This window comes from Pelodiscus sinensis, unplaced genomic scaffold, assembly GCF_049634645.1.
Source record: "Pelodiscus sinensis isolate JC-2024 unplaced genomic scaffold, ASM4963464v1 ctg80, whole genome shotgun sequence".
NCBI classification, from domain to species: domain Eukaryota; kingdom Metazoa; phylum Chordata; order Testudines; family Trionychidae; genus Pelodiscus; species Pelodiscus sinensis.
Genome location: NW_027465901.1, coordinates 266,610 through 378,904, shown reverse-complemented (window position 1 = coordinate 378,904; position 112,295 = coordinate 266,610). Strand labels below are relative to the sequence as shown.

Sequence of the window (112,295 nt, the reverse complement as noted above, 5' to 3'; positions counted from 1 at the left end):
TCTCCTCTTCGAGCAAGTGCCTCAGTTTCTGGTTTGCCCTCAGCAGAACTGGCCTGGCTCAGTGCCAGGAGAGGTGCAGCCAGGGAGCCCAACTAGAGGCCCCTAGCAATGACAGAGGGGGCCTAAGGTCCTCTGAAGTGCAGGGCGCAGGCCTAGTCCCCTGCCTTGGCTAGGTGAGGGGGTCTCTGCTCAGCTTGCTGGGCCTCTGGAAGGGCGCAGCTCTGCTCAGACTGCACCTGGGAAGCCAGTAGGCCACTTGGGGGATGAGGATCCCATGGGGTGGCCAGGTACCTAGAGGCTAAGCCTGGCAATATCCATGTGTCTTTGTGCATCCAGCCCCCAGTGTGAAATGGGAGCTCTGGAGGTTGTGCCCAACCCCAGGAGACCCTTTCACAGTCCAGTGGCACAGGAGATCTGTGGGCAGGATCACCTTGGGTAAGAACAAGACATGCCCAGGACACACCTCGTCCTCCCCCAATCCCCCAGTGCCTGCAAAAGGCCAGTGTCTCTGGCTCTCCCCAAGGGTAGGTGTGTTGTAGGCCAGTATCCCATGTCCTTTTAAAATAACCAGACAGCTCTGGGGAAACGGGTGTGGTCTGAGGTAGGAGTTCTGCTCCTCTTAGGCAGGCTGTGCACCCGGGCTGAAGAGACCCAAGGGCCAAAGGAAGCCCGGTTCTGGGCAGCAGAGAGACCTGCACTATTGGTTGGCCCCTTCAAAGTGAGTCAGATTCTCCAGGGTCAACTGTTTGTCACTGCTGGACTGTGCCAGGACCCAAAGCAGAGGTGTTCTGTGCAGACGAGGTAGCAATAAAGGTGTTTTTCAAAGACGACAGAGAGGAAATAGCAAACCAGTGGTCTGAGCAGCAAGGCTGGCATGAGCCTGACAAGGCGGAGGTGGCTGGGTTATGGAGAGGTGTGATGAAGTAGGAGAGGGAGGCCAACCTGGGGGGTTGCGTATGCAATGAGCCTGAAATCCCACCTGTGTAGAACAATGGAGCTTCTGCAATGCTGTGCACCCTTCTCTGTCTCTTTCAGTAGAAGCTTTCCCAGGCATAGCCCGCCTCTGAGTGCCCTCGCACTCTACAATTCCATGCTTGAGAGAGGCAGTTGATCCCACATGCTGCATCTGTTCAGGCCACACACCGGTTGATACACGGCATTTGATATTTCTCTGTTATGCACTGACCCTCCCCTGCACTCTGATCATTTGCTTTTTTTGATTGCAGTTGCACCAGAGTGGAGAGGAGATGGTGGAGCTGGGGGTTCCCAGCAGGAGAGGGGAGCAGTGATAGGACCTGAGGGGCACTTAGGTTACTGCCCAGGGTGCTTAAGGTCTCCCCCAGGCTCTTCTGAGTTAACACAGATAGTTTAGAACCTTGTAAGAGGCGTATAAATGGCTTCCTGCAAGCTACATTACTTTGCATTTATAAGCTGCACTTCGAAATTCCTCACAGCCCTGTCGTGACTAGCCACTTCATGTCTTCTGCACATGTTGCTGCTTCATTCACTTCCCTCTTTCCCGACCATTAACAAACACATTCAGCATTGGATTTCAAACAGCACCCAGAAGCCTTGCGTTTTACCTTTAGTCACAAGGAAATCTGACCATTGCCCTCTACACTGTGCTTTGTTTCCTAGCCAGTTTCTGATCCATCACAGTTCTTTAGTAGCCTCTGGGGAGGGATCTTGCTGAAGGCTGTCATGGGGTGACTCAGTGGCTGTCCCTTTCAGGAAGGAAGTTGGGTCCAGTCTCCCCTTGGTTCATGCTGGTGAGCCAGCTTGAGGAAAACTGATTGCCCAGGAAGTGCTTTAGGGCTTACCTGGGAAATGAGCCCCTGTATCTAACATGAAGCTTTTTAGAATTCAGGGAGGGACAGTTCAGAGGCAGAACTTCGGCCGGGGGTGGGGAAGAGATCACTGCAAATGCTGTTCCCACTGGCCCCACCCCAGGAAAGAGAACGGGTTTATTGAAGGATAAGGGAAAAACCTCTGTATTCCAATTCCAGGAAACGTCTTGCCTTTATGCAAAGGTTCAGAGATTGACAGAAGAGCAGTTTAGTGGGACCAGAGTTCTTGGTGGTTTCTCTTTTTGCATGATGGATTCTTTGTTGAATCAGACTCAAGGAACACTAGAACTGGAAGGGACCTTGAGAGGTCATGAAGTCCAGTTCCCTGCCCTCATGGCAGAAGCCAGTACCATCTAGACCATCCCTGATAGATGTCTATCTAACCTGCTCTTAAATATCTCCAAAGATGGAGATTCCACAACCTCCCTAGGCAATTTATTCCAGTGTTTAACCACCCTGACTGTTAGGAAGCTTTTTCCTAATGTCCAACCTAAACCTCCCAGGCTGCAGTTTAAGCCCATTTGCTTCTTGTCCTGTCCTCAGAGGCCAAGGAGAACAATTTTTCTCTCTCCTCCTCATGACACCCTTTTAGATACCTGAAAACTGCTATCATGTTCCCCCTCAATCTTCTCCTTTCAAAACTAAACAAGCCCAATTCTTTCAGCCTTCCTTCATAGGTCATATTCTCTAGACCTTTAATCATTCTTGTTGCTCTTCTCTGGACCCTCTCCAATTTCTCCACATCTGTCTTGAAATGTGGCGCCCAGAACAGGACACAATACTCCAACTGAGGCCTAATCAGTGCAGAGTAGAGTGGAAGAATGACTTGTCGTGTCTGGCTCAAAACACAATTGTTAATGCATCCCAGAATCATGTTTGCTTTTTTGCAACAGCTTCACGCTGTTGACTCATATTTAGCTTGTCATGCACTACTTTCTGCAGGACTCCTTCCTAGACAGTGACTTCCCATTCTGTATGTTTAAAACTGATTGTTCCTTCCTAAGTGGAGCACTTTACATTTGCCCTTATTAAACTTCAGACCATTTCTCCAGTTTGTCCAGATCATTTTGAATTATGACCCTATCCTCCAAATCAGTTGCAGCCCCTCCTAGCTTCGTATCATCTGCAACCTTAGTAAACATATTCTCTATGCCAGTATCTAAATTGTTGATGAAGATATTGAACAGACCCCTGCAGAACTCCACTTGTTATACCTTTTCAGCAGGATTGTGAATTGTTAACCATTCTCAGAGAGTGGTTATTATCTAGCCAGTTATGCACCCTCCTTTTAGTATCCCCATCTAAGTGGTATTTGCCTACTTTATTGATAAGAATATCATGTGAGACCATATCAAACACCTTACTAAAGTCTAGGTATACCACATCCACCACTTCTCTCTTATCCACAAGACTGGTTATCCGACCAAAGAAAGCTATCAGATTGGTTTGTCATGATTTATCATCAGTTCCAGCCCCCTGCCCTCATGGCAAGCATGTCCTTGACAGGTGTTTGTCTAACCTGCTACAGTTAGTCAGGATTTACTGCTAAGGCATCCTCACAGGGCCCTGGTTCTGTTGATGACGATAACCACAAGGCTGCTTGTATGGCTCCTAAATGATGTGTGCCATGTTGATTTGTACACTTAGTCTCCACAGCAGCCCCCAAGAGAGCCTCCCAAGACCACAAATCAGATAAACCTGGCTGGGCATCTTTGATTCTTAAGTACAGTCATAGGTGGCAGACTTTGCTGGACTACTATGCATACGTACTTGTGACAATGGGCTGACTCAAACAGTGGGAGATCCCACTGCCCCCTCAGTCATCCAAAGACTGTACCCCCCAAACATGACTATCTACAGGCACAAACAAGCTACACTTCACTGCTGATGTGTCAGGTTGCTACTCTGTGATGCTACTGAGATACCACCCATCACCCTGTATCTTGATTAGATCATGATTTAGGCCCTTTCTTGAACTTGTGTCTGTATTTGTGGGGAGTGTGAACCTTGGTCTTTTTTAATGAGCTGGTGGTAACATGCTTTCAACTTATGTTTTGCAGTTGGTACCAAGCACCAATTTCTGGTCTACACCTGGACCTGTTACCAATTAGTGTTTTGCGCACTCAGCTCAGTTCATGCCAATTCTATGAGCTTTGCTTTATATTAGCCATGTTTTGTCTGTGAGCTAGGCCTTAAACCAGGCCTATACCTACATGAGCTTATAGTTTAGGCCTTCATCTTATTACACCGGCTCTTCACTATCTCATCCCCGGAGCAGGGATGTAAATGATGCCCGACGTTTTCAGTTTACTACAACCATGAATGAAGGGCCGAGCTTCACTCCTGTTTCCTGGACCATTGTGCGCTGCTGTTGCTCTTCTCTGGACCCTGCCGCCTTGCCCCCCCGGTCTGTCTGAAACGCGGCACCCAGAGCCCCGCAGGGCTGCTCGCGGACATGGGCTACTTGCACCACCTCATAAGAACGGCCATACTGGGTCAGACCAAAGCTCCATCTAGCCCAGTATCCTGTCTACCGACAGCGGCCAGCACCAGGTGCCCCAGAGAGGGTTGACCGAAGACAATGATCAAGCGATTTGTCTCCTGCCATCCTTCTCTAGCCTCTGACAGAGGCCAGGGACACCATTTCTATCCCCTGGCTAATAGCCTTTTATGGACCTAACCTCCAAGAAATTATCTAGCTTCTCTTTAAACTCTGTTATAGTCCTAGCCTTCACAGCCTCCTCTGGCAAGGAGTTCCACAGGTTGACTACACGCTGTGTGAAGAAGAACTTTCTTTTATTAGTTTTAAACCTGCTCCCCATTAATTTCATTTGGTGTCCTCTAGTTCTTCTATTTAGGGAACTAATAAATAACTTTTCTTTATCGGCCCTCTCCACACCACTCATAATTTTATAGACCTCTATCATATCCCCCCTCAGTCTCCTCTTTTCCAAACTGAAAAGTCGCAGTCGCTTTAACCTCTCCTCATATGGGACCCGTTCCAAACCCCTAATCATTTTAGTTGCCCTTTTCTGAACCCTTTCCAAGGCCAAAATATCTTTTCTGAGGTGAGGAGACCACATCTGTACACAGTATTCAAGATGTGGGCGTACCATAGTTATACAGGGGCAGTAAGATATTCTGGGTCTTATTTTCTATCCCTTTCCTAATAATTCCTAGCATCCTATTTGCCTTTTTGACTGTCGCTGCACACTGTGTGGAAGTTTTCAAAGAACTGTCCACGATAACTCCAAGATCTTTCCTGATTTGTCGTAGCCAAATTAGCCCCCATCATACTGTACCTATAGTTGGGGTTATTTTTCCCGATGTGCATTACTTTACACTTATCCACATTAAATTTCATTTGCCATTTTGTTGCCCAATCACTCAGTTTGGTGAGATCTTCTTGGAGTCCCTCAGTCTGCTTCTGTCTTGACTATCCTAAACAGTTTTGTATCATCCGCAAACTTTACTACCTCACTACTTACCCCTTTCTCCAGATCATTTATGAATAAGTTGAAAAGGATTGGTCCCAGGACTCACCCTTGGGGGACACCACTAGTTACCCCTCTCCAATCTGAAAATTTACCATTTATTCCTACCCTTTGTTTCTTGTCTTTTAACCAGTTCTCAATCCAAGAAAGGACCTTCCCTCTTATCCCATGGCTATGTAACTTACACAAGAGCCTTTGGTGAGGGACCTTGTCAAAGGCTCTCTGAAAATCCAAGTATACTACATCTACTGGATCCCCCTTGTCTGCATGTTTGTTAACCCCTTCAAAGAACTCTTAACAGATTAGTAAGACAGGATTTCCCTTTACAGAAACCATGTTGACTTTGTCCAGCAAATTATGTTCTTCTACATGCTTCACAATTTTATTCTTTACTATTGTTTCGACTAATTTGCCCGGTACTGAAGTTAGACTTACCGGTCTGTAATTGCCAGGATTGCCTCTAGAGCCCTTTTTAAATATTGGTGTCACGTTGGCTACCTTCCAGTCATTAGGTACGGAAGACAATTTAAAGGATAGGTTACAAACCACAGGTAATAGTTCAGCAATTTCCCATTTGAGTTCTTTTAGAACCCTTGGATGAATGCCATCTGGTCCTGGAGATTTGTTAACATTAAGTTTTTCTATTTGTTCCAAAACCTCCTCTAATGACATTTCAATCCAGGACAGTTCCTCAGATTCATCACCCACAAAGGACGGTGCAGATTTGGGAATCTCCCCAACGTCCTCAGTCATGAAGACTGAAGCAAAGAAATCATTTAGTTTCTCCGCAATGTCTGTGTCGTCCTTTATTGCTCCTTTTATATCTCGATCATCTAGGGGACCCACAGGTTTTTTTAGCAGGCTTCCTGCTTCTAATGTACTTAAACATTTTATTTCTTTGAGTTTTTGGCTAGCTGTTCCTCAATCTTTTTTCGCTTTTCTTATTACACTTTTACACTTGATTTGACAGTGTTTATGTTCATTTCTATTTATCTCACTAGGATTGGACTTCCACTTCTTAAAAGATACCTTTTTGTCCCTCACTGCTTCTTTTACATGGTGGTTAAGCCATGGTGACTTTTTTTTTAGGTCTCTTGCTATGTTTTTTAATTTGGGGTGTACATTTAAGTTGGGCCTCTATTATGGTGTCTTTAAAAAGTTTCCATGCAGCTTTCAGGGATTTGGCTCTAGTCACTTTGCCTTTTAATTTCTGTTTAACTAACCTCCTCATTTTTGTGTAATTCCCCTTTTTGAAATTAAATGCCAGGGTGCTGGACTGCTGAGGTGTTCTTCCCACCACTGGAATGCTAAATGTTATATTCCCAAGCGGTCCTGATCCTGCACTCCACTCAGGGCTAAATTGAGAATTGCCTCTTTCTTTGTGGGCGGCTGCACCAGCTGCTCCAAGAAGCAGTCACTTAAGCCATTGAGAAATTTTATCTCCTCTTCTCTTCTCGAGGTGACATGTATCCAGTCAATATGGGGATAATTGAAATCCCCTATTATTATAGAGTTCTTTATTTTGATAGCCTCTCTAATCTCCCTCAGCGTTTCAATGTCAGTATCACTGTCCTGGTCAGGTGGTCGGTAATATATCCCTACTGCTAATTTCTTCTTATTGGAGCATGGAATTACTATCCATAGCGATTCTATGGAACATGTTGATTCATTTAAGATTTTTATTTCATTTGATTCTACACTATCTTTCACATACAGTGCCACTCCGCCACCCACCCGGCCTGCTCTATCCTTCCGATATATTTTATATCCCGGTATGATTGTGTCCCACAGATTTTCCTCATTCCACCAGGTTTCAGTGATGCCTGTTATGTCAATCTCCTCACTGAACACGAGGTTCTCTAGTTCACCCTTCTTACGAGTCAGACTCCCAGCATGTGCTACAGGCACTTTCACAAGGCGCCGCTGCTGCTCCGTCCGCCCCTCCCGGCTGCATCGGGTGGGGGGAGGGCTGGGGGCCGCTTTGGTCCGACTCCGCCTCGCCGGCGGCCCCGAGAGCGGGTGGGACTGGCTGGAGTCAGCCGTGTGCCCCCCCCCCCCAGGCTCCGCCCCCCCCCCCGGCTCCCCGCTCCGCCCCCCGGGCTCCCCGCTCCGGCCCCCCCCCCCCCGGGCTCCGCTCCCCCCGGCTCCCCGCTCCGCCCCCCCCCCCGGCTCCGCTCCCCCCGGCTCCCCGCTCCGCCCCCCCCCTCGGGCTCCGTGCCCCCCCCGGGCTCCGCTCCCCCCGGCTCCCCGCTCCGCCCCCCCCCCCCCGGGCTCCGCTCCCCCCGGCTCCCCGCTCCGCCCCCCCCCCCGGGCTCCGCTCCCCCGGGCTCCCCGCCCCGCCCCCCCCCCCCCCCCGGGCTCCCCGCCCCCGGCTCCGCCCCCCCCGGTCCCTGTTCTGGGTCGTGGCGCGATGGCGTCACCGCCCTGCCGTCTCCTCGAAGGACCCCGCAGCTCCCAGCGTCCCCTGCGCGCGGAAGCGGAAGCGGAAGCGGGACTCGAGTCACCGGCCGCCCGGAGCCGCGGGCCCATGAGCGGCGCGAGGGCACCGCCGGGCTGGAACCGGACACGATGCCCCGCCGGAAGCAGCAGCACCCGCAGCCCGTGAAAGGTGGGCGGGGCTGCACCCCTGGGGGGGGTCACCGGGGCTGCACCCCCGGGGGTCGCTGTGGCGGGTGGGGGGGGGGTCACCGGGGCTGCACCCCCGGGGCTGCACCCCCGGGGGTCGCTGTGGCGGCGGGGGGGGGTTCCACCGGGGCTGCACCCCCGGGGGTCGCTGTGGCGGCGAGGGGGGGTCCACCGGGGCTGCACCCCCGGGGGTCGCTGTGGCGGGTGGGGGGGTTCCACCGGGGCTGCACCCCCGGGGGTCGCTGTGGCGGGTGGGGGGGCTTCCACCGGGGCTGCACCCCCGGGGGTCGCTGTGGCAGCGGGGGGGTCCACCGGGGCTGCACCCCCGGGGGTCGCTGTGGCAGCGGGGGGGTCCACCGGGGCTGCACCCCCGGGGGTCGCTGTGGCGGCGAGGGGGGCTTCCACCGGGGCTGCACCCCCGGGGGTCGCTGTGGCGGGTGGGGGGGCTTCCACCGGGGCTGCACCCCCGGGGGTCGCTGTGGCGGCGGGGGGGGGTCCACCGGGGCTGCACCCCCGGGGGTCGCTGTGGCGGCGGGGGGGTTCCACCGGGGCTGCACCCCCGGGGGTCGCTGTGGCGGCGAGGGGGGGTCCACCGGGGCTGCACCCCCGGGGGTCGCTGTGGCGGCGGGGGGGTTCCACCGGGGCTGCACCCCCGGGGGTCGCTGTGGCGGCGGGGGGGTTCCTCCAGGGCTGCACCCCCAGGGGTAGCTGTGGCAGGGGGGTCACCGGGGCTGCATTCCTGGGGGTCACTGTGGAAGGGGGGGCTCCCAGCCGGGGAGACAATGTCTGTTCTTCCTGGGGAGTGAGGCGGGGGCCTCTCCCAGCAGGGACTGAGGGGGCATCCCCAGTGTGGGGTTTTTGAGGCGGGGGGGTCCTAAGTGGCGGGTACTGAGTCACCCTGGGGCAGCGCGCAGCTCGGCCCGGTCCATCAGTGACTGCTAACCAGGGGCATGAGCTGTGACCAGCAGCAGCCGGGCTGGATCACTTGCTGCTTGTCCTGTCCTGTCCTTCCCTCTGGAAGGCCTGTGCCAGACGCTCGCTCGTGGGGCCATTGGTCTGACCCAGGTGTGGCTGTTCTAGGGTCCCAGGAAGTGAATTGAAGGGCCTCCTTACAGAGATGAGGGGATAACGTGCAGGAGCAGCCCTGGACAGCAGGTCTGTGACCCGGCTGGAACATCCTGGTAGCCAAGTCCGGTGTTGCTGGTGCAGTTGGGGAGGTTGGGTGCAGCTGTGGACACACTGCATCATGGGATGCATGGCTGCCACACTGGTGGAAGAAGCTGGAGCCATAGGATCCCAGCCCAGCAGTGCTCCGTCAGAGGTGCTATGGCTCCAGAGTAGGATGGTGGGAGGCAGCCCCTCATACAGGCCCTTGCTCCAAGGGTCTTCATGCAGGACAAGTGCAGGGGAGAGTCTGCAGTCAGGGGGTGTTAGGGTGGAGAGGCTGGGGCAGATGCGCAGCTCAGGTTAGTATTCAGCTTTCAGTCCTGTCCACATGCCTCACATTGGGCATCTGTGAACCTGGGGCAGTGGGCTAGGGCGGATTCCCCTGCCCCTCGCACCAGTGCTCAGTGGGGATCTCAGTGCGGTTGCAGAGGTACAGCTGAGCCAGAGTAGGAATTCACCTGGATGTGATGGGCATGTGCTGCTGCAGCCACACAACTCTGGATATTGGCACAAGCTCACTGAGAGCTAGAGCAATGTGGGACGGGCAGCCTTAACTCGTGCTGCAGCCAGAGCCCAGGATAGATCCAGAGGGGGATGATGGGCAGCTTCTCAGCACTGGCAGAGCGGCCATGTCAGTGATCCCTTTCAGGAAGCAGACTCTCTGATGTCTTTCCCCTCTTAGCAGGTGGGGAATAGCCATTGGGGAAGCTGTTCTTCCTTTCGCTCCAAAATGTACAAGGGGGATGGATCTAGGCTTCTTTGCCAAATACCTCCACATGGAAGAGGTGTGGAGACAGCAGAACCAAGATCTAACATGGGCAAGTTGCTGTCCTGGGAGCCGGTCTGTTTCTGTCAAGGACTCCCTGTATGGCCCTGGGCCAGTTGCTCTAGGTCTCCGTTCCCTACCGGCACTGCGGGAGCAAGAGGGTAAAGGCTGCAGAGCTGGTGAGGCTACAGACATTGGACCAGGTCCAGTTGCTGAACGGTGGGGCAGGAGCTGACTGTCCTGTGTTCATGCAAGCCAGCACACTCACTCACTGACACCCGGCTGTGCTCACTGAACCTGACCTGCATTAACAGCTGCATGTCCTGTGTTCATGCAAGCCAGCACACTCGCTCACTAACACCCAGCTGTGCTCGCTGACCCTTGACCTGCATTAACAGCTGCATGTCCTGTGTTCATGCAAGCCAGCACACTCGCTCACTAACACCCAGCTGTGCTCGCTGACCCCTGACCTGCATTAACAGCTGCATGTCCTGTGTTCATGCAAGCCAGCACACTCGCTCACTAACACCCGGCTGTGCTCGCTGACCCCTGACCTGCATTAACAGCTGCATGTCCTGTGTTCATGCAAGCCAGCACACTCACTCACTGACACCCGGCTGTGCTCACTGAACCTGACCTGCATTAACAGCTGCATGTCCTGTGTTCATGCAAGCCAGCACACTCGCTCACTAACACCCAGCTGTGCTCGCTGACCCCTGACCTGCATTAACAGCTGCATGTCCTGTGTTCATGCAAGCCAGCACACTCGCTCACTAACACCCGGCTGTGCTCGCTGACCCCTGACCTGCATTAACAGCTGCATGTCCTGTGTTCATGCAAGCCAGCACACTCACTCACTAACACCCGGCTGTGTTCGCTGACCCCTGACCTGCATTAACAGCTGCATGTCCTGTGTTCATGCAAGCCAGCACACTCGCTCACTAACACCTGGCTGTGCTCACTGAACCTGACCTGCATTAACAGCTGCATGTCCTGTGTTCATGCAAGCCAGCACACTCGCTCACTAACACCCAGCTGTGCTCGCTGACCCCTGACCTGCATTAACAGCTGCATGTCCTGTGTTCATGCAAGCCAGCACACTCACTCACTAACACCCGGCTGTGCTCGCTGACCCTGACCTGCATTAACAGCTGCCTGTCCTGTGTTCATACAAGCCAGCACACTCACTCACTGACACCCGGCTGTGCTCGCTGACCCTGACCTGCATTAACAGCTGCATGTCCTGTGTTCATGCAAGCCAGCACACTCACTCACTGACACCCGGCTGTGCTCGCTGACCCTGACCTGCATTAACAGCTGCATGTCCTGTGTTCATGCAAGCCAGCACACTCACTCACTAACACCCGGCTGTGCTCGCTGACCCTGACCTGCATTAACAGCTGCATGTCCTGTGTTCATGCAAGCCAGCACACTCACTCACTAACACCCGGCTGTGCTCGCTGACCCTGACCTGCATTAACAGCTGCCTGTCCTGTGTTCATGCAAGCCAGCACACTCACTCACTGACACCCGGCTGTGCTCACTGACCCTGACCTGCATTAACAGCTGCCTGTCCTGTGTTCATGCAAGCCAGCACACTCACTCACTGACACCCGGCTGTGCTCGCTGACCCTGACCTGCATTAACAGCTGCATGTCCTGTGTTCATGCAAGCCAGCACACTCACTCACTGACACCCGGCTGTGCTCGCTGACCCTGACCTGCATTAACAGCTGCATGTCCTGTGTTCATGCAAGCCAGCACACTCGCTCTCACTGACACCCGGCTGTGCTCGCTGACCCTGACCTGCATTAACAGCTGCATGTCCTGTGTTCATGCAAGCCAGCACACTCACTCACTGACACCCGGCTGTGCTCGCTGACCCTGACCTGCATTAACAGCTGCATGTCCTGTGTTCATGCAAGCCAGCACACTCGCTCTCACTGACACCCGGCTGTGCTCGCTGACCCCTGACCTGCATTAACAGCTGCATGTCCTGTGTTCATGCAAGCCAGCACACTCGCTCTCACTGACACCTGGCTGTGCTCGCTGACCCTGACCTGCATTAACAGCTGCATGTCCTGTGTTCATGCAAGCCAGCACACTCGCTCTCACTGACACCCGGCTGTGCTCGCTGACCCCTGACCTGCATTAACTGCTGCATGTCCTGTGTTCATGCAAGCCAGCACACTCACTCACTAACACCCGGCTGTGCTCACTGACCCTGACCTGCATTAACAGCTGCCTGCCAAAAAGCAGTTTGGTCTGGTTACCTGAGTCTCCTGCAAGTGTAGGGCCAGAACTTGCCAGGTTGTGTGTAGATAATGGCAGGTCTGGGGTTGCCTGTACCTTTTTGCTAAAGTGCTTCTGCCCTGAAAAGTGGCCTGGCTCCTACCCCAGCTCCTACTGCTTCTTGAAGCATGGAGGGAATAATTTTCCCTTCACACAGGAAGTGGGTGTGAAAAGGGAAGTGTCTGGGTTTGTGTCACTCTGAGACCCCAGCTTGCTTTTCTCTTGCCGGCTTGCCCTGCATGCCTTGGGAGTTCTGATCCATGAGGCTGATGGATCAGCCTGAGCAGGGACATTGGGACCAAGGGTTTCACCCCAGCGTTTCCCAGGCAGCTGGTAGCATGTGGAAGACTCTCCGTGGAGCCGGTGTCTGGCTGTGTTGGAGCCCGGTCCTGGCTCCCAGCGCTAGTGGTAAGGCCCGTTCCATGCTTGCACAACGGCCTGTGATAGCACATTTCCTTGCCCCGGCAGTAACTGGCTGGCGCTCCGTGTGTTGCAGCGGACACTGACGACGCTCTGGAAGAAACAACAGGAGGGGGCCTGGTGCTTCAGAGAGACCTGCTGCTGGGACAGGAGCTGGAGTTTGAGGACAGCAGTGACAAGCTCATGGGCTTTGAGAAGGACTCGGAAGGTTTGTCTATGGTCCTCAGGCGTTTTCCAGTGGGGGCCTGCAGGGAAAGCCCTTGGTTGGAGCTGCTCTCTGCCAGACCCTTGTGCAGGGATGCACTCAGGAGGAGTGGCTGGCCAGCTGGCTCTCTCTGCTAGGCGCTGGGAGGCCAGGCAGCAGCTGCTGTGGCTAGTTGGGGCCGGGGACGTTTATTTGTGTAAACGTGTAACCTGAATTCTTAGCAGTTAAACGTTTACGCGCAGGGGGCAGGTGGGAGCTGGTGCTGCCCTCCACACGCACCAGCTCCTGCCCCACCCCCAGCCCACGCTGCTGCCGCTTTATCTCTTAAGCCAGCTCCCCCAAGCACTGACTCCCAACTCCCCTCTCTCCCCCACAGGCTCTGCATCAGAGGCAGTGGGGGTGGGGCATGTAACTGAGAGTTAAAGCTCAGGCTTGTCAGTTAACATGTATCTGTGAACATGGTTAACATACCTAGTTAGGGGGTGTGGAGCTGGCCCTGTGCTCAGGCTCCAGGGCCCCTCCCTGCAGGCACCACGATCCCATGCAGGACTGAGGAGCCTCTGACCATGTTTCCCAACAGTTTCTGCTAGGACTTTTGGGCAGCTGGAGCTCTGTCCTCTGAGGCCATAGGGGAGCACTGCGCCCCTGTGTGTTCCCTAAGGCTCTTGGTGGGAGAGGCAGGGGAGGACACATGCCTCTCTTCCCCCTTCCCCCCCTTGGCTATACTGAATAGTGTCTGCCATGGTGCTGCCAGGCACCTGATTAGCTGTAACCTTCAGACCTGTGTGGAGGCAGGGCTGACACCTGCTTAGCTCAGCTAAGAGGTGGATGGGAGTGTCTGGCCCCTTGTTCTGTACCATGTAAGCCAGGCTGCTCCCATCCCTTGGCACTGGCGGCATGTGGACCTGGGGTGGAGGTTCCCCTCCCTTGGTGGTGAGCTGGGTTCCTCTTGCACAAGTGCATTCCTGCTAAGTTCTTTAGAGCAGAGGCTTGTGATGGCACCTGAGTGAGACAGGGCCAGGAGCAGGCCTACTCGCTTCTTTGGGAAATCAGTTGCGTGGGAGCCAAGCTGCCTGACCTCTGGCAGGGTCTTTGTTTCTCCCTGTAAAAAGCACAGGCAAGTCCAGAGAGAGCGTGCGAGAGAGTTCACAAGTCAAGAAATAAGATCACTACTGTCCTCTGGGCACCCTTTGTACACATGGGCTGTGATGGCCCATAGCTGGGGTGGTGTCTCATGCTACTTGCTGCTGCAGGGCCTTGCCTCACTCCGCATGCCTGGCACAGAGTTCACCGGACTGGGGGGAGGTGGGAAACGGGTCTGAGGCTGCTGCAGTGACGTGGAGTCCGGTGGCAGAGCTGGGAATGTGCTGGAGGAGGAGTGTGCCTTGTTCCGTGGATCACTGCCTGTTTCCAGCCAATAGGAGCTGGGGGTAGGGAGATCACACGCCTCCCCTTCCCTGCAGAGCAGAGAGCCCACTGACTGCGCTTTAATCTGCAGCTGCTGCGGGCCTCGGGGGTGATCTGCAGGCCGGATCCTGTGGCTTGGCAGGTTGGATTTGGCCCAGGTCTGCCCTGGGTAAAATAGCACTTGCTTCTGTAACTGGAGACTACGGTCACGTGCATGTCCGTGCAGTTAGGTGTCCAGCAGCCCCAGCTCTGTACTTTCAATAGATCGAGCCCATGGCACATCACAGGCCAGATGTATCTGAGCCACCCCAAGAGCTGAGCTCTTCTGGGCTAGTGCAGATCAGAGTCCAGGAAGAGCATTTTAAAGCTGGGACCAAGCATATGCAGCTGAGGGGACCTGGCTAAGGAGCAAAATTCCAGAAAAGATCACGGGAATGTGACCTCCAGTCATGTAGGACAGTGTTTCTCAATCTTTTTTACAAAGTACCCCTTTTAAAAAACAAATTATAAGACCCCCCAGTACGTACAGTTTTCAGACACACAATTTTTTTTCTCCCATTGCAACACATTTGTTTAAACAACTTAATCGTAGCTGGACAGGCAATGAAATTTTTGGGTGTAAAAAGTATAAAAATAATAAAACGCTGTAAAACTTAAAACAAAAATTCAGTTTTCTCCAAATTTCAGTTGTACTGACGTACCCCCCCAGACTTCTCTCGAGTGCCCCTAAGGGTCCTCATATCGCTGGTTGAGAAACACTGATGTAGGAGATGCTGCCAAGTCTTCCTCTCTCAGTCCTCCACGAGTGGAGTGCTCCCTTCCCTTCCTACCCCACCGCTGCCCCACACAGAGTCCTGGCGAGTGCAGCTCTTGGGCTGGTGTGATGTAAAACCCTACACCATGGGTGGATTCCTGCCTTCTCCCACCTACTTCATTTAAGAGCTGTTACAACGTGTGATGTCCATGAGTCAAGCAGAATGCCCAGGCATCCTCCCAGGGCCCTGTCAGTGGATCCTGCAGTGGGATCCTGCAGCATCTGTGCCCAGTGTGCGTTGGCCTAGGGCAGGGACCTTTGCAGCAGCATTCTGAATGGGTCCGGGTGGGGCATGGTCGCCTTTGTCTAGGCCAGAGGGAAAGGTATCGCGGTGACAGGCCTGAGTGAATGCTGGCTGGGGGGGCGGTCCTCAGTGACCACAGGAGGAGCTAGCAGGGCAGACGAAGCAGCTCTGTTTTAGCCAGATTGCACTTCAGCTGGTGTCTAGACATCCATGAAGAGAATTCAGGCCAAGGTTGTGGTTTGGCAGAACAAGACACGTGTGGAGTACAGGTAGATCTGAGTCATCAGCATGGAGATGGAAGCTGAATTTGTGTTTGCAGATGAGATTACTCGGAGATAAGATGTGGAGGGAGAAGAGAAGGGGACAAAGGACAGACCCCTATGGAACCCCCACAGAAAGAAAAAAGGACCCTCCGAAGGACATGCTAAAGGAGCAAATGCAGAGGTGTAGGAGGAGAGGACAGTCATGGACACCAAGGCAAGACTTCGAGTGGAGGAGCACGGCCAGCACTATCAAAGGCAGCTCTCGAGAAGGGAAGATACAGTACTGGCAAGGAATAGGTCATCAGAGATTTCAGCAAGAGCAGTTTCTGTGGAGAGCAAGGGTCAGAGAGGGCCTAGGATGGAACTGAGGAGAGGAACTCCAGACTGCTGGTGTAGGAAGTGAACACAAGGTCAGAGTGATAAGAACATGGGAGCGGCCGTACTGGATCAGACCAAAGGTCCATCTAGCCCAGTGTCCCGTCTGCCGACAGTGGCCAATGCCAGGTACCCCAGAGGGATGGATCACAACCAGTAATCCTCAAGTGATCCCTCTCCTGTCATTCATTCCCAGACAGAGGCCAGGGGCACCATTCCTACCCATCCTGGCCAATAGCCAGGGCTCGACAGAGCCGCTTATCTACTTGTCCGTGGTGAGTAGATTTCAGCCGATCACCCTATTCACCGGCAGTTCGCGTATGCGCAGTGCAGGGCTAGTGAGTGGTTTTCGCCGTGATCATTGAGCCCTGCTAATAGCCATTGATGGTCTTAACTTCCATTAATCTATCTAGCTCTTTTTTGAACCCTGTTAAAGTTCTAGTCTTCACCAAATCCTCTGGCGAGGAGTTCCACAGGCTGTTTGCTGAGTGACAAAAAGCTTCCTTTTGTTTGTTTTAAACCTGCTGCCTATTAATTACATTTGGTGACCCCTAGTTCTTATATTGTGGGAATAAGTAAATAACTTTTCCTTATTCACTTTTTCCACACCAGTCATGATTTTATAGACCTCTAGCATATCCCTCCATAGGCTAGGTCTAGACTGCAATGTTTTTGCGGAAAAAACTACACAAAATGCACTTCGCATTTTCTATAGCTTCCCCCCCCCCCCCCCCCCCCCGCAAGAGGCTTTTCTGCCATTTGGCCCTATTGAGATGGGGTCAAATAGCGGAAAAGCCTCCTCTTTCTGAGGAGCCCTTATTCCTCATGAAACACAGAATACAGGGCTCCCCGAAAGAGCATGTTTGCTCTTCTGTGGGGGAAAAAAGTGTTCCCTGGATGCAGCAGGGTTTTTCGGGGATACTGAAAGTACCCTGGAAGAACCACGCATAAGAATGGCCGTACTGGGTCAGACCAAAGGTCCATCCAGCCCAGCGTCCTGTCTGCCCACGGTGGCCAATGCCAGGTGCCCCAGAGCGAGTGAATCAAACAGGTAATGATCAAGCGATCTCCCTCCTGCCATCCATCTCCACCCTCTGACAAACAGAGGCCAGGTACACCATTCCTTACCCATCCTGGCTAATAGCCATTTATGGACCTAACCTCCATGAATTTATCTAGTTCTCTCTTAAACCCTGTTATAGTCCTAGCCTTCACAACCTCCTCAGGCAAGGAGTTCCACAGATTGACTATGCGCTGTGTGAAGAAGAACTTCCTTTTATTTGTTTTAAACTTGCTGCCCATTAGTTTCATTTGGTGGCCCCTAGTTCTTATATTATGGGAACAAGTAAATCACTTTTCTTTATTCACTTTCTCCACACCACTCATGATTTTATAGACCTCCATTAGTCTTCTAATCCTTACATCATATCCCCCCCTTAGTCTCCTCTTTTCCAAGTTGAAAAGTCCTGTCTCTTCAAGGATCAGAGGGGTAGCTGTGTTAGTCTGAATCTGCAAAAGCGACAAGGAGTCCTGTGGCACCTTATAGACTAACTGAAGTGTAGGAGCATAAGCTTTATCCCTGTCTCTTCAATCTCTCTTCTTATGGGACCCGTTCCAAACCCCCAATCATTTTAGTTGCCCTTCTCTGAACCTTCTCTAATGCCAGTATATCTTTTTTGAGATCAGGAGACCACATCTGTACGCAGTATTCCAGATGTGGGCATACCATGGATTCATATAAGGGCAATGAGATATTCTCCATCTTATTCTCTATTCCTTTTTAAATGATTGCTAACATTGTTTGCTTTTTTGACTGCCGCTGCACAATGCGTGGACATCTTCACAGAATGATCCACAATGACTCCAAGATCTCTTTCCTGATTAGTTGTAGTTAAATTAGCTGCCATCAAATTATATGTATAGCTGGGGTTATTTTTTCCAATGTGCATTATTTTACATTTATCCACATTACATTTCATTTGCCATTTTGTTGCCCAGTCACTTAGTTTGGAGAGATCTTTTTGAAGTTCTTCACAGTCTGCTTTGGTCTTAATTACTTTGAGCAATTTAGTATTGTCTGCAAATTTTGCCACCTCACCGTTTACCCCTTTCTCCAGATCATTTATGAATAAGTTGAAAAGGATTGGTCCTAGGACTGACCCTTGGGGGACACCACTAGTTACCCCTCTCCATTCTGAAAATTTACCATTTATTCCTACCCTTTGTTTCCTGTTTTTTAACCAGTTCTCAGTCCATGAAAGGACATTCCCTCTTATCCCATGACAACTTGATTTACTTAAGAGCCTTTGGTGAGGGACCTTGTCAAAGGCTTTCTGGAAATCTAAGTACACTACATCCACTGGATCCCCCTTGTTCACATGTTTTTTAACCCCTTCAAAGAACTCTAACAGATTAGTAAGGCATGATTTCCCCTTACAGAAACCATGCTGACTCTTGCCCAACAAATTATGTTCTTCTATGTGTCTGAAAATGTTGTTCTTTACTATTGTTTCAGCTAATTACTGACATTAGACTTACTGGTCTGTAATTGCCGGGATTGCCTCTAGAACGTTTTTAAAATATTGGTGTTACATTAGCTATGTAGACATAGCCATAGTCTCCTCTTTTCTAAGATGAAAAGTCCTACCCAGTCTTTTTAATTGCTCTTCATATGGGACCCATTCCAATCCCCTCATCATTTTTGTTGCCCTTTTCTGAACTTTTTCTAATGCCAATATATCTTTTTTGAGATGAGGCGACTACATCTGTACACAGTATTCAAGATCTGGGCGTGCCATGAATTTATATAGAGGCAATAAGATGCTTTCTCTCTTAGTCTCTATCCCTTTTTTAATGATTCCTAACAGTCTATTTGCTTTTTTGATTGCCGCTGTACACTGAGTGTATGTTTTCAGAGAACTATCCACAATGACTCCAAGATCTCTCTTGAATAGCTGTAGCTAAATTAGTCCCCATTATATTGTGTGTATAGTTGGGATTATTTTTTCCAATGTGCATTACTTTACATTTATCAACATTACATTTTGCCATTTTGATGACCAATAAATTAGTTTGGTGAGATCTTTTTTAAGCTCTTCACAGTCTGCTTTGGTCTTAACTATTGTTTGGTATCATCTGCAGATTTTGCCACCACACTGTTTACCCTCTTTCTCCAGATCGTTTATAAATTAATTGAATAGGGTTGGTCCTAGGACAGAACCTTGGGTGACCCCAGTAGTTACCTCTCTCCTCTCTGAAAACTTACCATTTTTTCCCACCCTTTTTTCCTGTCTTTTAACCAGTTCTCAGTCCAGGAGAGGACCTTCCCTCTTATCCCATGACAACTTACTTTACTTAAGAGCCTTTGGTGAGGGACCTTGTCAAAGGCTTTCTGGAAATCTAAGGACACTATGTACATCTAACCCAATAACCAGGGCTCGACAAATAATACAATCGACTTGCCCGTGGCAAGAACAATCTGTGCATGTGCAGATTGCCGGACAGAGCCCTGCCAATAACCATCACCCAAGCATGGCCAGGGCCAGAAGCCTTGTTCTGCTCATTCCCTTTGGAGCAATTATCAAATTACCTATCCTCTGGCATTCAGTCCCAAGTTGGAGGTTTAGGGACCCTACTGCCAGAGGAATCCCCTGCCAAAATATTCCACACTCTGCATACAATATTGCAAAGTTCTGCATATTTATTTGTCAAATCAGGTGGTATGCCAGTAGCATTTACTTTGGTTATTTATTTCAGAATATCTGCAAGCAATATGTCTGTGACAATACAGACAACTGAAGAGATTCAGGAAATGGTTTCTGGCAGTTCCTTACTAAGCATATTAATACAGAACTTTCAAGAATAATTAATTTAAACTGTAATAGGCACATTTCCTTTTTGTTTCAGAAGCAGTGCAGTGACTTTGGGGGTGGGGAGGCTAGGGGTAACAAGGAGCTGAGGGAGGAGTCTGGCAGTGAATCTTGGAGTATTATTGGGTGTGGATGGGAGACATGGAATAGGATTTTTGGCGATGGGGGGGTTACTTATGAGATGGGGAGCCTACCCCATGCAGATCCTGGCTGATTCCTTAACACCTCTCATTCAAGTCAGGCACCTCTGCCCTTGCCCATACGTCCCTGCAAACTCTTTCTCCTGCCCCCATCTGTTCCTGGATCTCTGTCCCCACGTGTTCCTGCATCCTTGCTCCCATTCAGCTCCTAGCTCGATGCTATCACCCCACTCACCTGTGCCCCTGTACCAGTCTGTCCTCACCACTAGCCCTTCTGAATCGGTCTATGACTTCTAGCAGCCCCACATGCTCTGCTGTGTCTGTCTCCTCACCTGGTTTCATGGGCAGGACTCTCAGAAGGCAGACATTACTCACTGCTCCAGCCAGAGCCAGCTGCCCTCTCTTCTGGCACAGTAGCAACCTGTGGTGGGCAGAAGGTGTGATTGCAGCACCTCCCTGCAGAACCTGTTTCTGTGGGTGAAGGAGGAAGTAATAGGAGCCATGAAAATTGCACCTGTGCAGTGGCGCAGAATTCCCCAAGATACCCAGAACATGTCAGGAATGGAGCCACCATCTTGGCTAATGGCTGTTGATGGACCTATTCTGCTTGAACTTATCATTCTTTTATGGGCCCAGTTATGCTTTTGGTCTTCATAGCATCCCCTGGCAAGGAGTTCCACAGGTTGACTGTGTGTTGTACGAAGAAATCCTTCCTTAATGTTTGTTTTAAACCTGATCCTTATTAACTTGTGAATCCTGGCCTTATATCTTATACCCGTTTGCATAACACGTTTCTATGTTTGCTTTCTCCATACAATTCATATTTTATCTGCCTCTTGCACTGATACCCTTAGTCTAAGCTGAACAATCAGTTTTCTAACCTTTCCTCATTGGCAGCTGCGCCAACCCTTTCATCATCTTTGCTACATTTTTCTCTTTTTTCCATTTCCAATAATTTTGGAGATGAGGCAACCAGAACTGCAGGCACTATTTGAATCCAAGGGGGGCGCCCACTACTAGAGCCCTCCGCCAGCTTTGTGGGAGGGTCCACTGGACCCAGGACTCAACAGATCATGGGGAACAAATGATGAAAAGCAGGGCTGGGGTGCTGGGCAAAGGTTTAAAACAAGGGAACCAGATGGGGACACCAGACAGTGCCTCAGAGCTGTGCACGGAGCCAGTGGACACTGCCCAGAACTCTGCCTGGATGCGAGACCAGGGACGAATGGAAGTAGGCCCTACAGTTGTGTCGTGGAGCACCCCCCATTCGGCATCCTCCCTCTGGTGTTCTAGACCACAGCTTTCGCCAGGGTCAGGAGGAGGTGGACAGGGTCTCGTGACTCCTTGGCGCCGTGGCTGGGGTGTGTGTAAATCATAGAATCATAGAATAATAGGACTGGAAGGGACCTCGAGAGGTCATCGAGTCCAGCCCCCCGCCCTCAAGGCAGGATCAAGCTCCGTCTACACCATCCCTGACAGATGTCTATCTAACCTGTTCTTAAATATCTCCAGAGAGGGAGATTCCACCACCTCCCTTGGCAATTTATTCCAATATTTGACCACCCTGACAGTTAGGAATTTTTTCCTAATGTCCAATCTAAACCTCCCCTGCTGCACTTTAAGCCCATTACTCCTTGTCCTGTCCTCAGAAACCAAGAGGAACAAATTTTCTCCTTCCTCCTTGTGACACCCTTTTAGATATTTGAAAACCGCTATCATGTCCCCCCTTAATCTTCTTTTTTCCAAACTAAACAAGCCCAGTTCATGAAGCCTGGCTTCATAGGTCTTGTTCTCTAAACCTTTAATCATTCTTGTCGCTCTTCTCTGTACCCTTTCCAATTTCTCCACATCTTTCTTGAAATGTGGCGCCCAGAACTGGACACAGTACTCCAGCTGAGGCCTAACTAGTGCAGAATAGAGCGGCAGAATGACTTCACGAGTTTTGCTTAAACACACCTGTTGATACAACCTAGAATCATATTTGCTTTTTTTGCAACAGCATCACACTGTTGGCTCATATTCAACTTGTGGTCCACTATGACCCCTAGATCCCTTTCCGCCATGCTCCTTCCTAGACAGTCGCTTCCCATCTTGTATGTATGGAACTGATTGTTCCTTCCTAAGTGCAGCACTTTGCATTTCTCTTTATTAAACCTCATCCTGTTTACCTCTGACCATTTCTCTAACTTGCTAAGGTCATTTTGAATTATGTCCCTATCCTCCAAAGAAGTTGCAACCCCACCCAGTTTGGTATCATCTGCAAACTTAATAAGCGTACTCTCTATCCCAATATCTACATCTAAATGAACAGGTGTGGGGAGAAGTGCAGCCAGAACCTCAGCAAGTGGTTCAGGAGCAGCCAGAAAAGGGGCAGGTAGGCGTGTGCCAGGCTTTCCCTCCCGTTGCAGAAAGGGCAGGCACCTGAAATGGGTGAATCGCACCGGGTACACGCCGGTGCTCACAGCTCTGTGGAGAAGCCGCCAGCTGATGTCCCCGTTGGGCTGTGGGGCTAAGCAGGCAGTGTTCACACGTGGCTGTTCTATGGCTTTGACATGTGACATTGTGATATTTATTGTCCTACTATCCGTCCTTTTGGTTCCTGCCACTGTGAGCCTCTTTGAGTGCTGCTATGCACAGAGAAATATGCACGGTGCTCTAAGATTAAGTGACGACAGCTAATTTTAACCTCATCATTTTGTATGTAGACTTGAGATTTTCCAATGGGCGTTACTTTGTATTTCTCAACACTGAATTTCATTTCCCATTTGGTTGCACCGTCACCCAGTTTTGTAAGATGATCCCACTGAAACTTGCAGTCTGTTTTGGACTTAACTATCTGGAGTAATTTTAAGGAGTTTGGTGGCACCTGAAAGACTAACACATTTTTTAGGGTAATTTTGCATCTTTTATTAATATGTTGAGTAGCGCTGGCCCAGTACAGATCCCTGACACCCTATTATTTAGCTCTCCCCGCTCTCAAAACTGACCCTTTTTTTCTTGTTTTATAACTAGTTACTGATTCATGATGGAACCTTCCCTCTTATCGTAGAATTATAGAATCACAAGGCCAGCCATAATAACTCCTCATCTTACCCCATGACTGTTTACTTTGTTTGAAAGCCTTTGGTGAGGGACCATGTCACAGGCTTTTTGAAAGTCCAAGTATACGACATCAATTGGATCCCTCTTGTCCATGTGCTTTTGTTGATCCCCTGAAAGCATTCCAGTAGATTGATATGGCAGGATTGCCTTTTGCAGAAACCATGTTGACTTTCCCAACATGCTGCATTCCACTATGTGTCTGATCATTCTCATCTTTTCTGTACATTCCACCAATCTGCCTGCTATTGACGCCAAGCCTACTGACCTGTAATTGCCAGGATCTCCTCTGGAGCCTTTTTAAAAATTGGCATCATATTAATTATCCTCCCAGTCATTATCCTCCCAGATTTCAGTGAGAGGAGATGTACCCCTCTTAGTTCTTCAGTTTCGTATTTGAGTTCCTTCAGAGCCCATCGGTAGTACCATCTGGTTCCAGCGATTTTATTCCAGTCTGTTTGATCAAGTTGTTCTAAAACCTTCTGCACCGACACCTCAATCCAGGACAGTTCCTCAGATCTGTCACCTAAAAACCCCTCTCAGCTGCAAGGATCTCCCTCCTGATCTCAAGTGACAGCTGATGCAAAGAATTTAGGTCGAATGCCCACAATGATCTTGTCTTTGAATGCTCTGTTAGCAGCCTCCTGCTTCTGACAGGCTTCAAAACATTCTTGTTTTCCTTTGCTAGTTGCTCTTCAGATTCTTGTTTGGTCTTCGTAAGTGTCTGTTCAGGTGACTTGCCAGAGTTTTTCTGTTTTCCTCAGTAAGATTTGACTTGCAATATTTAAAGGGTGTTTTTGTCTCTGACTCATTCTTTTATTCTGTTGTTCCACTGTGGTGGGTGTACTGCTGGCTGCTTTACTGTTTCGTTGTGTGTTTTTAATTTGGGGTATACGATGGTGGTAGTAAAAAGTTTCCATGCAGCTTGCGGGCATTTCACTCTTGTAACTGCTCCTTTGATTTTTCACTTAACTAGCTTCCTTGTGTGTGTAGTTCCCCTTTTTGAAGTTAAATGTTAGTGGGGTGGACTTCTTTGGTATTTCTGCCCTACAAGCCTGTTAGTTACGTTGTGGTCACTATGGTCACCTCTTGACTAGTTCCTGTGCGCTATGTAGTACTAAGGTAGTGTCTACACTGCCAGCCAGTTTGGCCCTGCTGCGCTCAGTGCAGTGGTGTCAATGTGGCTGGCGTGGTGCAGGCATGCGAAGTTGCTGGCAGAGCATTCGGTCAGTCCTGCATCTCCACAACAGGCAGTAGCGTTGACACAGGAAGAGCATCTCCCATCAACGTAGCGTGTGTAAACACCACCGTACATCGACCTACATGACAGTCTCTTCAGTTACCTGGTGTACATACCCTGAACTAGAGTTACTTGGTGACTTACTGTTAGGGCTGGTCTGCATTAAGTCGAAAATTCCCTTTCCTCCCTTTGGTTCCAGGACTTGCTGCTCCAAGAAACGGTGTCTAGAAGTGTTAGCTTTGTGTCCCAGCCTGAAGTGACCTGTTCCTAGTCCATATGGAATCGCTGCAGTCCCCTCTTACTGAGGTTTTTTTATAGCCTCTCTAATCTCCCTGAGCATTTCACAATCACTCTGGTCAGGTGGTCAGTAATACAGCTCTATTGCTAGACTCTAATGATTCACGCATGGCATTTCTATCCCTAGAGATTCATACCATTTGTCATTTTAAGATTTTTTGTTATATTTGAGCTTTCTTTCCGATATAGTGCTACGCCCCCACAAACACAACCTGTCCTGCCATTCAAAATATGCAAGTATTCCCCTGCCCCATTGGTTCTCATTGTTCTACCACGTGTCTGTTTCCTAATCTCTCAATAGCCTCCTGTAATAGCAAGCACTTGAGTTCACCCATCTTTTGACTTCTTGCATCTGTACACACTTAGGCAACTAAATACTGACAATTGTCATCTTTCATGTGAGCTCATTCAGCGGGACTCTTCTTTTGTTGGATGGTTTCTGTTCGGTTTCCACCTCTGCTTTATTAACATCGATCCTTCCCCTTTACTAGGACACAGAGAATGCCTGTTCATAGAGCCTCTGCGATGGGCTGTTGTGGGCCAAGCCATGTGCTTCTCCACACCTATCGGCCTTCCCCCAGCCCTTAGTTTAGAAAAACCTCTACAACCTTTTAATTTGACGTGCCAGCAGTCTGGCTCCATTTCAGTTTAGGTGGAGCCCATCCTGCCTGTACAGGTTCCCCAGTTCCTAATAAATCTAGAGACCTCTTCTGTGCACCATCATCTCATCCATGCCTCTCAACCCTGCACTTCTGACTGGCCCTGCGTGTGGTACTGGAAGCATCTCAGAGAATGTGCCCATGGAAGTCCTGGACTTTAATGTCTTCCCTAGCAGTCTCCAGGACCTCTCCCCTACCCTTCCCTATGTCACTGGTACTGCTTCCTCCCCAGCTCTGTGTGCTCAGCGACCTTGCAGATGAAGGGGAGAACAGAGAGGGGGTGGTAGCTGGAGAAGCCCGTGGGTTAAGAGTCCATTTTTAAATTAGTTTCAGATTGCTTTTCCTGGCAGGGGATGGGTGTGGGCACAAGGGAGTTGAAGACTGGAAGAACAGACAAATCTCTGCAGCTGTGACAGGGAGGCCAGCCTGGCAGGGGAACGCCCTGGTGTGTCATCCATTTTCTGGAACAAGCAGCAAGGCCTTGTGTAGGGAGCCACAGAGGCAGGCTGGGGAGGGTTCAAGAAGCCAGTGGCAGGCAGGGAGAAGGCAGCTGGGCTCTGCTGTCACTGCTGCATAGCTCATCAACCTCACCCACTGGCTACGTCTAGACTGGCATGATTTTCTGCCAATGCTTTTAATGGAAAAGCTTTTCCGTTAAAAGCATTTGTGGAAAAGAGGGTCTAGATTGGCACGGACGCTTTTCTGCAAAAGCACTTTTTGCGGAAAAGCGTCTGTGGCCAATCTAGACGCACTTTTGTGCAAAAAAGCCCCGATCGCCATTTTCACAATCAGGGCTTTTTTGTGCAAAACAAATCTGAGCTGTCTACACTGGCCCTTTTGCCCGAATGGGAGCAGCACAGTATTTCCGCAAGAAGCACTGAAGTCAGTGTTCTTGCAGAAATTCAAGCTGCCAGTGTAGACAGAAAACTTGCCGCTCTAGACACAGCTGCTGTGTGTGTCTGGGCTGCTGTAGCCCCTTTCAGGGTCTCGAGGGCTGTCTCCTGCTCCAGGGCAGCGTGGGGCACATCAGCAATCCTCCTGATTGCCTTGTCCCAGTGGGACATTGCAGGGTGGTTCTGACAGTGCAGGTGCTTGCCTGTGGTGTGCACTTGCGATGGAGTTCCCCTCCTGTCAGGGCACAGCTGCCTGTGCTGGGGACCCAGCGTGTAACCTGCAGCGGGGGGCAAGGCCCACCACAGAACAGCAAATGTATAGAAAAGAAACAACTGAGGAGGGATGCAGCAGCTTCCAGGTGAGGCGAGACTACATGCGTGGGGCTCTCAGCTTGGCCAAGAGACGGGGTAGAGGGACGACACCAGGAGACTAGAGGCTCGTGCCTGTGGTGGAGAAATCGAAGTGATACTTACTCCTGACATGAGAACCAGGGGTCACCCAATGAAATTCATAGGCAGCAGGTTGCCAAGGAAACAAAATTCTTCACACAAGGCACAGTCAACCATGCCAGGGATGGCCTGATGGCCAAGGGTTTGAGCAGCACTGGAGGACGTCCCGGAGGACAGGTCTATGAATGCCTATTAGCCAACCACGTGCACGGGCTAGGACTGGACAATGGGGCGGGTGGACCATGTGCTGGTCACCTTGTTCTGATCGTTGTCTTGGCAGCGTCTGGCACCGGCCACCATCAGACAGGATGCGGAGCTGGCTGGCCCTCGGGGCGGATCCGGCGTGGCCATTCTCATGCCCAGCTGGGGGGAGGAGGCTGCTGGGTGTGTGTTAGGGCCTGTGTGGCTCTGGGCTGATTGCTCCCCTCTCCCTGTGGCATTTGCAGTGGACTCCTTGGTGGGGAAGATCGCCCTCCCGGCCTACTCGCTGAGCGACGACGACTACTCCAGCTACCGGCAGTTGAGTGTGGAGAGCGACCCTGAGGAGGGGAGGGAGCCTGGCCCCCCACCCCCGCCTTGCAAGCAGTGTGGCCTGCAGGGGCAGAGCTGCCCGCAGTGTGCAGGAGCTGAGAGCCGGGGCCAGCGGGTGGTCTACTCGTGCCAGCTCTGCCCCTTTGCCTCCCACTACTCTAGCCACCTCAAGCGCCACATGAAGACCCACAATGGGGAGAAGCCTTTCAAGTGCCCACACTGCGACTATGCCTCGGCCCAGCTGGTGAACCTGACGCGGCACAAGCGCACCCACACGGGCGAGCGGCCCTACCGCTGCCAGGACTGCAGCTTTGCTTGCAGCAGCCTGGGCAACCTGCGGCGCCATGAGCGTGTCCACAGCCAGGACAAACCCTTCCAGTGCCAGGCCTGCGCCTATCGCTGCAACCAGAGCCGCAACCTCAAGCGCCACATGCTGAGCCACCGGCCGGCGGAGCAGGCACCAGGTAAGGGGGCAGCCTGGCTGGGCCAGTGAGGGCAGGGCACCCACCTCCCAGGCTCAGGGAGAGCTGGGTGCCCGGGGTGGGAGGGAGCTGTCACTGGCCAGATCCTCAGATGCTTCCCTACCCTGAGAGCCCAGCCCATGCCCAACATGGTCCAGCAGCTCTGCCATGGGCGGTGCTGCCAAAGCAATGGTGGGCAAGGGGCCAGTGGCAGGGAGATTGTGTGGGGGTGGGGTGGGGGTGCCCCCGCCCCTCACAGCTGCACTCTTTGCCCTGTCCTGCAGAGCCCCTGCTGCCGGAGCTGAGCCTGCACGTCAATGGGGCAGGCAACCCCCTCCTGCCTGGCTGTGCCCGGCTGCGGGGCGACGAGGCGGACGCGTTGCCTGAGCTGCTCTTCCCCTTTACCTGCCGCACATGCGGGCTGGTGTTGGACGACGGCTTGGCGCAAGACGAGAGCCTGGCTGAGCAGATCTGCAGCCGCTGCAACCTGGCAGTGCTGAGTGCTGAGCCTAGCGCCAGCCCCCCCGAGAGCGACGCCAAGGGCTTCTCCTGCAGCCTGTGCCCCTTTGCCACGCACTACCCCAACCACCTGGCCCGCCACATGAAGACGCACAGTGGCGAGAAGCCCTTTGCCTGCCCCCTCTGTCCCTACGCCTCCGCCCACCTGGACAACCTCAAGCGGCACCAGCGTGTGCACACAGGGGAGCGGCCCTACAAGTGCCAGCTCTGTGACTATGCCTGCGGCAACCTGGCCAACCTGAAGCGCCACGGCCGCATCCACTCGGGCGACAAGCCCTTCCGCTGCGGCCTGTGCAGCTACCGCTGCAACCAGAGCATGAACCTCAAGCGCCACATGCTGCGTCACACTGGCGAGAAGCCCTTCCGCTGCCGCCACTGCCCCTATACCACCGGGCACTGGGACAACTACAAGCGCCACCAGAAGATCCATGGGCCCCCGAGTGCCATGGCCCGGCTGGCCCTGCCTCCCCCGGGGGCCTCTCTGTCTTAGGGCTGGGGGAGAGTGCCCCTTGGGCTGACTGCCCCAGCTGTGCCCGTCATGGCCCTGAGGGGGGCTCAGGCTAAGCTAGGCCTGGCTACTACTCCAAGGACGGCTGAGAGCTGCTGTTCTGGGGAAGGGACTAGCCCTTACCCCAGTCATACATAGCTGGTCCGTGGGCCAGCCCCAGCTCGGCAATGGGGTTTAGGCGGTTGGGCACAGCTCAGCCTGCCACATGAACCGCCCCTAGGCCCAGTCTCTTCCCTCCTCCTCGTGGGGGCCTGGCCTGTGGCTGACATGCCCCTCAAGGCTCTGTAATTTATATTGTGCATAAAAGCATTGAACTGTCACTGGAGATAATACCTCACTACATGGGGGTGGGGGAGGGACTGCTCCACCAGGCCTAGTCTAGGAGCCCTCATGTGCCCCACCAGAACAGCTGGGCTCAGGCCATAGCCACACCTGCTCACAGCCCCTTGCTATGGCTTGGGCAGTCAGGACTCAGCTGGAGAGTGGGCCCCAGGTTGCTCACAGGCCTGGCCAAAGGAAGAGGGGCATGTGCAGGGTGGTACCTGGTGCCCTGCTGCAGTTACAGCAGCTCAGGGCTTCTGCACCCTGCCGCCCAGGCCCCCAGCCACACACCCATTACCAATCATGAGTCACTTTAATCACTGGAAATGGTCATGGCCCCGCGGGAAGCAGTGCAGTGGGTACAAGCCTAGGCAAGGGGCAGGCGGCACCAGCCTGCCGCCGCTTCTGGATGTGCATTTGGCATGGGGGAAGCTAGGGAGGTGTCTGTCGCCATGGGAACAGCCCCAAGCCTCCACCTCCCCAGCTAAGCCTGCCACAGGGGGCTGCATGCACCCTGGCTCACCCCGCACAGGAGCATTGCTTCCCCTGGGAAAGGGCTCCTTTGGTGGGGGGCTGCCCTCAGGGAGGTGGCTCCCCCCGCTGGCAGACGGGGGGCAGGGCAAGCAGCTGGTAACCAGGCAGAGGCACATTAGATGCTCCCCAGAGCCGCACGGGGTGGCAGGGGAGGGTGAGCAGGTTACAGGTCCTCATCCCCGATGCCCTCGAAAGCGTAGTTGCCGTGGAAGTCGTTGGCACCCAGTTCGCCAGCAGAGCCAGCGTGGCTGATCCCCCGCAGGCTGACGGAGGTGAGCTTGCTCTGCAGGGAGAGAGAGCAGGTGAGACCCTTGCCCTGCCCTGCCGCAGGGAGGGAGAGCAGGTGAGACCCTTCTCCCGCAGGCCCCCCAGCCCAGGTGACACTACTCACTGAGAGCTTGAGCACAGGCTCCCGGCTGCCATCGGGTGAGTCCTGCGGAGAGGGACGGGGTCAGAGCAGGCACGCAGCACTGGGGGGGGAGGGGGGCTGCACTTACCAGCAGCGGGGGGGATTTCACAGCTTGCTGGCTGTCAGAGCGCCGCAGGGCCCCATTCGCTCGCCTGCGGAACAGCTGGGGGAAAGCAGAGGGCAGTGAGCGAGGACAGCTGGTTATCACCCAACCGGGGAGCTATACAGGCCCTGGACCCGCAGGGGGCAGACAGGCCCTGGCCGTTTCTGCTCCAGCTGGAGAGCCTGGGGGTGGGAGGAGACCCAGCCCCAGTCATGCCCCAAGGAAGGTTGAGGCAGCATGAGTGCAAAAGAAACAAGTTCATCCTCCTTCCCAGCTGCCCCCTCACCTTGCGGATGCTGCCTCCAGACTTCTTCACCATCAGCTCATCCACCATGGACTGCAGGCAGATGCTCAGCATGATGGCCTGGGCGAGGGGGGGAGAAACAATCCCTGTCAGAGCCTGCCCCCCAGGGCACCACCCCTTCCTGCAGCCAGCCACAGAGCTCCAGGAGCAGCCTAAGACACAGGGCCCAGAGCCAGATTCGGCCCCCCCACCAGCCTCTGGGCTGCCAATGGCATGTGGGGCAGCAGAACCCTCCAGCAGCTCCCTGCTCGTGTCAGGGGGTGTGTCTTGCTGCTGGGCACCCCATGGGAGGAGGGGTGCTTCACACACTGCACCTGCTCCCAGCACACTCCATGCAGCTCCCATTGACCAGAACCTTACCAACGGGAGCTGCCTGAGCGGTGAGTGCAGCATGCAGTCCTCTACCTCCCTCAGGGAGTGCAGTACAGACGCACGGCAGCATGCGGGGTGTGGCAAGCTGCCTGGGGATCCCACTGGGCTGCTGGCTGGGAGCCACCTGGTAAGCACCTCCCAGCCAGAGCTTCTGCTCCCCAACTGCCTCCCCAGGTCAAAACCTACCATACGTACCCCTGCCCAAGGTCAGAAGCCAACCCCCTGCACCTCATCCTATTCCCCTACCGGGTCAGAACCCAACCGCCTGCACCTCATCCTATTCCCCCTGCCTGGTCAGAACCCAACCCCCTGCACCTCACCCTATTCTCCTACCGGGTCAGAACCCAACCCCCCTGCACCTCATCCTATTCCCCCTGCCTGGTCAGAACCCAACCCCCCTGCACCTCATCCTATTCCCCCTGCCTGGTCAGAACCCAACCCCCCTGCACCTCATCCTATTCCCCTACCGGGTCAGAACCCAACCCCCCTGCACCTCATCCTATTCCCCCTGCCGGGTCAGAACCCAACCCCCCTGCACCTCATCCTATTCCCCCTGCCTGGTCAGAACCCAACCGCCTGCACCTCATCCTATTCCCCTACCGGGTCAGAACCCAACCCCCCTGCACCTCATCCTATTCCCCTACCGGGTCAGAACCCAACCGCCTGCACCTCATCCTATTCCCCTACCGGGTCAGAACCCAACCCCCTGCACCTCACCCTATTCCCCTACCGGGTCAGAACCCAACCCCGCTGCACCTCATCCTATTCCCCTACCGGGTCAGAACCCAACCGCCTGCACCTCATCCAATTCCCCCTGCCGGGTCAGAACCCAACCCCCCTGCACCTCATCCTATTCCCCCTGCCTGGTCAGAACCCAACCGCCTGCACCTCATCCTATTCCCCTACCGGGTCAGAACCCAACCCCCCTGCACCTCATCCTATTCCCCTACCGGGTCAGAACCCAACCGCCTGCACCTCACCCTATTCCCCTACCGGGTCAGAACCCAACCCCCCTGCACCTCATCCTATTCCCCCTGCCTGGTCAGAACCCAACCGCCTGCACCTCATCCTATTCCCCTACCGGGTCAGAACCCAACCCCCCTGCACCTCATCCTATTCCCCTACTGGGTCAGAACCCAACCGCCTGCACCTCATCCTATTCCCCTACCGGGTCAGAACCCAACCCCCCTGCACCTCATCCTATTCCCCTACCGGGTCAGAACCCAACCGCCTGCACCTCACCCTATTCCCCTACCGGGTCAGAACCCAACCCCCCTGCACCTCATCCTATTCCCCCTGCCTGGTCAGAACCCAACCCCCCTGCACCTCATCCTATTCCCCTACTGGGTCAAAACCCAACCGCCTGCACCTCATCCTATTCCCCTACCGGGTCAGAACCCAACGCCCCTGCACCTCACCCTATTCCCCTACCGGGTCAGAACCCAACCGCCTGCACCTCATCCTATTCCCCTACCGGGTCAGAACCCAACCCCCTGCACCTCACCCTATTCCCCTACCGGGTCAGAACCCAACCCTCTGCACCTCATCCTATTCCCCTACCGGGTCAGAACCCAACCCCCCTGCACCTCACCCTATTCCCCTACCGGGTCAGAACCCAACCGCCTGCACCTCATCCTATTCCCCTACCGGGTCAGAACCCAACCCCCCTGCACCTCATCCTATTTACCCTGCCTGGTCAGAACCCAACCCCCCTACACCTCCTCCTATTCCCCCTACCGGGTCAGAACCCAATCCCCCTACACCTCCTCCGATTCCCCGACCGAGTCAAAAACCAACCCCCCTGCACCTCATCCTATTCCCCCTGCCTGGTCAGAACCCAACCCCCCTGAACCTCATCCTATTCCCCTACCGGGTCAGAACCCAACCCCCCTGCACCTCATCCTATTCCCCTACCGGGTCAAAACCCAACCGCCTGCACCTCATCATATTCCCCTACCGGGTCAAAACCCAACCCACCTACACCTCATCCTATTCCCCCTACCGGGTCAGAACCCAATCCTCCTACACCTCCTCCTATTCCCCCTACCGGGTCAGAACCCAATCCCCCTGCTGCTCCTCCTATTCTCCCTGCCTGGTCAGAACCCAACCCCCCTGCACCTCATCCTATTCCCCCTACCGGGTCAGAACCCAACCCCCCTGCACCTCATCCTATTCCCCTACTGGGTCAGAACCCAACCGCCTGCACCTCATCCTATTCCCCTACCGGGTCAGAACCCAACCCCCCTGCACCTCACCCTATTCCCCTACCGGGTCAGAACCCAATCCCCCTGCACCTCATCCTATTCCCCTACCGGGTCAGAACACAACCGCCTGCACCTCATCCTATTTCCCCTGCCTGGTCAGAACCCAACCCCCTGCACCTCACCCTATTCCCCTACCGGGTCAGAACCCAACCCCCCTGCACCTCATCCTATTCCCCTACCGGGTCAGAACCCAACCCCCCTGCACCTCATCCTATTCCCCTACTGGGTCAGAACCCATCCGCCTGCACCTCATCCTATTCCCCTACCGGGTCAAAACCCAACCCACCTGCACCTCATCCTATTTACCCTGCCTGGTCAGAACCCAACCCCCCTACACCTCCTCCTATTCCCCCTACCGGGTCAGAACCCAATCCCCCTACGCCTCCTCCGATTCCCCGACCGAGTCAAAAACCAACCCCCCTGCACCTCATCCTATTCCCCCTGCCTGGTCAGAACCCAACCCCCCTGCACCTCATCCTATTCCCCTACCGGGTCAGAACCCAACCCCCCTGCACCTCATCCTATTCCCCTACTGGGTCAGAACCCAACCGCCTGCACCTCATCCTATTCCCCTACCGGGTCAAAACCCAACCCACCTACACCTCATCCTATTTCCCCTGCCTAGTCAGAACCCAACCCCCCTACACCTCCTCCTATTCCCCCTACCGGGTCAGAACCCAATCCTCCTACACCTCCTCCTATTCCCCCTACCGGGTCAGAACCCAATCCCCCTGCTGCTCCTCCTATTCTCCCTGCCTGGTCAGAACCCAACCCCCCTGCACCTCATCCTATTCCCCCTACCGGGTCAGAACCCAACCGCCTGCACCTCATCCGATTCCCCGACCGAGTCAGAAACCAACCCCCCTACACCTCATCCTATTCCCCCTACCGGGTCAGAACCCAACCCCCCTGCACCTCATCCTATTCCCCTACCGGGTCAGAACCCAACCCCCCTACACCTCATCCTATTCCCCTACCGGGTCAGAACCCAACCGCCTGCACCTCATCCTATTTCCCCTGCCTGGTCAGAACCCAACCCCCCTGCACCTCATCCTATTCCCCCTGCCTGGTCAGAACCCAACCCCCCTGCACCTCATCCTATTCCCCTACCGGGTCAGAACCCAACCCCCCTGCACCTCATCCTATTCCCCTACCGGGTCAGAACCCAACCCCCCTGCACCTCATCCTATTCCCCTGCCGGGTCAGAACCCAACCCCCCTGCACCTCATCCTATTCCCCTACTGGGTCAAAACCCAACCGCCTGCACCTCATCCTATTCCCCTACCGGGTCAGAACCCAACGCCCCTGCACCTCACCCTATTCCCCTACCGGGTCAGAACCCAACCGCCTGCACCTCATCCTATTCCCCTACCGGGTCAGAACCCAACCCTCTGCACCTCACCCTATTCCCCTACCGGGTCAGAACCCAACCCTCTGCACCTCATCCTATTCCCCTACCGGGTCAGAACCCAACCCCCCTGCACCTCATCCTATTCCCCTACTGGGTCAGAACCCAACCGCCTGCACCTCATCCTATTCCCCTACCGGGTCAGAACCCAACCCCCCTGCACCTCACCCTATTCCCCTACCGGGTCAGAACCCAATCCCCCTGCACCTCATCCTATTCCCCTACCGGGTCAGAACCCAACCCCCCTGCACCTCATCCTATTTACCCTGCCTGGTCAGAACCCAACCCCCCTACACCTCCTCCTATTCCCCCTACCGGGTCAGAACCCAATCCCCCTACACCTCCTCCGATTCCCCGACCGAGTCAAAAACCAACCCCCCTGCACCTCATCCTATTCCCCCTGCCTGGTCAGAACCCAACCCCCCTGAACCTCATCCTATTCCCCTACCGGGTCAGAACCCAACCCCCCTGCACCTCATCCTATTCCCCTACCGGGTCAAAACCCAACCGCCTGCACCTCATCATATTCCCCTACCGGGTCAAAACCCAACCCACCTACACCTCATCCTATTCCCCCTACCGGGTCAGAACCCAATCCTCCTACACCTCCTCCTATTCCCCCTACCGGGTCAGAACCCAATCCCCCTGCTGCTCCTCCTATTCTCCCTGCCTGGTCAGAACCCAACCCCCCTGCACCTCATCCTATTCCCCCTACCGGGTCAGAACCCAACCCCCCTGCACCTCATCCTATTCCCCTACTGGGTCAGAACCCAACCGCCTGCACCTCATCCTATTCCCCTACCGGGTCAGAACCCAACCCCCCTGCACCTCACCCTATTCCCCTACCGGGTCAGAACCCAATCCCCCTGCACCTCATCCTATTCCCCTACCGGGTCAGAACACAACCGCCTGCACCTCATCCTATTTCCCCTGCCTGGTCAGAACCCAACCCCCTGCACCTCACCCTATTCCCCTACCGGGTCAGAACCCAACCCCCCTGCACCTCATCCTATTCCCCCTGCCTGGTCAGAACCCAACCCCCCTGCACCTCATCCTATTCCCCTACCGGGTCAGAACCCAACCCCCCTGCACCTCATCCTATTCCCCTACTGGGTCAGAACCCATCCGCCTGCACCTCATCCTATTCCCCTACCGGGTCAAAACCCAACCCACCTGCACCTCATCCTATTTACCCTGCCTGGTCAGAACCCAACCCCCCTACACCTCCTCCTATTCCCCCTACCGGGTCAGAACCCAATCCCCCTACGCCTCCTCCGATTCCCCGACCGAGTCAAAAACCAACCCCCCTGCACCTCATCCTATTCCCCCTGCCTGGTCAGAACCCAACCCCCCTGCACCTCATCCTATTCCCCTACCGGGTCAGAACCCAACCCCCCTGCACCTCATCCTATTCCCCTACTGGGTCAGAACCCAACCGCCTGCACCTCATCCTATTCCCCTACCGGGTCAAAACCCAACCCACCTACACCTCATCCTATTTCCCCTGCCTAGTCAGAACCCAACCCCCCTACACCTCCTCCTATTCCCCCTACCGGGTCAGAACCCAATCCTCCTACACCTCCTCCTATTCCCCCTACCGGGTCAGAACCCAATCCCCCTGCTGCTCCTCCTATTCTCCCTGCCTGGTCAGAACCCAACCCCCCTGCACCTCATCCTATTCCCCCTACCGGGTCAGAACCCAACCGCCTGCACCTCATCCGATTCCCCGACCGAGTCAGAAACCAACCCCCCTACACCTCATCCTATTCCCCCTACCGGGTCAGAACCCAACCCCCCTGCACCTCATCCTATTCCCCTACCGGGTCAGAACCCAACCCCCCTACACCTCATCCTATTCCCCTACCGGGTCAGAACCCAACCGCCTGCACCTCATCCTATTTCCCCTGCCTGGTCAGAACCCAACCCCCCTGCACCTCATCCTATTCCCCCTGCCTGGTCAGAACCCAACCCCCCTGCACCTCATCCTATTCCCCTACCGGGTCAGAACCCAACCCCCCTGCACCTCATCCTATTCCCCTACCGGGTCAGAACCCAACCCCCCTGCACCTCATCCTATTCCCCTGCCGGGTCAGAACCCAACCCCCCTGCACCTCATCCTATTCCCCTACCGGGTCAGAACCCAACCCCCCTACACCTCATCCTATTTCCCCTGCCTGGTCAGAACCCAACCCCCCTACACCTCCTCCTATTCCCCCTACCGGGTCAGAACCCAATCCCCCTACACCACCTCCTATTCCCCCTACCGGGTCAGAACCCAATCCCCCTGCTGCTCCTCCTATTCTGCCTGCCTGGTCAGAACCCAACCCCCCTGCACCTCATCCTATTCCCCCTAACGGGTCAGAACCCAACCGCCTGCACCTCATCCTATTCCCCCTACCGGGTCAGAACCCAACCCCCCTGCACCTCATCCTATTCCCCTACCGGGTCAGAACCCAACCCCCCTGCACCTCATCCTATTCCCCTACCGGGTCAGAACCCAACCCCCCTGCACCTCATCCTATTCCCCATGCCTGGTCAGAACCCAACCCCCCTGCACCTCATCCTATTCCCCTACCGGGTCAGAACCCAACCCCCCTGCACCTCATCCTATTCCCCTACTGGGTCAGAACCCAACCCCCTGCACCTCACCCTATTTACCCTGCCTGGTCAGAACCCAACCCCCCTACACCTCCTCCTATTCCCCCTACCGGGTCAGAACCCAATCCCCCTACGCCTCCTCCGATTCCCCGACCGAGTCAAAAACCAACCCCCCTGCACCTCATCCTATTCCCCCTGCCTGGTCAGAACCCAACCCCCCTGCACCTCATCCTATTCCCCTTCCGGGTCAGAACCCAACCCCCCTGCACCTCATCCTATTCCCCTACTGGGTCAGAACCCAACCGCCTGCACCTCATCCTATTCCCCTACCGGGTCAAAACCCAACCCACCTACACCTCATCCTATTTCCCCTGCCTAGTCAGAACCCAACCCCCCTACACCTCCTCCTATTCCCCCTACCGGGTCAGAACCCAATCCCCCTGCACCTCATCCTATTCCCCCTACCGGGTCAGAACCCAATCCCCCTACACCTCCTCCTATTCCCCCTACCGGGTCAGAACCCAATCCCCCTGCACCTCATCCTATTCCCCTACCGGGTCAGAACCCAACCGCCTGCACCTCATCCTATTTCCCCTGCCTGGTCAGAACCCAACCCCCTGCACCTCACCCTATTCCCCTACCGGGTCAGAACCCAACCCCCCTGCACCTCATCCTATTCCCCCTGCCTGGTCAGAACCCAACCGCCTGCACCTCATCCTATTCCCCTACCGGGTCAGAACCCAACCCCCCTGCACCTCATCCTATTCCCCTACTGGGTCAGAACCCAACCGCCTGCACCTCATCCTATTCCCCTACCGGGTCAGAACCCAACCCCCCTGCACCTCATCCTATTCCCCTACCGGGTCAGAACCCAACCGCCTGCACCTCATCCTATTTCCCCTGCCTGGTCAGAACCCAACCCCCTGCACCTCACCCTATTCCCCTACCGGGTCAGAACCCAACCCCCCTGCACCTCATCCTATTCCCCCTGCCTGGTCAGAACCCAACCCCCCTGCACCTCATCCTATTCCCCTACTGGGTCAGAACCCAACCGCCTGCACCTCATCCTATTCCCCTACCGGGTCAGAACCCAACCCCCCTGCACCTCACCCTATTCCCCTACCGGGTCAGAACCCAACCGCCTGCACCTCATCCTATTCCCCTACCGGGTCAGAACCCAACCCCCTGCACCTCACCCTATTCCCCTACCGGGTCAGAACCCAACCCCCCTGCACCTCATCCTATTCCCCTACCGGGTCAGAACCCAACCGCCTGCACCTCATCCTATTTCCCCTGCCTGGTCAGAACCCAACCCCCTGCACCTCACCCTATTCCCCTACCGGGTCAGAACCCAACCCCCCTGCACCTCATCCTATTCCCCTACTGGGTCAGAACCCAACCGCCTGCACCTCATCCTATTCCCCTACCGGGTCAGAACCCAACCCCCCTGCACCTCATCCTATTCCTCTACTGGGTCAGAACCCAACCGCCTGCACCTCATCCTATTCCCCTACCGGGTCAGAACCCAACCCCCCTGCACCTCACCCTATTCCCCTACCGGGTCAGAACCCAATCCCCCTGCACCTCATCCTATTCCCCTACCGGGTCAGAACCCAACCCCCTGCACCTCATCCTATTCCCCTACCGGGTCAGAACCCAACCCCCCTGCACCTCATCCTATTCCCCTACTGGGTCAGAACCCAACCGCCTGCACCTCATCCTATTCCCCTACCGGGTCAAAACCCAACCCACCTGCACCTCATCCTATTCCCCTACCGGGTCAAAACCCAACCCACCTGCACCTCATCCTATTTCCCCTGCCTGGTCAGAACCCAACCCCCTGCACCTCACCCTATTCCCCTACCGGGTCAGAACCCAACCCCCCTGCACCTCATCCTATTCCCCCTGCCTGGTCAGAACCCAACCGCCTGCACCTCATCCTATTCCCCTACCGGGTCAGAACCCAACCCCCCTGCACCTCATCCTATTCCCCTACTGGGTCAGAACCCAACCGCCTGCACCTCATCCTATTCCCCTACCGGGTCAGAACCCAACCCCCCTGCACCTCATCCTATTCCCCTACCGGGTCAGAACCCAACCGCCTGCACCTCATCCTATTTCCCCTGCCTGGTCAGAACCCAACCCCCTGCACCTCACCCTATTCCCCTACCGGGTCAGAACCCAACCCCCCTGCACCTCATCCTATTCCCCTACCGGGTCAGAACCCAACCGCCTGCACCTCATCCTATTTCCCCTGCCTGGTCAGAACCCAACCCCCTGCACCTCACCCTATTCCCCTACCGGGTCAGAACCCAACCCCCCTGCACCTCATCCTATTCCCCTACTGGGTCAGAACCCAACCGCCTGCACCTCATCCTATTCCCCTACCGGGTCAGAACCCAACCCCCCTGCACCTCATCCTATTCCTCTACTGGGTCAGAACCCAACCGCCTGCACCTCATCCTATTCCCCTACCGGGTCAGAACCCAACCCCCCTGCACCTCACCCTATTCCCCTACCGGGTCAGAACCCAATCCCCCTGCACCTCATCCTATTCCCCTACCGGGTCAGAACCCAACCCCCTGCACCTCATCCTATTCCCCTACCGGGTCAGAACCCAACCCCCCTGCACCTCATCCTATTCCCCTACTGGGTCAGAACCCAACCGCCTGCACCTCATCCTATTCCCCTACCGGGTCAAAACCCAACCCACCTGCACCTCATCCTATTCCCCTACCGGGTCAAAACCCAACCCACCTGCACCTCATCCTATTTACCCTGCCTGTTCAGAACCCAACCCCCCTACACCTCCTCCTATTCCCCCTACCGGGTCAGAACCCAACCCCCCTGCACCTCATCCTATTCCCCTACCGGGTCAGAACACAACCCCCCTACACCTCATCCTATTCCCCTACCGGGTCAGAACCCAACCGCCTGCACCTCATCCTATTTCCCCTGCCTGGTCAGAACCCAACCCCCCTGCACCTCATCCTATTCCCCCTGCCTGGTCAGAACCCAACCCCCCTGCACCTCATCCTATTCCCCTACCGGGTCAGAACCCAACCCCCCTGCACCTCATCCTATTCCCCTACCGGGTCAGAACCCAACCCCCCTGCACCTCATCCTATTCCCCTGCCGGGTCAGAACCCAACCCCCCTGCACCTCATCCTATTCCCCTACCGGGTCAGAACCCAACCCCCCTACACCTCATCCTATTCCCCTACCGGGTCAGAACCCAACCGCCTGCACCTCATCCTATTCCCCTACCGGGTCAGAACCCAACCCCCCTGCACCTCATCCTATTCCCCTGCCGGGTCAGAACCCAACCCCCCTGCACCTCATCCTATTCCCCTACCGGGTCAGAACCCAACCCCCCTACACCTCATCCTATTCCCCTACCGGGTCAGAACCCAACCGCCTGCACCTCATCCTATTTCCCCTGCCTGGTCAGAACCCAACCCCCCTACACCTCCTCCTATTCCCCCTACCGGGTCAGAACCCAATCCCCCTACACCACCTCCTATTCCCCCTACCGGGTCAGAACCCAATCCCCCTGCTGCTCCTCCTATTCTGCCTGCCTGGTCAGAACCCAACCCCCCTGCACCTCATCCTATTCCCCCTAACGGGTCAGAACCCAACCGCCTGCACCTCATCCTATTCCCCTACCGGGTCAAAACCCAACCCACCTACACCTCATCCTATTTCCCCTGCCTAGTCAGAACCCAACCCCCCTACACCTCCTCCTATTCCCCCTACCGGGTCAGAACCCAATCCCCCTGCACCTCATCCTATTCCCCCTACCGGGTCAGAACCCAATCCCCCTACACCTCCTCCTATTCCCCCTACCGGGTCAGAACCCAATCCCCCTGCACCTCATCCTATTCCCCTACCGGGTCAGAACCCAACCGCCTGCACCTCATCCTATTTCCCCTGCCTGGTCAGAACCCAACCCCCTGCACCTCACCCTATTCCCCTACCGGGTCAGAACCCAACCCACCTGCACCTCATCCTATTTACCCTGCCTGGTCAGAACCCAACCCCCCTACACCTCCTCCTATTCCCCCTACCGGGTCAGAACCCAATCCCCCTACACCTCCTCCGATTCCCCGACCGAGTCAAAAACCAACCCCCCTGCACCTCATCCTATTCCCCCTGCCTGGTCAGAACCCAACCCCCCTGAACCTCATCCTATTCCCCTACTGGGTCAGAACCCAACCGCCTGCACCTCATCCTATTCCCCTACCGGGTCAAAACCCAACCCACCTACACCTCATCCTATTTCCCCTGCCTAGTCAGAACCCAACCCCCCTACACCTCCTCCTATTCCCCCTACCGGGTCAGAACCCAATCCTCCTACACCTCCTCCTATTCCCCCTACCGGGTCAGAACCCAATCCCCCTGCTGCTCCTCCTATTCTCCCTGCCTGGTCAGAACCCAACCCCCCTGCACCTCATCCTATTCCCCCTACCGGGTCAGAACCCAACCGCCTGCACCTCATCCGATTCCCCCTACCGGGTCAGAACCCAACCCCCCTACACCTCATCCTATTCCCCTACCGGGTCAGAACCCAACCGCCTGCACCTCATCCTATTTCCCCTGCCTGGTCAGAACCCAACCCCCCTGCACCTCATCCTATTCCCCCTGCCGGGTCAGAACCCAACCGCCTGCACCTCATCCTATTCCCCTACCGGGTCAGAACCCAACCCGCCTGCACCTCATCCTATTCCCCTACTGGGTCAGAACCCAACCGCCTGCACCTCATCCTATTCCCCTACCGGGTCAGAACCCAACCCCCCTGCACCTCATCCTATTCCCCTACCGGGTCAGAACCCAACCCCCCTGCACCTCATCCTATTCCCCTACCGGGTCAGAACCCAACCGCCTGCACCTCATCCTATTTCCCCTGCCTGGTCAGAACCCAACCCCCCTACACCTCCTCCTATTCCCCCTACCGGGTCAGAACCCAATCCCCCTACACCTCCTCCTATTCCCCCTACCGGGTCAGAACCCAATCCCCCTACACCTCCTCCTATTCCCCCTACCGGGTCAGAACCCAATCCCCCTGCACCTCATCCTATTCCCCTACCGGGTCAGAACCCAACCGCCTGCACCTCATCCTATTTCCCCTGCCTGGTCAGAACCCAACCCCCTGCACCTCACCCTATTCCCCTACCGGGTCAGAACCCAACCCCCCTGCACCTCATCCTATTCCCCCTGCCTGGTCAGAACCCAACCGCCTGCACCTCATCCTATTCCCCTACCGGGTCAGAACCCAACCCCCCTGCACCTCATCCTATTCCCCTACCGGGTCAGAACCCAACCCCCCTGCACCTCACCCTATTCCCCTACCGGGTCAGAACCCAATCCCCCTGCACCTCATCCTATTCCCCTACCGGGTCAGAACACAACCGCCTGCACCTCATCCTATTTCCCCTGCCTGGTCAGAACCCAACCCCCTGCACCTCACCCTATTCCCCTACCGGGTCAGAACCCAACCCCCCTGCACCTCATCCTATTCCCCCTGCCTGGTCAGAACCCAACCCCCCTGCACCTCATCCTATTCCCCTACCGGGTCAGAACCCAACCCCCCTGCACCTCATCCTATTCCCCTACTGGGTCAGAACCCAACCGCCTGCACCTCATCCTATTCCCCTACCGGGTCAAAACCCAACCCCCCTACACCTCCTCCTATTCCCCCTACCGGGTCAGAACCCAATCCCCCTGCTGCTCCTCCTATTCTCCCTGCCTGGTCAGAACCCAACCCCCCTGCACCTCATCCTATTCCCCCTACCGGGTCAGAACCCAACCGCCTGCACCTCATCCGATTCCCCGACCGAGTCAGAAACCAACCCCCCTACACCTCATCCTATTCCCCCTACCGGGTCAGAACCCAACCCCCCTACACCTCATCCTATTCCCCCTACCGGGTCAGAACCCAACCCCCCTGCACCTCATCCTATTCCCCTACCGGGTCAGAACCCAACCCCCCTACACCTCATCCTATTCCCCTACCGGGTCAGAACCCAACCGCCTGCACCTCATCCTATTTCCCCTGCCTGGTCAGAACCCAACCCCCCTGCACCTCATCCTATTCCCCCTGCCTGGTCAGAACCCAACCCCCCTGCACCTCATCCTATTCCCCTACCGGGTCAGAACCCAACCCCCCTGCACCTCATCCTATTCCCCTACTGGGTCAGAACCCAACCGCCTGCACCTCATCCTATTCCCCTACCGGGTCAGAACCCAACCCCCCTGCACCTCATCCTATTCCCCTACCGGGTCAGAACCCAACCCCCCTGCACCTCATCCTATTCCCCTACCGGGTCAGAACCCAACCGCCTGCACCTCATCCTATTTCCCCTGCCTGGTCAGAACCCAACCCCCCTACACCTCCTCCTATTCCCCCTACCGGGTCAGAACCCAATCCCCCTACACCTCCTCCTATTCCCCCTACCGGGTCAGAACCCAACCGCCTGCACCTCATCCTATTTCCCCTGCCTGGTCAGAACCCAACCCCCTGCACCTCACCCTATTCCCCTACCGGGTCAGAACCCAACCCCCCTGCACCTCATCATATTCCCCCTGCCTGGTCAGAACCCAACCGCCTGCACCTCATCCTATTCCCCTACCGGGTCAGAACCCAACCCCCCTGCACCTCATCCTATTCCCCTATTGGGTCAGAACCCAACCGCCTGCACCTCATCCTATTCCCCTACCGGGTCAGAACCCAACCCCCGTGCACCTCACCCTATTCCCCTACCGGGTCAGAACCCAATCCCCCTGCACCTCATCCTATTCCCCTACCGTGTCAGAACCCAACCCCCCTGCACCTCATCCTATTCCCCTACCGGGTCAGAACCCAACCCCCCTGCACCTCATCCTATTCCCCTGCCGGGTCAGAACCCAACCCCCCTGCACCTCATCCTATTCCCCTACCGGGTCAGAACCCAACCGCCTGCACCTCATCCTATTTCCCCTGCCTGGTCAGAACCCAACCCCCCTACACCTCCTCCTATTCCCCCTACCGGGTCAGAACCCAATCCCCCTACACCTCCTCCTATTCCCCCTACCGGGTCAGAACCCAATCCCCCAGCTGCTCCTCCTATTCTGCCTGCCTGGTCAGAACCCAACCCCCCTGCACCTCATCCTATTCCCCCTAACGGGTCAGAACCCAACCGCCTGCACCTCATCCTATTCCCCCTACCGGGTCAGAACCCAACCCCCCTGCACCTCAGCCTATTCCCCCTTCCGGGTCAGAACCCAACCGCTTGCACCTCATCCTATTCCCCTACCGGGTCAGAACCCAACCCCCCTGCAACTCATCCTATTCCCCCTTCCGGGTCAGAACCCAACCGCCTGCACCTCATCCTATTCCCCGACCGAGTCAGAAACCAACCCCCCTACACCTCATCCTATTCCCCCTACCCGGTCAGAACCAAACCCCCCTGCACCTCATCCTATTCCCCCTACCGGGTCAGAACCTAACCCCCCTGCACCTCATCCTATTCCCTGAGCGAGTCAGAACCCAACCCCCCTGCACCTCATCCTATTCCCCTACCGGGTCAGAACCCAACCCCCTGCACCTCATCCTATTTCCCCTGCCGGGTCAGAACCCAACCCCCCTGCACCTCATCCTATTCCCCCTGCCGGGTCAGAACCCAACCCCCCTGCACCTCATCCTATTCCCCTAACAGGTCAGAACCCAACCCCCCTGCACCTCATCCTATTCCGCTACCGGTTCAGAACCCAACCCCCTGCACCTCATCCTATTCCCCTACCGGGTCAGAACCCAACCCCCCTGCACCTCATCCTATTCCCCTACCGGGTCAGAACCCAATCCCCCTACACCTCATCCTATTCCCCCACTGAGTCAGAAACCAACCCCCCTACACCTCATCCTATTCCCCTACCGGGTCAGAACCCAACCCCCCTGCACCTCATCCTATTCCCCCTACCGGGTCAGAACCCAACCGCCTGCACCTCATCCTATTCCCCGACCGAGTCAGAAACCAACCCCCCTACACCTCATCCTATTCCCCCTACCGGATCAGAACCCAACCCCCCTGCACCTCATCCTATTCCCCCTGCCTGGTCAGAACCCAACCCCCCTGAACCTCATCCTATTCCCCTACCGGGTCAGAACCCAACCCCCCTGCACCTCATCCTATTCCCCTACTGGGTCAGAACCCAACCGCCTGCACCTCATCCTATTCCCCTACCGGGTCAAAACCCAACCCACCTACACCTCATCCTATTTCCCCTGCCTAGTCAGAACCCAACCCCCCTACACCTCCTCCTATTCCCCCTACCGGGTCAGAACCCAATCCTCCTACACCTCCTCCTATTCCCCCTACCGGGTCAGAACCCAACCCCCCTGCACCTCATCCTATTCCCCCTACCGGGTCAGAACCCAACCGCCTGCACCTCATCCGATTCCCCGACCGAGTCAGAAACCAACCCCCCTACATCTCATCCTATTCCCCTACCGGGTCAGAACCCAACCCCCCTACACCTCATCCTATTCCCCTACCGGGTCAGAACCCAACCGCCTGCACCTCATCCTATTTCCCCTGCCTGGTCAGAACCCAACCCCCCTGCACCTCATCCTATTCCCCCTACCGGGTCAGAACCCAACCCCCCTGCACCTCATCCTATTCCCCTACCGGGTCAGAACCCAACCCCCCTGCACCTCATCCTATTCCCCTGCCTGGTCAGAACCCAACCGCCTGCACCTCATCCTATTCCCCTAACAGGTCAGAACCCAACCCCCCTGCACCTCACCCTATTCCCCTACCGGGTCAGAACCCAACCCCCCTGCACCTCATCCTATTCCCCCTGCCTGGTCAGAACCCAACCCCCCTGCACCTCATCCTATTCCCCCTACCGGGTCAGAACCCAACCCCCCTACACCTCATCCTATTCCCCTACCGGGTCAGAACCCAACCCCCCTACACCTCATCCTATTCCCCTACCGGGTCAGAACCCAACCGCCTGCACCTCATCCTATTTCCCCTGCCTGGTCAGAACCCAACCCCCCTGCACCTCATCCTATTCCCCCTGCCTGGTCAGAACCCAACCCCCCTGCACCTCATCCTATTCCCCTACCGGGTCAGAACCCAACCCCCCTGCACCTCATCCTATTCCCCTACTGGGTCAGAACCCAACCGCCTGCACCTCATCCTATTCCCCTACCGGGTCAGAACCCAACCCCCCTGCACCTCATCCTATTCCCCTACCGGGTCAGAACCCAACCCCCCTACACCTCATCCTATTCCCCTACCGGGTCAGAACCCAACCGCCTGCACCTCATCCTATTTCCCCTGCCTGGTCAGAACCCAACCCCCCTACACCTCCTCCTATTCCCCCTACCGGGTCAGAACCCAATCCCCCTACACCTCCTCCTATTCCCCCTACCGGGTCAGAACCCAACCGCCTGCACCTCATCCTATTTCCCCTGCCTGGTCAGAACCCAACCCCCTGCACCTCACCCTATTCCCCTACCGGGTCAGAACCCAACCCCCCTGCACCTCATCATATTCCCCCTGCCTGGTCAGAACCCAACCGCCTGCACCTCATCCTATTCCCCTACCGGGTCAGAACCCAACCCCCCTGCACCTCATCCTATTCCCCTACTGGGTCAGAACCCAACCGCCTGCACCTCATCCTATTCCCCTACCGGGTCAGAACCCAAACCCCGTGCACCTCACCCTATTCCCCTACCGGGTCAGAACCCAATCCCCCTGCACCTCATCCTATTCCCCTACCGGGTCAGAACACAACCGCCTTCACCTCATCCTATTTCCCCTGCCTGGTCAGAACCCAACCCCCTGCACCTCACCCTATTCCCCTACCGGGTCAGAACCCAACCCCCCTGCACCTCATCCTATTCCCCCTGCCTGGTCAGAACCCAACCCCCCTGCACCTCATCCTATTCCCCTACCGGGTCAAAACCCAACCCACCTGCACCTCATCCTATTTACCCTGCCTGGTCAGAACCCAACCCCCCTACACCTCCTCCTATTCCCCCTACCGGGTCAGAACCCAATCCCCCTACGCCTCCTCCGATTCCCCGACCGAGTCAAAAACCAACCCCCCTGCACCTCATCCTATTCCCCCTGCCTGGTCAGAACCCAACCCCCCTGCACCTCATCCTATTCCCCTACCGGGTCAGAACCCAACCCCCCTGCACCTCATCCTATTCCCCTACTGGGTCAGAACCCAACCGCCTGCACCTCATCATATTCCCCTACCGGGTCAAAACCCAACCCACCTACACCTCATCCTATTTCCCCTGCCTAGTCAGAACCCAACCCCCCTACACCTCCTCCTATTCCCCCTACCGGGTCAGAACCCAATCCTCCTACACCTCCTCCTATTCCCCCTACCGGGTCAGAACCCAATCCCCCTGCTGCTCCTCCTATTCTCCCTGCCTGGTCAGAACCCAACCCCCCTGCACCTCATCCTATTCCCCCTACCGGGTCAGAACCCAACCCCCCTGCACCTCATCCTATTCCCCTACCGGGTCAGAACCCAACCCCCCTACACCTCATCCTATTCCCCTACCGGGTCAGAACCCAACCGCCTGCACCTCATCCTATTTCCCCTGCCTGGTCAGAACCCAACCCCCCTGCACCTCATCCTATTCCCCCTGCCTGGTCAGAACCCAACCCCCCTGCACCTCATCCTATTCCCCTACTGGGTCAGAACCCAACCCCCCTGCACCTCATCCTATTCCCCCTACCGGGTCAGAACCCAACCCCCCTGCACCTCATCCTATTCCCCTACTGGGTCAGAACCCAACCCCCCTGCACCTCATCCTATTCCCCTACTGGGTCAGAACCCAACCGCCTGCACCTCATCCTATTCCCCTACCGGGTCAGAACCCAACCCCCCTGCACCTCATCCTATTCCCCTACCGGGTCAGAACCCAACCCCCCTACACCTCATCCTATTCCCCTACCGGGTCAGAACCCAACCGCCTGCACCTCATCCTATTTCCCCTGCCTGGTCAGAACCCAACCCCCCTACACCTCCTCCTATTCCCCCTACCGGGTCAGAACCCAATCCCCCTACACCTCCTCCTATTCCCCCTACCGGGTCAGAACCCAATCCCCCTGCTGCTCCTCCTATTCTGCCTGCCTGGTCAGAACCCAACCCCCCTGCACCTCATCCTATTCCCCCTAACGGGTCAGAACCCAACCGCCTGCACCTCATCCTATTCCCCCTACCGGGTCAGAACCCAACCCCCCTGCACCTCAGCCTATTCCCCCTTCCGGGTCAGAACCCAACCGCCTGCACCTCATCCTATTCCCCTACCGGGTCAGAACCCAACCCCCCTGCAACTCATCCTATTCCCCCTTCCGGGTCAGAACCCAACCGCCTGCACCTCATCCTATTCCCCGACCGAGTCAGAAACCAACCCCCCTACACCTCATCCTATTCCCCCTACCCGGTCAGAACCAAACCCCCCTGCACCTCATCCTATTCCCCCTACCGGGTCAGAACCCAACCCCCCTGCACCTCATCCTATTCCCTGAGCGAGTCAGAACCCAACCCCCCTGCACCTCATCCTATTCCCCTACCGGGTCAGAACCCAACCCCCTGCACCTCATCCTATTTCCCCTGCCGGGTCAGAACCCAACCCCCCTGCACCTCATCCTATTCCCCCTGCCGGCTCAGAACCCAACCCCCCTGCACCTCATCCTATTCCCCTAACAGGTCAGAACCCAACCCCCCTGCACCTCATCCTATTCCGCTACCGGTTCAGAACCCAACCCCCTGCACCTCATCCTATTCCCCTACCGGGTCAGAACCCAACCCCCCTGCACCTCATCCTATTCCCCTACCGTGTCAGAACCCAACCCCCTGCACCTCATCCTATTCCCCCTACCTGGTCAGAACCCAACCCCCCTGCACCTCATCCTATTCCCCTACCGGGTCAGAACCCAACCCCCCTGCACCTCATCCTATTCCCCCTGCCGGGTCAGAACCCAACCCCCCTGCACCTCATCCCATTCCCCTACCGGGCCAGAACCCGCCCCCCCTGCCAGGTTAGAATCCATGTCTGCTCCCAAACCCGCTGCTAGACTCTGCACCCCTTGCCGCAGATCACAACTCCCCCCCAGACTCCCCACGTCCTCCTGCTCCCAGCTAGGGATGTTCCTGGTTTGCTGGTTACGGTTAACTGCTAGGGGATGGAGTCCGAACTGAGACCCCGCACCTCCTCCATTAGGATCATGGAAGAGTACAGTCCTTGACCCCGTATCTAATTCTTGGAGGGCACCCCCTCTCCCATCATGCTGGCAGGTGGCCCTACCTGGGGACTGGTGATGGTTACCCACTGCAGCCGATCCTTGCTCATCAGGTACTCGAAGGCCAGCTCCAGCTTCACCTCTGCTTTCCCCGGGCTGCTCCCCAGGGGCCCGCTGCTTGTGGGAACCTGAAGAAGAGAAGGGTGACCCCAGGGACTGCCCCTGCCCAGGCTGCCAGCAGGGCACCAAGCCCCTCCCCAGCTCCTACAGAGCCCTTCTGTCCATTGAGTGATGGGACAGGTGGCTGCCCAGACCAATGTGCCTTTCTGCACAGCTAGAGACCCCATCCCTGCCCCAGGCTCCCTCGCCCCCGGTACCAGGCACTCAGACACCCTGAGGCAAGGCGGAAGCTCATGCAATCTCCAGCAGTCCCCATGGGCACTGCAGGGCTGGCTGGCACAGTGGGTGAGCGTGAGCTGGGCTGCAGCAGGCAAGGCGCACTCACCGAGGACGTGACCCGCCAGCATCGCATGCGTGTCACCTTGAAGCTGCCCTCTTTGATCTGATCACTGGGCAGCCGCACCTGGAAGTTGAGCTCATTGTTGCCGGCACTCACAACGACCTGGCAGCCCTTCTCGGGGAAGTCGGTGATGCAAGGCTCGAACTTGAGATACCCGTAGTACTTCAGGGTCTGCGCCAGGCGGATGAACTACAGGGAGAGCCGGGCACAGGTTCAGTGCCAGGCTCCACCCAGCCTGGCTCCTCTGCTCCCTGATAGAGAACGGCCGGGGGGTAGAAACATCCCCTAAGTCCTCTGCCCGCAGGGGGCCCAATGGCTGCAGCCCCTGAGCTGGCCTGGTGTCCCCCATCAGAACCTACCCGAGATCCCTGGCGCAGCATGAACCCAGCTGTCCGTGCTCACCCACCTCCTTCTTGGAGACCTTCTCCTGCAGGGATTTGAGCTGCCGGTGCTGCTCCTTGGTGACGAGGATCCAGCCGCGTTCTATGTCCGACACCGTCTGCAAAAGAGCAGAGGCTGTGAGGGGCCAGCCAAGGGTCCAAGGGCCTGGCTGGCTCTGTGCATCCTGCAGAGCAGCTGTGTTGGCCTGGCCCCAGGTGGATACACTCACCTGTGCATACAGCAAGTTCAGCCCCACCCGCTGCTCCATCACATCGTCATCATAGGCAGAATCCCAGTAGCTAGGAGAGACAGCAGGACGTCAGAGGGGAGGGTTCCATGCCCAGATCTGTGGAGCAACCCCAGCCCAATCACAGCTTTCCCTGGGTTCCCAACATGGTCACAGCCCCCTGGCCCCTGGGTCTCACCCTTCCCCTAGGTAAGCCACACAGCTTCACCCCCTCCCCCCCCACTGGCCCTCGGGCCTGCCAGATAGGAGCTCCATGCAGCAAATCCAGCTGGGACAGTCCCTGGGGGAGACTTGTACCATCTTGAGGAGAGCACCCCCCCCCACACACGGGCACCCAGCCAGTGCAGGCAGACAGGTGGGTGTGTCCGTGGCCTGGCCTATGGCCCAGACACGTGAAGGTTCCAGCAGAGTCCGTTCTGGGCAGCCAGAGCCCAGCCCAGCTGTAGTAACCCCTGTGGGCCAAGTGCTGTCCCCCATCTGTTGATCTCTTTTGTCAGGCTCCGGGGTGCTCCTGGCTGCCCCGCAGCCCACATTTCCAGAGCTAGGCCAGGTGTTCACGGTGCTGGGCTACAGCAAAGGGCCATGGTGGGCATGGCCAAGCAATGTGGGACAAAGGACAGTACTGGTGATTTATTATGGCCTATGCATGTTCCTCAGTTTACCCTGCGGACCCCTCAAACGTACGGAGCTTCTGGTGAAGATGCTCTAAGCCAACAGGAGAGAGCCCTGGCACCAGCTGAACTGCATGTTAGCGTAGCTGGCTAGGGCAGTAGAACTCCTTCCCTCAGGCTCGGGGTGCTTCACACTGCCTCGCAACAGCTGGCGGCTGCCTGTTCCTGGGAACGAGGCACGGTGCGCGGCAGAGCTCCTGCGCCTGGCTGCTCCGCTCCGTGGGCCCCAGCGTAACAGGGAACGAGGCTCGGTGCGTGGCAGAGCTCCTGCGCCTGGCTGCTCCGCTCCGTGGGCCCCAGCGTAACAGGGAACGAGGCACGGTGCGTGGCAGAGCTCCTGCGCCTGGCTGCTCCGCTCTGTGGGCCCCAGCGTAACAGGGAACGAGGCTCGGTGCGCAGCAGAGCTCCTGAGCCTGGCTGCTCCGCTCCGTGGGCCCCAGCGTGACAGGGAACGAGGCACGGTGCGCAGCAGAGCTCCTGAGCCTGGCTGCTCCGCTCCGTGGGCCCCAGGGTGACAGGGAACGAGGCTCGGTGCGCAGCAGAGCTCCTGAGCCTGGCTGCTCCGCTCCGTGGGCCCCAGGGTGACAGGGAATGAGGCTCGGTGCACGGCAGAGCTCCTGCGCCTGGCTGCTCCGCTCCGTGAGCCCCAGCGTGACAGGGAACGAGGCTCGGTGCGCAGCAGAGCTCCTGCGCCTGGCTGCTCCGCTCCGTGGGCCCCAGGGTGACAGGGAACGAGGCTCGGTGCGCAGCAGAGCTCCTGAGCCTGGCTGCTCCGCTCCGTGGGCCCCAGGGTGACAGGGAATGAGGCTCGGTGCACGGCAGAGCTCCTGCGCCTGGCTGCTCCGCTCCGTGGGCCCCAGCGTGACAGGGAACGAGGCTCGGTGCGCAGCAGAGCTCCTGCGCCTGGCTGCTCCGCTCCGTGGGCCCCAGGGTGACAGGGAACGAGGCTCGGTGCGCAGCAGAGCTCCTGAGCCTGGCTGCTCCGCTCCGTGGGCCCCAGCGTGACAGGGAACACGGCTTGGTGCGCGGCAGAGCTCCTGAGCCTGGCTGCTCCGCTCCGTGGCCCCCAGCGTGACAGGGAACGAGGCACGGTGCACGGCAGAGCTCCTGCGCCTGGCTGCTCTGCTCCGTGGGCCCCAGCGTGACAGGGAACGAGGCTCGGTGCGCAGCAGAGCTCCTGAGCCTAGCTGCTCTACTCCGTGGGCCCCAGCGTGACAGGGAACGAGGCACGGTGCACGGCAGAGCTCCTGAGCCTGGCTGCTCCGCTCCGTGGGCCCCAGCGTGACAGGGAACGAGGCACGGTGCACGGCAGAGCTCCTGCGCCTGACTGCTCTGCTCCGTGCACCCCAGCGTGACAGAGAACGAGGCTCGGTGCGCGGCAGAGCTCCTGAGCCTGGCTGCTCCGCTCCGTGGGCCCCAGCGTGACAGGGAACACGGCTTGGTGCGCGGCAGAGCTCCTGCGCCTGACTGCTCTGCTCCGTGCACCCCAGCGTGACAGAGAACGAGGCTCGGTGCGCGGCAGAGCTCCTGAGCCTGGCTGCTCCGCTCCGTGGGCCCCAGCGTGACAGGGAACACGGCTTGGTGCGCGGCAGAGCTCCTGAGCCTGGCTGCTCCGCTCAGTGGGCCCCAGCGTGACAGGGAACGAGGCACGGTGCACGGCAGAGCTCCTGCGCCTGGCTGCTCCGCTCCGTGGGCCCCAGCGTGACAGGGAACGAGGCACGGTGCACGGCAGAGCTCCTGCGCCTGACTGCTCTGCTCCGTGCACCCCAGCGTGACAGAGAACGAGGCTCGGTGCGCGGCAGAGCTCCTGAGCCTGGCTGCTCCGCTCCGTGGGCCCCAGCGTAACAGGGAACGAGGCACGGTGCGCAGCAGAGCTCCTGCGCCTGGCTGCTCTGCTCCGTAGGCCCCAGCGTGACAGGGAACGAGGCTCGGTGCGCGACAGAGCTCCTGCGCCTGGCTGCTCCGCTCCGTGGGCCCCAGGGTGACAGGGAACGAGGCACGGTGCACGGCAGAGTTCCTGTGCCTGGCTGCTCTGCTCCGTGCACCCCAGCGTGACAGAGAACGAGGCTCGGTGCGCGGCAGAGCTCCTGAGCCTGGCTGCTCCGCTCCGTGGGCCCCAGCGTAACAGGGAACGAGGCACGGTGCGCAGCAGAGCTCCTGCGCCTGGCTGCTCTGCTCCGTAGGCCCCAGCGTGACAGGGAACGAGGCACGGTGCACGGCAGAGTTCCTGCGCCTGGCTGCTCCGCTCCGTGGGCCCCAGCGTAACAGGGAACGAGGCACGGTGTGTGGCAGAGCTCCTGAGCCTGACTGCTCTGCTCCGTGCGCCCCAGCGTGACAGGGAACGAGGCACGGTGCACGGCAGAGCTCCTGCGCCTGGCTGCTCTACTCCGTGGGCCCCAGCGTGACAGGGAACGAGGCACGGTGCGCGGCAGCGCTCCTGAGCCTGGCTGCTCTGCTCCATGCGCCCCAGCGTAACAGGGAACGAGGCACGGTGTGTGGCAGAGCTCCTGAGCCTAGCTGCTCTACTCCGTGGGCCCCAGCGTGACAGGGAACGAGGCACGGTGCACGGCAGAGCTCCTGAGCCTGGCTGCTCCATGCGCCCCAGCGTGACAGGGAACGAGGCACGGTGCACGGCAGAGCTCCTGCGCCTGACTGCTCTGCTCCGTGCACCCCAGCGTGACAGAGAACGAGGCTCGGTGCGCGGCAGAGCTCCTGAGCCTGGCTGCTCCGCTCCGTGCGCCCCAGCGTGACAGGGAACGAGGCTCGGTGCGCGGCAGAGCTCCTGCGCCTGACTGCTCTGCTCCGTGCACCCCAGCGTGACAGAGAACGAGGCTCGGTGCGCGGCCATGCTGCCTGGTGGGACAGGCTGTTTAATGAGCACTGGCTGCAATCAGCACAAGTGGAGACGGGAAGACAAGGGGGGCAGAGAGCCCAGACTGCTTCGGAGGTGGCCGTTAGCAGCTCTGGGAGCAACAGGAAGTGAGCACAGTGCAGTCCCAGCAAGAGAACCCAGGTGTCCGAGGGAGAGAAAAGCTCCCACTGGCATGGCCTAACGCGCTAGGCTGGCCAGGCTAAGCAAGGGCATCCTGCCGATACACTCCTGAGAAGAGGACTCTGCAGGAGTCTGAGGCCAAGTCAGTGACTCCACCTGGAGAGCACATGGCCAGGCACTGCCCAGAAGAGGGCAGGAAGAGTGCCAGGTCTCTGGAGCTGAGAGGCCCTCACTCCCCAGGGACAATCGGCTGACACTGGCCGGCTGAGCCACTCACCTCTTGCGCAGGATGATCTTGTACTCGGGGTTGCGGAGGCTGGTGACAGACACGTATGGCAACTCGAACTCCTGCAGCTTCCTCACGACTGCCAAGGAAACCCAGTATTCAGAGCCTGCAGCCTCAGCTGTGCTCCTCCCCTCCCACAGGCTGTCCCCCCCTCTCGCACGGGCTGTCCCCTCCCCACCTCTCGCATGCCCCCCCCGCACGGGCTGTCCCCTCCCCGCCTCTCGCATGCCCCCCCCCGCACGGGCTGTCCCCTCCCCGCCTCTCGCATGCCCCCCCCGCACGGGCTGTCCCCTCCCCCCCCTCGCATGGGCTGTCCCCCCCTCTCGCACGGACTGTCCCCTCCCCGCCTCTCGCATGCCCCCCCCGCACGGGCTGTCCCCTCCCCGCCTCTCGCATGCCCCCCCCCCCCGCACGGGCTGTCCCCTCCCCGCCCCCGCACGGGCTGTCCCCTCCCCGCCTCTCGCATGCCCCCCCCCCGCACGGGCTGTCCCCTCCCCCCCTCTCGCATGGGCTGTCCCCTCCCCCCCTCTCGCATGGGCTGTCCCCTCCTCCCCCCCGCACGGGCTGTCCCCTCCCCCCCCTCGCATGGGCTGTCCCCCCCTCTCGCACGGACTGTCCCCTCCCCGCCTCTCGCATGCCCCCCCCGCACGGACTGTCCCCTCCCCGCCTCTCGCATGCCCCCCCCGCACGGGCTGTCCCCTCCCCGCCTCTCGCATGCCCCCCCCTCGCACGGGCTGTCCCCTCCCCCCCTCTCGCACGGGCTGTCCCCTCCCCGCCTCTCGCATGCCCCCCCCCGCACGGGCTGTCCCCTCCCCCCCCCGCACGGGCTGTCCCCTCCCCCCCCTCGCATGCCCTCCCCTCGCACGGGCTGTCCCCTCCCCCCCTCTCGCACGGGCTGTCCCCTCCCCGCCTCTCGCATGCCCCCCCCCGCACGGGCTGTCCCCTCCCCCCCCCGCACGGGCTGTCCCCTCCCCCCCTCTCGCATGGGCTGTCCCCTCCCCCCCCTCGCATGCCCCCCCCTCGCACGGGCTGTCCCCTCCCCCCCTCTCGCACGGGCTGTCCCCTCCCCGCCTCTCGCATGCCCCCCCCACCTTTCACACAGGCTGTCCCCTCCCCACCCCTTGCACGGGCTGTTCCCTCCCTGCCTCTCGCACTGGCTGTCCCCTCCCTGCCTCTTGTCTGGCCCCCCCCTCACACAGGCTGTCCCCTCCCCCCTCTCGCACGGGCTGTCCCCTCCCCGCCTCTCGCATGCCCCCCCCTTTGGTACGAGCTGTCTCCTCCCCCTCTCTCGCACGGGCTGTCCCCTCCCCGCCTCTCGCATGCCCCCCCCTCGCACGGGCTGTCCCCTCCCCCCCTCTCGCACGGGCTGTCCCCTCCCCGCCTCTCGCATGCCCCCCCCCACCTTTCACACAGGCTGTTCCCTCCCTGCCTCTCGCACTGGCTGTCCCCTCCCTGCCTCTTGTCTGGCCCCCCCCTCACACAGGCTGTCCCCTCCCCCCTCTCGCACGGGCTGTCCCCTCCCCGCCTCTCGCATGCCCCCCCCTTTGGTACGAGCTGTCTCCTCCCCCTCTCTCACACGGGCTGTCCCCTCCCCGCCTCTCGCATGCCCCCCCACCTTTCACACAGGCTGTCCCCTCCCCACCCCTTGCACGAACTGTCCCCTTCTTACACCACACATGGTCCCCCCCTTCCCTTGCACAGCCTGTCCCCTCACACGATTCTCCCCTCCCTGCCCCATGGATGGCCCCCAGTACGGGAGGGCGGCGGATGCTGGGAGGTTACTCACAGGAAAAGGCTCCGTCCTTGGCTTCTCTTGCCAGGAAGAGGCTGAAGTAGCCAACTAAGTCCTCGGGCAGATCCAGCTTGGAGGCGACAGCCTGGAAAGCAAGCAGAAAGTCACCTTTCCCCCTCCCCTGCAGAGAGCAAGCCTGGGCACCCTGGATTGCCTTCCCCAGCCGCACGCAAAGCCCTCTGGAGCTGGCGCAGCCTGGGGCAGGGCACAGCCCCCTGCAGCTGGAAGGCAGAGGCCAGACGACAAAGGCAAGTGACCCTGGAGGCCGGGGGGCACCGCCAGAGCATGACTGCTGTTAGGGCCTGGCTCACGCCCTTCCCCCCTCTGTGCCCCTGCCTCAGGCCCCCCATGGCAGGCCGGCCACACCTACCTCCAGGACATCCTCCGTCTGGTCTGAGGTCAGGATGGTGACCACGACCTTCTGGCCGTTGGAGAGCAGCACCTCCAGTGGCACCTCCTCGGTGGGGACTTGCTGCGTCTCCTGGGACACGGGGAGAAGGTGAGGGGCCTCTGTGCCCCGCCCCGAGAAGGGGGGCTCTGTTTGCACCGGGGTGGGCTGGGGATGGCCAGAGGCAGCATGGAGCCTACCGCGGGAGAGGCCCAGAGCCCCAGCGACAGGGCTTGAGGCTAAACGGGAGGTGGGTGAGCCCCAGGACTCTCAGCTGGGAACTGACTGAGGAAGGCCGAACACGGGGCGCTGGGCTCCCCAGGATGGACTGGGGAGCTCCTCAAGCCCCCATGTCTCTGCGCTCCCCTATGGACATCTGTGCCGTGCGCCGGGCAGGGACCCTGGTGGCCCCGGGTGGCCCAGAGGCTGGGGGTGCTGAGGCAGAAGAAGAGTGAGAGCTTGGGGTCTGGCCAGTCTCTAAGGGGCACCCCGAGCAGTTCTCAAGCCAGGACGTAGCCCTGTCCCCCAGCCCCACCCTGCCCACTCCCAGCTCACCTGCTGGGCTTTCCGCAAGAAGCTGTTGAAGGTTTCACTGCCCCCCAGCACTGGGTCCTGCCGCACTAGAGGTGGGACCAAGCACGGAGTCAGGCAGCATCACTGGAACCCCCTGGAAGCCCCAGGCCACCCCCCTCCCCATTTCCCCATGGTACCCCACACACTCAGACAGTACTCCCACACCCCTAGGGAACCCCCCATTCCCACATGGTACCCCATACATCCAGCCCTCAGGTGTCACCTGCCATCCTCTAACCTTCAGGAAACCCCCCATTGCCCCATGGTACCCCGCCCCTCCAGACAGTACTCCCACACCCCCCAGGGAACCCCCACCATTTACCCCCTGGTATCCCACACACCCAGACAGTACTCCCATGCTCTCAGGGAATCCCCCATTCTCCCATGGTACCCCACCCCCGAGACAGCACCCTCAACCCCTCAGGGAACCCCCTAACTCTCCCATGGTACCCCACACACCTAGACAGTACTCCCAAGACCTCAGGGACCCCCCCATTCTCCCATGGTACCCCACTTCCCAGCCCCCAGGAGCTGTGTGGCTCACCCTGGGTGGGTGTCTAGCCCAGTGATGGTCTCTCCCCAGGGACTGACCCTGGCCTGTGGATGCTGGCACACATGGATGTGCACAGGAGGTGGAGGCACCTGCTGCACTGCTCAGCCGCCTCTGCTGACCTGGGGGTGGGTGCAGCAGGAGCTGCCCCTAGGGAGAGCCTGGGGCAGGCTGCCCAGCCCCAGCTGTTGTGAGCTGTCCCAAGCCGGGTACCTGGGAAAGCCCCAGCCTCCTCCGTCTGCCCCCTGGGTTTCTGGGACAGGCCCCTCTCAAGCCCACACTTGGAGAAATGCCCCAAACCCAGCAGGGCTCAAGCCAGAGCTGAAGGGGTCAGGCCTGCCCATCTCTGGGCCTGGTGTTCGCAGGCAGGGACTGCAGCCGCCACTGAGCAGCGGGGCTACCAGCCATGCACCCCGGGGCCTGTGGGGGGCGAGGGAGCAGCCCCAGGGCATGGGCCACGCCAGCTGCTGCCAGCTGCCCAAGGGCTCTCCGCACCCCCACTTACCTGCCTGCATGTACTTCTCCAGCTGCTCCCGCCGCTGCTCCACCTCTGCCGGGGTGAGGGTGAAGAGCTTCTTGGGCGGAAACGCCGGCACCACATTGGCCCCATATTCTTTCCGTAGCTGGCAGGAGAGCGCAGAGCTTGAGACACGGGGGAAAGCCCAAACAGACCCGCCCACGGGTCCCCCCAGGCCCAACCTTCCACGCCCTCTGCAGGGTACAGTGTCCCTCCTGCGAGGGTGAGGCGGCGCCTGACCACACTGCCTCAGCCAAGGAAGTGCCGTGCAATGGTGCGAGGGCAGGGGGCTGGACTCAATGGCCGCGTGAGGTCCCTGCCAGTCTCTCTCCATATAGTATCCCTCTGGGGAGCAGTATGAGCTCCATCCCGGGCGCTGGGCTGGCTTCGCACGGACACAACATGCTCTCAGCTCGTCCTGCCCAGAGCAGCCCCATGGACTCCAACAGCCCTATCTCCAGGCTCCAGCTGGGGGGCTGGCACGGGACCCTGCACAGCACCTGAGCACCAACTCAGCTCAGCTTTCCCCCATGGGCCAGACTCTGCCCCTCTCGCTCACATGGGAAGCAGGGCCGGAGACGCTGGGCACCATGACTGGGGAGAAGCCCCAAGTGCTGCAGTGGGAGGGTCTGTTCCTGGCCGGGGAGGGAGCGACCCACCTGTTCGTGCAGGCCCAGCAGCTGGCTGTAGCGCACACGGCAGTGCAGCACGCCGTTCACGTGGATGTTATAGGCCTGCAGGGAAAGGCCCAGAGTCAGAGGGGCAGAGAAGAGGGCCCAGAGCTTGCTAAGCAGGGGCAGGTAAGCACTCACCCACGCCCTGGCCTGGGCACTGCCCTCACCCTGCCTTGCTTAGCCCCTGCCACAGCTCAGGCCCCAGGGCAAGAAGTGAGCTCAGAAGGCCTATTCCAAGTTCCGGCCCACCTGGGTTTTGCCATGTGGCAGGAGCTCCTGCTCAGCCTGGCTGCTGCTGCAGGGGCAGTGGCTTTAGGAAGCCCACCAGCAGCCTCCAGGAGCCAGGGCTGGCTCTGCTGCAACCAGGCCGGGCGAGAGCCTGGGATGTGCAAAGTGCTGCACTTAGGAAGGAACAATCAGTTCCATACATACAAGATGGGAAGCGACTGTCTAGGAAGGAGCATGGCAGAAAGGGATCTAGGGGTCATAGTGGACCACTAGTTGAATGAGTCAACAGTGTGATGCTGTTGCAAAAAAAGCAAATATGATTCTAGGTTGTATCAACAGGTGTGTTGTAAACAAAACTCGTGAAGTCATTCTGCCGCTCTACTCTACACTAGATAGGCCTCAGCTGGAGTACTGTGTCCAGTTCTGGGCGCCACATTTCAAGAAAGATGTGGAGAAACTGGAAAGGGTACAGAGAAGAGCGACAAGAATGATTAAAGGTCTAGAGAACATGACCTATGAAGCCAGGCTTCATGAACTGGGCTTGTTTAGTTTGGAAAAAAGAAGATTAAGGGGGGACATGATAGCGGTTTTCAAATATCTAAAAGGGTATCACAAGGAGGAAGGAGAAAATTTGTTCCTCTTGGTTTCTGAGGACAGGACAAGGAGTAATGGGCTTAAAGTGCAGCAGGGGAGGTTTAGATTGGACATTAGGAAAAAATTCCTAACTGTCAGGGTGGTCAAATATTGGAATAAATTGCCAAGGGAGGTGGTGGAATCTCCCTCTCTGGAGATATTTAAGAACAGGTTAGATAGACATCTGTCAGGGATGGTGTAGACGGAGCTTTGTCCTGCCTTGAGGGCGGGGGGCTGGACTCGATGACCTCTCGAGGTCCCTTCCAGTCCTATGAGTCTATGATTCTATGATCTTGGGAGCAGCAGGAGTAGAGGCAGAGGCCAGTGAGGGAGAGAACTTTATTGCACCCTTGCTGAGGGGAGAGACACTGCACTAGAGCCCAGGCTGACTTCATTCAGCGCCCCCAGCATGCAACTGACAAACCCACAGGCCTGGATCACTTCCACAGAGAGCCCTGAGGCGCCCCATCAGGGAAGGAGCAGCACCAGGAAACCTGGCAGTTTAGGGAGGAAGCATGATACGGTCTCCCACAATGCTCTTGCCAGCAAGTTAAGGAAGTCTGGATCCATGGGCGGTAAGATGGCTAGGCTGTCGGGCCCAACAGGTAGCGATTAATGGCTCAGTGTCAGGTTGGCGGTCGGTTTCTAGCGGAGTGCCACAAGGATTGCACTCCCAAGGATCGGTTCGAGGACCAGTTTTGTTCAACGTCTTTATTAATGACCTGAATTAGGGGATGGGTTGCACCTTCAGCAAGTTTGCAGATGACACTAAGCTAAGGGGAGAGGTAGATACGCTAGAGGGCAGGGATAGGGTCCAGAGTGACCTGGACAGAGTAGACTGAGAGGATTGGGCCAAAAGGAATCTGCGGAGGTTCAACAAGGACAAGTGCAGAGTCCTGCCCTTGGGATGGAAGAATCCCAAGCATTGGTACAGGCTGGTGGCCAAGTAGCAGTTCTGCAGAAAAGGACCTGGGGACTGCAGTAGATGAGAAGCTGGAGATGAGTCACCAGTGTGCCCTTGAAGGCAAATGGGGTGCATTAGGAGGAGCACTGCCAGCAGATCTAGAGAAGTGATTATTCCCCTTTATTCGGCTTTGGTGAGGCCACATCTGGAGAACTGTGTCCAGTTCTGGGCCCCCCACTACAGAAAGGATGTGGACACATTGCAGGAAGCCCAGAAGTGGACAACCAAAAAGATTAGGGGGCTGGAGCACATGAGCTATGAGGAAAGACTAAGAGGGATTTGGGTTTGCTCAGTCTGCAGAAGAGAAGAGTGAGGGGGGATTTGATAGCCGCCTCTAACTCCCTGCAGCTGGGTTCCAACGAGGATGGAGAGAGGCTGTTCTTAGTGGTGACAGATGGCAGAACAAGGAGCAAAGCTCTCAGTTGCGGGGGCGGTGGGTGGTCTAGGTCGGAGATTAGGAAAAACTATTTCCCTAGGAGGGCAGTGAAGCACTGGGATGGGATACCTAGGGAGGGGGTGGAATCTCCATCCCTAGAGGTGTTTAAGTCTCGGCTTGACAAAGCCTTGGCTGGGTTGATTTAGTTGGGATTGGTCCTGCCTTGGGCAGGGGGCTGGACTTGATGACCTCCTGAGGTCTCTTCCAGCTCTAGGAGAGCCTGATACACCTAAGAATCATTCTCTAATCTTAGGCTAATTCCCCTGCTCCCCATCTCAGGGCAAAAGCTGGCGCAAACTCCCCAGCAGGCAAACAAGGAACACAGGCACTGAATGCAGCAGGCCACCTTATGGACAAGTGGCTCATGCATGTATTCATGGCCCTCAGAGACCACGTGGGAAAAATATGGCCTGCAGGACAAATCCAGCCCACCAAGCCACCGGAGCCTCTGCCAGGCTCTCTGCCTGCCCTTCCTCGCCCCTCCTTTGCACTCAGAAGAGCTCTCTTGACGCTGCAAGCCCCAGAGGAGGGAGGGGAGAGATTTTACATACTGCACCCCATCCCCAGCAAATTCTTGCCACTTCTATTGACCAATGGGAGCTGCCTGTTTGCAGGCCAGGCAACACGCAAAGTACCCCTCCCCTGCCCAAGCTCGCTCAGTTCAGAGTCAGCCACCCATGGCCTCTGCAGCCAGCACTGGAAGGGAAGGGAAGGCAGGGACCCTGGCTGAGGAACTAGCTGGGCTGCTGCCTGGGAGCCAGCCAAGGGCCTCCTGGCCAGAGCCTGCCTCTGGCACCACAGCCCCTCCCTACCCCTCATGTAACCCAAACCTCTGCACCCCTGCTCCTGCATCCATAATGCCTCCCAGACCTTGCACCCAGCCTCCTCGCAAGCCATGCACTCCCATATCATACTGCTACCCGATAAATCCATGGCACACCCATGCCTTGAACACAGTGGGCAGTTCTGGTCTACTCCTTTCAAAAAAGGATATTTTAGAATGGAAAAACCACAAAGGCAACAAAACCGATTGGGAGTATGGAAGTGACGCCATAGGAGGAGAGATGACCTTGGGGATACGACAGAGGTCTCCACACTCGTGACTAGGAAATGTAATTTACCCATTCGCTTAACACATGAACCAGTTTCACTCAATTACATTAGCCGGCAGGACCATCCCTAGGAGAATGTGGGGCCCAGGACAAGTCAGCTCCCATGGGTTAGGGGTGCCCGCTCTGTATCAGCGGCCATGCTCGCGGGACGGATCTGGCCTACTCTTGGCAATAGTGCCACAGTGGCTTAGGGCTCCAGCCAGGGCAGGGGACTCACTTCACCAAAGCGCAGGTGACTGGGCCAGGCGCTAACCCCGCTGCCAATAAAGCAGCAAGCCCTGTGGATATGACACCATGCCAGCCAATCACCACGAGGACCCCAAAGAGCAGGGTTCAGGGCGGCCACTCCGAAGGGATGGCTCTGGTGGCAGGTGCGAAAGAAATGTAAGGAAGTAGTTCTTCACACACCACAGAATGACCACACCGGGTCAGACCAAAGATCCCTCCAGCCCAGTGTCCTGTCCAGCTGCTCCCAAGGAAGCGAACAGAAGAGAGCACAATGGAGCTGTGGAACTCACTTCCAGGAGATGCTGTGTAGTGCTGAGCTGAAACCAGAGAGTGCTAGTTCAATGGCCATTGGCCAAGACAGTCAGGACACAATGCTGTGCTTTGGGTGTCCCCTACCTCTGACTGCCAGAAACTGGGACTAGACAGCAAGAGCTGGATCACCTGAGAAACTGCCCACTTCTGGTCACTCCCTCTGAAACACCTGGCATTGGCTACTGACTCTTCACAGGATGCAGGGCTAGCCGGACCACTGCTCCTGTTTATGTTCTATGCCCTGCCCGCAGGAGGCCCCTTCCTGTCCCATGTTCCTACCTCTAGCTCACAAATGCTGCTGACAACTTGTGCCATGCCAAAGACAGCCCGGAAGAGTGCTAGTATGAGTGCCTAGATTTCAGCAGGGCAAACAGAAGGGAAGTCTGCCAGGAGGTGCCTCCGAAGGGGCTTTAAGGAAGGGTGCCAGGGCAGAGCCAATAAAAAAGCAGCCAATCTGGATTTTAAAATGGCCAGGGATGCAGAATCCTCCAAGACGAAGAATGTTAAATTGCAGTTAACTGACCAGTTGAGAAGTCGATGGAATTTCCATCCACTGCTCAACTAGTCGATAGGCACTTCCGCATTCCTCTGAAATGTACCAGAGCACCAGCGTGAGCCCACTGGGGGCTCTTGTACATTGCAAAGGACGAATGTGGCACTCTGGTGCAGCCTGGGGCCGGCAGGAAGTCCCGCCCACTCTGGGCTGCAGACAGGAAGCCTGACAGGTGATCTGACTCGAGTCCAAGGACCTTGCCAGGGCTGATCGGTCTAGCACGGGTCCATCTCCAGCCGGGCTCCACCCCCACCAGGCAGGGAACTCCCACACGGGTCCATCTCCAGCCGGGCTCCACCCCCGCCTGGCAGGGAACTCCCACACGGGTCCATCTCCAGCCGGGCTCCACCCCCGCCTGGCAGGGAACTCCCACACGGGTCCATCTCCAGCCGGGCTCCACCCCCGCCTGGCAGGGAACTCCCACACGGGTCCATCTCCAGCCGGGCTCCACCCCCGCCTGGCAGGGAACTCCCGCACGGGTCCATCTCCAGCCGGCCTCCACCCCCGCCAGGCAGGGAACTCCCACACGGGTCCATCTCCAGCCGGGCTCCACCCCCGCCAGGCAGGGAACTCCCGCACGGGCTCCACCCCCGCCTGGCAGGGAACTCCCGCACGGGTCCATCTCCAGCCAGGCTCCACCCCCGCCAGGCAGGGAACTCCCGCATGGGCTCCACCCCCGCCTGGCAGGGAACTCCCACACGGGCTCCACCTCCGCCTGGCAGGGAACTCCCGCACGGGTCCATCTCCAGCCGGGCTCCACCCCCGCCAGGCAGGGAACTCCCACATGGGCTCCACCCCCGCCTGGCAGGGAACTCCCACACGGGCTCCACCCCCGCCTGGCAGGGAACTCCCACACGGGCTCCACCCCCGCCTGGCAGGGAACTCCCACACGGGCTCCACCCCCATCTCCAGCCAGGCTCCACCCCCGCCTGGCAGGGAACTCCCACACGGGTCCATCTCCAGCCGGGCTCCACCCCCGCCTGGCAGGGAACTCCCGCACGGGTCCATCTCCAGCCAGGCTCCACCCCCGCCAGGCAGGGAACTCCCGCACGGGTCCATCTCCAGCCGGGCTCCACCCCCGCCTGGCAGGGAACTCCCGCACGGGTCCATCTCCAGCCGGGCTCCACCCCCGCCTGGCAGGGAACTCCCGCACGGGTCCATCTCCAGCCGGGCTCCACCCCCGCCAGGCAGGGAACTCCCGCACGGGTCCATCTGCAGCCAGGCTCCACCCCCGCCTGGCAGGGAACTCCCGCACGGGTCCATCTCCAGCCAGGCTCCACCCCCGCCAGGCAGGGAACTCCCGCACGGGTCCATCTCCAGCCAGCCTCCACCCCCGCCTGACAGGGAACTCCCGCACGGGTCCATCTCCAGCCGGGCTCCACCCCCGCCTGGCAGGGAACTCCCGCACGGGTCCATCTCCAGCCAGGCTCCACCCCCGCCTGGCAGGGAACTCCCGCACGGGTCCATCTGCAGCCAGGCTCCACCCCCGCCTGGCAGGGAACTCCCGCACGGGTCCATCTCCAGCCAGGCTCCACCCCCGCCAGGCAGGGAACTCCCGCACGGGTCCATCTCCAGCCGGGCTCCACCCCCGCCTGGCAGGGAACTCCCACACGGGTCCATCTCCAGCCGGGCTCCACCCCCGCCTGGCAGGGAACTCCCGCACGGGTCCATCTCCAGCCGGGCTCCACCCCCGCCTGGCAGGGAACTCCCGCACGGGTCCATCTCCAGCCGGGCTCCACCCCCGCCAGGCAGGGAACTCCCGCACAGGTCCATCTCCAGCCAGGCTCCACCCCCGCCTGGCAGGGAACTCCCGCACAGGTCCATCTCCAGCCGGGCTCCACCCCCGCCTGGCAGGGAACTCCCGCACGGATCCATCTCCAGCCGGGCTCCACCCCCGCCTGGCAGGGAACTCCCGCACGGATCCATCTCCAGCCGGGCTCCACCCCCGCCTGGCAGGGAACTCCCGCACGGGTCCATCTCCAGCCGGGCTCCACCCCCGCCTGGCAGGGAACTCCCACACGGGTCCATCTCCAGCCGGCCTCCACCCCCGCCTGGCAGGGAACTCCCGCACGGGTCCATCTCCAGCCGGGCTCCACCCCCGCCAGGCAGGGAACTCCCGCACAGGTCCATCTCCAGCCGGGCTCCACCCCCGCCTGGCAGGGAACTCCCGCACGGGTCCATCTCCAGCCGGGCTCCACCCCCGCCAGGCAGGGAACTCCCGCACGGGTCCATCTCCAGCCGGGCTCCACCCCCGCCTGACAGGGAACTCCCGCACGGGTCCATCTCCAGCCGGCCTCCACCCCCGCCTGGCAGGGAACTCCCGCACGGGTCCATCTCCAGCCGGGCTCCACCCCCGCCTGGCAGGGAACTCCCGCACGGGTCCATCTCCAGCCGGGCTCCACCCCCGCCTGGCAGGGAACTCCCGCACGGGTCCATCTCCAGCCGGCCTCCACCCCCGCCTGGCAGGGAACTCCCGCACAGGTCCATCTCCAGCCGGGCTCCACCCCCGCCTGGCAGGGAACTCCCGCACGGGTCCATCTCCAGCCGGGCTCCACCCCCGCCTGGCAGGGAACTCCCACACGGGTCCATCTCCAGCCGGGCTCCACCCCCGCCTGGCAGGGAACTCCCGCACGGGTCCATCTCCAGCCGGCCTCCACCCCCGCCTGGCAGGGAACTCCCACACGGGCTCCACCCCCGCCTGGCAGGGAACTCCCACACGGGCTCCACCCCCGCCTGGCAGGGAACTCCCACACGGGCTCCACCCCCGCCTGGCAGGGAACTCCCACACGGGCTCCACCCCCGCCTGGCAGGGAACTCCCACACGGGCTCCACCCCCATCTCCAGCCAGGCTCCACCCCCGCCTGGCAGGGAACTCCCACACGGGTCCATCTCCAGCCGGGCTCCACCCCCGCCTGGCAGGGAACTCCCGCACGGGTCCATCTCCAGCCGGGCTCCACCCCCGCCTGGCAGGGAACTCCCGCACGGGTCCATCTCCAGCCAGGCTCCACCCCCGCCAGGCAGGGAACTCCCGCACGGGTCCATCTCCAGCCGGGCTCCACCCCCGCCTGACAGGGAACTCCCGCACGGGTCCATCTCCAGCCGGGCTCCACCCCCGCCTGGCAGGGAACTCCCACATGGGTCCATCTCCAGCCGGGCTCCACCCCCGCCTGGCAGGGAACTCCCACACGGGTCCATCTCCAGCCGGGCTCCACCCCCGCCTGGCAGGGAACTCCCACACGGGCTCCACCCCCGCCTGGCAGGGAACTCCCACACGGGTCCATCTCCAGCCGGGCTCCACCCCCGCCTGGCAGGGAACTCCCGCACGGGTCCATCTCCAGCCGGGCTCCACCCCCGCCTGGCAGGGAACTCCCGCACGGGTCCATCTCCAGCCGGGCTCCACCCCCGCCAGGCAGGGAACTCCCGCACAGGTCCATCTCCAGCCGGGCTCCACCCCCGCCTGGCAGGGAACTCCCGCATGGGTCCATCTCCAGCCGGGCTCCACCCCCGCCAGGCAGGGAACTCCCACACGGGCTCCACCCCCGCCTGGCAGGGAACTCCCACACGGGCTCCACCCCCGCCTGGCAGGGAACTCCCACACGGGCTCCACCCCCGCCTGGCAGGGAACTCCCACACGGGCTCCACCCCCGCCTGGCAGGGAACTCCCACACGGGCTCCACCCCCATCTCCAGCCAGGCTCCACCCCCGCCTGGCAGGGAACTCCCACACGGGTCCATCTCCAGCCGGGCTCCACCCCCGCCTGGCAGGGAACTCCCGCACGGGTCCATCTCCAGCCGGGCTCCACCCCCGCCTGGCAGGGAACTCCCGCACGGGTCCATCTCCAGCCAGGCTCCACCCCCGCCAGGCAGGGAACTCCCGCACGGGTCCATCTCCAGCCGGGCTCCACCCCCGCCTGGCAGGGAACTCCCGCACGGGTCCATCTCCAGCCGGGCTCCACCCCCGCCTGGCAGGGAACTCCCGCACAGGTCCATCTCCAGCCGGCCTCCACCCCTGCCTGGCAGGGAACTCCCGCACGGGTCCATCTCCAGCCAGGCTCCACCCCCGCCAGGCAGGGAACTCCCGCACGGGTCCATCTCCAGCCGGGCTCCACCCCCGCCTGGCAGGGAACTCCCACACGGGTCCATCTCCAGCCGGCCTCCACCCCCGCCTGACAGGGAACTCCCGCACCGGTCCATCTCCAGCCGGCCTCCACCCCTGCCTGGCAGGGAACTCCCACACGGGTCCATCTCCAGCCGGGCTCCACCCCCGCCTGACAGGGAACTCCCGCACGGGTCCATCTGCAGCCAGGCTCCACCCCCGCCTGGCAGGGAACTCCCGCACGGGTCCATCTCCAGCCGGGCTCCACCCCCGCCTGACAGGGAACTCCCGCACGGGTCCATCTCCAGCCGGGCTCCACCCCCGCCTGACAGGGAACTCCCGCACGGGTCCATCTCCAGCCGGGCTCCACCCCCGCCTGGCAGGGAACTCCCGCACGGGTCCATCTCCAGCCGGGCTCCACCCCCGCCTGACAGGGAACTCCCGCACGGGTCCATCTCCAGCCGGGCTCCACCCCCGCCTGGCAGGGAACTCCCACACGGGTCCATCTCCAGCCGGGCTCCACCCCCGCCTGACAGGGAACTCCCGCACGGGTCCATCTCCAGCCGGGCTCCACCCCCGCCTGGCAGGGAACTCCCGCACGGGTCCATCTCCAGCCGGGCTCCACCCCCGCCTGGCAGGGAACTCCCGCACGGGTCCATCTCCAGCCGGGCTCCACCCCCGCCTGGCAGGGAACTCCCGCACGGGTCCATCTCCAGCCGGGCTCCACCCCCGCCTGGCAGGGAACTCCCGCACGGGTCCATCTCCAGCCGGGCTCCACCCCCGCCTGGCAGGGAACTCCCGCACGGGTCCATCTCCAGCCGGGCTCCACCCCCGCCTGACAGGGAACTCCCGCACGGGTCCATCTCCAGCCGGGCTCCACCCCCGCCTGGCAGGGAACTCCCGCACGGGTCCATCTCCAGCCGGGCTCCACCCCCGCCTGACAGGGAACTCCCGCACGGGTCCATCTCCAGCCGGGCTCCACCCCCGCCTGGCAGGGAACTCCCGCACGGGTCCATCTCCAGCCGGGCTCCACCCCCGCCTGGCAGGGAACTCCCGCACGGGTCCATCTCCAGCCGGGCTCCACCCCCGCCTGGCAGGGAACTCCCGCACGGGTCCATCTCCAGCCGGGCTCCACCCCCGCCTGGCAGGGAACTCCCGCACAGGTCCATCTCCAGCCGGGCTCCACCCCCGCCAGGCAGGGAACTCCCGCACGGGTCCATCTCCAGCCAGGCTCCACCCCCGCCAGGCAGGGAACTCCCGCACGGGTCCATCTCCAGCCGGGCTCCACCCCCGCCTGGCAGGGAACTCCCGCACGGATCCATCTCCAGCCGGGCTCCACCCCCGCCTGACAGGGAACTCCCGCACGGGTCCATCTCCAGCCGGGCTCCACCCCCGCCTGGCAGGGAACTCCCACACGGGTCCATCTCCAGCCGGGCTCCACCCCCGCCTGGCAGGGAACTCCCACACGGGTCCATCTCCAGCCGGGCTCCACCCCCGCCTGGCAGGGAACTCCCACACGGGTCCATCTCCAGCCGGGCTCCACCCCCGCCTGACAGGGAACTCCCGCACGGGTCCATCTCCAGCCGGGCTCCACCCCCGCCTGACAGGGAACTCCCGCACGGGTCCATCTCCAGCCGGGCTCCACCCCCGCCTGGCAGGGAACTCCCGCACGGGTCCATCTCCAGCCGGGCTCCACCCCCGCCTGACAGGGAACTCCCGCACGGGTCCATCTCCAGCCGGGCTCCACCCCCGCCTGGCAGGGAACTCCCGCACGGGTCCATCTCCAGCCGGGCTCCACCCCCGCCTGGCAGGGAACTCCCGCACGGGTCCATCTCCAGCCGGGCTCCACCCCCGCCTGACAGGGAACTCCCGCACGGGTCCATCTCCAGCCGGGCTCCACCCCCGCCTGGCAGGGAACTCCCACACGGGTCCATCTCCAGCCGGGCTCCACCCCCGCCTGGCAGGGAACTCCCGCACGGGTCCATCTCCAGCCGGGCTCCACCCCCGCCTGGCAGGGAACTCCCGCACGGGTCCATCTCCAGCCGGGCTCCACCCCCGCCTGGCAGGGAACTCCCGCACGGGTCCATCTCCAGCCGGGCTCCACCCCCGCCTGGCAGGGAACTCCCGCACGGATCCATCTCCAGCCGGCCTCCACCCCCGCCTGGCAGGGAACTCCCGCACGGATCCATCTCCAGCCGGGCTCCACCCCCGCCTGGCAGGGAACTCCCACACGGGTCCATCTCCAGCCGGGCTCCACCCCCGCCTGGCAGGGAACTCCCGCACGGGTCCATCTCCAGCCGGGCTCCACCCCCGCCTGGCAGGGAACTCCCGCACGGGTCCATCTCCAGCCGGGCTCCACCCCCGCCTGGCAGGGAACTCCCACACGGGTCCATCTCCAGCCGGGCTCCACCCCCGCCTGGCAGGGAACTCCCGCACGGGTCCATCTCCAGCCGGGCTCCACCCCCGCCTGACAGGGAACTCCCGCACGGGTCCATCTCCAGCCGGGCTCCACCCCCGCCTGACAGGGAACTCCCACACGGGTCCATCTCCAGCCAGGCTCCACCCCCGCCTGGCAGGGAACTCCCACACGGGTCCATCTCCAGCCGGGCTCCACCCCCGCCTGGCAGGGAACTCCCACACGGGTCCATCTCCAGCCGGGCTCCACCCCCGCCTGGCAGGGAACTCCCGCACGGGTCCATCTCCAGCCGGGCTCCACCCCCGCCTGACAGGGAACTCCCGCACGGGTCCATCTCCAGCCGGGCTCCACCCCCGCCTGGCAGGGAACTCCCGCACGGGTCCATCTCCAGCCGGGCTCCACCCCCGCCTGGCAGGGAACTCCCGCACGGGTCCATCTCCAGCCGGGCTCCACCCCCGCCTGGCAGGGAACTCCCGCACGGGTCCATCTCCAGCCGGGCTCCACCCCCGCCTGGCAGGGAACTCCCGCACGGGTCCATCTCCAGCCGGGCTCCACCCCCGCCTGGCAGGGAACTCCCGCACGGATCCATCTCCAGCTGGCCCTGAGGTGCCAAAGCCTTTCCCACGCTCACAGGACAGGCTTGTAGTCCCTTTGCCGTGAGTGGCACCCAGGACCCTCTCCTTGGCAGACCTGGGGGAGCATGCCCAGGATGGGATAGCAGGGCGCTGGGGGTTGGCAGTTGCCCAAGGAGGGCAGGGCCAGGGACCACTCACTTCCTGCCAGGCCTCTACCACACTGGCACGCTCCAGAAGCCAGAGGAACTGGCTCTGCCAGTGCCAAGGGCAGTGCCTCAAGGCAGCAAGGAGCTGTGCCGTGCAGAGGCAGGGGCAGCCCTGCCTGGAATGCCAATGAGGAGCTGAGGGATGCGCAGGGAGGGCAGCATGCCAGAGGCTGCCTTGGCTCACAGCCCAGCCAGACCCAGTTCCAGCACGAGCACGGGGCCCAGGGGAAGGTGACAACAGGGAATGGTGCAGTGGTGTGGAGCCGTGAGACCCCAGGGCCGCTTTCCCTAGTCACAGCTCCAGTCACCCCCAAGGCACAGCGAGCCCACCACAAGGCAGGCAATCTGAAGGTGAGGGCGATTCCCCAGCCAGGCTCGCAGCCTGGCTGTGTAGAGCCCTTGCTGCCAGCCCCGGGAGAAGTACCATCCTCTCAGCAGTGGCAGGGGACTCTCAGGATAGCAGCAGACACGGGGAGCATAGGGAGGAGGGAGGGCACCCTTCTGCCCCCAGCACGAGGGCTAGCAGCCATTGTGGGGCAAAGGCACACTGCACCCAGACTGCAAACAGCCAAGGAGAGCCTCCGCCCTGTCCCAGCCATGCAGCACTCCACAGACCAGGCCTGGGCTACAGCAGACACTCACTCCACGGCACCATGGCTAAGGGGAATGGGAGAAGGGGCCAGCATGGGTGAGTTGGGGGGCTGACGTGACACCAGCAACTCTGCAGGTGCCCTGCCCAGTGCTCCACCTCTGTGACAAAGTAGGAACTTCTGCAATATGGATTGGATGTGTGCCTCAGTTTCCCCTGTGTTCTGTGGCATTAGCGAGGGCTGGGAAGGTTGTTCACTCGCTGCAGAGGCCCAGAGACTCAGGGATGTATGGCTCCAAGGTGCCACGGGCTTGGCCCTTCTAACGGAGCATTCGAATGGCAAACCCAGTCACCAGGATTTTGATACCTAGCACCTAGCGTGCTCAGCAAGAAGCCAGGCTGGGGAAGCGCTGGAGCGGGGGGAGGTTTGGCTGCTGGAGGCGTCGGGCGCACACGCTCTGGGACAGGTGGGATCAGAGGGTAAAAGATTTCTGTTGACCAGAATAGACTCTGCAGTAACTTTCTTTGTGCTAATCGATGACTTCCTGTGCCACGAGCCAGGCCACTAACGCACTCGCCTGTCTGCCTACCATGGCCCCATAGACGCCGCTCCCACAGGTGCTGTCTCAGCAGGACTCACTGAGTGCAGCAAGGGAACCAAAGGCCCAGCAGCTCAGCCTAAGGAGGTGATGAAGCCGCATGGCTCACCCTAGAGGAAGACAGGATCCCGCCTGGCTCCTCCCAGAGATTGCTCCCAGGCTAGGCCAAGGCCCCACATTTCAGGGCGGGGAGACCCTGGCCTCCTGGGCTATGTCTACACTTGCGGCTTCTTACGCAAGTATGGCCGTTCTTGCGCAAGAATCCGCAGTGTCCACACTGCCCGCCTGCTCTTGTCAAGGAAATGTACGGCGTGGTAAGAGAGGGCTTCTTGAGCAAGAGCTATGCTCTTTTAACAGGCGTAAGCCCTCTTGCGCAAGAGAGCAGCGTGGTTGCTCCGCAGAGATTTCTTGCGCAAGAAAGCTCTATGGATAAAATGGCCATCAGAGCTTTCTTGCGCAAGAGAATGTCCACACTGCCATGGGCGCTCTTGCGCAAAAGCTCAGCTCGCACACGGCAGTGTGGACGTTTTCTTGCACAAGACCCTGTGCGCAAGATGTTCTTGCACAAGATACTGCCAGTGTAGACATAGCCCTGCTCATCTGAGAGCGACAGTGCCAGCTTTCACATGGAGAGCTTGGGCCAACCCCACGGAGCGCTCAGAGAAAGGGACAGATTCCTCATACGGTCCCTGGGGAGCCAGTGGGGCCTAAGGATACTAAGTAAGGGTTAACTGACTGTGACGTAGTGGGGGTACCTGGCTGGTTTCTATGCTGCTGGCTCTGGGGGAACCCCCACTGGCTGCTGTGGGTACCACGACCCAGCAAAACAGGATGAGTCACTATGCAAACCAGTGGCCAGACACCCCCCATGGAGAGGAACAAAGGAAGGTGGAATGCTGCCTTGGCTGGGGGGCAGGGCTGGAAGTTAGGGGGTTGGTTGCTGGCTGTCGGAGGGCATGGATGAGACAGCCTAGGGAGAGGAGCTGGAGTTTAGGGGCCCAGTCTCCCCCATCTCAAGGGGGCCTGAGGCATCCTAGCCCAGTTCCTGTGACCAGATTACATCTGTGCTGCGCTGTGCTGGAGGAGCAATAAACCACCCTCAATTCCACTGGCTGGTGCAGTCTGTTTGTGCCATTTCGGGGTGCAGGAGACGGGGAACCCCCAACGTGCCGTCACACTGGTGTCAGGAGCGGGATGCACTGCACCCCGTGGATGAAGCTCCCAGCGGCAAGCGACAAGGCGCAGTAGAAGCAAGAGCCCTGGAGCCAGGCGTGCTGGAGACAGAGCGAAGCGGTTCCTGGGAATCGTGGGGCGCTGCAGCACTAGACTGGTGAGTCTGTACCGAGGGGCCCAGCGGGCAGATGGCCTACGCCCGACTCTTGAAGGCAGAGCTGGTGGGGCTGTGCAGAGAGAGGGGCTTGCCTGTGCGGAAAGCAACCAAGGCCCAGCTGATTACCCAGCTGGAAGAGAATGACCAGCCACAGGGCCAGGATCTTGTCCCCAGGGGAAGCAGCCAGACCCCCCCTGAGAGTGTGTCAGGCTCAGAGAGGGGGAGGAGCGCTGGAACCCAACGGAGAGATGAGACAGCGTCTCCCGGGAGGCCTGCAAGCCGTAGCCCATCTAGGGCAGGGGCCAGCCCAGCGGAGCTGCGGCGGCTGGAGATCCAGCTGCGGATCAGGGAATTGGAAGTAGAGGACCGAGAGAAGGAGCGCCAAGATCGAGAGAGGCAGCGACAGCATGAGCTGGCCATGGCAGAGCGGAGAACCGGCGGGGCACCGGCTGCGCCAAGTGCGGATGGGCCCCAAGGTCCCAGGGCTGCCAGCCACTTGGAGAGGCTCGTGGTGGCCCAATTGAAGGACATGGGTGACATAGACGGGTTCCTCAGCTCCTTTGAGAGGGCCTGTGGACTGCAACGGGTTCCCCCAGCTGACTGGCTGCAGGAGCTCATCCCCGCACTGAGCCAGGAGGCGGCCGGAGTGCTCAGTCAGCTGGAGGACCTACAGCCAGGGGATTACAACCGAGTCAAGGAGGCCCTGCTGCACAAGTTCGGGCTGACCCCCGAGATATACAGGAAGAAGTTCCGGGGGGTACAGAAAGGGCCACGGGAGACCTATGTGGACCTGGCCTCCCGCCTGGCGCAATACTGCCGCAAGTGGGTGTCTGGAGTTGGAGCCCAGACCGCAGAGGAGCTGCTCAAGCTGGTCATGATGGAGCAGTTCTATGAAGCGTGCCCACCCAAACTGAGGCTGTGGCTCAAGGACCGGAGACCAGAGAACCCCCAGGAGGCCGGGAGACTGGCGGATGAGTTCACGGAGAGCCGGTCCGGGTGTGAACGGGAGTCCCGGAGAGAAAGGGAACCGCGCAGAGACCGGATCTCGGCTGAGCGACGGAGGGAGTCAACTACGGGGCGAGACCAAGGAACAGGTCGTCTGCGCCCCAGAGAACCAGCCAGGGCCTGGACAGAGACAGCCCAAAGCCTAACTTGCCATCGCTGTGGGCAAAAAGGCCACAAGAGGGCTCAGTGCACCAGGTCCCAGGACCGGGGACTGTCCAGGGTTAACTGGCTGGGGCGGGAGGAAGGGCAGGCTGCCCCAGAGGCAGGGGCTGGCAGGCAAACCTCAGCTCAGAGAGAGGGGAAGGATGCTCAGTGCACCTCCCCTGGGAGGTCTGATTCTCAGGAGGCGGATTCCTCCGTGTACCGGGTGGGGGCAGGACGGCCCCTGCGGAGCGAGTGCCTCATACCCCTGGAGGTGGATGGTAGGAAGGTGACGGGCTTCTGGGACACGGGGGCGGAGGTGACTCTGGCCCGATCTGACATAGTGGCCCAGGAGCGGATACTACCCCACGCGCAGCTGACCCTGAAGGGCATAGACGGGTCCCCGTTTAAGGTGCCTGTAGCCAGGGTGCATCTGAAATGGGGGGCGAAGGAAGGCCTCAAGGAAGTGGGGGTGCACCCGCACTTGCCCACCGAGGTGCTGATGGGGAACGACCTAGAGGAGTGGCCCCATGAATCCCAGCGGGCTCTAGTCACTACCCGGAGCCAGAGCCAGCGGGGGGCTGACAACGTGGGTCCAGGGAAGGACTCCTGGCAGCGTCCTCAGGGTCCCATCCCAGTGGACACGGGGTCCAGCCAGGCTGGGACTCCGGACCTAGGCAGAGGTGGGGGACAGGTCCCGATCCCTGCCTCAGCAGCTGAATTCCAGGCTGAGGTGCAGGCAGACCCCTCCTTGCAGAGGCTGAGGGACCAGGCTGGCCTCCATGCAGCTCAGCCCCGGGGGAGAGGTGGCCAGGAGAGATTCCTGCGGGAGCGTGGGCTCCTGTTCCATGAGTGGCTCCCCCCCAGGAAGGCAAGGGCATGGGGTGTCCAGCGGCAGCTGGTCGTCCCCCGAAAGTATCGCCTCAAGCTGCTGTATTTGGCCCACGATGTCCCCGTTGGGGGCCACCGGGGGATCCGGAGCACCCGGCTGAAGCTGCTCCAGCACTTCTATTGGCCGGGAATCTTTACAGCCGTGCAGCGGTACTGCCGGTCCTGTGACTCCTGCCAGAGGGGCGGGAAGGCCCAAGACAGGAGGAACGCGGCTTGGGGGTCTCTACCCCAGATAGAGGACCCTCTGGGCTTGCTGAGAGAGTTATGGGAGGGGAAGACCTCCCTGGATGGAGCATCGGGGGTGGAAGCCGCCCTGGCTGTCCAGAGAAGGCTCGCTGGGCTCATGGCCCCAGCCCGAGAGACCCTGGCCAGAGATCAAGGCCAGCGGAAGGGTGGGTGTGACCCCCGAGGACAGGCCTGTGCCAGTCGCCCTGGAGCGGGGCGGCGAGTGGACAGAGGGAAGCCAGCTCATGTGGGGCCTCGCCACGGCCGGCCCGAGTCAAGGGGAGCACCCATGTCCTCAGGGCGGGTTCCCACGCAGAGGACCCGAACTTCCCTAGGTCACGAGCGGAGTGACCCTGCTCAGTTCGCTCTCGGAGGGGGGAGAACTGTGACGTAGTGGGGGTACCTGGCTGGTTTCTATGCTGCTGGCTCTGGGGGAACCCCCACTGGCTGCTGTGGGTACCACGACCCAGCAAAACAGGATGAGTCACTATGCAAACCAGTGGCCAGACACCCCCCATGGAGAGGAACAAAGGAAGGTGGAATGCTGCCTTGGCTGGGGGGCAGGGCTGGAAGTTAGGGGGTTGGTTGCTGGCTGTCGGAGGGCATGGATGAGACAGCCTAGGGAGAGGAGCTGGAGTTTAGGGGCCCAGTCTCCCCCATCTCAAGGGGGCCTGAGGCATCCTAGCCCAGTTCCTGTGACCAGATTACATCTGTGCTGCGCTGTGCTGGAGGAGCAATAAACCACCCTCAATTCCACTGGCTGGTGCAGTCTGTTTGTGCCATTTCGGGGTGCAGGAGACGGGGAACCCCCAACGTGCCGTCACACTGACTCCTCGAATAGTCGATGGAATTTCCTCTGCATTCCTCCATTGAAATGTGCAAGAGCCCGTGCTGGGGCTGGGGCTGGGGCTCTTGTACATTTCAAAGGAGGAATGCGGAACTCAGCTTTAAAATGTACAAGCGTCCCCAGTGGTGGCTCTTGTGCATTTCAAATCGACAGCGCAGCATGGAGCCCAGGGTCAGCGGGGGACTCTCACTGACCCCAGGCTCCGTGCCACACTGCCGATTTTAAGTGCCACACAGAGCCTGGGGCCAAAACCCAGGGATTTCCCAGCTGATCCTGGGTTCCACGAAAATGCCACGCTGGAGCCCAGGATCAGTTGGGGAGTCCCCAGGTGACCCCAGGCTCCACACGAGCCAGTGCCGCACAGCAGATCCAGGGCTCAGCTGTGCAGCGCTACCGCTTTTAAGTACCCCTTCTTCCCTTCCCCTCTCCACCTTTGCTGCCTCTGATAGAGGCCACAAGGGGAGGATGGGGGGGGAAAATCAACTAGTCAAGTGACTATGCGATAAGCATTTGCTTATCGGATAGTCGACTAGTCCTTAACATCCCTACTGTGACCCAGAGGTGATGGGCTCCCAGAGGCTGTGAGCTTTCGGCAGCGCCCCTTCCAAGGTCATGCGATGGAGCTGTCCCAGGAGGTGCTCCACTCCACATGCCGTCTGTAGGTGTGTGGTGGCAGGGGAGGGTGTGGACACCTTTTCCTCAATCCAGGGACAAGGTACCTAGCACTCTCTGCGGGCTGCAGGGCTTGGGGAAGGGGATGGTTCAAAGACTTGTGTGGCCTGAGGTGGTCTGTGGACGCATTAGAGAGGGTCCAGTGGAGGGCAAAGAAAATGATGAGGGGGCTGGAGCACATGACCTATGAGGAGAGGCTGAGGGGTTTGGGTCTGTTTAGTCTGTAGAAGAGGAGAGTGAGGGGGGGATTTGACAGCAGCCTTCAACTTCCTGAAGGGAGGTTCCAAAGAGGCTGGCGAGATGCTGGTCTCAGTGGTGATGGATGGCAGAACAAGGAGCAATGGGGCACGAGATCCAGGTGGGATATTAGGAAAGACTATTTCCCTAGGAGGGTGGGGAAGCACTGGGATGGGTTCCCTAGGGAGGAGGTGGAATCTCCATCCCTAGAGGTGTTTAAATCCCAGCTGGACAAAGCCCTGGCTGGGATGATTGAGTTGGGTTGTGTGGGAGAAAAATCAAATAACTCCAATTGTGTCTAAAGGAGGGACTGTGCAGAAAATCAAAACTCTCTAAAAGAAAACTGCTGTAAGGGTTAAAAAGTTTTCCAGGCCTCTCTCCCTGTAACAGAGAGAAAACAAATTAACTCTAATCTAATCTAGTTCAGGGATACTCCTAGTCTGTCACAATTTGTCAAGTAAACCCTTATCTTTGTCACAGTTTGCCTTGTAAACTTCTCCACTCAAGTTTTCATGTGGCTTTGTTCTGTAAAACTTACTTCTAGCACTCCTGGTGTGAACAGAAACATCTCAGAGTACTTCTGCTGAGACTTTGATATGTTAAAGAAAACAATCAACAACTGGTATATATGGTTGTGACTACTTTCTTCCACTATTTGATCTGAGGAAGTGGGTCTGGCCCACGAAAGCTCATCACCTAATAAACCATCTTGTTAGTCTTTAAAGTGCTACATTGTCCTGCATTTTGCTTCAACTACCCCAGACTAACACGGCTACATTTCTATCACTAATCAACAACTGAACTGTCTAAGCATTCTGTATAAAGGATCCCTAAACCTGTATCTCAGGGCTGCTTTCACTCTTGGAAGTGACAGCCTGCATCATAAAGTTTTTCCTTCTAGATTTCTCTCCTGCCTCACTGATTTGACCTCCAGCCTCGGACCCTTCTGGGGGCTCTGTACCCCAGGGGAACGAGATTTCCCCCACAGTTGGTCCTGCCTTGGGCAGGGGCTGGACTCAGTGACTCCTGAGGTCTCCGGCCAGCCCTGGGAGTGTAGGATTTGCAGAGCTCTATTCAGAGCCACAATTTCACATCTGAGTTCCTTGGGAACTCTTGGGTGAATACCAGCTGGCCCCAGTGACTTTCTTTAATTCACCAATTTGTATTAAAACTTCCTACTGACACGGCCCATCTGGCAGGCTTCCTGCTTCTGCTGGACTTGGAAAAAATCTGTTCTGGTAGTTTTGCCATCTTTGGCATGGAGAGGTGAAAGGTTAACCTTGACATGAGCCTTCCTGGCTTCCTAGTGAACAGGCGGTCCTGACCTGGCTGGAGTAGCCCCCGGCCTGCAGTTCCACACTGGGGAATAGCCAGCTTGGAGTGGCACGCCACAGGCGGGGGGGGGGGGGGGGAGGGGGGCTGGTCCAGTTTAGCCAGCTGGCTGTGGCACACTGCGGGGGGAGAAGGGGGGCTGGTCCAGTTAAGCCAGCCTGCTGTGGCACACTGCGGGGGGGGGGGGGGGAAGGATCCAGTTTAGCCAGCCTGCCGTGGCACACTGCAGGTTTGTGTGTGTGGGGGGGGGGGGGACAGGTCCAGTTTAGCCAGCCTGCTGTGGCACACTGCGGGGGGGGGGGGAGGGGAGAGGGAGGGTCCAGTTTAGCCAGCCTGCCGTGGCACACTGCAGGTGTGGGGGAAGGAGGGGACTGGTCCAGTTTAGCCAGCGGGCTGTGGCACACTGCGGATGTGTGTGTGGGGACTGGTCCAGTTTAGCCAGCCTGCTGTGGCACACTGGAGGGCTACGTCTACACTGGCCCCTTTTCCGGAAGGGGCATGTAAATTTCACCAGTCGTCGTAGGGAAATCCGCGGGGGATTTAAATATCCCCCGCGGCATTTAAATAAAAATGTCCGCCGCTTTTTTCCGGCTTTTAAAAAAGCCGGAAAAGAGCGTCTACACTGGCCCCGATCCTCCGGAAAAAGTGCCCTTTTCCGGAGGGTCTTATTCCTACTTTGAAGTAGGGCGCATGCTAATGGCCATCTCCACACAGGACCCTTCCTGAGACCCCCCATTGCTCCCCAACATCCCAGACCCAAGACCTGCTGGCCGCTCCCTTGCTCCTGACGACGACTGGTGAAATTTACATGCCCCTTCCGGAAAAGGGGCCAGTGTAGACGTAGCCTTAGAGTTTAACCAGTTAGCTTTTAAAAGCGCAATTCACATCCCTACTTTGGCACCGTGTCCCCATTCCAGGGCGCCAGGAGTGTTCTGGCCGGAGGCAGGAGCAGCGGGGACGGGGCTGCTCTCTCCCCATGCAGCACGGCAGTAACACCAGGGAGGGAGAAAAGGTACACTGGTACAAAAGGAACGGGCGACCCAACAGCCACGGAGAAGCAGGTCTGTGCCGCACCCTAGACTGCTCCACCCCAGCACAGTCACTCGGCAGCGCCGGCTGGCGGGAGCAGAGCATGCAGCCCTGCAGTGCTGACCCCACAGGCAGGTCTGTGGCGCACCCTAGACTGCTCCACCCCAGCACAGTCACTCGGCAGCGCCGGCTGGCGGGAGCAGAGCATGCAGCCCTGCAGTGCTGACCCCACAGGCAGGTCTGTGGCGCACCCTAGACTGCTCCACCCCAGCACAGTCACTCGGCAGCGCCGGCTGGCGGGAGCAGAGCATGCAGCCCTGCAGTGCTGACCCCACAGGCAGGTCTGTGGCGCACCCTAGACTGCTCCACCCCAGCACAGTCACTCGGCAGCGCCGGCTGGCGGGAGCAGAGCATGCAGCCCTGCAGTGCTGACCCCGCAGGCAGGTCTGTGGCGCACCCTAGACTGCTCCACCCCAGCACAGTCACTCGGCAGCGCCGGCTGGCGGGAGCAGAGCATGCAGCCCTGCAGTGCTGACCCCACAGGCAGGTCTGTGGCGCACCCTAGACTGCTCCACCCCAGCACAGTCACTCGGCAGCGCCGGCTGGCGGGAGCAGAGCATGCAGCCCTGCAGTGCTGACCCCACAGGCAGGTCTGTGGCGCACCCTAGACTGCTCCACCCCAGCACAGTCACTCGGCAGCGCCGGCTGGCGGGAGCAGAGCATGCAGCCCTGCAGTGCTGACCCCACAGGCAGGTCTGTGCCACACCCTAGACTGCTCCACCCCAGCACAGTCACTCGGCAGCGCCGGCTGGCGGGAGCAGAGCATGCAGCCCTGCAGTGCTGACCCCGCAGGCAGGAGGCGGCGACCCCCCCAAAGCCAGCCCCGAGTAGCTGTGTGGAGTCTGGGCCAGATAGCCGGGCTCTGCTGGGAGGGGCCCAAGTGACCCCTCCTGAGACAGGCCCCTGTGTGACTGCACAGCCCAAAGCTCGGCTCGCAGCCACACCCCTCCGGCCCCACTAAACAGCAGGAAACACCAGGGCCAGGTGGAGGCAGCAGAACACCTGCCAATTTCTCTCCAAGAGCTCCCTCCCCCGCCAGCAGAGACGCTGTGTCTAGAGCAAGCAGGGCACGACCCGCAGCACAAGGCGAACCCTCAGTCGGGCATGCGACGCCCAGGAAGCTGCCAAAGCCTTGCCTCAGTCTGCCCCCGGGGCCTGCTCCTCCAATCAGCAGCCCAGCTGGAAGGGTGTTCACACTCCAGCTGAACAAAACAGGAAGCTGGGGAATGGCTGGCCAGCTCCTGAGCCAGGCTGTGCGCTCCAGCCCCTCCGAGCCAGGCAGCACAAATTCCTTCCTCCAGGCAGCAAGGAAGCCACTGGGTGAGGCAGAGCAGGGGTGGGCGGCAAGGCTCACCAGGGTTAGCCTCTGGCCGGCCGCCAGGCACCTTATTCACTGGCACCTCTGCAGGTACGGCCACCCACAGCTCCCGCAGGCCACCATTCCTGGCCAATGGGAGCTGTGGGGAGCAGCGGCCCAGGGTTCCCTGCCTAGACATCACCTGGGAACCAGCCCCTCCGGGGCTGGAGTGTCCCACACGGCTCCTCACAGCAGCGGAAGCAGCATCCTGCAGAGCACGCCAGCCGGAGCAGTAGCAGGGAGCCTGGGGACCGGAGCCCCCAATGGGAGCTCAGCACAAGGACTGGCTTCATGCTGCCCTATGCCCAGCGCCTGCAGCAAGCCAGCAGATTTGCTTCGCTGGGCCACGCTAGAAGCTACGGGTGGGGCAACTCTGGCACCCCAGCCAACCTCTTAGGGGCACTGCCCTCCCAGAACACAGCCAGGGCTGAGCCAGCACAGCAGTCCAGGGAGGGATGGGGCATGGAGGGATTTCTGGGAGGACTCAGCCCCTTTCCGAACGGGGAGAAACCCAGTGGAGTCCAATCAAAGAAGAACTAACTGGGGCCAGGCCTCAGCACAGCCCTTCGCTGCCCCCGGGTCAGGAACACACCGCAGCAATGCAGAGCTGCTGGGCAGGGCGCATGCTAATGGCCATCTCCACACAGGACCCTTCCTGAGACCCCCCATTGCTCCCCAACATCCCAGACCCAAGGCCTGCTGGCCGCTCCCTTGCTCCTGACAGGACTGCCCAACGCTGGGGCTGCCCAAGTTCTCCCCACAATGTGCATGCTGTCAGTAGGACAGCTGGGTGGACTGCCATAGTACGCCCCCCACTGCCACTCACTGGCCCTTAGGGAGAGAGCGCACAGATGCCAGCCAGACGCCATTCCTAGTGAGAGCATGGCCCTTGCCACCTCACCCGTATGGGGACTCCATCCAGGTTGCCTTTCCGAGGGCAGTGCCTACAACCAGAAAGCCCCAACACTCTGGGGTAGCAGGGGCTCATGCACAGGTCACCTACCCAACTAGCCCTGCCACCTTGCTGCTGTTACTGTAAGCCTGCCTTCCTCGGCTTAGGGAAGGGCAAGCCCTCACCAAGCTAGTGCGCTCAGTGCCCAAAGGAAAGGGCGCAGGAACAACCAAGCCAACTATTCCCCATTGCAGGACTCCTCACCTTCTCCCAGGACGACAGCACATCCGCTTCCCAGGGCACAGCGATCCTTGTCCCCCAGAGAAGAGTCCCGAAAGGACCAGCGAAAAGCTTGCACTGTTCACAACAGGCCACGGAAGATCCCACCCTGACCTGATAGATTCTGCAAGCCAGTGAGGGTAGGAAGGGTGCAGCGGAGGGAGGGAGAGGCGGCTGGCGCTCTGGGAGGGACGCTATTGGTCACAGTTCAGCCTGTGTGGGGTGTCAGAGGAGCTAGAAAACATTTGCCTGTGCTTTGATCACACAGCACTGGGACCTCCCTGCCATACAGGGAAATGCAGAGAGGGGAGAATTTCAAGGAGCTGGCATATCTGACACGTATTGGTAAGACTGCACCATCGTACACAGCTCTGGGCTTCACGCGCTTTTCTAGGATGCTGGAACACTGAAGAGAACTAGACTGGCGAAGGCTGGGGACCCCACCGCACAGCAAGAGATGGAAAGAGCTGTCTCTAGCTTAGTCGGGAGAACATGGATGTTAAGCAGTAAGCATGAGGCTTACCAGTACACTTGCCGGTTAACTGGCCCTTGCCACGCTGAGCTAGAGTACCACCAACAGGGCTGTTGGCCAGACAGCAGGACCCCATGGCCACGGTGGGAACAAGTGGCAAGACCCACAGCTGTAGTGGGGCCAGGTCCTAAGTTGAACCACGTAACCATTTTAACATCCCTAAAAGAGAGCGGTAAGGGTGATCGGCTCAGTCCCTAAACATCTCCGTGCCGAGAAGGGCTCTGAAAGCAGAGAGCAGGCAAAGGCAGAACGCTCTCCAGTCGCTAGAAGCGAAAGACAGAACGATTCAGGCTCCACTTTTACAGAGGGGTCCCTGGGACTTGGGGTCTGGAGCTGGAAGTGTTCGAACCATGGGTTCCTGTTCGACCACACACTGCTGGGGAAGGCTGGGCCATGCAGCCCACACTAGATGTCAGAAGGGTCCTGGCCAAGATTTTCAAGGGAACAAGGGTGTGCAGACAGGCTCCCAAGTCCCAACTGAGGAACCCTGCTCTGGGACCCAGTAGCTCCTCATCTGAGTTTTCCAGTCTTGGCCTAGGAATCTATGACATCTCTTCTCCAGAGGAGGTACGGGGAGTGCCCACAGGAGCCCCTGGGATCCTCACACATGGGGAGGGGCAATGGTTTCGAGTGGAGAGAGTATCAGATGCAGCATGGTGCTACCAGCCAAGACGCAGTTCTGCGGGTGCTTGCAGGACAAGGGTATCAGCTCGGCTCTCCAGAACATGTGCCCATCAGGAATGTGAAGGTTGACCAGTGGGGCTGGAGCAGCTCTCTCCCGCGGGGGGGAGGGGAGCGCTCACCCATTTTAATCAGTTAATCAACGAAATGGGATTTTAAATCGCTCGTGCCCCTGCCCCAGTTACCACAGTGGCCGGAGCAATGTGGAAGCAACATTTTGCAGCCAGGACTGCCACACTTCAGAGGCAACAGAAGCCTCAGGGCTGCCAAGCCAACACTTCCATTTCAACAACCGACTGCGGCTCACAGCGCACATGCAGAGCGGGCAAAAGGGCCTCCACGGGCTGGATCCGGCCCACCAAGCACTTTGATCCAGCCTGCGGAAGCCCTGCCAATTAGAGCCTGGGGGCGGGGGGAAGCGCACAAAGTTTCCTCCGCCCTGCCAGGAGTATGTAGCACTTAGAAGTGCCACACGCTCCTGGAAGACGGGAGACTTTGCGCGTTCCCCCGCCCCCAAGCGCTGACTGGCCTGGGGGCAAAAGGTGGAGCACGCGAAGTCTCCTCCCACCAGGGGCATGGGCACCAAGGGGGAACCTCTGGGGGTGGGGCAAAGACTTCATGCGCTCTCCCACCCCCAGACCAATCATGGTCTGTGGGTAGGGAAGCACGGAAGTGCCCTGGACACACCCCTTCCGGAGCGGCCCAGAGCCACTGCAAAAATTTCTGAAGTGGCCTCCGGCAAAAAATTATTGCCCACCCAAATTGGGAGATTCCCAAATCTGCACCGTCCTTTGTGGGTGATGAATCTGAGGAGCTGTCCCGGATTGAAGTGTCATTAGAGCAGGTTTTGGAACAAATAGAAAAACTTAATGTTAACAAATCTCCGGGACCGGATGGCATTCATCCAAGGGTTCTAAAAGAACTCAAATGGGAAATTGCTGAACTATTACCTGTGGTTTGTAACCTATCCTTTAAATCGGCTTCCACACCTACTGACTGGAAGGTAGCCAATGTGACACCAATATTTAAAAAGGGCTCTAGAGGCGATCCTGGCAATTACAGACCGGTAAGTCTAACTTCAGTACCGGGCAAATTAGTCGAAACAATAGTAAAGAATAAAATTGTGACGCATGTAGAAGAACATAATTTGCTGGACAAAGTCAACATGGTTTCTGTAAAGGGAAATCCTGTCTTACTAATCTACTAGAGTTCTTTGAAGGGGTTAACAAACATGCAGACAAGGGGGATCCAGTAGATATAGTATACTTGGATTTTCAGAAAGCCTTTGACAAGGTCCCTCACCAAAGGCTCTTGTGTAAATTACATGGCCATGGGATAAGAGGAAAGGTCCTTTCTTGGATTGAGAACTGGTTAAAAGACAGGAAACAAAGGGCAGGAATAAATGGTAAATTTTCAGAATGGAGAGGGGTAACTAGTGGTGTCCCCCAAGGGTCAGTCCTGGGAACAATCCCGTTCAACTTAATCATAAATGATCTAGAGAAAAGGGTAAGTAGTGAGGTGGTAAAGTTTGTGGATAATACTAAACTGTTTAGGATAGTCAAGACAGAAGCAGACTGTGAAGAACTTCAAAAAGATCTCACCAAACTGAGTGATTGGGCAACAAAATGGCAAAAGAAGTTTAATGTGGATAAGTGTAAAGTAATGCACATCGGGAAAAATAACCCCAACTATACGTACAGTATGATGGGGGCTAATTTGGCTATAACAAATCAGGAAAGGGATCTTGGCGTTATCGTGGATAGTTTTCTGAAAACTTCCACACAGTGTGCAGCGGCAGTCAAAAAGGCAAATAGGATGTTAGGAATTATTAAGAAAAGGATAGAAAATAAAACAGAATATCTTACTGCCCCTGTATAAAACTATGGTATGCCCACATCTTGAATACTGTGTACAGATGTGGTCTTCTCACCTCAAAAAAGATATTTTGACCTTGGAAAGGGTTCAGAAAAGGGCAACTAAAATGATTAGGGGTTTGGAATGGGTCCCATATGAGGAGAGGTTAAAGCGACTGGGACTTTTCAGTTTAGAAAAGAGGAGACTGAGGGGGGATATGATAGAGGTCTATAAAATCATGAGTGGTGTGGAGAGGGCCGATAAAGAAAAGTTATTTATTAGTTCCCTAAATAGAAGAACTAGAGGTCACCAAATGAAATTAATGGGGAGCAGGTTTAAAACAAATAAAAGAAAGTTCTTCTTCACACAGCGTGTTGTCAACCTGTGGAACTCCTTGCCAGAGGAGGCTGTGAAGGCTAGGACTATAATAGAGTTTAAAGAGAAGCTAGATAATTTCATGAAGGTTAGGTCCATAAAAGGCTATTAGCCAGGGGATAAAATGGTGTCCTTGGCCTCTGTCTGTCAGAGGCTGGAGAGGGATGGCAGGAGACAAATCGCTTGATCATTGTCTTCGGTCCACCCTCTCTGGGGCACCTGGTGCTGGCCACTGTCGGCAGACAGGATACTGGGCTAGATGGACCTTTGGTCTGACCCAGTACGGCCGTTCTTATGTCATCTGCAAACTTGCTGAGAGTGCAATCCATCCCCTCATCCAGGTCATTATAAGCTGTTGAAGAAAACTAGCCCCAGAACTGACCCTTGGGGCACTCCACTTAATACCAACTTCCAGCTAGACATCGAGCTGTTGTTCGCTACCCTTTGGGCCCAAAAGTCTAGCCAGCTTTCCAGCCACCTTACAGTCCATTTATCCAATCCAGACTTCCTTAATTTACTGGCAAGAATACTGAGGGAGGCCATCTCTTCAGGAATGTGCCCTGGCACCTGTTCTCAACGGGGTTACTCTCCCCCTGAAAGAACAGATATGCAGCTTGGGAGTCCTCCTGGACCCTTTTTTAACATTTGAAAACCAGATTCCTTCAGTGGCCAGGAGTGCCTTTGGGCAACTTTGTCTGATCCACCAGCTGCGACTCTTCCTGAACAAGCATGACTTGGCCACCGTGAACCATGCTCTTGTTACATCCCTACTGGATTACTGTAATGCACTTTATGTGGGGCTGCCTCTAAAGAGCCTTCGGAAACTTCAACTGGTTCAGAGTGCGGCTGCTTGAGTCTTAACTAATACTCGTTAATACAGAGCACATTATGCCAGTGCTTCGGCAGCTGCACTGGCTTCCAGTATGTTTCCGGGCAAAATTTAAGGTTTTAGTTATGACCTTTAAAGCCTTAAACGGGTTGGGTCCGGGGTATCTGAAGGACCGTCTTCTCCCATATGAACCTGCCTGGGCATTGAGGTCAGCTGCGGAGGCTTTACTTCGTGTTTCCCCTACTTGCAGAGATAAGATTAACATCACCGTGGAACAGGGCCTTCTCAGCTTTTGCTCCCAGGCTATGGAATTCTCTTCCTCAGAATATTCGCATGGTGCCAACACTAGCATTGTTTCGGCATCAGGCTAAAGCCACCCTTTTTACTCGTGCTTTTATTAATGTTTGAGTCTGTATGTGTGTGTTCCTCTTCTCTATGGCTGTGTCTAGACTGCATCCCTTTTTCGTAAAAGGGATGCAAATTAGACATATCACAATTGCAAATGAAGGGGGGATTTAAATCCCCCCCGCTTCATTAGCGTAAAAATGGCTGCCGCTTTTTTCCGGCTCGGATCTTTGCTGGAAAAAAGCGCCAGTCTAGACGCGGATCTTTCAGAAAATAAAGCCTTTTCCGAAAGATCCCTTATCCTTCTTAAAATGTTTTTAGCGGGTTTTATGTCCCTCTGGGGTCTCATATTTTAAATTTTTATATATATTTGTATTGTGTTTAAAAAAAATTTGGAAGCCGCCGCAAATATTTTAAATAGAGGAGCGGGATAAAAATATTTAAATAATAATAATAATAATATCAAAAGCTTTGCTAATTAGGTCAGCCCACCATAATAAAACACTGATTTAATTATTAACCTAAGTCAATAACCAATCAGGATACTTTTACTAAGTTATCAATCAACTGTAGTTAATATAATAATAATACTTGATCATTTTGCTGAGCATGTGTGCATTTTTATAATACAGTAATTACTCTTTAACATGTGCCCACTTAACATGTTTTCACAATAGCACAATTTTTTTTTGAGAACACGTTTTTCCAACAACACGACTGTCCCCGAAATAACACGAAAATAATCAAGTGGCGGACTACTTCGTGAGGCGCTATAAGTTGGTGAAAACAGTGGTAATACACACGAGCAGATGAATACACATAGTCACAGTGCTCCTCCTCTCACTCACGTGTTTATCTTTGTGTTTTAACAAACCATGGCGACTTGTGTTGCTAGATATCTTGTGTTGATGTTGATGACTGAGCACCAACAAAAAACTGACTTTGCCGCCACTGCCACCTGAGACGCAACCCCCACCTTTTCTATTTTTTTTTAAATGGGAAAATTGACCCCACATAGCACATTTTCTCTTAGCACGAACATTTTCAGAAACGCATCTATAGTGTTAAATGAGAAATTACTGTACACACACACACACACATACACAAATATTTCCCCATCACACTGTTTAACTCACTCTATATAATTAGGGATATGACAGTGTACATGGTTAAACAGGTAACTGATGCCTGGGCTTATTGGTTAACCTTCACAGTTACATGCAAGCTCCCCCACTCCCCATGTGCTGCCTCTGTATCAGAGGCAGCAGCACAGGGGGCAGGTGGTTCCCCAGGAGGAGGTGCTCGTGGAGAGCCTGCTTAAAAGCCAGCTCCCCACAAATACCAGCTTCCTTGGAGCTGTCTTTCCCTTCCCCGCATGTAAACGTGTAACCACGGAAAATTTCAAAGGTTACACATTTACAAAAAAAACCCTTTAGCATCCCTAATACATACACACACACACACACACACACACATTTTAGAATGCTTCTGTCTGTTCAAGAACTCCTCCTAAATGGTAAAAGCTAGGGCTTCCAAATTTGGAATGCAGCCTCCCCTTACCCTACCTTAAAAGTTAGGATTTGGTTTTGCCAGGAAAATGGGATATGTTAGGAATGGGACTGTTTTCCAGAACATGGAAAAGAGGGGACTGCTGTTTGAAAGGATGCAATACTGCAGAGGGGGCAGCGAGCACAGGGGAAAGCTTTACTGCAGAGTGATCACTGGGGGCAGCCACATCACCAAGGGGGGGAGTGGCAAACTAGGGCTCACCTTCTTACCTGCCACCAGACCAGCTAAGTAGCCCCTCTGCTCCAAGCCCCGCCCCCCCGGACCTTGGCTACAGCACTAGGATGGGGGAGAGATGGCCTCTGCTGGACGGGAAAAGCTGGGGGGGGAGAGATGGGCCCTGTCAGATAGGACCCCCAACCTTCACTCTCACATGCCCCCAGCCTTCTGCCCTGCCATCCCTCCACATCCCCAAGGCTCTGCCCTGCCTCTTGCACCCTCCACCCCGTTGCCCTCCGCCTGGAAGGACCATGGCAATGGCAGGTAACTATTCTAGTATAAATATACAATCACCTATATATTTATAGTTAACAAGTATGATAGGAAAAGCATGTGTGTGTGTTTTCACTCACCTGTGGCCCTTTTGGGGAATGCTGACTGCTAGTTTGGCTCCTGGACCACTGAGCATCACTGGTCAAGACAATACTTAGTCCTGCCCCAAGTGCAGGGGATGAGGCCACATGACCTATCAAGGTCCCTTCCAATCCTACATGTCCAGGACTGTAGTCTGAGCTCCTGCATAACACAGTCAGAGAACTTCCCCGAACTAGTTCCTAGAGCAGTTCTTTTCCAAAAGCAGCCAGTGGGGGAGAACCCATCATAGCCCTTGGGGTTAATTCCTCTCACCATTAAACATTTCCACCTTATTTCCAGTCTGATTGTCTGGTTTCAACTTCCAACCACAGAATCATATTAGCCCTTCCTCAGCTAGCCTAAAGAGGCCGTTATACACCTGCATTTCCCTGTAGGTACTTACGACAGGGATCAAGTCACCGGTTACCTTCTTTTAGTCAAGTTAACAGATGAGCTCCTTGAGTTTAAGCTTTCGTGGGCAAAGACCCACTTTGTCAGGTACATGCATCTGACGAAGTGGGTCTTTGCCCACGAAAGCTTATGCTCCTACACTTCAGTTAGTCTCTAAGGTGCCACAGGACTCCTCGCTGCTTTTGCAGATTCATACTAACACGGCTACCCCTCTGATACTTGAGTTTGTCACTATCAAGGTAGGGATGTTAAATATTGGTTAACTGAACAGTTGATTATCATAGAATCATAGAATAATAGGACTGGAAGGGACCTCAAGAGGTCATCGAGTCCAGCCCCCCGCCCTCAAGGCAGGACCAAGCTCCACCTACACCATCCCTGACAGATGTCTATCTAACCTGTTCTTAAATATCTCCAGAGAGGGAGATTCCACCACCTCCCTTGGCAATTTATTCCAATATTTGACCACCCTGACAGTTAGGAATTTTTTCCTAATGTCCAATCTAAACCTCCCCTGCTGCACTTTAAGCCCATTACTCCTTGTCCTGACCTCAGAAACCAAGAGGAACAAATTTTCTCCTTCCTCCTTGTGACACCCTTTTAGATATTTGAAAACCGCTATCATGTCCCCCCTTAATCTTCTTTTTTCCAAACTAAACAAGCCCAGTTCATGAAGCCTGGCTTCATAGGTCATGTTCTCTAGACCTTTAATCATTCTTGTCGCTCTTCTCTGTACCCTTTCCAATTTCTCCACATCTTTCTTGAAATGTGGCGCCCAGAACTGGACACAGTACTCCAGCTGAGGCCTAACTAGTGCAGAGTAGAGCGGCAGAATGACTTCACGAGTTTTGCTTACAACACACCTGTTGATACAACCTAGAATCATATTTGCTTTTTTGGCAACAGCATCACACTGTTGACTCATATTCAACTTGTGGTCCACTATGACCCCTAGATCCCTTTCTGCCATGCTCCTTCCTAGACAGTCGCTTCCCATCTTGTATGTATGGAACTGATTGTTCCTTCCTAAGTGGAGCACTTTGCATTTCTCTTTATTAAACCTCATCCTGTTTACCTCTGACCATTTCTCTAACTTGCTAAGGTCATTTTGAATTATGTCCCTATCCTCCAAAGAAGTCGCAACCCCACCCAGTTTGGTATCATCCGCAAACTTAATAAGCGTACTCTCTATCCCAATATCTACATCATTGATGAAGATATTGAACAGTACGGGTCCCAAAACAGACCCTTGAGGAACTCCACTTGTTATCCCTTTCCAGCAGGATTTAGAACCGTTAACAACAACTCTCTGACTACGGTTATCCAGCCAATTATGCACCCACCTTATCGTGGCCCTATCTAAGTTATATTTGCCTAGTTTATCAATAAGAATATCATGCGAGACCGTATCAAATGCCTTACTAAAGTCTAGGTATATGACATCCACCGCTTCTCCCTTATCCACAAGGCTCGTTATCTTATCAAAGAAAGCTATCAGATTAGTTTGGCATGACTTGTTCTTCACAAACCCATGCTGGCTATTCCCTATCACTTTATTACCTTCCAAGTGTTTGCATAGGATTTCCTTAATTACCTGCTCCATTATCTTCCCTGGGACAGACGTTAAACTGACCGGTCTATAGTTTCCTGGGTTGTTCTTATTCCCCTTTTTATAGATGGGCACAATATTTGCCCTTTTCCAGTCTTCTGGAATCTCCCCTGTCTGCCATGATTTTTCAAAGATCATAGCTAAAGGCTCAGATACCTCCTCTATCAGCTCCTTGAGTATCCTGGGATGCATTTCATCAGGACCTGGTGACTTGCTGACATCTAACTTTCCTAAGTGACTTTTAACTTGTTCTTTGTGAATCCTATCTTCTAAACCTACCCTCTCTCTGCTTGTATTCACTAAGTTAGGCACACCTCCAGACTTCTCGGTGAAGACCGAAACAAAGAAGTCATTGAGCATCTCTGCCATTTCCAAGTTTCCTGTTACTGCTTCTCCCTCCTCACTAAGCAGTGGGCCTACCCTGTCCTTGGTCTTCCTCTTGCTTTTAATGTATTTATAAATGTATTTAATCTCATGAATTCTTATTGGTTAGTCAACTATTCTATAGTCCCTGGGCAGCCCCTGCAAGGAGAGAGGGGTCTGAGTTCCCGGACCTGGCACAAGCCAGAACTGAGCTGGGCCGCCTGCCCGCGTGACTCTTAATACACTTTAAATGCAGAGCCGCAGCGGGAGTAGATCCAGGACTCAGTGCAAGCCAGGGCTGAGCTGGGCTGCTGGCCAGCCTGCTAAAAAATGTACTGGCAAGAGGTGGGGGGAAAATGTGTGTAGTCTATAGCATTAATTTGCTTATCGGTTAATCGACTATACTATTACATCCCTATATCAAGGCTGTCCTAGGAGGGCGTGGGGCCCAGGGCAACCTCCTTACTGCCCCAAGTCCCACCTCTGCCTCTTCCTGCCCCTGCTCCACCCCCTCTCTCCCACCCATTGCACCCCTTTCCCGAAGCCCCTTCCACCGAGCAACGCAAGCCAGTGGATTACTGGGGGGGCCTGGCATGGGGCAGCACCCGGGGATGGACCCCTTCACTCACCGTAGTGGCTGGAAGCAGAGAAACTTGGCCCTAGCCTTCTATGCTCTCATACCCTGAGCCTGTGTTGCTCCACTTTCTGCTACTGCAGTGAGAACGGTGGGGGGAGGGGGAGACTGTGCCAGGCCCCCCCAGTTAATCCCTCAGGCTGCCCTTGGCTCTGTGGACTAACATCACACAACCCTATCCTGAGCACAGTTGCAGCCACGGCAGGGTCTGGGGTGGCCATCCCAAACTGTCTTAAGGACTAGACAGTTTTGGTCACTACAAGGAATATCTTCTAATCCCATATTAATTCTTGTGCCTCCTTGCTAAGCCCCTCTCCAATTTATCACCAACATCCTTCTTAAGTTGTGTTCATCAGAACTGCACAGGATACTCCAACAGCCATCACAATAGTTCCAAAAACACAGGTAAAAACCACTTGACTCCTACTTGAGATTCCCGTTTAAGCATCTAAGTATCCACAGAAGCACTTTCGGCCACCCCAAATTCTTTCCAGAATCACTACTCCCTTGAACATAAGAATGGCCAGACTGGGTCAGACCAAAGGTCTACCTAGCCCAGTGTGCTGTCTGCCGACATTGGCCAGTACCTGGTGCCCCAGAGGGAAGGATCACAACACACAATCCTCACACAATCTCTCCCCTGTAACCCACCTCCAGAGAAAAAGGGTTTGTTCTGGAAGGGCTACCCCTAGATGTACATTTAGCCATGTGAACAAGCATCTGCCTGCTTGCAGGGCTGTTCGTTGGCTCAGGCTCCCTGGAGAGATTTCTTAGTGGCCATGTTGTGGTCCCCCAACATCTGAGGGTCATGGTGACCACTTCTAAGTCAGAATGTGCAAGTGACACTGGGTAGCAGCCAGCACAGCACCTCATCTGCTCCAGGGGTTTGGGGAGAGCACAATCCAGCCCCTTCCGGGAAGGGGTAGCAGTGTGCCTGTATGGCGGTAATGGGGGTGCAGGGTGCACACTGAGAGCCCCACCACAACCCTGGCTAGCTGGGACTCAACAGGCAGCCAAATGGGCACAGCCACAACCATCCTGCACAGGGCCGGCCCTGCACAGATATCAGCAGCCCCTCAGCCCCATAGCATTCTGCACCACACCCATGCCCGAGATCAGACCCCACTGCCAGGGCCAGGATACAGCCCCCAGAGCCACCAGCTGGGTCTGACAGACTCCCCAGCACCCCAAGTGAGATAGGACCCCCAGTACCACAAATCCCTTCCAGTATCTCCCAGTAGGGATGTTAAATATCAGTTAATTGATCAGTCAAGTAACCACATTAATTCTTATCAGCTAGTCGACTATTCTATAGTCTCCAGGAGCGAGGCCAGCAGCTAGTTCACGCTAGAGGAGCCCCTTTCCAGTCCACGGTGCTGCCTCTGCTTCAGGATTGCAGGTGGGAGCTGGTCTGCGAGGGGAGCCAGTTTAAAAACAAGTTCCCCTCACGGACTGACTGCCTGTCGCCCTGTGCTGCTGCCTCTGTCTGGGGAGGGTGTCTGAGTTCCCGGACCCGGCGCGAGCCAGAACTGATCCGGGCTGCCTGCCCACCCGGCTCCTACTACACTCTGAGTGTAGAGCCGCAGCGGGGGTAGGTCCCGGACCCAGTGAGCCAGGATGCTGGACAGCCTGCTAAAGAATTTGCTGGGGGCGGGGGAGGAAGTGCGTGTAGTCTATGGCATTAACCTACAAGCTTTTGCTTATTGGTATATCGACTTCATTATTACATCCTTACCCCCCAGCGAGACAGACTCCCAATGTCCCCCAGCACTTCAGTGAGACAGACCCCCTGTGTGCGCCAGCACTCCTAGCGAGACAAACCCCCAGTGTCCCCCAGGGAGACAGAGCCCCAATACTCCAGCACCCCAGAGAGACAGACCTCCCCCAATGCCTCCCAGGGAGACAAGCCCCCTAGCACCCCAGCATGACAGACCCTCCCATACCCCCGTGCCCCCCAGGGAGACAGACCCCCCCAATGTCCCCCAGGGAGACAGACCCACCCAATGCCCCCACGCCCTCCAGGGGGACAGACCTCCCCAACGCCCCCCAGTGAGACAGACCCCCCCCCCAACACCCCCGAGGGGGACAGACCCCCCCCATACCCCCGTGGAGACAAACCCCCCCAATGCCCCCAGGGAGACAGAACCCCCCCCAATGCCCCTGTGCGCCCTAGGGGGACAGACCCCCCCATGACCCCCAGGGAGACAGATCCCCCCAATGCCCCCACGCCCTCCAGGGGGACAGACCTCCCCAACGCCCCCCAGTGAGACAGACCCCCCCCCAACACCCCCGAGGGGGACAGACCCCCCCCAACGCCTCTCAAGTGGACAGACCCCCCAATGCCCCCCAGTGAGACAGACGCCCCCAATGGCCCCACGCCCCCCAGAGGGACAGACCCCCCCCATGACCCCCAGTGAGACAGACCCCCCCCCTCCAGGGGGACAGACCCCCCCCAATGGCCCCGCACCGCCCAGGGGGACAAACCCCCCCCAACGCCTCCCAGGGGGACAGACCCCCCCCAATGGCCCCACGCCCCCCTGGGGGACAGACCCCCCCCATTCTCCCGTACCCCCCAGGGAGACAACCCCCCCCAACAGCCCCAGTGAGACAGACCCCCCCAACGCCTCTCAGGGAGACAGACCCCCCCAATGGTCCCGCGCCCCCCCGGGGGGACAGACCCCCCAATGGCCCCGCGCCCCCCGGGGGGACAGACCCCCCAATGGCCCCCGCCCCCCCGGGGGGACAGATCCCCCCCATGGTCCCGCGCCCCCCCGGGGGGACAGACCCCCCAATGGTCCCGCGCCCCCCCGGGGGGACAGACCCCCACCCAATGGTCCCGCGCCCCCCCGGGGGGACAGACCCCCCCAATAGCCCCCGCCCCCCAGGGGGACAGACCCCGCGCCCCCCCGGGGGGACAGACCCCCCCATGGTCCCGCGCCCCCCCGGGGGGACAGACCCCCCAATGGCCCCCCGCGCCCCCGGGGGGACAGACCCCCCCAATAGCCCCCGCCCCCCAGGGGGACAGACCCCGCGCCCCCCCGGGGGGACAGACCCCCCAATGGCCCCCCGCCCCCTGGGGGGACAGAGCCCCCCAATAGCCCCCGCCCCCCAGGGGGACAGACCCCCCAATGGCCCCCCGCCCCCCCAGGGGGACAGACCCCCCCATGGTCCCGCGCCCCAGGGGGACAGACCCCCCAATAGCCCCCGCCCCCCAGGGGGACAGACCCCGCGCCCCCCCGGGGCGGGCCCCTCACCACGTAGGCGGCGCCGCCCTCCGCGCCGCGGCTCTCGGTCTCGGGGATGGAGAAGTGCATCGCGCCCCGCCGCTAGCGCCCCCGCACCGCCGCCATGTCGGACCGCACCACCGCGCCGCCCAGCGGGGCCCTCGGGCCGCAGGATGGTACGGCCCAGGAGCCGTGGGCGGGGCCTACCCGCCTCCACCGGCTGGTTCGGCCCCGGAACGTACCAACCGAGCCGCGGAAGGGGAGCCGCTTTCGGCCTGAGCCACAGGGGTTTGCGCCCCTCTCCGGCCGGGGCAGTGGTACGGCCCTTGAAGGCTGCGTCTACAGGGCGGTACCCTCAGCTCCCCCCACCGTCTGCACCTGGCCCCAGCTCCCCTGCCCAGCATCACTCCAGCCCCCCACCGCACCCGGTCCAACAAAATACCCGGGGCAGCTGGCACGGACCTCAAATCCGCAAAGCGTCTCGGGCAGGAGAGCCCCCCCCGTCCTGGTCTCCCCAGGGTCCCCCGAGCAGAGAGCTCACAGCCTGGACCGTCCAGTGCGGAGCCGGACACCAGGCAAACCCAGCGCACCCCTCCCGCTGCACCCGCCCCAGCTCCCCGGCGCACCCCTCCCGCTGCACCCGCCCAGCTCCCCAGCGCACCCCTCGCTCTGCACCCGCCCAGCTCCCCAGCGCACCCCTCCCATTGCACCCGCCCCAGCTCCCCGGCGCACCCCTCCCGCTGCACCCGCCCCAGCTCCCCGGCGCACCCCTCCCGCTGCACCCGCTCAGCTCCCCGGCGCACCCCTCCCATTGCACCCGCCCAGCTCCCCAGCGCACCCCTCCCGCTGCACCCGCCCCAGCTCCCCGGCGCATCCCTCCCGCTGCACCCGCCCAGCTCCTCAGCGCACCCCACCCGCTGCACCCGCCCCAGCTCCCCGGCGCACCCCTCCCGCTGCACCCGCCCAGCTCCCCAGCGCACCCCTCGCTCTGCACCCGCCCAGCTCCCCAGCGCACCCCTCGCTCTGCACCCGCCCAGCTCCCCAGCGCACCCCTCCCGCTGCACCCGCCCAGCTCCCCAGCGCACCCCTCGCTCTGCACCCGCCCAGCTCCCCAGCGCACCCCTCGCTCTGCACCCGCCCAGCTCCCCAGCGCACCCCACCCATTGCACCCGCCCATCTCCCCAGAGCACCCCTCGCTCTGCACCCGCCCAGCTCCCCAGCGCACCCCTCCCGCTGCACCCGCCCAGCTCCCCAGCGCACCCCTCCCGCTGCACCCGCCCCAGCTCCCCAGCGCACCCCTCCCATTGCACCCGCTCAGCTCCCCAGCGCACCCCTCGCTCTGCACCCGCCCAGCTCCCCAGCGCACCCCTCCCATTGCACCCGCCCAGCTCCCCAGCGCACCCCTCGCCTTGCACCCGCCCAGCTCCCCAGCGCACCCCTCCCGCTGCACCCGCCCCAGCTCCCCGGCGCACCCCTCCCGCTGCACCCGCCCAGCTCCCCAGCGCACCCGTCGCATTGCACCCGCCCAGCTCCCCAGCGCACCCCTCGCCCTGCACCCGCCCAGCTCCCCAGCGCACCCCTCCCATTGCACCCGCCCAGCTCCCCAGCGCACCCCTCGCTCTGCACCCGCCCAGCTCCCCAGCGCACCCCTCGCTCTGCACCCGCCCAGCTCCCCAGCGCACCCCTCCCGCTGCACCCGCCCAGCTCCCCAGTGCACCCCTCCCGCTGCACCCGCCCCAGCTCCCCAGCGCACCCCTCCCGCTGCACCCGCCCCAGCTCCCCGGCGCACCCCTCCCGCTGCACCCGCCCAGCTCCCCAGCGCACCCCTCGCCCTGCACCCGCCCAGCTCCCCAGCGCACCCCTCCCATTGCACCCGCCCATCTCCCCAGCGCACCCCACCCATTGCACCCGCCCAGCTCCCCAGCGCACCCCTCGCTCTGCACCGCCCAGCTCCCCAGCGCACCCCTCCCGCTGCACCCGCCCCAGCTCCCCGGCGCACCCCTCCCGCTGCACCCGCCCAGCTCCCCAGCGCACCCCTCCCGCTGCACCCGCCCCAGCTCCCCAGCGCACCCCTCGCATTGCTCCCGCCCCAGCTCCCCAGCGCACCCCTCCCGCTGCACCCGCCCAGCTCCCCAGCGCACCCCTCGCATTGCTCCCGCCCCAGCTCCCCAGCGCACCCCTCGCATTGCACCCGCCCCAGCTCCCCAGCGCACCCCTCGCATTGCACCGGCCCCAGCTCCTCAGCGCAACCCTCCCGCTGCACCCGCCCCAGCTCCCCAGCGCACCCCTCGCCCTGCACCCGCCCAGCTCCCCAGCGCACCCCTCCCGCTGCACCCGCCCCAGCTCCTCAGCGCACCCCTCGCCCTGCACCCGCCCAGCTCCCCAGCGCACCCCTCCCGCTGCACCCGCCCAGCTCCCCAGCGCACCCCTGCCGCTGCACCCGCCCCAGCTCCCCAGCGCACCCTTCGCCCTGCACCCGCCCCAGCTCCCCAGCGCACCCGTCCCGCTGCACCCGCCCAGCTCCCCAGCGCAGCCCTCCCGCTGCACCCGCCCCAGCTCCCCAGCGCACCCCTCCCATTGCACCCGCCCAGCTCCACAGCGCACCCCTCCCGCTGCACCCGCCCAGCTCCCCAGCGCACCCCTCCCATTGCACCCGCCCAGCTCCCCAGCGCACCCCTCGCCCTGCACCCGCCCAGCTCCCCAGCGCACCCCTCCCATTGCACCTGCCCAGCTCCCCAGCGCACCCCACCCCTTGCACCCGCACAGCTGCCCAGCGCACCCCTCCCGCTGTACCCGCCCAGCTCCCCAGCGCACCCCTCCCATTGCACCCGCCCAGCTCCCCAGCGCACCCCTCCCGCTGCACCCGCCCAGCTCCCCAGCGCACCCCTCCCATTGCACCCGCCCAGCTCCCCAGCGCACCCCTCCCGCTGCACCCGCCCAGCTCTCCAGCGCACCCCTCCCATTGCACCCGCCCCAGCTCCCCAGAGCACCCCTCGCCCTGCACCCGCCCAGCTCCCCAGCGCGCCCCTCCCGCTGCACCCGCCCAGCTCCCCAGCGCACTCCTCCCATTGCACCCGCCCAGCTCCCCAGCGCACCCCTCCCGCTGCACCCGCCCGAGATCCCCAGCGCACCCCTCCCGCAGCACCCGCCCAGCTCCCCAGCGCACCCCTCCCGCAGCACCCGCCCAGCTCCCCAGCGCACCCCTCCCGCTGCACCCGCCCCAGCTCCCGAGCGCACCCCTCCCATTGCACCCGCCCCAGCTCCCGAGCGCACCCCTCGCCCTGCACCCGCCCCAGCTCCCCAGCGCACCCCTCGCCCTGCACCCGCCCAGCTCCCCAGCGCACCCCTCCCATTGCACCCGCCCAGCTCCCCAGCGCACCCCTCCCATTGCACCCGCCGCAGCTCCCCAGCGCACCCCACGCCCTGCACCCGCCCCAGCTCCCTAGCGCACCCCTCGCCCTGCACGCGCCCAGCTCCCCAGCGCGCCCCTCCCGCTGCACCCGCCCAACTCCCCAGCGCACCCCTCCCGCTGCACCCGCCCAGCTCCCCAGCGCACCCCTCCCGCTGCACCCGCCCCAGCTCCCCAGCGCACCCTTCGCCCTGCACCCGCCCCAGCTCCCTAGCGCACCCCTCGCCCTGCACCCGCCCAGCTCCCCAGCGCACCCCTCCCATTGCACTCGCCCAGCTCCACAGCGCACCCCTCCCGCTGCACCCGCCCAGCTCCCCAGCGCACCCCTCGCATTGCACCGGCCCCAGCTCCTCAGCGCACCCCTCCCGCTGCACCCGCCCAGCTCCCCAGCGCACCCCTCCCGCTGCACCCGCCCAGCTCCCCAGCGCACCCCTCCCGCTGCACCCGCCCCAGCTCCCCAGCGCACCCTTCGCCCTGCACCCGCCCCAGCTCCCCAGCGCACCCCTCCCATTGCACCCGCCCAGCTCCCCAGCGCATCCCTCCCGCTGCACCCGCCCAGCTCCCCAGCGCACCCCTCGCCCTGCACCCGCCCAGCTCCCCAGCGCACCCCTCCCATTGCACCCGCCCAGCTCCCCAGCGCACCCCTCGCCGTGCACCCGCCCAGCTCCCCAGCGCACCCCTCCCGCTGCACCCGCCCAGCTCCCCAGCGCACCCCTCCCATTGCACCCACCCAGCTCCCCACCGCACCCCTCCCATTGCACCCGCCCCAGCTCCCCAGCGCACCCCTCCCCGTGGACCCGCCCAGCTCCTCACAGCACCCCTCCCATTGCACCCGCCCAGCTCCTCACCGTACCACTCCCGCTGTACCCGCCCAGCTCCCCAGCGCACCCCTTCCCCTGCACCCACCCCAGCTCTCCACCGCATCCCTCCCGCTGCACCAGCCCCAGCTCCCCACCGCACCCCTCCCGCTGCACCAGCCCCAGCTCCCCACCGCACCCCTCCCGCTGCACCAGCCCCAGCTCCCCACTGCACCCCTCCCGTTGCACCCGCCCAGCTCCCCGCCGCACCCCTCCCGCTGCACCCGCCCCAGCTCCCCGGCGCACCCCTCCCGTTGCACCCGCCCCAGCTCCCCACCGCACCCCTCCCGTTGCACCCGCCCAGCTCCCCGCCGCACCCCTCCCATTGCACCCGCCCAGCTCCCCAGCGCACCCCTCCCATTGCACCCGCCCAGCTCCCCGGCGCACCCCTCCCATTGCACCCGCCCCAGCTCCCCACCGCACCCCTCCCGTTGCACCCGCCCCAGCTCCCCACCGCACCCCTCCCGTTGCACCCGCCCAGCTCCCCGCCGCACCCCTCCCATTGCACCCGCCCAGCTCCCCAGCGCACCCCTCGCCCTGCACCCGCCCGAGCTCCCCACCGCACCCCTCCCGCTGCACCCGCCCCAGCTCCCCACCGCACCCCTCCCGTTGCACCCGCCCAGCTCCCCGCCGCACCCCTCCCATTGCACCCGCCCAGCTCCCCAGCGCACCCCTCGCCCTGCACCCGTCCCAGTTCCCCATCACACCCCTCCCGCTGCACCAGCCCCAGCTCCCCACCGCACCCCTCCCATTGCACCTGCCCATCTCCCCGCCGCACCCCTCCCATTGCTCCCGCCCTAGTTCCCCACCGCACCCCTCCCATTGCACCCGCCCCAGTTCCCCACCGCACCCCTGTACCCGCCCCAGCTCCCCACTGCACCCCTCCCGCTGCACCCGCCCAGCTCCTCACCGCACCCCTCCCGTTGCACCCGCCCCAGCTCTGCCACCGCACCCCTCCCTCTGCACCCGCCCAGCTCCTCACCGCACCCCTCCCGTTGCACCCCTCCCAGCTCCCCCACCGCATCCCCTCTCCCTGCACCCTGCTCCAGCTCCCCCTTGCGTTACCCCAAGCTCCCCTCACTGCACCCCGCACTCTGCTCCAGCTCCCCTACCTTGCATCTCCCTATGTCCCCCACCTCCAGCTCCCCTCACTGCACCCCACTCCCTGCCCCACGCCCCAGCTTCCCTCCCTTCTATTGCCCCCAGTTCCCCTCACTGCATCCCCTCTCTCTGCACCCCGCTCCAGCTCTGCCCCTTGCATTGCCCCCAGTTCCCCATCCCCAGTTCCCCCCATTGCACACAGTGCAACCCTCCCCCTGCCCCCTACCAAATCCCACTGGGGTCATAAGATGGATATTTTGGGGTTCCCTACAACACATACTAAAAAGAGAATAGGAGGCTCCTTCGAGCTCCTCTGGGCCCTGCTTAAGCTGCTTTTGTTTAGCGCTAGTTCTGAACCCCTGCACCGCTCCGGTGCCCCTGCCTTCAGCGACCTGACCCCAGTGACCCAGCAGAAAAAGGTCTAATGGGCCAGGGGCCAGACAAATTCAGAGTGGAAATGAGACCTAGGGTTGTAGCGGTGAGAATAGGAATTAACCCCAGAAACAATGTACTGGGGGTTGTGGGTTCTCCCGCAATGACAATGTGTCGATCCAGCCTGGATGATTTTCTAACAACTCCCTCGCTGCCACCCGCCCCTTGTCTCCAGTGCGATGTCACGTCCCCTCTCTGCCCCGCTCGCCTGTTCTGTGGCACCGCACTGCCCGGCCCCTTCCTCCTGGGTGCTGGCCAGGGCTGCGCTGTGGGAGGGGTGCTGTGACGGCAAGTCAGGATTCCCCCAAATCCTGCAGCAAGAACAGACTCCGCCAGCCAGAGAACAGAGAGGCTGTGTCTAGACTGGCAAGTTTTTCCGCAAAATCATCTGCTTTTGCGGAAAAATTTGCCAGCTGTCTACACTGGCCGCTTGAATTTCCAGAAAAGCGCTGACGATCTCATGTAAAATCATCAGTGCTTTTGCGGAAATACTATGCTGCTTGGGCAAAAGTCTTTTTCCGAAAGACTTTTGCGCAAAAGGGCCAGTGTAGACAGCACAGTACTGTTTTCCGCAAAAAAGCCCCGATCGCGAAAATGGCGATCGGGACTTTTTTGCAGAAAACCGCGTCTAGATTGGCCACGGACGCTTTTCCACAAAAAGTGCTTTTGCAGAAAAGCATCCTGCCAATCTAGACGTGCTTTTCCGAAAGGGCTCGTCTACACTGGCCCCTTTTCCGAAAGGGGCATGCTAATTTGACAGGTCGTAATAGGGAAATCCGCGGGGGATTTAAATATCCCCCGCGGCATTTAAATAAAAATGTCCGCCGCTTTTTTCCGGCTTGTAGAAAAGCCGGAAAAGAGCGTCTACACTGGCCCCGATCCGGCCCGATCCTCCGGAAAAAAGCCCTTTTCCGGAGATCTCTTATTCCTACTTCAAAGTAGGAATAAGAGATCTCCGGAAAAGGGCTTTTTTCCGGAGGATCGGGGCCAGTGTAGACGCTCTTTTCCGGCTTTTCTACAAGCCGGAAAAAAGCGGCGGACATTTTTATTTAAATGCCGCGGGGGATATTTAAACCCCCCGCGGATTTCCCTATTACGACCTGTCAAATTAGCATGCCCCTTTTGGAAAAGGGGCCAATGTAGACGTAGCCAAAATGCTTTTAACGGAAAACTTTTCCGTTAAAAGCATTTTTGGAAAATCATGCCAGTCTAGACGTAGCCATGCAGGCTTTTAAGAAGGCTCCCAGAAAGGAGACTGAGAAATTGGCATTTGTAAAGATGCTACCCCTTTTGAACAAATCTTGCAAAAATTCGGACATAGCCCTTGGTCTGATCAAGTGTTAGCTGATGTCCATACAATTTCAGACCTAGAAGACAAATTGGCTAACTACTTATGGATATATAAACCCTCAACTCCAATGAGAAAGGAAGCAGCTGCAGTTTGGCTTCTATGGAAAACCTGTAATGAGGTGTTTCTCAAATTGACTGAATATAAGAATGCAAATATGAAACTGCAAAATGTAAAAGCCTCCGCTGCAGAGTGGAGAGGTAGAAACGCATGCACCTCAGTATCCAGACACAGCTAGATTCCCTTAAGGATGGGTACTGAGAGTTAAAGCAACTCCCAGATTTTTCAGGAAGATGCTTAAGAAAAGAACCAGGAGGTGTGGGGCTTAGGCTATGTCTAGACTGCAGGCTTCTTTCGAAAGAGGCTCTTTCGAAAGCATCTTTCGAAAGAGCCTCTTTCAAAAGATCGCGTCTAGACTGCAGGCGGATCTTTCGAAAGAGAAATCCGCTTTTTCGAAAGAGAGCACCCAGCGAGTCTGGATGCTCTCTTTCGAAGACGGCCTCTTTACATTGAAGAACGCCTTCTTTCGAAAGAGGAGCTTTCGAAAGAAGGCATTCTTCCTCGTGAAATGAGGTTTACCGCCATCGAAAGAAAAGCCGCGTTCTTTCGAAATAATTTCGAAAGAACGCGGCTTGAGTCTGGACGCAGGGGAAGTTTTTTCGGGAAAAGGCTACTTTTCCCGAAAAAACCCCTGAGTCTGGACACGGCCTTAGTGAACAAGGCCACCCTCCTTGCTAAACTGGTAATGAGACAAAGCCTGAGTCTGTGGAAAGGAGCCACTTTCCATTTAGCAAAAAAAACAGGATCAGGCCCAGACAAGCAGGCAGGTAAAAGATAGATTGAAGGCCTTGTGGTAGAACTGAGAAAAAGCAGTAAGTACAGGTACTGGAAATCTAAATCCTTAAAACAAAATTTACAAGAGTAATATCTGAAACAAGGCCAGTTTTCATTGTAAGAGATAAGAAAGTGTTTTAAGAAAAAAAAAAACCCACAGAGAATTTAACTCTACAGAGAATGGAAGGAATTGAGCAGTTGTGAAAATGCTAAAATGGTACAGGAAAAAATTGTGGTTTCTTTGCAGCCATTCTGAAGGAAAAATGGGCCCTTTTCCAAAAGAATGTCTGTAAATAATCCAGGCAAATTTGACTCAAATCCATACATTTGATTATAGATACTGCTAAAAGAACTTTAAGAGGGTTTCTATTGGAACTTAACTACCCCAATGAATAAAAGGGAATGTAATTGTTGTACAGCTATATAGAAATAGTGTAGGAAAGGTTCAGAGAGAATGAATGTGTAGCGGTGTGTAAATATATATATAGTGTAAATAAGTGAGGTTTTCAAGGTCCAGTAATCTTGTTTTGTAGGTTAGTGAATTGTTTTGTAGGCTTAAAACAAATTTGTTTCGGTTTATTTTCAGTAAGACCATTTCAGTCCAAGTTGTTCAATGAAAGTACAGGAAAACTCTGGCTGTGTCTAGACTGGCAAGTTTTTCTGCAAAATCAGATGATTTTGCGGAAAAACTTGCCAGCTGTCTACACTGGCCATTTGAATTGCCGCAAGAACACTGACGATCTCATGTACCAGTGTTCTTGCAGAAATACTGTGTTGCTCCTGTTCGGGCAAAAGCCCTCTTGCGCAAATCATTTGCGCAAGAGGGCCACTGTAAACAGCACAGTACTGTTTTCCGCAAAAAAGCCCCAATTGCGAAAATGGCGATCGGGGCTTTTTTGCAGAAAACCGCATCTAGATTGGCCACGGACGCTTTTCCGCAAAAAGTGCTTTTGCAGAAAAGCGTCCTGCCAACCTAGACGTGCTTTTCCGAAAATGCTTTTAACGGAAAACTTTTCCGTTAAAAGCATTTTCGGAAAATCATGCCAGTGTAGATGTAGCCTGTGAGCATAAAAGAAAGAGTTACACCCTATACAAAGTGTAATATGGCTAAGTAATGTTATAAACAAAGATTGCACATTTTCCTGTGACATGCCATGTATATGGTAGAAGGGGTAAAAACTGCAAACAAATCAAAATCCTGTGAAGGCTCCAGGAGTCACAACAGGTTGTACTTTCATTTTCAGGTTGCTGTGTGAGAGAGCAGGACTTAAAAGTAAAGACTCAAACTGTAAATCTCTGGCAAAAGTTAGTGTCCCTTTTTAAGACAAAGCTACAGACAGCTTTGAATCTAAAAGCAAGCCAGAAAGTGTTCTGTGGTGCAAATGCCCTAGCTGGCAGCACAAAGAAGCTTTGCAGGTAATAGCTAAGTTTGATCTGCAAACTACCTGAGATCAGAAAGTTCAAATTGTAGCCCTCCAGAAAGAAAGATGGGAAAAGGAGTCAAACCTAAAACTGAGAATCTAAAAATCTCAAGATCTAAAAACAAGCAAGAAAAAGGATTTATGTTTGCACAATGCTAAATGTGAAAACAGATACAGAAGGGGGTCTGTATAGGCAAAGATTTAAAGATGCTATTAACAAACTGATCTCAAATATAAGTAATCTAAAGGAATGCTTTTAGAAAAATGGTCATTGGAGACACAACTCACACTGAAAATCCTCCAGAATTACAGTAAAATGCTTCTTGGCTATTCTCTATACATGAACTTAACACAGCAGACACTTACTAACCTAGTCTGCTGTTCAAGAAGAAAACTGAAGTACACCTCCTGAATTTGATGATTACACAGTGCGGTAATTCACCCAAAAGAAGGGGTAGAAACCATTGAAACCTGTTTTGCCTACAAAACAAAAATATGTAACTATAGGAGTAATTGTAAGCAAAGAGGAATGAAAGCATATTTGTAAAAGAGAAAGTATGTAAATAATAATGTGCCACCCCCAAAGGGGTAGAAGTATGTTCTTTTTTTTTATCTTTCAGAAAATCAGGACAAGCTGGTACCAGCTGAACACCCTACAACACCATGGATGTATTGTTGCAACAAAGATTGTTTTATGTTTTGTGTTTGTCTAATGTCTGTCTATCTTCCTAGCTAGTATACTGTGTTAAAAATTATACTGCATTAGGCAGGAAAGGTTTAATAAGCATTATGCATTTTGAGTGTATTTACAGACACCAGTATCTCAAAAGAGTAGAGGCCAAGGAATTCAAATCTTGCTAATTGGAAAAAGGGGTAAAGGCTCATTTAAAAGAAAAACTATGCATGGAGCACAAGGTTTATCTATTGATCCCAAAAAAAAAACCGTGAAGGAATAAACATAAAGCACAAGGTTAAATTACTAAATAAAAAGGATAGATTTGTGAAAACATTGGGTCAAAAAAAATCAGTGTTCATTGGAATGTTTAAATAAACTTTCAGCCTGTAAGGCCAGCTGAATGCACCTGGATGTTGCATATAATTGGAAGTTGAAGGTCATTGTAACCCCATCCCTGACTGTAAGGGGCAGTACACTGCCAATATTTCCCCCTCTGACAATTATGCTATTGTTAGCAGGGAGTTTCTGGGATCAATACTGGAGGCATTTCTTTCAACTCCCTGTGCAGCAATGGATCTGATGTAACCACATTACACATACTGGTTGGTCACTCACTTGGGCTTCCATCTTATTGCAAAATATTTTCTTAAAAGTGTTGTTGGATAAAGAGACTATTTGTTGAATTACAACCACAAGCTCAAATTGCTTCTCAGTATATCGCCGTTAATTAGTTATATAAAGTGTGACCCACTCAAGAATTGTTCTTGAAGGGTCAAAAGGGGGACAATGTGGAGAAATCGCTGTGATATTAGACTTTGTATTAAGATCTTGTCCTTTTCGATATATCTTTGTTAAGATTCTTATAGAATCTCTGGAACATTTCTCCTAGAACTTTGTATTAAGATATATAGATCTTGTAAGGAAAAATGTCTTTTGAGCTCCCCCCTTTCCTTGGTTGCCCTGTTGAAATGAACAAGGTGTGAATGGAGAATGAAAGGGGAGCACCTCCAGCAGCAGTCGCAAGGGTGGAGAAGGTCTGGGCGCCAGACCCAAGACAATACCTGTAAATTGGGCTCATTAAGAAGACTGGACAGACAGATGCCTTGGGAGTCCAGCAGCAAGTGCTGCCCTTGGAAGAACTCTCTCTGAAGCAGCATTAGGAAAGGCGAGGTGATGACTAATTGGCTGCATGAGAAGGATAAATAGGAGGCATCTTGCAGAGGGACCCTGGGTTTTCGTCTTGTCAACATGGGAGCATCGATCCGGATCGGCAGAAGCCCGGCTCCACCCCTCCCCCATCTAACTCACCTGGCCAGTGCCGTTAGGGGGAGCAACTTTTGCTAACAACAAGATGGAGTGTGCTTGTGTGTGTGTGTGAGTGCATGAATGTGATGTGTCATATGCATGTAAGTATTGATTATACTATGTGTGTTCAATAAATGTGGCATGTTGCCTTATCCCCCTGAAAAAGATCCCGAGAACTTCTTTTAAGTACAACAATAGTACTCCTGCTCCACCTGACCCCAAATCTGAGCTTATCATACACTGAAACCTGGTTCTGAGCCTCCTGCATCCCCACATCCTCAGGCTTCTGCCACAACACTCCTGCACCATCCACACATAGGAAAACTGTGTCCTGAGCCCCTCATACTCACAGCCTCCTTGTCCTGAGCCCCTCACATAGCCAACCCAAACTCCTGCACCCTCACATCCACACGCCTGTGACTTGCTCAGCACCCCAACCTTCCACCTGAGCCCAACACTCCCCAGCCTGGAGCCCCCTCCCCGAGCCAGCACCCCCTTCTCCTGCATCCAAATTCCCTCCCGGAGCTTGCACTTCTCACCCCTTCGCACCCCCAAATCCCTAATTCCCACCCCAGAGCCCGCACCTCCTGTCTCAACCCAGTGAGAGTGTATACAGGCTGGGGATAGCAAGTGATAGAGACGGGGAACAGAGAGGATGGGGCCTCAAAGGGATGGGGTCTTGGAGAAGAAATGGGATTTTCATGCATTGGTGGGTTCCCCTCTTTTTTTTTTTTTTTTTTTTCTGAAAAGCTGAAAAGGGTTCCATGGCTAAATAAAATTGGGAAACACCGCTCTATCTGATAGAGGCAGCAAGCGGGTGGCTGGGGGGACGTGACTAGTCGACTATTTGCTTGTCAGATAGTCGACTAGTCTTCTAGTACGTAACATCCTTAGCCTGAACCCTGCCTGCTCCCCCACAAGGCTATGGCTGCCTGCTGGAGCCCTGCATTGCCCCTGTACAATCCTTCCCTCTGTACCCCACTTTTTGACAAGAACATACGAATGGCCGTACTGGGTCAGACCAAAGGTCCATCTAGCCCAGTATCCTGTCTGCCGACAGTGGCCAGCACCAGGTGCCCCAGAGAGGGTTGACCGAAGACAATGATCAAGCGATTTGTCTCCTGCCATCCCTCTCCAGCCTCTGACAAACAGAGGCCAAGGACACCATTTTATCCCCTGGCTAATAGCCTTTTATGGACCTAACCTCCAGGAAATTATCTAGCTTCTCTTTAAACTCTGGTAGGGTATTCTACACAAGTCCCCTAGTTCGAACTAGAATGGCTAATGTAAGCATTCAAACTTGCAAATGAAGCCCAGGATTTAAATATCCCAGGCTTCATTTGCATGTTCCTGGGCGAGTGCTATTTTTAACTCCCCTTAGTTTGAACTGACTGCCCATGACAACAACGCGGCAGTGAGAAGTTAATCCGAACAGTTTGGATTAACTGTTACTCCTCCTGCAATGAGGTGATGGGTGAACTGGCATGCCTACTTTTAAAGGAGGATATTGATACAATAGGCATCGCGGAAAGAAGCAACACCCCGTGACGTCCAGCGGCAGGCCATTTAAACTGGGCACAGGAGAGAGCCGGTGGGAGAGTGCAGAGCTGAACCCTCGCCGGGGCAGGCAAGGAGACTCCCCTACGACCCAACCGACGGGGCTTCCAGGGAGCCCGGGAGGCAGCGACCCTGCCAGGCCAGAGCCAGAAGACAGAGCAGTGGTAAGACACGGGGAACTTCCCTGTGTACGGGGGCAGACAGAGGGGGTTAGGAGGCAGCCCAGGACAGAGCGCTTTTGGCGCCTGTGGGCTGGCGAGCTTTGGGCTGGATCCCCATCAGCCAGGTAGTGGCGAACAAACCCCACCCTTAGGGCCCCGGTTTGGGACCCGGTGGAGAGGAAGGGCCCAGGTCTCCCTAAACCCCTCCTCCCTCAGCGTTTGTTGTTCCGCTCCCTGCCCAGGAAAATGTGGGATACGGTGAGCGAGGAGGTACAAAAGATGCTTCGGTGCGGGGTCATTGAGGAGTCGCATAGCGACTGGAGAAGCCCCATTGTTTTGGTCCCAAAACACGACAGCTCAACTAGATTTTGTATTGACTTCAAGAAGGTGACTAGTATATCCCGTTTTGACGCATACCCCATGCCCCGAGTAGATGAGCTGCTAGACCGACTCGGACGAGCACAGTACCTGTCTACAACTGATCTGAGTAAGGGGTATTGGCAGATTCCACTCACCACGATGCTGAGGGAGAACACAGCCTTCTCTACCCCTTTTGGGTTGTACCAATTCGTGCGCATGCCTTTCGGCTTACACGGTGCCGCTGCTACGTTCCAACGGCTGATGGATAGAATATTACAAGAACACCAACAGTATCATAGAATCATAGAATAATAGGACTGGAAGGGACCTCAAGAGGTCATCGAGTCCAGCCCCCTGCCCTCAAGGCAGGACCAAGCTCCATCTACACCATCCCTGACAGATGTCTATCTAACCTGTTCTTAAATATCTCCAGAGAGGGAGATTCCACCACCTCCCTTGGCAATTTATTCCAATATTTGACCACCCTGACAGTTAGGAATTTTTTCCTAATGTCCAATCTAAACCTCCCCTGCTGCACTTTAAGCCCATTACTCCTTGTCCTGTCCTCAGAAACCAAGAGGAACAAATTTTCTCCTTCCTCCTTGTGACACCCTTTTAGATATTTGAAAACCGCTATCATGTTCCCCCTTAATCTTCTTTTTTCCAAACTAAACAATAAACAAAACTATCCAAAGCCCAAGATTTGGTAGTGATGGGGGACTTCAACTATCCAGACATACGTTGGGAAACTAACACAGCGAGGCACAGGCTATCCAATAAGTTTCTGGACTGCATTGGAGACAACTTTCTGTTTCAGAAGGTTGAAAAAGCTACCAGAGGAGAAGCTGTTCTGGATTTGGTTTTAACAAATAGGGAGGAACTAGTTGAGAACTTGAAAGTGGAAGACAGTATAGGGGACAGTGATCACGAAATAATAGAGTTCATGATCTTAAGGAAAGGTAGAAGGGAGACCAGCACAATTGAGGTAATGGATTTCAGGAAGGCAGATTTTGATAAGCTCAGAGAACTTGTAGGTAAGGTCCCATGGGAAGCAAGACTGAAGGGAAAAACAACTGAGGAGAGTTGGAAGTATTTCAAAGGGACGTTGTTAAGGGCCCAAAAGCAAACAATTCCGCTGTGTAGGAAAGATAGAAAATATGGCAAAAGACCAGCTTGGCTTAACAAGGAGATCTTGCATGATCTCAAAATAAAAAAGGAGTCATATAAGTCCTTTCCAGCAGGATTTAGAACCGTTAACAACAACTCTCTGACTACAGTTATCCAGCCAATTATGCACCCACCTTATCATGGCCCTATCTAGGTTATATTTGCCTAGTTTATCAATAAGAATACCATGCGAGACCGTATCAAATGCCTTACTAAAGTCTAGGTATATGACATCCACCGCTTCTCCCTTATCCACAAGGCTCGTTATCCTATCAAAGAAAGCTATCAGATTAGTTTGGCATGACTTGTTCTTCACAAACCCATGCTGGCTATTCCCTATCACTTTATTACCTTCCAAGTGTTTGCATAGGATTTCCTTAATTACCTGCTCCATTATCTTCCCTGGGACAGACATTAAACTGACCGGTCTGTAGTTTCCTGGGTTGTTCTTATTCCCCTTTTTATAGATGGGCACAATATTTGCCCTTTTCCAGTCTTCTGGAATCTCCCCTGTCTCCCATGATTTTTCAAAGATCATAGCTAAAGGCTCAGATACCTCCTCTATCAGCTCCTTGAGTATCCTGGGATGCATTTCATCAGGACCTGGTGACTTGCTGACATCTAACTTTCCTAAGTGATTTTTAACTTGTTCTTTGTGTATCCTATCTTCTAAACTTACCCTCTCTCTGCTTGTATTCACTACGTTAGGCACACCTCCAGACTTCTCGGTGAAGCCCGAAACAAAGAAGTCATTGAGCATCTCCGCCATTTCCAAGTTTCCTGTTACTGCTTCTCCCTCCTCACTAAGCAGTGGGCCTACCCTGTCCTTGGTCTTCCTCTTGCTTTTAATGTATTTATAAAAGGTCTTCTTGTTTCCCTTTATGCCTGTAGTTAGTTTGAGCTCATTTTGTGCCTTTGCCTTTCTAATCTTGCCCCTGCATTCCCGTGTTGCTTGCCTATATTCATCCTTTGTTATTTGTCCTAGTTTCCATTTTTTATATGACTCCTTTTTTATTTTGAGATCATACAAGATCTCCTTGTTAAGCCAAGCTGGTCTTTTGCCATATTTTCTGTCTTTCCTACACAGCGGAATTGTTTGCTTTTGGGCCCTTAACAACGTCCCTTTGAAATACTTCCAACTCTCCTCAGTTGTTTTTCCCTTCAGTCTTGCTTCCCATGGGACCTTACCTACAAGTTCTCTGAGCTTATCAAAATCTGCCTTCCTGAAATCCATTACCTCAATTGTGCTGGTCTCCCTTCTACCTTTCCTTAAGATCATGAACTCTGTTATTTCATGATACTGTCCCCTATACTGTCTTCCACTTTCAAGTTCTCAACTAGTTCCTCCCTATTTGTTAAAACCAAATCCAGAACAGCTTCTCCTCTGGTAGCTTTTTCAACCTTCTGAAACAGAAAGTTGTCTCCAATGCAGTCCAGAAACTTATTGGATAGCCTGTGCCTCGCTGTGTTAGTTTCCCAACATATGTCTGGATAGTTGCAGCTGTGTATATTGACGACATAATCATCTACAGCAGGTCATGGAGAGAACATTTGCAAAGAGTCAGGGCCGTCCTGAAGGCGCTACAGGAGGCGGGACTTACGGCAAACCCCAACAACTGCCGCTTTGGGGAACATGAAGTTACATATCTGGGGAACACCGTTGGGAGAGGGCATGTGAGACCGCTAATTGATAAGGTAGGAGTCCTGTGAGATTACCCCCACCACACTCCAGCAGTTCTTGGGGTTGGCCAGCTATTATCGCCAATTCGTCCTCCTCTTTGCATCCCTTGCAGCCCCCCGATGGATTTGACGCAAAAAGCACGACCTCACAAGGCGATATGGTCGAAGGCGTGCGAGCACGCCTGCCAAATGCTCAAAAGCCAATTAACCGGTGCTCCGGTATTAGCCCAGCCGGATTTCGAGAGACCGTTCATCGTACAAATGGATGCATCAGAAGATGGGCGAAGGGTCGTCCTCTCACAGGAGCAAGGGGGCGCGAAGCACCCAGTGATATATATGTCGGAAGCTGTTCCTGCAGGAACTCTGGTACTCGAAGAAGCTTTGACAGTAAAATGGGCTATAGAGATGCTCCAGTATTACCTGTGGGGTAATTGATTTACGGTCGTGACAGACCATGCCCTGTTGTGGTGGCTACTGAACATGAAAGACTCAAACACACGTATCATGAGATGGTATCTCTCTTTACAGCCCTGCTCTTTCAAAGTAGTTCATTGGGCTGGAGCATCTCACGGGAACGCGGACTTCTTCTCAAGAGTGGACACCCAAGAGGAGGACCCGGAACAAGGGGTAAAAGGGAACTTAAAGGAGGAGGTATGTGACGGGGCAGAAATGCCCCACACTCTAGCCCCGCCGAATGCCGCTTTTCTGGCTGCGCTGGGAGCAGAATACCGGTGGTGCGGCAGCTGCTCACTTGCCGCCACACCGGCACGTCCCTGTGCACGCCCAGGGGGCCGCAGCACCGTGGGGGCGGGGTGACATCAGGTTGCAGGAGATGCCATCAACCCGGAAGGGAGACCGGAAGAAGGGAGCGGAGCCCCAGAGCAGGAAGCCGGCCGGGGGATTTAAACCTGCGGCAATGTGGAGGAGCAACGGAGGCAGAGACTCCCCGAGTGGGACCCACGGTGGAGGGGTCCCAAGGCAAGGAGGTGAGGAAAGGTGTTGGCGGTGA

At 57.5% G+C, this 112,295-nt stretch overlaps 2 protein-coding genes across 10 annotated transcripts; one reads left to right on the top strand and one right to left on the bottom strand.

Annotated features, from left to right (window-relative positions):
• The first annotated feature begins 7,738 nt into the window (after nucleotides 1–7,738).
• On the top strand, nucleotides 7,739–28,904 carry ZNF513 (zinc finger protein 513). 7 transcript variants are annotated; one of them, XM_075916272.1, is made up of 6 exons: nucleotides 7,740–7,949; nucleotides 9,047–9,121; nucleotides 12,517–12,598; nucleotides 12,687–12,818; nucleotides 27,012–27,560; nucleotides 27,842–28,904. In XM_075916272.1, exons 3-6 carry the CDS (start codon nucleotides 12,529–12,531, stop codon nucleotides 28,564–28,566), a joined length of 1,476 nt encoding a protein of 491 aa, XP_075772387.1. In that variant the 5' UTR covers nucleotides 7,740–7,949; nucleotides 9,047–9,121; nucleotides 12,517–12,528; the 3' UTR covers nucleotides 28,567–28,904. The 7 variants fall into 7 exon arrangements, with proteins under 7 accessions (XP_075772384.1, XP_075772389.1, XP_075772387.1 ...); XM_075916271.1 differs by having other exon boundaries at nucleotides 9,047–10,078; XM_075916269.1 differs by lacking the exon at nucleotides 9,047–9,121 and having other exon boundaries at nucleotides 7,739–7,949; nucleotides 12,521–12,598.
• Nucleotides 28,905–29,199: 295 nt separating this feature from the next.
• SNX17 (sorting nexin 17) lies at nucleotides 29,200–95,167 on the bottom strand. Of its 3 annotated transcripts, none has more exons than XM_075916276.1 (15): nucleotides 95,009–95,167; nucleotides 58,725–58,799; nucleotides 58,054–58,171; nucleotides 56,981–57,045; nucleotides 56,408–56,518; nucleotides 56,032–56,122; nucleotides 54,237–54,324; nucleotides 50,279–50,348; nucleotides 50,075–50,167; nucleotides 49,654–49,857; nucleotides 49,214–49,336; nucleotides 30,238–30,315; nucleotides 29,937–30,011; nucleotides 29,831–29,872; nucleotides 29,200–29,722 (listed from the first exon to the last, which is right to left on the bottom strand). In XM_075916276.1, the coding sequence occupies exons 1-15, from the start codon at nucleotides 95,066–95,068 to the stop codon at nucleotides 29,603–29,605; spliced, it is 1,413 nt and encodes a 470-aa protein (XP_075772391.1). In that variant the 5' UTR covers nucleotides 95,069–95,167; the 3' UTR covers nucleotides 29,200–29,602. The 3 variants fall into 3 exon arrangements, with proteins under 3 accessions (XP_075772391.1, XP_075772393.1, XP_075772394.1); XM_075916278.1 differs by having other exon boundaries at nucleotides 49,732–49,857; XM_075916279.1 differs by lacking the exon at nucleotides 56,408–56,518.
• Between the last annotated feature and the right edge of the window lie 17,128 nt (nucleotides 95,168–112,295).

Coding starts and splice junctions, on each gene's coding strand:
- SNX17 (XM_075916276.1), bottom strand. CDS start 95,068: ATGCACTTCTCCATCCCCGAGACCGAGAGCCGCGGCGCGGAGGGCGGC. Junction 58,800..95,008: donor AGGGCGGCGCCGCCTACGTG/GTGAGGGGCCCG, acceptor CTTTCCCTGCAG/GCCTATAACATCCACGTGAA. Junction 49,858..50,074: donor AGAAGGTCTCCAAGAAGGAG/GTGGGTGAGCAC, acceptor CTCTCCCTGTAG/TTCATCCGCCTGGCGCAGAC.
- ZNF513 (XM_075916269.1), top strand. CDS start 7,910: ATGCCCCGCCGGAAGCAGCAGCACCCGCAGCCCGTGAAAG. Junction 7,950..12,520: donor GCACCCGCAGCCCGTGAAAG/GTGGGCGGGGCT, acceptor TTTCCCAGGCAG/CTGGTAGCATGTGGAAGACT. Junction 27,561..27,841: donor GCCGGCGGAGCAGGCACCAG/GTAAGGGGGCAG, acceptor CCTGTCCTGCAG/AGCCCCTGCTGCCGGAGCTG.